Below are 144,179 nucleotides of genomic sequence, written 5' to 3' on the forward strand. Positions count from 1 at the left end.
ATATTTTTGTCTCTAAAGTTATTTGTTTATTTTTCATGTATTTAATATTTTTCCCCTATTTACTTACAAAAATAATTTGAAAATTGCCAAAAAATAGAAGCTTTGCATGTAGGTCGTTTACAACACCGAGAGTCCTGTAAACACAGAAGGAAAATCTAGATAGTTGTATTAGCAGCCAAAATACAGTATACTAACAGTGCATATAGCACATAAGTAGACAGATGTTTACTTCCAAAAATCTTGAAGCTTAAAGTTAAAAAAAATTAGCTATACAGTTTTCATTAGCTCATTAATGTGGATAAAGCCATTCTTCTTGATAATCAAGCATTTTTGGTCTGATATTTTCTAATGTAAAAATTTCATTATATGGATACTATATTATCTAATGGATTGTGAATATTATAAGTGATTTTTTCAACACACTTTTGAAGGTTTACAAAGAGAACAAGAAGCTTTTTATAAAGCTTTGATTTAAATTTCACAGAATAAAATATAAGAGTATTATACTGGATTGCAATTCTGGAAAATATTTGCTTAGAGGATTGAAGTAAACCACTTCTCTGATGATTTACTTGAGAGATCATAAAAAATAGGAATAGGCCATTATCATTCCTCTTTGATTATCACCACTAAATGGTTACTTAAACTGGGATCTGACAAGTATCACACAGGAAAAATATGAAAAGTTCATTAAATTTTCATTAAAAAGTTAAGATTGTGTAATTGAAATGTTCTTTAAAACTATAATATTCATGTTGGTGGTTTAATTTAATTATAAATAAAAAGAGGAGCTAGTCATATCTGGCCTTTCTTGGTTATTTACTCTGAGTGAACACTGACTCACTTTTCAGCTTGAGCAGAGCTTTCTTCACTTCCTTGTTCCTCAGGGTGTATACCACAGAGTTTATAAGGGGTGTCAGCACAGTAGAGAAAACTGCCACAACTCCATCCACTGCATCTTTGGAGCCTGGCCTCAAGTTAATGAAAATACCATGGCCAAAGAAACAAAGGACTTCAATGCAATGGGAGGCATGGGTCTGAAAGGCTTTGTGTCCCCTCTGAGGTGTGGGTCTTCAGGATGGAACAGACAATGGACACGGAGGACAGCACTATCAGGAGAAAGTAGCCTGAGGCCTGAACTCCAATGTTGACAAAGACCAGGATGTCCACGAATGCCCTCTACTGGGAGAACTTTTGGTATGGCAAGTCCATTGCAAATATAAGAATTATGGAAAAAGAAGAGAGAAAAAAAGGCCAACATTAGGAAAACCTACCCTTTGGGCTTGGTATGTGTTTGCTTAGGGCACAGGCTAAAGTCAGGAATGTTCCAGCAATGATAGCCCACTTCTTTGGCACTGGATTATGGTAACTGTAGGTGAAGAGTCAGGAGATTGGCACGTAACCTGCCTTCTGCCCAGATCCTTCTGACAAGCAGTATCTACAACGCGTGCTTCATGGTGATCATACATTGTGATAGAAAAGCAATGGCAGCAAACTGGTGGCACTGAATCACTGTGTACAGGAAAATCTCAGTATATGAGAATAATGTGGGCAGCAGAACCCTCATAATAAATGACCTGTCTTTGTTTGAAAGGTAAAGCAATCTTTGAAGACAAACTCATGTCAAACATAGAGACTTTTTCAAGCCAAAAAAAAAAAAAGTACATGGTGTTTGAAGTTCCAAAGAAACAAGCAATAACTTCAAATACAACATTCCCCAAGAGGATACATAATTAATAGACAAGAGCAGGATAATAAAATAACTAATACATAATTAAAGATAAGACTAGGATAATAAAATACAGTTGCCAGCCCTTAGCAATTCTCGGTAAGATAAACTCAGACATCGATGTGTGGCTTTGCAGTTTAGAGAAGAGTCAACAGAAAGATATCAATGAAAGAAAAGTTTTTCTTAATATAAAGATCCTTCTAAATAAACAACTTTTAGATAGACGAGGTAAAAAGGCCGTTCAGAGTGTTGTTAAATTACATTTTGGATTGGCAGGCTGTTCTTTACAGTATCTATCTCTAAATTGAAGTTTCTAGTTTCAGGTAATCCTCATTAGTACTTTCCCCAAGGAAACTCTTTGAATAGAGTCTTACATTCATTTTTTTCCACATGTTTCATCTTATAACTCTTCATAAAACCAATGAAAAGCATTCTTCACAGTTTTCCCTCCCTTCACCATCCTGGACTAGCACAGTCCCTGCCCGTTAGCTTCTGCCTCCACACTAGGCATCTAATCTCTGTGCTTATCTGATTTCATTAAAGCCGTAGACCTTTCTCTGAGAGTAGTAAAAGAAATACTCGCCTAAGGACAAGACGCTCATCATATCCTGCCACTAGATTCATCATTACATGGGAGCATCAAAGATGATGGAGGAGACAAGAACACTATCTCAAATAAAATGTGATGGTGAGAAAGTGACGTTATTAGAATCCGCAAAACAGAAAAGCCTCTCACAAAACATCTCATTCAGATTTTGATAGACATCCCAGTTTCTACTTACTTTTGCTTAGACAGAAGCATATCTCTCGAAGTGCATGAGAATGTAAATAAACTTGGTCTTAATCTTCCTTTAAAATTTTTTTTCTCTACAGTCATAATTCGTATTATGGAAAGACTTGATAAGTAGTTCTTAATGTAGGCTTTTGTAACAGTAGAATTCTTAGTTCTGGGATGAAAACTAATAATGATTTCCTTGTAAAATCAGTTTTAATTGGAGATCATGACTGTTCTGATCAGAACAATTTACTTGGTGTGTGTCATAATATGACATTTATGATTATTTTACATGATTCTTTCTTGTTTCTCTGAGGCTAATTTTAAGTTACTTTGTATTTCTGAATGTACAGAAATTAATTCTTTGAACATGATAGTTAATAATGTTAATTGACACTGTACATATGTATTTATTAATGACACATTTCATTGCTCACTGAACTCTTATTGACTATCCCTTATTTGAAGGCATTGTTCTAAGTGTTTAAGATTTACAATTCCATCAAAGAACCTTTACAACCTAGATGGGAATGACAGGGAAGGGGAAAAAATGATTACAAATTACTGTTTTATCTTTATGCACAAGGATTATCATGGGTGCTTAATGAATATTATCTAATCCTGCCAAAATCTACATGAAGGAAGTGTTATTATTTAGGACTGAAGTGGAAGAAACTAATGCCCAGGAAGTTTAAGAGGCTCAATGTCACACAGCAAGTAAGTAGTGTTTCTGGAAAATCAACTGAAGTCTGTATTTCTTACTGTCTCTAAAGTGTTCCACTGAAGGAAGTCCATCAGTAAAAGTGCATACCACTAGAGAAACACAGAGGAGAAAAGCTTCTCCAAGTCACTGTCGTGGAAGAGACACTATTTGAGAGGAGTCTAGACTAAAGAATTTAGTAGTGCTTTATCAAACATTCCTGGACTCACAGCACAGCGTGTTTGAGAAAACCAGAGCTCAGCTTCAAACATGGGCATGTGACTAGAAATGCCTGCAGGAGTCAGCCTGTGAAGGGCCTTGTGTGATATGCTATAAAGTTTCTACTTGATACCACAGACTGTGGAGATCAGATGGTGTTCTAAAGGGTAACATAAATCAGTGTGGACAGGAGGCTGGACTGAGACTGGAGTAGTGGCTGGGATTCTCTTTAGGAGGCCATCTGGGTGAGATCAGGGTGTGAAAAGAGGTGGTGACAATTAGGAAGGAGAGTGGATGATAAATAAAGGAAAAATAATTAACAAATAGAGTATAGGACTTAATGGACAATCTGTAGAGTGAGAGAGTGAAAATGTAATAGTCTGCTCTTTGTTTCTGACTTGGGCATTTGAACACGTTGCAATGTCATTGCTCAAAATACTGAAGGGATGAAGGGAGATAATAATTTCTCTTGTGTAGTATCTTAATTATGTAAAAAGGCTCTGATGATCGATAGAGAATTACTCTCTTTGTTGTGTGTTCAGTATAAAGCTTAGCTTGCCATTCAGTTGGAGAGTATTTATGGTGCTTCTTGATACATATTAGGCTGAGGTTAGGAAAAACTTTAAACTACGTTATTTAACTATATTTCATAAGTACATCCATTCATCTACAAGCAGATTGGGTTGTGTGAAGTATCATAACAGAGGATAGAATAACGTAACAACGTATATTGAAGGATCCTAATCAATCATCTTTCTGCCAATTTCCTCATCTATGAGTACTAAAAACTGATGAGTAACATAAGGATTCAATCAAGGGTCAAAATAAAATGTCAGTTCTTTTACTAATAAAGCTGGATTAAGAATGAAAGAGAATGCCCTTTCTTTCTCCTTCTAAAACCTTGGAACCAGCAGCATCTTGATCTGCCCTCCCCCTTCTGCTCTGGGGAAGCAGGACCCTGACTTCAGCCAACTGGTTGCCAAGCAACCCAGGGAGAGCTGCCTGGATCATCCAGCAGACTATCCTGCTGCTCTCTCTTCAGAACAGAACATAAATTGATTTAATATCAAGGATACACGGTACTCTCAGCCAAAAATGCATTCTCTAATCTATTTCTCATCATGAATTATGTCAAGACATGTTTTTCAATATAATTCAACAGAAGAACCCGCAAAATGAACATGAACAGTGTTAAAATATGCCAAATAATATAATGCCAACAAAATTAAACTGCATATGAATATCAATTCTGAATATGAATCTTCTGAAATCTGAATTTCAGAAAGAAATTAAAATATAAATATGAAATACCCTTTTGTTGAACGTTAAAGTCCAAAGAATTAAGATTCCACACTTCTTCCCTCCACAATTTCATATCTTTCTTGTTCTAAGACTGAGGCGCCTTATTTGCGGTCATGGTTCCTTCTGCCGTGGCTCATTTCTGGTCTCTCTCCTTGCAATGGGATGACGCTCCCACAGTACTTCCAGTTTGAATTGCTCCAACACAAAAGCTCTTAATTAGTGTCCACTTTCTCAAGTGGTAATAGATCATTTTCACAAAATCAGCCCAATGCCTAAAATATTAAAAACTAAAACAAAGCCCAGCCATATACCAATATCCCAAGCAAAAGAATATTTTCAGGACACAGTACATGATTTAATTTCAACCCAATTGCTATTACAACCAAAAACTATGTGAGAGACCTAGTGGTTCTGGAGGGTAGGAGCATAGACAGAGAAATGTGAGAGAAAGGAGAAAATCTTGATGTCACCCCTATCGGGATGCCAGTCGGTCTGTGCAGGTTGCTTGGAGCCCATAAACTCTGAATTTGGATTTAAAATTAAATCGTGAGAAATATTCTTTTGAGAGGTTTATTATGGCATTAGGCTTCCATTAGGGAAAGGATTCACATATAAATAGTTCTCCTTGGTGGAGGAATTTGAGATATTCTTGGTTTTAGCAATATTCAGAAATTTACACTGGTGACAACATAGTCTTCTGGTTTTACTTAAGATGTCCTTCAATTGATGTAAGTTTCTTAAATTTAGTGTCCATGTTCATTTTATTCACTTCCTAACTATTTTACTGATCCTAACTATTGTACATAATATGTGATCAAGAAATATGTGTTGACTAATAATACATAATCCAATACATGCTTAACATTAATTTCCATTTCACTTGAGCCTTGCTTTCTGTCACAGCAATTATGAATGCAGTACAGTCATGCATCACTTAACTATGGGGATATGTGCTGAGAAATGTGTCATCAGGCGATTTTGTCATTGTGTGAACATCACAGAGTGTATTTACACACACAAACCTAGATGGTATAGCCTACTGCATACCTAGGCTATGTGGTACGAATCTTATGGGACCACCATTGTTTATCCAGTACTTCATTGACTGAAACATCGTTATGCTTTGCATGACTTTGTAGTCGTTCTAACTCATTTTACAATCAAGGTACCCCACATTCATAACTCTGTAAGCAATGTTTATGGCCTTGCATTCTCCTCAGCCAAACTTTCCCTCACTCTACAAAGGTGATTTGCTCTATGTTTGATTGCACAACACTGGATCCCACACTACTCAGTGCTCATCTCCTACATATGTTCCAAAACTGTTAGGAGTTTGCCATTTCACTGTTTCTTGCCCACTTAAATGAGTTTTAGGCAAAGTTATTTCAAATCATGTGCTCACAGGTGATAGTTTAAGGAAAACTATGAAGATTTCATATTGATATGTTAATGGACAAAGAAGTCTTCTGGGCCTAGGTGATTTGGCGTCAGGGTTTCTGGCTAGTAGAGGAGAGGACAATTTTGTGTTGTAGAAAATGTGAAATTCCAAAACAGTACCAGGTGGTGGAAGAGTGTAATGTGAGACTAAGTGTTGAGTGAAATGGACGATGGAATTCTTAATTTGATCCCCTAAGAATTCTGGGAAATGGTTTCCTTTCCTAATTCTGCAGCACCTAGTTCAGGAATGTATTCACAGGAGAGTCCATGGACTGCAGCATCTCAGAGCAATGGTTGAGGATTTTGTGATGGACCGAATTTACTGTGTCCTCCGCCCTATAATTCTGTTGTGTATTCCTGTAATACTGAGAATTATGAGGTATTTCTGTCCCAGGTTGAGGCAGTTGGCAGCATATATATACACAGGGATAGTCTAATCTTATGTTCTAATGTCCATTAGTCTGAGTCTGAAGGGACTCAATGACGTTTCTAGAGGTAAACTCACTCATTCCTATATTATCATTAACAGCCCTGGGTTCAATGGTAAAATTTAAGTCCAAGAATATTGTATCTTCTGTCTTGAGAAATGTTGCTGGTGTCTCTGTAATATATCATGATTGTGCCACTTGTCTTCTATATCTTCAGAATAATAAATTCTGTTTTTTGGTTGACTGATGTCATTGCCTAGTGTTTCATATCTATATTTGCAACTAGCAGGCACTAAGAAAGTGAAAGAAAAATTGTTTTCATTTGTTGGATAATTTAGCAAGGATTTCATTCCAAGAAAACATGTGTTTTTCAGTCCCATTATTATTATTATTTTCAGTCCCATTATTCTTCCCTCTATCCATAATCCCATTTCCCCAACCAGATAAAATGATCCACAGTAATACAGAATGACAGAATTAGTATGTCAGAGTTGGAAGGGAACTTAGAAGGCATCTAGTCAGGTGGAAAAATCTTGTTTTGATATCTTTCACATCTCCTCCCCAAGGAGATAAAGTCTTAATATGATCATCTCATCTCATGATTGCAGCTGACAGCCTTTATCATATTCTCAAGAAGATAGGTATCATATGCTTAACCCACTCTTAGAATGTCATTTTGATATAAATAAATAGGGCAAAAGGGAAAACTCTTCCTTACAGTAGAAAGCTAATTAATAAATATAGTAGGAATGATAAATTGGAAAATCATTATTTGGCAAATATCATACAATAATTGATTCAGGCAAGAATCATCCATGTATGCTAAAACTAACAGGTAAAAATTTGAGGAGTAACAGGATATTTATATAATTTCAAAGTACTTCTCTCTCTAAAAAAGATCACTATTTACGAGGAAATTGAAGTAATAATTAGCACTTGATTAATCTGGCAGCTACCACCTTAAAAGAATGATCAGCATTAACCTCACTAGTAATGGGACAAAAGCACAGCACTTGCCTCCTGATATGATGTATTGGAAAGAACACAACATCATTTCTGAGTCAGTCCTGCCCAAAATGCATAATCTGAATCTAATAGGAAGGAAACATCAGACAAACTAAAATTGATGGATGTCCTACAAAATATCAAGCTTAAAATCTTCGATAACATTAATGTCCTGGAATACAATGGAATACATGACTGAAGAAATATTTTAGATGAAAGGAAACCAAAGAGAAATAACTTTATGCAATCCATGACTCTGGAAATTTTCTTTTTTCTTTTTTCTTTTTGCTATAAAGGATATTATTGGAATAGTTGGTAAAATATAAAGAATGTCTGTAGATTACATAAAGAGGTGTATCAATGTTAATTTCCTGGTTTTGATAACTATATTATAGCTGTATAAGGAGGTATTCTTGTTTTAAGAAAACACACTCCAAGTAAGGTGTGAGGGGAAAGAGGACATTATGTCTGCAACTTATCACATCTACAACTTATTGTGGTTTAGAAAAAAAAGTGAGTGTGTTTGTATGTGTATATATATATATAAGAGGGAATAAAGCAAATATAATAACATTTTTGGAATCTGAGTAAAGGGTATACATGGATTCTTTGTACTACTTTTCCAACTTTTCTGTAAGTCTGACATTGTGTCTAAATTTAAAAAGCAATTTGATGAAGTTTATAGGGGTGCTTCATGAGAACATAAAGGTTAAAATTATTTATTTTGTATTAGATTTTTTATGTTTAAAAGCTGTTATATGTTTCATGTTAGGAGAAATGAAAGTTCAGATTCAATAAAAATGCCCTCTTACAACAAAATGATTAATTCTTGTTTATTTAGTATTTTTATGGTTATGATGACTTGTCTGGAAATTAAGCAAAGTTATGTAGCATCAAGATCATCTGTAAATTTCTCAGTTGCGTTTATAAGTTTGTGAAGCAGAAAAAGAAGTGATCTGCAAATCAGAAGCTCTGGTTTCTACTTTTGATTCTGCCATTGACTAAACACATTTCTCAATCCAGGCTCTTAGCCTATAAACTCTTCGCTTCTGTGGAAAGTGAAGAAATTGGAGGACAGAAGGAGGACAGGACTAGTTGGAATTACATTTTAATACACATTAGAGGAAAATTGTTAGGGTAAAATTCAAAGAGACTTTCTAAATCATTTTACTTTTACAAGTGCATATTATTTTTTAGTATTGCCACCTGTTTCTTTGTAGTGACATGTGATAAACCGTGGAAAACAAAAAGTGTGTGTGTGTCTGAGTGTGTTTAAAGAACAGAAGAGTGGGAGTTGTAAAGCATATGCCTATTTCAACATTCTCATGCCAAACGGGGAGTTTAAGGAAGAAAAAAAATGAGTGTTTACATTTAGGAAGATGGAAAGCAATTAATATGAATCCTTGGAGTTTAGAGGAAGAAAGAGGTTAATGTGTATGAATGCAGCTGACGACATCATGATAGGGCTTAAAGAATAACAATGACTATTGTGTTTTTTGGGTAACAGAACGTTTAAAATGATAAAAACATTGCTATAATGGAAGCTATTTTTTTGATATTTATAGTAAAGAGATACAGAAAATTGAGCTATTACATTTTATCTTTTAACATTTGATGTTTAATATTTCAGTTCAATTGTTGCCTATCTGAAGGCTGTAACTTCAGCGTAACTAACGTTGTGTTACCTCACAAGGTTGTGGTTCTCCTGCCCAGTGCATACGAACACCTAACTAATTACAACATCAGCTTTTGGGGGAGAAATCGGCTTTATTCTATTTTAATCAGCTAGATCGATCTGCAGGGTGACAGGTGGCGTGTGCCCTCAGATCTGCCTCCCTGATTCAGGATTTGGGGCAAAATTTAAGAAGTTAGGGAGAACAGGCTGGCAAACACGGAAATGCTAGTGGTACAGGTTTTGATTGGTGGATTCGAGCATTTATGGCAAGGTTTTAAACATTTATGACAGGGCTCTAAACATTTATGATGAGATTTTAAACTTTTATGAGAGGGTGCTAAACATTTGTGATGAGGTATGGAAGGAATTTTAACCCTGGATTTTCCTGAATGAGAGACCCCTCTCTTTTTGATAAGAGTCTGACTTTTAAGTTCCGGTCATGTCCTGGTCCTTTGGTTATGTGGGGATATGTCCTTTAGTTATGAAGATCTTTGGTTCTGTGGTAATTTCAGGTCAGGATTTCTTCTGTGCATGCCCTGGCTACATGACTGCAGATTTTCTGAAAGACAAGTCTTAATCCCTCTGTTGATAAGAGCTGAGATCAGTTGAACTGGCACTGGAGGGCCCACAGTTACAGTTACCTGAAATCGGATTAGTGTCCTTTTGATTTCTAGCCACAGTGACTACCTAATTACTTGTAAGGTACAATTACAGGGTCTCACATTACAGATTCTTATACAGCAAATCACAAAGCACTGGTGATTGACATTTCCTGTCACTGGAGCTCATTTAATATTTCCTAATAGCTCACTCCACACTCAGTGTGATGGTTATAGTTTCTACCTAGGAAACTTATTTTTAATCATCTGAGATGTTAGGCAGGAACTGAAGGGAAGAGAAGCAAGAAAATAATAATTCTATTATGAAAAATACTGTTTCACTTCTAAAGTAGATATTTATTATTATTTTTGGGTTTTTTTTGTTTAGTGTACTATTAATTCTCTGGTTATTTCCAAAAATGACTTAATGTGGGCTACAAGAAAAGCCATAAAGAACTGGTAGGTAAAATATAAAAAGAGAAAACAAACTTAGGAAAACAAGAATGAGAATATATTAAGTTCACATAGTATCTATAAATAAAATGTACCTATTTGTTTTCCTTAGCATTATGGATCACAGAGATTAGAGAAGTCAAAACAAATTTTATAAATCTTACTATGAGAAAAAAAGAAACATATTCTTTTCAATGGAGAAGCAAGTTTATCGCTACATGAATTTAAATGAAAATTCTAACTTGGGTTTTCTGTAACACATAGGGATAAACTAATATTCCTTGTTTGGGAAAAACATGTAGTAGCATATTTAAACTAGATTGGGCTTTTTTGGTTTGTCTGTTTTTTACTATATTTTACAAAACTAATGCTGATTCTTTTAGGGGATAATGGGAAATGATTCAAGTTCGTAGCCTTCCAGGACTCTAATAATACAGAAAGAATATCCAGATACCAAAGGAATGTGCACACTAGAAAAATCTTTAAATCCCATTAGACTTCACTAAAAAGATCTTACTTTAAACATTACTTGAATGAATTTGAGTTTTGGTGCTTATTGGCAGAAAATTGGAGATTATACTCTACGAGAAAAAAGGATATTGAGTTATTCTATTCTGTATTAAGCTAGGCTCTCTCGAAATTTTTTTCCATTCTCTCTTCACTCTAGACACATATGAATGAATTTTCTTGTTTGTTTGTTTTTTTGTTCAAGGAAGATTAGCCCTGAGCTAACATCTGTGCCCATCTTCCACTATTTTATATGTGGGACACCTGCCACAGCATGGCTTGATAAATGGTGCTAGGTCTGTGCCCAGAATCCAAACCAGTGAATCAGGGGCCATCGAAGTAGGGTGCGTGAAGGTAACTGCTGTGCCACCAGGGCTGGCACATGAATGCACTTTTAACTGAGATTATGAGAAAGAAAATAAGTTCTCTTAACTCTTTGGAAGATTTAAAGAACTAAGAAATGCTTTGTGGAGAATGATGCTGCTGGGAGAGCATCCATGCAGTGTAAGAATCAGTTCAATATCTGCTAAATGACTCCATTAATTAGATTTTATTATGAAACAGGGAAATATGAAAACAGACATATATTTTAAAAGTTAGCAAGTTTAAGTGGTATATTTATTCAGAGTACATTTAATTTCAACATGTCGTGGAAGCTGCAGATGAGAATTTGTCCTAAGAAATGGAGAAACAAACTTTGTCCAGCAAAGTTTTAGAGTTTCTCACTTATTTTTCAGAGCCAAACCTCTTTTAGGAAATACATTCCTCAGGGCTGATTTTACATCCTTGTTCCTCAGGCTATAGATCAGTGGGTTCAACATGGGGGTTACAAGATTATTGAATACCTGAACTGTAGCACCAAGCAAGGCACTCGGATTGGGCTGTAGATAGATGATGATCACTGGCCCATAAGCACAAAGAATTGCAGTGATGTGTGCACTGCAGGTGGAGAATGCTCGTTGCCTGCCCTCTGCTGAGCGAATTTTTGATATGGAGATCCCAATTCTAGCATAAGAAACAAGGATGAGAAAAAAGCAAATGAGAGACAAAAGACCAACATTTGTAAAACCCACCCTCTGAGCTAGAGATGTATCACCACAGGCTAGAGGTAAGATTGCAGGTATGTCACAGAAGTAATAGCCCACCTCATTAGAGCCACAGTAGGACAATTGGAAGGTGAGGGAGGTTAGGGTAATGGCATGGACACATCCACCTATCCAGGTCCCTGTGGCCAAGATGAAGCAGAACTTGTGGTTCATTATGACCATGTATCTCAAAGGGTAGCATATGGCAACAAAGCGGTCATAAGCCATGACTGTGTACAGAAAACCCTCAGTACAGCCCAGGAAATGGTAGAAGAAGAGCTGGGACACACAGCCCTGTAAAGAGATACCTTGACTCTGCCCTGAAAGGTATAACAGCATCTTGGGAGCAGTTGTTGAAGAGAAACCCAAGTCAAACATGGAGAGATTTCCCAAGAAAAAATACATGGGAGTGTGAAGCCGAGAGGACGAGATGATAGCTGTAAGGATGAGCACATTTCCCAAGAGAGTACATAAATATAATGATAAAAACAGGAGAAAAAGCACCGTCTCTAGGCCCTCTGTCTCAGGGTTTCCCAGCAGGATGAATTCAGTCACCATTGTGTGATTTCTCATTTTTATGGAAGAATCAACTCGTGTGTGTCTGTGAAAAGAAATTTGTGGTTAAATTTAGTATGCAAATTACATGTGTTTGAACTGGTGAAATGGAAAAGGATGAAATGATCTAGATTTTTAGAGAGTGGTGCTTCCTGTTAGAATTGTCTTGATTTGCCTGCTTCTCTCCATACTGGATGTCTCTCTGCAGTGCAGTTTCTATTTACAGATGATCCTTTTTACAATATCACCAAGAGGCCTTACATGACCAACCTCCTAGCCTCCATTCATCATATATATTACTAAATCGCATTAATTCTTAATATACTTTGTGATTCTAAATGGATAAATATAAAGACTTAATGTTTTTATAACAAATAAGTTTCCATCCAAGTTTCTTATATTCATCTAAGACAATTTGGTTAAAGTAACTCTCCAAAAATCATTTAGGATCATAGAAGCCATGCTTAGAAAAGATACAGAATCTTTTCCACTTCGCCTTCCTTGGTATGCTGGTCAGCATTGACAAAGTAGCCAAAAGAAGGGTCTTAGATAGCTTTTAATGAACAAAAAGTTACATTAACAGGTCCCATAAGCTCTGGATTTTACTACATGTGACTAACAGGTAGTCTCCATTTTCCTGAATTTGTACAATGAGTAACTGATAGTCCCCTTTCTGACTCCAAAATCTGTAATAGTTTAAGCAGATCCAACTTAAGCAATTGCCCAATTTTATTATAAATTCACATGGATAGGAGTCGTAGAGACTCATTTCTAATTTCCATATTTTGAAAAATTTTGATTTCTTTTTCTACTTTTTAAAAATTTTCCAACACAGTCAGATCTGTAAATTATAGATCAATCTATCAGTTCTATTGCCTAAAACCCTATCTATCTCTTTTTATTTTTTTAATTGTGAGAGGATGGAATGAGAGCCAAAATAAAATAAAAGTGAAAGACAAAATTTGGGTGCTTAAATGGCAAAAAGGGAACATCACTTGCTGGTGCTTTGAATGTTGTTTTCCTTTCCTAATCCAGCAGAAGGAAGGAGTCCTCCCCTGCCTAAATCATTACCAGCCTGAACTCTGCAGGGAAATATCTTGAATTCTTCTCTTTTTCAGTCACTTTCAAATAGAGTGTCACAAATCTAAATGTGCTTAAGCTCCCTTACAGTAATTTCCTTTCCAACTCCAAGAAGTGCAATAATTTCCAAACACAGGAGATTTTAAATAACCTTGCTTTCCCTTTGGGTATTAATCCCCCAAGTCAGGGCTCTTACTGAGTCAGGGAATGATTAACTACTGGGTATAATTACACCTTAGAAATGAGAGGGAGAAGGAAACTGATTAAAGATTAAAACTTTTGTGATTTCCTTTATAAAATATACTTCAGTGGTATAATAATTGCTTTGGCACACTTATCATATGTGTTTATATGTATAGTTTCATATTTAATGCTTTTTCATATTTATGTGTTGTTTTATGAATAAATTACGTTATTTTACCACATTGTACCAATGTGATTGACTTATTGCAAGGGACAGTAACTGGGGTAGTTGAGAGAATTAAATAAATGTATGAAAATCTAGGCTCATTGAAGAGTGGGAACTAGGGCAGGTCCAGGTGTCTCAGCAGTAAGAACGTATGGAGCAGCCTCAGGGCGCTGCCATCACATGATTCAGCCTCAGCTGCCTATGGCTTCTGTGTACCCCAGATCAAGATCCAAATCTGGTTTCCTTGACTGGGTCACATGTTTACCTCTGTGGCCAGGGTTCGGGGACAGTTGAATGGAGATGGGCAATTCTTCAAAGGGGAAAGGCCCATTGCCAGGAGAATGGGGGAAGAAATATGCAGAGAGGTCAAAAGGAATTTTAAGCTATCACTTGAAGTATCTGTCCTAGACTACTTGGTATCTGTTCAAGCTTCTGAGTTAAATGCCTTGCATACTCAATAAGTATTTGAGGAAAGTGGATTACCAAATTCCTTATTGAATACATTCATTCATTTGCTTATTTATGCATACATAGATTCATTTATTCCAGCTAATACTGAGTACCAATTATGTCAGACAGGACATTAATTATTTGCCAGGAGAGCCAGAAAGTTCGAGAGAGTCCCTCTGCTCAAAAAACTTAGACTCTATCTGAGAGGAAAAGAGGGTGTTACAGTCTTATTTAAACCTCAAAGAACACTGATGAAGTCTTTCACAGATGAGGAAAGTTAGGATCAAAGAATTTAAATAACTAGCCCCAAATTATGAAGCTACTCTGAAAGGAAATGGGATTTGGCCTCTTCTTTAGGACTTTTGGACATAAAGTTTCTGATCATCAAGTTTCAGTATCTAAGGAGTTATACTATTCCAAATATATCTGGAATTATGACTTAAAAATTAGAAGTAATGTTTCTGTTGCACCATTAACTAATGATAAAAGATTATAAAAGTTATTGATTCTACCATCCTAGTCATCCCTGATTACTTTTAATGTTTTTAAGCATGACGACTGACTTGAAAAATAGTTTGTACAGCCAAATAAGATGATAAATACACTTCTCACAAGGAAATAAAATACTATTAAATTTACCTTGGTCTGGTAAAAATTTATTCAGGTGAAAATGACATGGATTCTTTTAGATGTCCAACCGGACATTTTAGAATCAGGTGGCATGTGCAAAACTAATATCATGGTCACAGTGTAAACACAAATCTACATTCTCAAAAGGTCAGATGTTTCCAGTGATGATACTTCTTACAGAACAAAGAGTGATCAGACCACAATAGGACAGACTAACAAAATAACTGAGAAAGTTTTCTTATTTTCATGTTTAATTTCCTCCAGAAAGTGTAAAGATGTTCCAGACTTATCACACACAAGAAAAGCATAATGGTAAATTGTATTTTATCTGTATTTTTTAGGCAAAGCTTCAATTTGTTTTTTATAAAAATAAATTGTTATTTTAAGCCACTAAGTTTTATGATTGCATTTTATATAGCAACAGACAACTGAACTGTTAATTCTTGACCTTGAAGCTGAACCCGTAAAGGCAGCTTTCATCCATCCTTCTGTTACTTATTTATTTATTTGTGGGGAAGATTCACCCTGAGCTAAAATCCATTGCCAATCCTCCTCTATTTTTTTCGCTTGAGGAAAATTAGCCCTGAGCTAACATCTGTGCTGGTCTTCCTCTGCTTTGTATGTGGGATGCCTTCACAGCACGGTTGATGAGTTGAGTAGATCCACAAACCTGTCTGCAAACCCAGCCACCAAAGTGGAGCACACAGAACTTTAGCCACTTGGCCGTGAAGCCAGCCCCCATCGTCTGTTTCCAACAGCTTTACTGAGGTATAATTGACAAATAAAAATTGTATGTGTTTAATGTGTATAACTTGATGTTTTGATATGTATACACATGTTGGAAAGATCGCCACAATCAGGCTGGTTAACATATCCATCATCTCACAGTAATCTTTTTTGGCTGTTGTGGTAAAACACTTAAAGCCCACCCTCTCAGCAAATTTCAAATATTCAATACAGTATCGTATTGTTAACTGTAGCTAACATGCTATACGTTAGATTTCTAGAACTTCTTCACCTTGCATAACTAAACCTTTGTACCCAAGTTGGGTTAAATGTAGATTCTAGATCTGTCTTGAATATAGAAAATATTTATAATTAATAAAATATAATTTTTTAAGTTAGTGTTTAATTTACATTTTACTCAGCAAACCATGTATTCAGGATTTTTATTTTCTTCAACAGATGAAGGGCACATTAAAGAAGTGATCATACAACAAAGCATTTCACCCTTTAGGAAATTTAATTTATTAAAGACTAATATTTATTCAAAAAGGTTTGAAATGCATAAGCACCATGCTTGATAGAAAGTTCATATAGAAAGCTAAATGATAGAATGATGTACTTGGTCTAGGTTCTCGGTATGAGACAGAGAGAGGGTGAGGAATAAGGCTCACTAGTCGGAGAAGAAAGCCATTCTCCTTCTCTCCTGGTTTCAGCTTTCCCTGCTGTGACTGGGCAGATAAATCAGGTGGCTCCTGTTCTACAGGTCTGGCTGTCTCCACTTTAGCCAGGAAAGAGGAAGAGTCTCCCCCTGGACTCAATTTAAGCCACATTTTCCACTAAGTTTAGCAGAGAATTTCATGATGGGAGATATTAAAATATTGCTGATCTTTTAGTCCTTGCTTTGCTAGTGAATCCCATTTTGATTCTTCATTAGGCAGAACTCAAGACTAGACTAAAATTCTTAGGCACCAACCCCATATCGACAGTCATTCCAATAGGGCATGAATGGAATTCCAATAAAGAAGAGTAACAGGATAGCTAGTAAACACTTAAGGTAGTGATAATGAATTTATGGTGTTGCTAAACTGCCTGGCTTGTGATTTTTCTCTAAGAAAGCCTAGCAGTATGGGTGCAGGCAGTAGGCAGATGGGTTCCCTGAAGACTGGGCAGGGAGACAGAATGGAGGAAAGGATTTGAGTAATTTGGAACTACTTACAGTAATGGTCAAAACATCTAAGCTAGATAAGAATCTAAGTAAAACAAGAAAAGGCTGAGAAGAGGAGAGAAAGTGACGTGAATGAATTAGAAGCTTCAATGAGTTCATCCATTCCTTCCTCAAAAATTTATTAGCAGCTACTGTGATGTGCCCAAATTGCTATGTTCTGGTGAAGAGAAACTAGACCATAGCTCTGCCCTCAAGGAATTTACAGTCTAGCAGAAGAAAGGCATTAATCAAATAATCATATATATATATATATATATATATATATATATAAAATTATTTAATGTGGTAGATGCTGAGAAGAAAAGTTCAACTGATTAAAAATTATAATGATATCGTATTTGTACCCTAATTAGTTCACTCATGTTCCTCTTTCATGTCAGTAAATATGTACTCACATCACAATTTGTGTGGCTAGGTAGTCTTCCTGGATGGTCTGGGAGGACTTCCCTGAGAAAATGTTATCCCAGCTGAAATGTGAAGAGTGAGTAAGAGTACAGGGAGGGGAACAGAAAACATTCTAGGCAGGGGCAATAGCATGCGCAAAGGCTTTGCAAAAGAGCACAGCACATTTGATAAACTTGAGGAAACAGAGGAAAAGAGTTGTGAGATAAAGCTTGAGAGGCTGAAAAGAAAATGATTACTCAGGGTCTGGTTGGTCATTTTCAAGGATATGTTCTCTATATTAGGAGCTTTAAAAAACTAAGAGTGTTTTAGCAGCATTGCCTTTGAATGTGTTGTGGAAGAGAGGGGTATGAAGAAACAAATCTAGCTACAGTGGGGAGAGTGGTTGGAGGGAGTTAGAAAACATTTGGGGGGACAAATAAGGAAAGATCGATGGGCTACAGAATTTTTATATGTTTGGTGAAAAAAAAAAGAAGAAAGGATAATCACTAGCTCAGAGAAACACTGCTATCAATGTATATATTCAATGCCCTACTTTAGCCTAATCTGATGACATAAGAACAGAATTTTATTTTTTGCTTTTTAAGTTTCTATACCTGAACATACAATGAGACTCAGATTTCAGTTCTAATGATCAGGTAAGGCCCCTACACAGATATCTTCTGCAAACACCTAGAAGAGTAGAACTGACAAATGATAGCGCCAAAATGAGGATGGGAATGATAGAACCTCAATCTATGGGAAAAGAACGTTTTATTAGAAATTAGTTTAGGGGTAATTTATAAATAATATAATAGCATTAGCTTTAGAAATGACCACTCAGTTCTTTCTCCTAAATAATTGCTCTGGATTTTTTTTCCTTAAAACTCTGTAGTTCAGATAATTAGCCTCACTTGATCCCATTCTTATATGTCCTTTTTATTCTCTTGAAAATAGCTTTTTTAAAAAAGTAAGTGTTACAATCTCTTTGTAAAATCGTGAAAGAGACACAGAAAAAATATAATGAAGAAAGGAAAAATCGCTCAAAATTAGATTACCCATTTTTAACATTTGAGGGAACACTGTTTCAATCATCCATTTATACACAGATACATTTATATGGAAATAAAAAAAATATGGTATAAGTATTTACAATCTTTTTACTGCTTCTACCTGCTATGAGATTTCTGTCTTTGCCATATTCTCTGGGTCTTTATTTTATAGAATCAGTCTATTGGGTAAGGGGAGGGCTAGAGAACTTGGGAAGGAAAGATAAATGAAAATGTTTCTAATATTTTTAATCCTAAGCAACTTAAGCGTGGTGCCTGGAACATGACAGATGCTGAATTAATGTTTAATAAACCAAAAAAGAATAAATAAATGCATTCCCTTATGCTGTTTGATAGAGCGAATGGAGGCAATGACTCTAGTCATTACATAAAATGAGAAAGAAGCCCTTAGTTGTGACTTCTTACAACAATCCTCGATACCCAGACTCCAGAGTGCTCTGAGCACTGTCAAGAGTCATGACTGACTCAGTTATGGCTCAATTATGGAAAACAAATGTTTTTTCCCCTACTTTTCAGTTTCTTCTATAGAGTTCTTAGGGTCTCCATGCCAAAACTCTCTCTTTCCTAGGTACCATGGAAATCGACTTGGTTTCTCTAACTGCAGACCCCAAATGGTCATTTTCATTCAGAATTACCAGAGAGGATGCTGTATATATGATGGCTACCTTATCACTTATGGTGATTTTCTCAGAGTTAACATAGGTAAAAATATGTCCTACCTTTGTAGGAATTTAAATTATCTCTAGTGCTTTGGGAGCCCGATCCATAATATATCCCAAGACTCAAGGAGCAGGAGCCCTCTAAGCATAGGGAGCAATTAAATGCTGGATGTTGAGAGAGTTTATGAGTAAGAAAATAGTACACAATAATCAAGATAATCTTTAAAAGAATTGGTAATCAAAGAGCTTGTGGATTCCCCCTGGCCACCCTATTATTCTATTCTTGATAGACATTTGATGGACCCCTTTCATTCTCTATAGATCTCAGAGATTTGGCCTAATTATCTGTCATTTTTCCTGTTTCAACCTATTCCCTTCCCTTTTACCATTGTAGAATAAATTAGAACATAATGAAAAGAGTACCATTTTGGAGCCAGAAGATTCTGGGAGTGAAAAACAAGTCTTTTTCTCATTAGCTGTATGTCCTTGTGCAGGTCAATGGTCCTCTCTGAACCTTAATATTGCCATTTGTAAAATGTAGTTATAATAATATTCCTTAGGAAGATTTCAAGGATTAAATGAAATTATGCTTTATAAACTTACTGAAACATGCTACTTACCCCTATGATTTTTATTGAAATCGGATGATACATAGATTTCTCTTCATTGTTAGAATCTTTCTTTCTTTTCTTTTCTCTTCTCTTCCTAATTTTAAGATGATTGTTTTGTTCTGTTTTGTTTTTTTCTATTTGGTTGGCTTTGTTTTGTTTTAACTAGTAGTAATTACAGTGACAAACCAAACCAAAATGAAACAAAACAATTAATATTCATAGAGTCAGAAAAAAATATAAGAAATCTCAGAGTCCTTTTCATAATAATAGCCTGTTCTCTATGGAATGAAAGCAAAATTTTCCAGAATCTCTGGATTCAACCAGGCCAATGCAAGAAAAGGAAAGTGGACCTAACATTTAAAGACTTCTGAGCGATGACTTTAAAAAATCTTATTTTAGGTAATTCTTACAACACGCATTTAAGGTAGGTATTATTAGTCCTTTTTACAAATGATGAGAACATCAGAGAAGTTGTTTTGTGTAATCCCAATATTATACAACTAAGTAGTAGAGATAGGAATTGAGCCCTAGCTCTTTGAACCTAAAGCTCACAGACTTGATTCTATGGCAGAATCAAGTTGATCCTAATAAATCAGAACCTGATTCCTAGTTTTCTCTACAATTTTTGACCCTCTGGATGAGCAAAGTATGCTGTTTACTAGTTCTCAGAGATTTAAACCTCTGAGCTTCACCTTGCCTATCTCCTTTTGCACTTATTTATGCTTCTAGTTTGCCCAAAGTATATTTGCTTATAGTTGATGACAACTGTTAATTTTAAGCAATGATCAGCGTCTTCTAAGGAATTTCTGACAAACAGCTAAGTGGCTTTGTGATGACAGCCATTATTGCTGTCTGAAATTAAAGCTGTTTGTCTTAACATGTAAAATACTTAGCACTGGTTTCTAAGAACTCAGTACATATTAGCTAGATATGTTTTTTTTACTCCATCCTATCTTGTATCCATCCATCTAAGATAAGTTTCTGTTGAATCTGGTTTTCATGTTCTCTCTCCAAACATAAAGTGTGCGTGCTACTGGTGATCATATAAACATGATGCCTATTTTTTTTTACCGTGGAATACTACTCAGCCATAAAAAAGACAAAATTGTGCCATTTGCAATGATATGGATGGACCTTGAAGGAATTATTCTAAGCGAAATAAGCCACACAGAGAAAGACAAACACCATAAGATTTCACTCATATTTAGAAGATAAACAAACATGGATAAGGAGGACAAATTAGTGGTTACCAGAGGGGGACGGGGTGGGCGGGGTGTGAAAGTCGTAAAGGGGCACATATGTATGGTGATGGATAAAAACTAGAGTATTGGGGGTGAACTCGATGCAGTCTATACAGAAACTGATATATAATAATGTACACCTGAAACTTACAAAGTGTTATAAGCCAATATGACCTCAATAAAATAATTTTCAAAATATCTATTAATTATAATTGTTACCATGAATAGCTCTGGTAATAAAAGCTTATAAGACTGGTGTATTCTTCTGGGCATTCGTTTATTTGATCTTTTTGAAATCTATCTTACAATATCTTTAGTGGATAGCAATCACAAGGCTTAACAGTATAAATAAACATGAGTATTTATACGTATTTATTCATTAATCAAACAATTTTATACATTAGGGGCATTTATTTACTTGAAGGTTTGTAAGTTTTAGGAACACATAAAGGGCTGAAATATGAGAACAGTAGGAAGTCTTAGAGGAATTGCTATGGAAACATCAGAGGAGAGAGAACAAACCAAATAGGAGACTTTGATAAAATTCCATGAGAACAAATGTAGAGAGAGAACAGCAGGAAATGAGAGGATGAGCAAAACAACTTATTGACAGCCTGTTCTGAACCAGTGCTGAGTATTCTACGTGATAACACAAATAACTGTTTTTCAGAAAAGGAAATGACTCCCAGAACTGGATGAAAATAAGCAGCATTCTACGACCAACATACACTGGCATAAATGAGGGCATATGTGTTACATTGATGGGTGCTGAAGTGAATTGGATACTGTTCTAATAATGCGCAGATCTCTCTCTTTTATGCAAATATGCTTTTCATATTCAGGAGAAGATAATTTTCTTAAAAGTTTACTCTTTTGGCGGCTGGCCCAGTGGTGTAGTGATTAAGTTCACACACTCTGCTTCAGTGGCGCAGGGTTCCTGGGTTCAGATCTCTGGCACAGACTCACATACTGCTCGTCAAATCGTGCCGTGGTGGCTACAATCTTCCAAATAGAGGAAGATTGGCATAAATGTTAGCTCAGGGATAAAACTTTACTGTTTTTATTGATCATAATCAGGTGTATTAGGTAGGATAAAATTTGTGTGGCACAAAGCCCAAATAGCTGTTACAAATCATAGAGAAATTCATTACTTTCTCATGTAAAAATCTGTGCTAATATAGCATTTCTACTTCATGAAAGACTCAGGGATTTAGGATCCTTCTAGCTTGTTGCTTCTCTATTCTTTCACTTATTGCCCTAGTCCTCATGGTCCAACATGGCTCAGAATATATCTGCATTCTCACCAGTAGGTAGGAAGAGGGGAAAGTGAGTAGGGGAGACCATTCTTTTCTCCTTGAAAGGGTACAATATTGTGTTGCACACATTCCTTGCATCCCATGGGCCAGAACTTAGTCATGAGGTCACATCTAAATTAAAGGAAGCTGGGAAATGTTTTTATTCTGAATGACCATAGACTTGACTAAACTTGGACTAAACTTGAGAAGGAATATTGGAGAATACTTAGCAAGCAACATTAAGGCACAAGGACAGATGTTTGAACGGAGACTCCTAATCTAAAGTAGTCTCTTCATTCTCTGTTACACTACTTATCCTGTTTTCCTTAAGCACTTTCACTACCAGATTTTGCTTTTGCTTATTTTCTTGTTTATTTGTTTTTTTTTTTTTTAATATTTCTTTTCCTTGCAATGTAAGCTCCAGGTGGGTAAAGATTTTTGTGTCTTGCTATTGCCATAATGTCAACGTCTAGAACAATGCCTTACATATAGTAGAAGCCCAATAAACATACGTTGATTAAAAGAATGCATTATATGTTTCTCTTTCAAAAGTTTGATCATTGGGTTTATTAAATAGTTTATATGAAAAGATGAAATTACTTATTGTTTTTAAACAAAATATGAATAAACAGATAAATAAAATGCATTCATATTTTAATAGCTATAAAGATCAGTTTAATTGTGTTCATACTGCCAGGTTCAGAGACTTTTCATATAATTATCTTTCCACTAACCGGCACATTATGTATGTTTCTTGATTCGGTTCCTTCCAACCAAACTGCCATGTCTGGTCTGTGGCAGACATCTAGTTCTAATCTCTTTAGTCCAGCTGGATCAGGTGACGAACTCTGCCCACTTTTCCAGCTTCTGACTCTTGTTGCCCAGATACTTCAGCCAAGAGAAAAACATTATAGCTGAGAGAGACAATGCTAGACATAATTTCTACCAAGAGAAAAGGATCATTCCCTCTCATAATTAAGCTTGGTATATGTAAAGAACATAATTCTAGGGTCAAATAATGATAAAATAGAATTTCTGCTTATATTGTGCTTTATTATATAGGTATATATGCGTGTGTGTGTGTGTGTAGACATATCCATTACTTTCACATCCATTAAGACCCATTGGATTTTTAAATACAACCCAGGGAGGTAGGTATGGCATTAGCTCATTTCATAAAAAAGAGAACAAACTCAGAGTGAGTAAATGTGGCAGAATGAATACATCGCAGAGACCAAAATCAAGCTGTGTCTTCTATACATATCGTATTTTCTTTACCCTGTACAGATTCTCAGCAGCAATTTGACATCTTTTTAAAGCCTGAGATTTAATAGGAAAACAAAATAAAGAAAACATAGGAAACCTGATCACTTCCAGTGTCCTTTAGCCAGAAAAATGAGCACAGATCTCAATTACTTACATTGTTACCCTCCAAAACTTGGTTTTATAATCTTGATGGCAAACCCATAAGTGACACATGACTGGAAGACTTGGATCCTGTGGGTATTGCCCTGGATCCTCCTCCTCTTCACCCTATGCTGTAGGGAGGATACAATCTAGGGACATATGACTCAAATTACAGATGAAGATTCAATAATATAATGCCCATAAAGTTCAGGGCCTACCACGCAGTATTATTAGCAGTGGGTAATACACACTAAGCCCTTTGTGATTTAGTCTATTACAGAAAGGGTTTTTGTTTTTGTTTTGTGAGGAATATTGGCCCCGAGCTAATATCCCTTGCCAATCTTCATCTTTTGCTTGAGGAAGATTGTCCCTCAGCTAACGTCTGTGATAATCTTTCTCTATTTCATACGGAATGCCTCCACAGCGTGACTTAAAGATTGGTGCTAGCTCCCCGACAGGCATCCAGGCCTGCAAACCCAGGTCCCCCAAGCTGAGCCTGCAAATGTAACCACTAAATGTAACCAGGCAGACCCAAGAAATGCATAGTTTTTGAAGTCATTGTCGATGTTACTGTTACAGCATTTTCACTTGAAGAAAAAAAATACCTTCCCTTTGCCTATCCTCTGATTGCTCCCTAGCCTAGAACAGGCAAAGGAAAAAGCAATAGTTCCAGGGTGGAAGAATTTTCCGTTGATCCAGAGAAGAGCGAATGTTAGACTAATTGTTTAAGAATTTCCCGTCGATCCCTTAGTCTTGTAATCGCTACTTTATAAACGGTCCCTAGAAGGGGGAGGGCCTTCCTGGAAATTTTGACTGCAGCTGTTTTCTCTTTGCTGTGACTCCGAGCCTCCGACCTACAGCGGAAGGTAGGTGACCAGGCTGCCCGCGCTGGGGCTGGCTCCCATCCCTGACCTCTGAGGACTTGGACCCGCCCATTCTAACTCGCTTTCTCCATCTCCAAATCTCTCGGGGTTTGTTTAAACTGCAAGCCCAAGGGGCGGGGAATTTAGTCCTGGGGTGCAGTCCCCGGGGGGGTGTCTGCAGTTTGGCAGTTTAAGGGAATTTTGTGGGGGGAGGTGGGGGTGGAAGGGGGATTTAGCCATCTTCTAATAATCTCCAAGTTCCTCTTCCTACTTTCCTTTATTTTTACTTAACATTTCTTTCTTTCATACGGACAATTGATGTTTTCTCGGTTTTATGTAACTTTATGTTGTGGAAATGGAGCTTCAAACTCCGCTTCCCCCAACCTCGATCTTATTGTAGCCCCTCAGCTCTTCTATATGGAAATTTAAGGGACCGACTCTGATCCCTTCTGTTAACACTTGGACGCTGAAAATCTAGGACTGAAAATGTAGGGATTAAATCATTCTCGGTTTCTATCCAAGCCCCATTCCACAAACAAACCGCCTGCTTGGCTGGGCACCAGGTTCTCCACTTCTCCCCTGCAACAGGCTGCAGGGGTGTGGTGCGCTGGGCCACCCTGCCCCTTCCTCCCCCAGGTGTGGCTGAACAGTGCTGGGCCTGGACTCCTGGATGTCTGAGGGTCCACGTAACACGCAGCCCTTCTGCTCAGTGAGTCGCCCTCTATTTTCCCAGCTGCCTCAGATTCAAGCCTTTGACCTGTTCAGCTGCTGTGGCCAACTTTGCCTACTTGTTGCTAGGTGCATTTCCGAAATGCATCCTGAGGGACAGAGAACTAATTCTGACCCAGCTTAGTTTGTACTGGGAAGGGTCAGGGAGAGGGTGCAGAGCAGCAAATTTCCCTCAGTGAGGGATTTGTCCTGGGGTTAGAATCAGGAAGTAAGGCTGTTTCTTTGTAGGAGACACCCCTCTGCTTCTGTCAGCTCACCTGAAAGCCATCCTGGTGAGTCCTGCTGAGCCTCAGAGCACCATTTGGTAGCCTGAGACAATTTCTTCAGCTGTTGTATCCCTGTGTCCTGTGACCTTCTACGTTAAGCTCCCTGCTGGTGTTATTAGAAATTCTTCCCTCCCCCACTCCCCCTGTTCTGCCAGACAACTTACCCCAGTCAACTGTCTTCATGGAAACCCTTTTCCTGAGCAGCCTCTTCTCTGCCTACAGCCACTACTGCCCTCAGTGTTTCTATCAAATGTGAGCCATGTTGCCACTCTCAGTTTTTATTCAATTCCTCAAAATAAAAACAGTCACAGAACAAAAAGTCTGATTTGTTGGCATTGATTTGTGGGGACAGGGCATGGTGTATAAGAAACATTATTTCCATCAAAGGGATGAGCAACATAGACATTGCTCTGGATTGGGGTAGGGTGTGATGTTTTAAATGGTGATTGGGATGAGCATTGAGGGCCTAGAAAGAGTCCTGCCAAAAGCTTCAGTATCCTTGAGGGGAGTGTTCTTCTAGGAAAGAAGCTTGCCTTTCTCAAGAGCCCACATGTTTTACTGGCCTGTAGGTTCCTGAGTGAAGGTTGTGGTTCCCAGTGACTCATCTGCTCCAGAGACTCTAGATAAGGACATTAGTTTCACTTTTTTTCAGCATTCTCTGTGCACCAGGTAATTCCATTTTAATTCGTAAAGCTGTATTTTGAGTGAAAGTCCCCTTCATTGATGCTGGAGATTGCAGCTCAGGTCACCCTTTGACAGAACAGGGAGAGGCAAGCTCACAAATGATTCAGTTCAGAATGGTCAGCGGGCAGCTTCTAGTGGTAGTAAGGCCAATGAGTAAGACCAGACCCATCTATTGATTCTCTGGATTAAAGAATCATAATTTAAATCATAATCTAGGTAGATAATTTTGTCTCTTTGTTCCCATATCACATGAAATGGTTGTCTAAGTTTATAATAAAATTTGGAAGATATGTTTAGTATGACCTGATTTAAAATAGAGGACATGTTGCATGTATGGTGTTTGTACATATATTAGAGTATCTTGGATGGAAGCAACAAACAGTGGTTTCAATTATGCGCCTCAAATGAAAAGTGACAAGGTAAGTGATCTAAGTTGCAGGGATCCCCTTTGGATCAGGCAGCTTCTTACATGCAGGTCTCTGAATACCATGATCCAAAGTAACAGTCAGGCTCTATTTAACAATAGTAACAGCAATAACAGGAACAACACTTATGTCAATCATCATTGATTAAATGCTTCCTATAGGCAGGCTCTCTGCTAGAGACTTTACATATATTCATTCATACGTGCATATACGACATATAGGTATTATGGTTTTCATTTTAAAAAGAGAATATTGAGGTTCAGAGGTGTTAAGGTAATTAGACTTATTCAATGTACCTAAAGAGCGGTATATTAAATACACTTTTGAAAAAGAACTGGTGTTTGAACCAATCTCACGAGGTGTCACAGATTTCCTGTTTATTTGATGCTTAGTGAATCTTACAGCTTTCCCACCTGGATCTGGCATTTGGAAGTGATCTTACTATTGGCATCTTTGTCTCCTTCTTTTCAGCTTCTTCCTCCTTCCTATGTCCATTGTTAACCCTCTGATATATTCTTATGCAAGACAAAAGTACATAAGATATTAGTATTTGAATAGATAATCCCTAACATGTCATCTGTTCATGACATGTCTTTTCCACAGTAACCCTGTGTCACCATGGTGCACCCCTGTGGCCTCCTAACCCGGCGAGAAGAGCCAGGTAAGCCTCATTGGTGACTGTTACTTGCCATCGAATCTTTGGCACCTAATGTAATGCCATGCCTGCAGGAGGCATTCTGTTAATGTTTGTTGAACTCTTGAACTCTGGTCTATTTCCAGTGCCACTCAAGAGCATCTCTGTGACCTTGTCCATTTGTGAGTTTGTGGCTGGTGTGTCTGCTACCTTAAACTATGAGAATGAGGAGAAAGTTCCTTTGGAGGCCTTCTTTGTCTTCCCCATGGATGAAGACTCAGCTGTCTACAGCTTCGAGGCCATGGTGGATGGGAAGAAAATTATGGCAGAATTACAGGACAAGATGAAGGTAATAGGAATGAGTACATTATCTTCTCCCTTCTTATTTCTTTAGTGCATGCTCTTTAGGACCTCTAGCAAATGCAGCTTCACAAAACTGCTGATGTTGGATGCTCTTCCTCCACTCCCCTATGACCGCTATTTTCCTAAAATCATTTGGAGGGAAAAATCAATCAGAGACGCTCAAAGTATAGCTGTGAATTTGGTGAGACCAATCACAGTCCCTCCCCCCCAATCATTGTTTTCTGTACCACTTGTTTCTTCATCAGCCATGTCACCTTTGAGACCACCTTTCTTTCCGTTCTCCTTAGGCCCACACCAACTATGAGAATGCCATCAGCCAGGGCCACCAAGCCTTCCTATTGGAGGAGGACAGGTGCTCCAGGGATGTCTTCTGTTGCAATGTGGGGAACCTCCACCCTGGATCCAAGGTGGCACTCACCCTGAAGTATGTACAGGAGCTGCCCCTGGAAGCAGATGGAGCCCTGCGCTACGTGCTCCCAGCTATCCTGAATCCTCGATACTGTCTCTCTGGTGAGTATCCTCTCCCTTTGAATACTAGTGGTTGGTAAGATAATTGGGGAAACCTCCTCAAGGTTGTAGGGGTGCTAAAAAGTGTGGGAAGGGAAAACAGAACTAAGGTAACTTTTTGTAGGATGGTCTGAAGACAGTTGCCTTAATATGAAGACTCCTGTAGTCCCTTTGGAAGACCTGCCCTACACACTCAGTGTGGTTGCCACCATCAGTTCCCAGCATGGCATTGAGAGGATCCAATCCAACTGCCCTTTGAGTCCTATTGAGTACCATGGAGATGATAAGACTTCTGCTCAGGTAATTTATAAGAGAACACTGTTGTTGCCAGTGCCCTTATTCTTTGGGTCCTGACCTTGTTCCTCACTCCGTCTTTCCTAAACATTCCATACTTTTCCATATCAACCCAGAGGGAATCACAGTGTGCTCCTTCTTTATCCCTGTTTAATCTCCAGTGCCTTCTCTCCATTCTTGCTCCTGCTCCTGACCATGCTCACTTCTGGAAGAAGCCTGTAGCCCTCAGCTCTGACCTCAGCCCCAGGCAGCAAGCAGTGATAATTCTAACATGGCTCCTTTGCCTGTTCCCTGCTCAGGTTTCCTTGGCTGATGGACACAAGTTTGATCGAGATGTGGAACTCCTGGTTTACTACAGTGAGGTACATACCCCAAGTGTAGCTGTGGAGATGGGGAAACCCAAAACAGATTCAGGTATTTTCTTTCTCTCTTTTAGTTACCTCCTAAGGGGTAACTCCTGTCTTGGAATTACCCTGAAAATTCCCTCTCTTTTCTTTCCTTCTATCTAGTAGTGGGCAAAACATTGAAATGGCTTACACTATGGCATGCAAAATAGTTGTTTTCAAAGAATATTGTGTGCATATGTCTTGTAGGCAAACTTAAGTGCATCAGTTAATTTGACATAGGGCAAGAAGACATAATTCTTAAGAGGAAACACAGCTAGTTTACAAACAAATGTGACAATGATCGGTCTCTACGTGTGCAAATCAAAGTAAAATAAAATAAAAATAATGAGGTGACATTTTCACTTTTCAAATTGTCAGAGATTTTCAAGTGTGATAATGCCTCATGTTTCAAAAGGTGTGGTGAATCTGGTGCTCTTATAGATTGCTTGAAGCAAAATAACTTTTTATCAAACTTTTGAGAAGAAATTTGGCCATAGATGTCAGTCAAAATAAATGTTTATTTTGGTAATTCCAGTTTTGAGAATCTTATCTAAGGAAATAAATCTAAGTATAAGTAAAAAATGTGCACCGAGGGGCCACCCCGTGGCCGAGTGGTAAAGTTCACGTGCTCCGCTTCAGCGGCCCAAGGTTTTGCTGGTTTGGATCCTGGCTGCGGACATGGCACTCCTTGTCAGGCCACATTGAGGCAGCGTCCCACATGTACCACAACTAGAAGGACCCACAACTAAAATATACAACCAGATATTGGGGGTATTTGGGGAGAAAAAGCAGAAAAAAAATAAAAAAAGATTGGCAACAGTTGTTAGCTCAGGTGCCAATCTTTAAAAAAAAAAAGGTATGCGCCAAAATGTCCTCTGCCATTTTAATAATATCAAAGATTAGTAAAAAATAAAATGTCTTACAGTAGGTAAATTCCCTGTGCTAGGTATACTTGAAGAGTTATTATGTAGCTGCTAAAATAATGTACATTGACAGATTGAAATGATATGGAAAAAAGGTTTCCAAAGAATCTTAAGTAGTAAGTTAAAAGTAAAGTAAGTTATACAGGTAGGTTGCCACACCTATGCACTGGGAAAAACATGTCAAATCACAGGAAGTATTCCAGTAGTAATTGTGATTAAGACTAAGTTTACTTTCATAACTTTTTTTTATCTAATAAATAACTTTTATCGTTTGATCATGACACCTACATGTAATCTCATCTGGAGTTCTTTTTTTGTCTTTTTTTTTTACCGTGGTAAGATTTACCTAATGTAAATAACTTGTTTCAAGTGTACAATTCTGTTGCCTTAAGCATATTCACCTTGTTGTTTAACCATCACCACCATCCATCTCCAGAGTTTTTCCATCTGGCCCTAGTTTCTTAATTTCTAAGATTAATTTTAGTTTCTTAATAAATTTAGTTTTTTTCTTTAATTTCTCTCATTTTCTAAGTTTTCCTTAATATATCTGTACTTTTCTTTGTAATTGTAACTGGTGTAACCCATGACATTCGGTTGCTGTCTTGGGGCCTTACTGGGTTGCCATGCCCCTGGATTGCAGGGACCATGAAGTATAACTGGAGAGATACCACCACTTCTGAAGCATTTGCTACATTATTGGGATGGAAGCATCCTTGAGGACAGTCATAGTCAAAATGCTATGGCTTGGGTTAGGTTCTTCTATAACGACAGCCGCTGTGAAGACAGTTCCCTGTATTGGTCTTCAACAGGCCATCCTTCTCTCTCATTGTTAATGCTTGGCCAAGATAGCTTCATACTTGAGCTCTCAAATTGGAACTCCTTAGTTTGCCCTCACATGTTCTACCATTTTTCCTCAGGGCAAGCTGTCCCTGATAGAGCGTTAGAGGCTCCCGTCCTCAACCAGGTTGGCTCCAGCACCTCTTCCGTGAAGCCCCATTCTTTGTCTTTGTACCTTAGTTACCTGGTTTTGTCCTTTGCTTCTGGTGAGTTCCTCCATGAGATAGTCCTACAACAGTGACCTGGTCTTCAGTCAGGATCATTTTAATCCACCAGAGAAAGATCTATGATGTTGAATCTTAAAGGGTAAGGATTGAAATCTCTTTCCCTTTCCTTTCAAGAAGTTTCCTTGGCCTCTATGCATATTTCCTCATCTGTTCCTTGTAACCGGCTCTGCAGGCCACAGGGGGACATCAGGGGCAATATTTATGAATCTTGTGAATTCCTTCCAGAAGGGCAGCTCCAATCTTGCTTCCTAGATCGTATGTGACGTATGTGATTGTATGTGATATTCCCATCCATACAAAGAAACCAATGACAGGAGGCAGCTTGGCTCACTAAAACCATTTGGATTTCTGCTAAATGAAGCATACCACTACATGATGAAAATACAAAATATGTTTTTTAAAAACTTAGAATGCACTGACCATATTAAGAACATGATGGTTTTTAAAAATCGCATTTATAAATTAATAAAAATAATTGCATAAAAACAAAATTTATAGATAATTTTATAAAATTAAGAGTCTAATCTGAGTGGAGCCCTAGACTGAGTTCCTTAGGTGTATTATATCACTTAACCCTTAAAATAATCTTGAAGTATTACTACTTTGATTCTTGAGTTGAGGCAACTGAGGCTGACAAGCAGAAGAGCTTGCTAGGATTTCAAATGCTTCATTTAAAAATGAGGAAGCTGAGACTCATGAAGCTGAAAATAATTTCAGCCAAGGCATAAGAATTATGTAGATAATAGATACATAGTATGTACCTGACATTTTTCCATACAGTTTAGATATATTAACTCATTTCATTTCATTCTCATGGCAACCTTTGTGACTTCTCAGTACAGCGCCAGTCACGCCATGACCAGCTGTCTCTCGGAATGGAAAGGAGTCCACCTTGTCCATTAAAAAAAAGTTACTTCTTCCACCTTATGTCCAGAGATCTGGATTGTATAAAAGTTATTTTGGGACCAATGTTCTATCAAATATTTGCTGAGCCACACCCATTTTATTTGGAAGCCGGTTTGGTTATCGGGGTACCCCATGGCTAAAAGATTAAACTGAACCAGGTCCTGGAATCATTCTGAATCCCAGGGCTACTGAGAATTTAAACCTATAATCCTGGAATCACTTCATAAAAATTAGATATTGGAGTTTAATTCTATGTCCTCTTATAGTCTCTGAATTGTAAAACCGGGGTTGATATAACCCAAGCATTCTCATTTCATCTCTATCTCAATACTAACATTTCAATTCCTGCATCAGTTTTCACTTACTCCTCAAAATTAAATCATGGCTATGGCTTTGACAACTTGGTGACATGGGCCAGGATCCTGTGGGTCTGCTCTATACCAGCATTTGGATGATGCTATTAGAGTCCAACACACGTCCCAGTGCATCTCTTTCTTTGTTCTGGAGAGTATCGGTAAGCGCTTCATACCCAAAGCAGATGAACTTTCCTTGGTGTATGACACTTATTACACTCTCAGTTCTTTTAAGTTGTCAACATAAGATTTGTCCACATCAGCATAATTCTTTTCAAAGCTGTAATTAAAGACTTAAGAACCTGTGTGATAAATTCCCCATTGATTTGTTTTGAAGAGGTGTCTATGCAAATAAAATAGCTAGATTCTTCTGGCAAGTGCTGGAACATTTTGCCTTAATGTATTTCTCTCATTTGCCTAGCAGCTAGGAAACTAGCATTCAATTATGGTATTTTAATTATTGGTTGCACCTGGTAACTTCTACCCTCTTTCTTTTGTGTGTGTTCCTCTTCTATATCTTTTATATGTTTATAAGTCATCTCAAACCCTTTGCCAGCAGATAGAGTATAAAGATCAAACAGTGTTTTAGATTTGGGTTTTCTCAGCTCCCTATGTAACTCACTGCAATTGATTCTTTGGGTCTTTAGGATTCTCGAGTTCCTTTTTGTCTTACGGTGCCCTTATCCTTTCTGGGTAGATTGTTTGATGGGAGATCCATCGGCGATGGTGAGTTTTTACCCAAATATCCCAGAAGCTCAGCCACCAATCACCTGTGGAGAATTTGTCTTCCTCATGGACTGCTCAGGAAGTATGCAGGGGCCCATGAGTAAACAGGATAAATCTCAGCTGCGCATAGAGGCAGCCAAGGTAAGACTAGTTTTTTTTCTTTTTCTGGTCACATGCTCAGGTGGGGATAAATCTCAGGGGTTAAATTAGGGTCCATCTGGAGCTGCAGGTCTGTTCCCCACCTGAGCTACAGCTAACATGTCCACCTGAGGCTAGCCTTGGGCCATGAGGGCTGTAGGCATGAAGGAGGTGAAGGCCCAGACCTTCAAGAATGAGATTGGCAGGGTCTGTGTCTGAGAGGATCCTCTCTCACTCTCTTTCCTCGTACTCTCTTCTTTCAGGAAACGCTGATTTTATTGCTGAAGAGTTTGCCGATAGGCTGTTATTTCAACATCTATGGATTTGGATCTTCCTATGAGGCATTCTTTCCGTAAGTTGCTAGAAAGGCCATAGAGAATCCAAAAGATAAAGAAAGGACTAGCTTGTTAAAGGAATTACTGCGGAATTGACTTTAGCGTTGGAGGTTTCAGATAAGGTTGTTTATGATGAGTGTATCACAATTCAGGGACTCCATACTGGCCAATGTCCAGTAGCTTTCATGTCACTGGGTGTGTTTGTTTTTCTCAGGAACAGTGTGAAGTACAATCAGCATACAATGGAGGAGGCACTGAGGAGAGTTAATGTTATGCAGGCTGACCTAGGGGGCACAGAAATCTTGAGACCACTCAAGACCATTTATGGGGCATCTTCCATCCCAGGCCACCCTCTACAGGTAAGAATTGCAGCAGAGCTAATAGAAAGGGAGTGAGAGAATGCAATCCCTACTCAAGAATCCATAGCCCTGAGCTTCATTGTAGGATTGTTGAAATATGGTATGTAATTCAGGGTCTTCTAACATGTAGTAAAGATAAAAAGATAAGAGGCCTTTCATAGAATTCTTCTTCCTTAGATCCATGCTGTAAACAATGGAAGTTCTTTTTCTAGAGTGCTTCAAAAGCTTCAGATGAAGCTAGTAGTGTGAGGTGCTGAATATTCGGAGGGTCCTGAACAGACCATGTGAGAATGTTAGGGATCTCCCACCTGTCTGAAGAGGCGTCAGTGTCTCTGGAAAGAAATAGTTGGGTTTTTCAGGGGCAAATTCTGGCATCTTAAAAATGAACTTCACAGAGACTTGAAGAATATCTTCTTTCTTTCTGCAGCTTTTTGTCTTTACAGATGGAGAAGTTATTGACTCATTTAGTGTAATTAAAGAAGTTAGGAGCAACAGTCTGAGGCACAGGTATGAAGAGAATGTCATTTCTGGGTGCTAGACCAAGTAGTGCCATGTGTATTCTAGTGCCACATGATACTAGTGTTGACATTCATTTTAGAGGACAGAATGATTTAAGAATTTTACTTTTACCAGCTGACAGTTTTCTTTCTATATCATTTTTTACATCTCTACTAAAAGATAAAAGTAATTTTCTACAGAACATCAACACAACAAAATCATTGTCTCATTCTCTCTAAATCATAGTGAAAGCAGGAATTGAATAGTAAGACATTTTTTTTTACCATAAACATTTTTATTAAAGTAAAACATACAGAAAACTACACAAATCATAAGTATGCAGCAGGATTGATTATCAGAGTGAACACACGTGTAATTACCACCTAGGTCAAGGACTAGAATGCTACCATTACCTCTCCATCTGTACCCTTTTCCGTCACACCCCATTTCTAATCACCACCCACTTTTTCCTCCCTGAAGGAAGTAGCTTTCCTGACTTATAACACCGTGGATTATTTTCGCTTGTTTTTGAATGAAAATAAATGAGTGATACAGTGTAACTCTGTTTCTGTCTGTCTGTCTTGCTTCTTTCCCTCAGCAGTATGTTGAGATTCATACCTGTATAGCATGGAGTCATAGTTAATATTCATGCCACTGACATTGAAAGAGTACTTGCTAATTATTTTTGTAGAATCTCCATTTATGTTTGTTTAAATTCATTAATATTAAATATTTTTGAAAGAAATAATCTAAAAAGTAATGTTGGGCCTGGCGATGAGTTTGACCACTTAGCTAAAGGTTGTATCTGAAGATAACTTTGATATATTGTAAACATCTTGTTCTCAGCAAATGTTTACTCAGTAGTTTTAGCATTCACTTATGCTTATTGCCCAAATAAAATAGTGATTTTAAAATCCTGTCAGCTTTTACATATTTATTAGTTGACGTCTTACTGTAAAGAAGAGCTTTCCCTTTCTCCCTTCTTCGCATCCTCCCTCCCTTCCTTCCTTTTGCTGTATAAATATGTACTTTTGGATTCTTTCATTATTTTTCAATTTTTTTAAGATACGTTATTCTTATTATTCAGAATCTCAAAATTTCCTGATTTGGCCAGTGGGAGCCCCTTCTAACTTGCTCCTATGTCATTTTCATGTTTCTTTGGTTTATGAATATTTCCTGTCTTTCTTAGAAAAATATGTTTCTGATTCACCTGTACTTTCCCATCCCTGTGCCTTGTTCCTTTTAGTGAAAAAATTGATTAGAAGTCAGTATTTAAGTGTTAGGTGTAACTGTTTGCTACCGGGCTGTTATTGAGTCTAGCCATTTTCAGCAGACGGAACTAACAAATATGTCTAAAAAACACAAATTTTTACTGAAACCCCTACTTCCAAGGTAACAATATAACATTTTTTCTGTTTTTCTCCTATTGCATATTTGTATCTTCTTCCTCCATGGTGAGGAACCTGGTGTCCCACAAAATGAGTAAACTTACTCGTTTTCTTAATCTTACAATACACACAATATCTTTCTATAATGTTTTATAATGCTCTGTGTAGAGGTCTTGATGTATTTTTCATTAGATTTTTTTCCTAGGTGTTTGATGCTGTTTTAAATAGTATTTTTTAGACATTTTATTTACTGGATGTTTATTTCTAAATATAAATTGATAACAATTTACAATAGCTTTTAAATTTACGTTGACTTTGTATTCAATAGCCATGCCAAATTTAGATATTAATTCTAGTAGTATATTTGTAGATTCTTTTAGATGTTCTATGGATAGTCATGTTTGAAAATAATGTTAGTTTTATTTTTTTCCTTTCTGATCCTTATGTCTTCATTTTTCTTCCTTTCTGTACTGCCCTGAAAAGGACCTCTAGTACAAACCTGAGTCGAAGTGGTCATAGCTGGCATCCTTATCTTATTTTGGACTTCAGAGAACATGTTTAGCATTGTATCAATAAGTGTGATTGTTTTCTATATGTTTTTTTTGCAACTAAGGAAATGTCCTTTCATTTCTGTTTTGAGAGTTCTTTTCCTTTTCTTCTTTTTTTAGATAATGAATGGTTATTGAATTTCATCAAATGCATTTTATGTATCTCTTGACATGAATGTATGATTTTATCCTTTATTCTTTTAATGTGTGAATTATATGACTATCGTTAAATGTTAGACCAACCTTGCATTTCTGAAATAAACCCAAATTAGTTGTGACCTATTAATATTTTTTCATATATTTTTGGATTCAATTGGCTCTTAATTGTTTAGGATTTTTGAATCTATTTCCATGAGAAATATTCAGATATATTTTCTCATAATATTCTTGTCAAGTTTTGATATCACTCTTATGCTGGCATCAGAAATGAACTGAGAATTTGCTGATTTTCTATTACCTGAAATATTTTCTTTCTTAAATATTTACTAGAATTTGCTAGGAGACTTTTTTGTGGGAAGGCTTTTAAATCTCTTTAATTAAAATAGAACTATTTGTATTTTTATATCCTTGGTTTTTTATGGGAGTTTCTATGTTTTATGTAAATTTTCAAATTTTTTAGCATAAAATTCTCTCCGATATCGTCTTGTGATATTATTAAATTTTGTAGAATCTGTGGTAGTATGACGTTTTCAATCTGGGTGTTGCTCATTTGTGCCTTCTCTGTTCCTTGCCCTAAATGCTTGTCAATTTTGATAATCTTTTCAAAACACCAGCATTTTTGGGTTTGTTGATCCTCTCTATTGCATGATTGTTTTCTATATCAATAATGTTTGCTTCCGTGTCTCATTTCTGTCTTTAAAATTCTTTGGGTTTATTGGCTATTCTTTTTCTAACATCTGGAGATGGATGCCCAGGTAGTTGATTTTTAGACTTCTTTCTCTTTTCTAATATATGTATTTAGAACTATAAATTTAAGCCTATCTGTAGCTGAATCCTGAATTTGGATATGTCATTTTCCACTGGCGTCCACTTGAGAATATTTTCTCATTATCATTATGATTTATTTCTAAAGCCTGTCTTATTCAGAAGTATAGGGTATAATTCCCCAATATTTGGGGATTTTCTGTTTCTTTGTTAGTTGTCAGATATTTCATGTGAAATATTGTAGGAATATCTTTGAGCTTCTAGATGACGTTATCTTCCCTGTTAGAAGACCTCCTCTTTTCTTGTGACAGGTTGCTAGTCTAGAGGCAGATAATTAGTCCGATTAGAGTCTAATGAGTTTCAGTTATTTGATGGCTAGTTTACTTCTATTCGCCTCTACCTCTAGCCTGTAGGTTCCAGGGTTGTGTGAAAACCTGAGGTGTCTACGGGACATCTTGTCTTTGGAAGGCCCATATCTGAAACTGCTTAGCTTTTCAACCCCTCAGCCATCCGTTTGTACTTGACACTTGCTTCAAGGGGTGGAGGGATACCAGATCCAAGCTCATCTCTCTCTGCTTCCCTCCTCTCCCAAGTCTAGGCCATAGATTCTTATTGCCCCAGTAGCCTTTTGGTGTTTTCAAAGAGATGATTTAAGATATTGTATGCAGATTTTCTAGTTCTCTACTGGCTTTCAAACAGTTTCTTTTGGCATTGCTCTGAGCAGAACTCTCCTAGGATGTTATACTTTAAGTCAGAAGTCATACATTTAACTTCCAGTTCTTTTGCTTGCCAGCTGTTTGGACAAATCAAGTAAATTCTCTAAGTCTCAGTTTCCTCACTTGAAAATGCAGATAATAATAGTACTTACCTTATATGTTTATTGTGATGGTTAAAAGAGTATAACTAAATAAAGCATTAGGAACCATGCTTGACACAAAATAAATGCTACATGAATTTTTGCCATTATTATAATTATCATCCACATGAATCACTTAAATAAGTTCTAGGTATATAGTTATCCATCAATATATGTTGTTTAGCTTTTGTTTTATGTATAGAAACACTTAAACATATATATATAAAAGCTCTTTGTAACCCATAAAGAACACAAGCCACAGTTCAAACATCATGTTGGAAATTTAAAGGTGATAATGTCAAGATGCTGGCAGGCTGTGTCTCTAGGGAGCATTTTCACAGTTAGGTCACCATAATTAGAAGTCGTCTTCTTAGCACTACAAGTTCATAACATTAGTCCTTGTGCTGGTGTCACTAGACTTGGAGATGATGACTCACACTAACCCAACGCAAAAGAGACTGATGCATAAGCCAAAATTCCAATGTATTAATTTACAATGAGAACTATCCATGTCACACTTTCTAAAAATGGTTGTATTTGTATCACCGATCCATTTTCTGTTTATAGACAGTTTTATTTGGGAAGTCAAATTGTGATTAATCAGCCATTTGATGCACAGGGACTAGTGCAGGGAGAGAGCAGTTAGAAGAGCAGGAGGCACTCTTTCCCACACTGAGACTGGCCTTGCTGGGGCAGATGTGGTTCCAGTATAATATTAGTCTAGCACTGATGATAGTGTCAGTTTTTTCCTAACTCCCCTACCTTCTGATTAACCCATTCTTTGGTTGATTTGAAAACAATTGATGAAGATGTGGTCTTATTATTTTGTTTTTTCTGCTTCTAGAATCAGTATAATATATAATGGTTTGCCAGAGGGATCTTATATTCAGACCAACCAGTGCTCATATGCCATCTCTACCATTTAGTAGGTGTGCCATCTTGGCCAAATTTCTTAAATTGTTTGGGCCTCGGTTCTTTATCTGCAAAGTGAAACATAAGCCTGCCTCTTAGGAGTCTTGTGATGATTAAATTGCAATATTAATTTAAGGCTTTTGACCTCCTGAAATATGGAATATGCTCAATAAATGGTAGCTATTATGCATATGGCCAAGGAAATAGACTATCTCTTTATGTATTTTTTGACCATTATGTATTAATTTTGTAATTTCACTCTTTAGTCCCTTTCTCTAATCTCTTGTCTTTTTATAATTACAGATGTTTCTCGTTTGGTATTGGAGAAGGAGCCTCCACCAGCCTAATAAAAGGCATTGCTCGGGTAGCAGGGGGCACTTCAGAATTTATCACAGGCAAGGAAAGGATGCAGTCCAAGGTTAGGGGCAGGCCTTGTATCCAGATGTGGTGATCTAGAGCGAGTGTGGAGCAGGGTGGGCATTGCTGCAAGAGTAGAGGCAATAACTCGCCTCCGGGATTCATTTTCATATCCCCAAGGCCTTGGGCTGTATACTTAATGTGGCTACTTTTGGTCTTATGGAAAAGCGGCCTGCTGTAGTTTCTGGAGAAATGACATCTGGTCCTAGTAGTTGGAAGCCCAGGGACAAGATGCTGGAAGAGGTAGGGCTTTATATTTAAGGCCAGAAACAGAGAGACTACTAATTTTGACTGTCACGATTGAGATTGTAGGTTTGTGCTTTAGGACCTCCTTAGATACCATATCCTATCCTCCATGCAAATGATACAAAGAGAAATGAGAAAGAATAATTGTAATATGTCTGGTAGATTGGAAGAAGCAGTAAATTGATACTCCATTTGGTTAGTATGCATGAGGGAAGGTGTCTTCCACATTTTGTTATATTTCTAAGTTCCTATTTCCCAGTTGGTGCCATCTCTTGTCTCTACTTCTCCAGCGTCTCCTTTCCTACACATTTACTTCATTCACATTTATGTTAAAACTCTCAGCTTTAACTTCCTCACATGTAAAGCAAGAATAATAATACCCATCTCCTTGTATAGTGTTAAGGAATAGACATAGCATGTATCATGTCTCATAGTACCCAGTGCGTGATAAATATTCAGTTAGTAGTTGTCATTGTTGCCATTATTGTTCTTTGTGCTTATTTTTTCTTTCTTCTACCAGGTTCTTAGAGCCCTGAAACGTTCTCTACAGCCTGTGGTAGAGGACGTGTCTCTGAGCTGGGATTTGCCTCAAGGTCTTTCTGCTAAAATGCTTTCCCCAGAGCAGACTGTCATCTTTAGGGGTCAGAGGTTAATTGTCTATGCCCAGTTGACTGGGATGATGCCGGTGAGTTCTCATTCTCGCTTATTCCTCTAGTCAGAATAGCTACTGCCCTGAACTCTGCACTGGACAATGTCATTAAAGCTGGTGGGATCTCATCAAGGGATTGCACTTCCAGGTGCAGTGAGCCTGCCCCCTTCTCCATCATTTCAGGTCTCTGATTTCCTGAGCTACCTGGTTCCTAGTCAGGAATGTTAACATGTTAGGTTGGGGAGCTGCCCCAGTTCTGACCTTTCTCTTGGTGAACTCTCCCTTCCGTTATTTCTACTCTTCTCTCATTTGTAGCCAGCAGAGGCCACAGGAGAAGTTTGCCTTAAGTACGTACTCCAGGGCAAGAGTTTTGAGAATAAGGTGACGTTTTCTCTACAACCCAAGCTCGATGCCAAGTGAGAATTCACTTTTCCTTTGCTATTTTCTCTTTCTTTCTTTCTTTGTCTTTGCTTCTTTCTTTTCCTTTCTTTCTTTGTCACTTTCCTTTCTGTCTTGTCTTTGCTTTCTTTCTTTTCTTTCTTTCCTTCCCTCCCTTCCTCCCTCCCCCTTCCTTCCTTTCTTCCTTTCTCTTTCTGTCTCTGCCATTCTTAGGGATTGGTTTCCTTCTTTTAATTTTCAGCTTAATTATTTCCCTATAGTCACTTCTCCTTTATAACCCACTCAAGTCTTATCTGTCCCCTATCTGGCTTTTTCTTCCCCTCTGTCATCCCTAACTTTTGAGGGCCCTTAGTAACTGGCACATATATGCTTCTCCCTAAGTCACAATCGTTTTTTTCTTTTAGCCTCACCATTCACCGCCTCGCTGCCAAGTCCTTTCTTCAGACCAAGGACATGGGTTTCAGGGAGACTCCAGCAAATGATAAAAAAGATGTGTTGAAAGTCAGCCTTGAGTGTGGAGTCATAAGCTCCCACACAGCTTTCATTGCCATCAACAAGGATCTCAACAAGCCTGTGCAGAGGCCCCTGGTTCGTAGGGCCATTCCAAGGCCAATTCTAATGAGTACTCCTGTTGTGATGTCATCATATAATCGAAGTGGTGAGTTTTCCCCCATTAAAACTCACATAAAATAAGGAGTCTTGGATATCTGAACATATCATTTAAAGGAAAGTTTGTGAAATGTCCTTAAGTTGCATTTTTTTCCTGTCTCTCCACATCTAGGATTTCTGGCTGGTGATAAACTTTTCTGTTTTAGGGTACTAGAATATATCTCATTGGCAAGGAGATTTAAAATAATCCAAGGGAAAACAAACAAGGAAAATTAAAACATAGAAAACACACAATTGAGTAGTCCCACTGTCTGAATCTGAAGGTGATTTATCCTATTGATAATTAGATGGTTAATGATTACACATATGGCTGATGAACAAGCTACTAGTGTTAGGGAATGGGTGCTGATTATTGGGATTGTCTCAGGCATAAGACAAGCAGGCTTGATTATAGATGTTAGGGGCTTGAGGATTAGGATCAGGTGGAGAAATTCCCTGGGCAGGACTCCACAGCTGGAGGGGAATGGATGATGTTAGTTCTAGAGGCAGGTTTCAAGGTAGCCCAGATTTCTAGTTGTGCAACTGGGTGGATGAGGATACCATTTATTTAAATGAGTAACAAAAGAACTCAAATTTGGGAGTTAAATAGTTTAATTATTTTTAGAGCACCTTGAACTTGAGATGCCTGTGGAATATCCACAGGAAGATGTCCAGTAGAAAGTGAATAGATGGGTTTGGTGGTCAGAAGATAGACATTTGGCAATACTTAGCATCTCAGTAATAACTGAAGGCATGAGAATGGATGAGATTATTCAGAGGACAGGTATAAGTGAGATGAAAAGGAGGATGAGATTGAAACACTAAAGAATACCCAGTATCTAAGGGATGGGTAACAGAGGATTTCCCCAAACCAGAATAAAGAGGAAGGAAATAGGAAGAAAAGAAGTGAGTACATATTCAAAACAAAAAGAAACTATGATAAATGAAGTTATCAAAGAATCAGATACTGCAGAGAAGTCAAAGTAAAAATTGAAAAAGGACTGTTGGGTTAATATCAAAGAAGTCTTGCTAATCTGATCAAGAGCAGTTTCATTGGCTGAGATCAGGAAAGAATTCCCATCAGAGAGTGTTAAAGAGCAAATGAGAGGTGGAAAATGAGGGGTAGCTTGTAAAGATAGATTTTATAAACATTAAGCTGAAAAGGGGAAGGAGTAGGAATATCTATAGAAGAGATTGTAGAGTTGAGCTGGGTTTTTGTGCATTATATCTCTTTAAAATTTCAGAATGGGAGAGATTTGAGGGTGTTGTAATGCTAATAGGAAAGTGCCAGTAGAGAGGTTGAAAATATTGTTGGGAAAAAGGATAGCTGATTGAGAAGGGTGTTTGAGGAAGTGAGAGAGGGTGAGATCTAGGGCTGCAGTGGAGGGATTAGCCTTTAATAGGACAAGTATTAGGACAATCTCCCACTTATTGCCGGGAAGTGGAGGACACGTAAAGGGATTACATTTTAGTTCATAGGCTGAGAGGCAAGTATTTGTAGTTTCTGTGTGATAGTTTTTCTATATTTTTAGTGAAAGAGACAGTAAATTTAACTAATGAGTATGAGACTAGAAGTGGTAGAGAAGAGAATTTGAGGAAAGGGTTTGAAATAACCACTGTGGACAATTGGAGAGTGAAATACCCAGGGAGAAACAGCATTTGTCAAGGAGTTTTGAGGGTCCAGTTTAGTTGAGATATCTTGACGTTTTTAGTGGCACCAAACTTCTAAAGGGAATCATGGTTTACGTGATTCATTTCAGCAGTACTCGGCAGCTTTGGTATAAGCATGAATGGAGCAGAGTGTTGGCTCTGTTTTGAAGTTGGGGTTTTGCCAGATGGATGTGATGAAAAGGAAATTAGGGACATGGAATTGAAGACATTGATAAGAGAGTACTGAAGTATTGGACCTGAGATTTAGGCTAAATAGAGAAGAGAGTAAAGATAGAAATTGACATATAGGAAAAAAGCAGAGGAAACAAGGACTTAGAAGTCCTGATGAGGTCAAAGACCAGGTAAAATAGGAATCTCTGAGTTAGAGAGCTGGAAAAATTGGATATTGTATTTAAAAAGCAATATTTTGTTTTTCAATGTGTTTTTTACAGGTAGAACAGTTCTACTAGATAACAAGGTCCTGGCTTGGGAGGGAATGGCGGAAGTAGGATGGAGGCTGAAGCCATTTGATTTGAGAAAGTTAAGAAGCTTTGAATTAGGGTGTTGGATAGATTATGTACATGGGTAGTGAAATCTCTCAAGATGATTGTAGCCTTGCAGTGAAGTAGTAATCTGTAATCTAGCTTTCAGATGCTTCAATGAATGATGGGATGTGACAAAGAGGTTGGAGGTTAACAGAAGTGAGGATATGAAGAAGGTAATCCAGTGAGGGTGGAGGGTCTGGATGTGGCAATTGGAACTGAAGAGGTTGCCAACCCTACCTCCCAAACCTGGATTCTTAGGGTATGATACCTTGAGCAACCACCATTTGAGGGGGACAGAGGGAGAACAGTTTTTTTTTTTGGAAGGAAAAATTAGTTTTAAGTCAAGATAAATAGTTGGAAGAAGCCTCTTGTAATAAAACTAAAGATGCAGGAAAGATCATTAGCATGTATCAAGGGTTACAGAGGACACAGTAGAAAGGCCTCAGAGGGTGAGTGTGTGTGCAGGAGGTGGGCTCATAGGTGAAGAAAAAATGCACAATAAAGATGGTGGCTGAGGCTGACATGTTTAGGAGGGTATGTACCTCAAATTATCAGGCCCTTTACCTACAAAAGAGAGTGGAGGGAGCCTCAGTGTCAATGTCTGTAATGGTGTTTTTCAGCTCATTCAAAGCCCTTGTCCTCCTACCATCCTCCTGCATCTCGGCCCACAAGGAGCACTTCCTTTTTTTTTTGAGGGAGATTAGCCCTGAGCTAACATCTGCCGCCAATCCTATTTTTGCTGAAGAAGACTGGCCCTGAGCTAACATCTGTGCCCACCTTCCTCTACTTTATATGTGGTACGCCTACCACAGTGTGGCTTGCCAAGCAGTGCCATGTCCCCACCTGAGATCCGAACTGGTGAACCCCGGGCCGCCAAAGTGGAATGTGTGCACTTAACCGCTGCGCCACCAGGCCGGCCCCATGGGGAGCACTTCTTATTACTTGAGGATGTCATACCAGCAGAATGGTCATGATCCCTAGAAGTCCATGATTAACAAGGGCCTGTACTCTCTAGGTGAGCATCTTTCCAAGGACTTCTTCTCACCAGTGTTTGTCTGTCACACATATAGGACTAGGCAAAACCCAAGCTCTTGGTCAGAAACTAAAGAAGAAATGCAGACCTCCCGAAGAGATCTCTCCTGAGATGGAAACAGCTCGTTCTTCCAGCAACAGGACCAACTTGGAAACTCGCAATACAGGTGAGATAAGCCTTAGTTCTCTTCTCTGATCTATGGGGACTCAAGAATTAATCTTCAACATTCTGCTATCTTGTGGCTTTTACTACCTAAGAGGTAGTCTGTTTGAAAAGCGTCAAGCAGAGGGTGAGATTTGTCCACTCCCTATATTTTCTAGACCCAGCATAGCTTCCTTAGTCTACACTATAGGATCCGGAAACCTACCCCAAGGGAGTCTGGCTTGAGTCCTAGTTAAACAAACTCCTTTTGCCGTCTCAGCTCACACACCTTGCCTGCAGGCTGGAGCCCTCCTCCTGCAGAACTCTGCTGCCACCCTATCTCGGCCTTGCTGCACTGATCATCTTTTTACAAGTTGGATTTCAAGATAGGTATTCCTGATGCTCTCTGATGACTTTCTGTCTGTCACCAAAGCATTTCCCTTGGTCGTTGGATTGTGTTCCAAGCAACTGAGCTTCTCATGTACATGACAGATTGAGTCAAAGTACACTTCATCACTAAGGGGTGCCTTTTCTGCTAAAACAGGCTTCAAAGAAATTTGTTTCTAGTCTCCAATTTTTGTAGCAAGAGTTTCTGGTGTACAGTTGTTTAATTGTTTAAACTTCTTCTTTGCCGCTTACTCTCTACTTATTTATTCTCCCTAGGCAAGAGTGTTTCAAGATCTATGGTGGATTCAGATCTGTGTACTCTCAATTACTGTGGGATTTTAGGCAAATTAATTCACTTATTAGAACCTTAGTTCTCTCAGCTGCACAACTACTCACCTCACAGAGTTGTCATGGGAACCTCCTTAATGTTATCCACAGAGTAGGTTCTCAGTCTGTGTTGGTTTTCTATGCTGACCTAATATCCCATTAACTTAGAATATCCCTAATCTGAGATTTCTCTCTTATGAATCCTCTTACCAAAGTAGAAAGAAAAATTACCCAGCAGTGTTATGCTGCTGATTTTTGTGAATTAATTAACTACTATTTTTAGGGAGCTAATTAGAGGCCTTCTTGGTACTTCACATTCTTTCCCATGACAATAATTAGGCATTATTGTCTCCAATTTTCAGAGAAGGCTGAGATTCCTACTAGTTAAGTAATTATTAAATTTTGAGTGTTACCAGAGCTGAGATTCAAACTAAGGGTGTTGAAATTCAGAGCATTAGATTTTTTTTCCCCATTGGAGTAGAACTGTTTTTCTAGTTACAGTTTTTCTTGCCTACTAATTTCTACATTGGTCTAAGTATGTCATCTTCTATAATAGATAGCCAGTGTGAGATAGTTTCTATGAAAATTGTGTTGTCTTTAACCAATTTTCGCACCACCGGGATTAGACACTAGACTATTGCTTGAGGTAGACTGCTGACTGCTTTGAAAGTTCTGATAATTAAAAATCAAGCTATATTTGTCTAGAATTTTTTAATATGCTTAAAGTTTTAAGGACCGTTTGAACAGGAGTGGATAAGATTTTATACAGCAGTTTCCTATGGGTTCTTGAGTACCCTGTATCTTTTCCTTATTGCTGAAGTTTTAAATGAAGCTCCCCTTAAATCAGTCCATCCCTGAGGTGGCCGACATTGTCACAGAGAAAATGCATATCTCCTAGGTGAAGAACTGAAATAGGGATCTTGGTAGGATCTGCTTAGCTCTGCACTCTCACTACAGCTTGTCTGTGAATTCAGACCTGTCTTTCTCAGATATGCTAAGGGACCAATAACTCCGTAACTCCCCATCCTCTCTCTCTGTTTCTCCCCCAAAGTCTTTGGAAATGAGCACCTTGTGCAGCTGATTTCCCTCCAAAAAGCAAACGGTTCCTGGGATCTGAATGAAGGTCTGGCCGTGGTCCTCGGTATGAGTTTGGAAGACGTACTGGCAGCACTCCCTCTCAAGGTGAGATTCAGAGACAAATAAGCAGTATGTATGTTTTTGAAGGATTGGGGTCATTAATGAGAACTGAGGTGAATCATGACTCACCCGAGGAAGGAGAATACAGCACACCGTAGCCTAAATTAATTTCTAATAAATAGGGGCTGAAGATTTTTCTGGATATGTTAGAGCAGAAAGAACAAGGAGCGAATGGTATGCTGGTAGAGTGGATGGGTGACAAAGTGAAAGCAAAAGTCCTCTTCTACTTTAACTACACTCTCTGCCAATCATCTTAGTTATAATAACTAATGTTTATTGAAAAATTAATCTGTGCCAGGCACTGTGCTGAGCACTTAACATTCAGGATCTTATTTATTCATCGCAACAATTAATTAAGGTAAATCCTATTCACGTTACTGTTTAAAGATGAAGAAACTGCAGCCCAGAGAAGCATAATAATGTGTCTGAGTTTACCCAGCCAGTCAGTGGTGAGCTGAATTCAATTCTAGATTATCTGTCTTCAGAACCCACATTTTTGCTCCTCTGCATATAAAAGGAAGTAGTCTAGAAATTAGCAAAATTTTATTTAAGTCAGGATAGGTGAAGTAATCATAGGAATGAGCTAGTTATTTCAAATGTGTTTGAGTATGCTGACGAGGACAAATTATGTTCCAGAATTTCAAGGTAACTTAGTAAATCTAATTGAGAAATTGTTAAATATCAGACAAATGCTGAAAGCCTAAAGGACAAGTGTCATTCTGAATTTTCAAAATATGGAAGGTGATTAAATAAACTTCACATATCCTATAACTGCACCATACAATACGGTATCCACTAGGCACTTGTGGTTATTGAGCTCTTGAAATGTGGCTAATGCATATGAGGAACTAAATTTTTGATTGAATTGAGGTGTGCTACAATTGTGATATACGTACTGATTTCAAAGACAATATGAAAAGAGAAGGTAAAATATTTCATCTACAATTATTTTTATATTGATTATATGTTCAAATGATATTTTGAATATATTAGGTTAAATGAAATATATTTGTAAAATAATGGTATCTCTTTATTTTTGCATTTTTACATGTGGTTACTAAGACATTTAAAATTATATGTGTGTCTAGCTTTATACTTCTGTTGAAAAATACTGTTGTAGAACAAATAATTAAAAGTCTAACATAAACAATTGGAAGAAAATGTAAAGATCATGAACTTCTTAATTTCATTGGGAACAAGACATGTTACACTAACATTTCCTTTGGCATGGTAACTGGGCCAATAAATCAAGGGAATCAAGAGCCCTGGTATATCTGAATTTCAGTAAGGAATTTGAATTTGTGTGTGTGTGTGAGGAATATTGACCCTGAGCTAACATCTGTTGCCAACCTTCCTCTTTTTGTTTGATGAAGGTTGTCACTGAGCTAACATCTGTGCCAGTCTTCCTCTACTTATGTGGGATGCTGCCAGTGTGGCTTGACAAGCTCCACAGTGTGGCTTGATGTGCTAGGTCCACACCCAGATCTGAACCTATGAATCATGGGCCACTGATGCGGAGTGCACAAACTTCACTATGCCACTGGGCGGACCCCTTGAATGTTTTTTTTAAATTATGGGTATATGAACTGAGTACAAACTAGTTGAAAACCCATAGCACTGAATAATGAATTTTTTCAAACCTGAAGTAGTTTTTTAGACCCACCAGGCTCCAAATTCTCTGGAGGTGCATATTTTCAATGAAGATTTATATGAAGATGTAGACCAGTGCTTTCCTATTTGTCTGTGGCAAAACTGGAAGTTAGAGTATGAGACAAGAAAAGCAGAATCCCAAAAGACCTTGAAGAATGACTTTCAATTTTCCATGGGGAAAAAAAACACAACTTAGTAGTAATAAAAATACTGTTTTTTATTCTAAATTCTCAACTATACAAGTAGAGAACAGAAGCAAAATGATTTAAGAGCTGTTGCCCATGAAAATCAGAAATTTTAGATGACCATAAACAATATGAATCAGCATATTTGAAACATGATTAGTGGAAGGAACGGGATTATCAGAAAAGCTGCATGTCTTATGTATTTTTGGGCTGTGGTCATAGCATTTTGTAAGTACCTATACTTCCAGATGTGACCATTTAAGAAGATATATCTTAAAAATCACTGTCATGTTTGTTTCTAGACTAGGAGAACAAGCATGGGGAGTCTTCCTGCTTTGACATAAGCGCTCCTCTTAAGAAAGAATTAAAAGAACTTAGAATTTTGATCTGAAACAAGACTTCTCGGAGAGGACATGATAGCTGTTTCTAAATTTTAAAAGTAATGATACGAAAGAGGAACTTCCCTTGATCTGTTGACTCAGGAAACTAAAGTTGGGAGCTGTGGGTGAGAAGTCATGGAAGAACACTTTCTGTTCTTTAGCTGAGACTTTCTATTGAGCAAAATGACTCCACTCAGAATATTTGGCCTCTAGTTCTCGCTCTGTCATTTGCTAGAGGCTAATTTTGGGCAAATCATTTCACTTTTGTGTGAATCTGTTTTCTCTCTTAAAAATGTGATTATTTATGATCCCTCATTTTGTGTTTGTTTGTTTTGGTGAGGATTCAAATAAAAGAACTTGAAGGTACTTTATAAAATCTGTAAGCAACTATGCATATGCTTCTCTCGTCACAGTTGGGTATTCCTCGTTGGGGGTGTTTTAGGAGTTTCCAGCACTGTACTGGTGGTTACACTGGGTTTAAAACTCAAGACCTTTCTACCCTAAGACTCAATGGATTGTTGTCCTGAGGTTCAGAGCCTGGCATTATGCCTTGCAAATCATAGATGAGGTAAAGAGAGATCAGATAATGCCATTTAGTGTCAATTTGGGGGATGGTAAGTGAGGGGGGAATAGAACTTTTTGCATCCCCTTGAGGGGCTCCCTGCTCCAACTTGTAGGCTTCAGGGAAATCTCTATCTGTTGTACAGAATGTGGATTCCTCAAGTTGGGCCACAGTCCTGGCAGTGCTCTGGCTGCATACCTATAATAAGGATTTGCAGTATGAGTGGGAGCTTCTGGAAAGGAAAGCTGTGGCCTGGATTCGCTTCCATGCAGGTAGGAGCATAATCCTAAGACCTATTTCCTTCTCTCCTTAGGAAGCTAGCCATCTTCCCAGGTACTGAGCCTCCAGGCCTGACAGAGGAGGACCAAGAGAGAATCCCCATAGTCTCCTCCCTTGACCATCCTGGTTCAGACCTTTTTGGGTCTCTCAGATAGTTCTTTCCTTGGCAGGATAAGGGTGGAATCTTATATTGGGCAGGGGGTTAGGGGGTATGGGGGGCAGTGAGTAAAGAGGCAAAGGGATGTGGATGGGGAGTGCAAATTGTGAGAAGGACATACATAAAGTGGCATTTATTTTACTATTTGAGTACTGTACTGAGTATGTAAGACTGGACTTGGATGTTTATAATCTCAGTGCTGCTGTATATTTCTGGGACCAGAGAAGATTAAAAGAGAATCTGGACAGAAGGAAGAGAAAAGTCAGGGCCACTGAGGAAAGATAAAAGCAAGATTCAGGGGATTTGATCAGGAAGCTTAGGGGAGACTGGGAGAAGAGCATTTGCTCTCATGGCTGTCTCTCCACCCTAATCCTTGTTTTCTCCTCATAACAGGCTCCATCATGCATGTGCTTGTGAAAGCTGCTGTTGCTTTCCTGAAATCATCCGTGGATCCCACCATGTTTGCCTTCTGAGGAAAACAAGTGCCTCTCCTATGCTATTGTCCTTTCCTTTACCATCTCTTATGCTGTGATGTATTTTTGTATTTTACACCTATTGTGTCAGTTTCTTGCCATAAAGATAAAGGGTGCCCACCCCACCTTGCCTGTCATTCCCGTTTCCCTTTGGACATGAGCTTTCTATCTCCACATATACCCTCAGCCAAGTGTCAGTGGTCCCAGAACCTATGCCCTTTCTTGGAGGAGTTCAAAGCATTCATAGGCAGTAACGTTCCTCCCAGGTTTTCCAGAGTGACAACATATAAAACAGGTGACACAGACTGCAGACTAACGATTGGAGCATTGATGTCAGGGAATACCCAAATTAGACAATTATCTGCATAATATGTGGCTATTCACTTTTGATCTTATGTACTTATCAGGACCAGACTAGTGAACTATACAGTTTTCTATTCTTAGATAGGATGAAGAGCTGGAGGGGAGGTTGAAAGCCAACATCAGGGTCAGTATGGCCTCAAGATCACAAAGAAAGAGACTCAAGGGGTCAGCTGTGAGAGTTGGCACTGTTGGCAACTTTTTTGGTGGATTCTGCTTAGGCTTTGCTATCCTATATTGCATACCTTTCCTCCCACTGCCTAAGGGACTTGGGTTGAGTTGTACCTGTTGGAGACAGATGTTTCTTCTTAATCATTAAACGTCTTAGTGAGAAGGTGATAATGGAATCTTTAGTCCTAGCCTGAACCCATGGGGCTTCTAAGTCAGGCTCTGATGTAGTATAAAAAAGGAAATAGTGAGTGTAAAGGCAGTTTTACCTGAGACATCAACCTAGATCACTCATCCCATAAAGAAGAAAGGTACTCCTCCCGATTGCTTCTGACCCATATGTCCCACATACTCTGTCCTGATGGAAATGACCCCATGCTATATGTTGTCCTCTAAAGTACTATTGTATCAGTATTAAAATGACTGTCTCTACACTGCACTTTGTTGTGTCTGATCTTTCATAGATTTAGGTCATTGAACCTGCCTTGGTTTTATTCTCTCTTGTTTTTCCTCCCAGCTTTTCTGATGCCTGTACAGTTCACACTGTGTCCTATCCCCATATCCTCTGTTGTAGGCTGATTTCCTGTAGTATATAAGGCAAGTAAAGGGCACTGAACAGAAAACTACGATTAGAGTCCTGATCATACACTTAAATAGTTATGCAATGATGGCAAATGATATAACCCCTCAGGAGCTAAGTATCCCCATCTGTAAAACTAAGGGATTAAACTAGAACTCTGTTATCACTTTCATCTTGAATACCCAAGAATTCTGAACAGGACCTCAATATCTGTTCAGTAAGGTAGCTGGTGGCCTGGACCTGAGTTCCGTTAACCTGTTGAGTTGACTGGCATTAGGAATATTTGCCTTACTTGCATAGTGGAGACTGATCTCCCAGGACTTTCTTCCAAGTTTGCTTATGGCAGAATGTGACCTGTGGAATAGGGCTGTGGCATCACTTAGAAGCTTGTTAGAAATGCAGAGTTTTAGGCAACCTCAAGAACTACTGTATCGAAGTCTGCATTTTAACCAGGTCTCCAGGTAGTTCCTATGCACATTAAACTTTTAGAAATCAGGGCTTAGACATTTTGTGAAATAGGCTTGTATCCAAGTCAGCCATTTAGACAGGCCCTCTCGATTTAATGATAGAACAGACAGCTTTCTCAAGACCATGAAACTTGTAGAACTACACTCTGCCCACAAAAAGATGGCCCTTTGCATTTATTATGCAAAACATTTGTTATATTTATTGTTCACCTCCCTTTTCTCACCCTTCAGCTTCCAAATTAAGCTAGTGCTTTGGGACTTTTAAAGCAAAGGACGAAACGACGACGACGACAAAAAACAGTCTTACTTTTGTCTTCTTTGAAATGCAGAATCAACTACAGTTTTAAAACAGCATGGTTTTCTTTGTCCATTGAATTCTCATGCTATAAAACGTAGTACCAACTGGAAATTCCTCAAATCACAAGCATTAGTTTTCATAATCAACGAAGATGTTTTGGCACATTCATTGTAGCCCACTTTCAGGGCCGGTGCTGCATGTTTTCCTAAAAGCATGTTTTAGGAAAACATGAAGCACCATCTGTGCTTTCAGGAACTGATAATCTGGGCAAGGAGCCCAGGAGAGAAGCTACTCTCATCTCCCTTTGGTTGTTCTCACCCTGCAGTTGTTTCCTGGCTGCTGCAGACTTGGCCACAAGAAAGATGACAGATAGCATTGCCTCAAGATTCTCCCACTCGAACTGAGCCCAGTGCCTCCCATGCAGGGCACACAGTTCTATGTAGACTTATTAATGAAACCCATTACCTATTTTCCCCAATTCCAACATAGTCATTTAGCATTTAGCATAGCCAGTCAACAGCATTTGCTGTTCCTCTCTCAACTCCCAGCCATTGCTTCCTTCAATACAGTCCATCTGCTTGAAGAATCTGATTGACCAGAAGAAAAGCAAGGAAAAACCCCAAGCAGTGACCTAACTCCACTTATTCTGTTTTGCCTTTCAGTTCTATGAGTTTTTGCCTCACATATTTTAAGGTCCTCTTGTTAGGTGCATACACATTTAGCAGTATTATATCTTCTTAGAGAATTGACCCTTTTATCATTATGTAATATTCACTTTTTTCCCTGATGATTTTCCTTGTTCTGGAATCTGCTTTGTCTGAGATTAATATAGCCACTTCAGATTTCTTTCTTTTGATTAGTTGTTAGCATGGTATATATTTCTCCATCGTTTTACTTTTAACCTCTTTGAGTCTTTATGTTTAAAAGTGGGTGCCTTGTAGACAACATATACTTGGGTCTTGTTTTTTTATCTACTCTGACAATCTCTCTTTTAATTGGTGTGTTTATATCATTCATAGTTAAAGTAATTATTAATATAATTAGATTAATATCCACCATTTGTTTTTTTAAATTTTTCCCTCTTATCTTCACTAGTTTTAATTAGGCATTTTGTGTGATTTTGTTTTATCTCCATTATTAATATATCAATTATATATTTCTAGTATTTTTTTTAGTCATTGCCCTAGAATTTGCAATCTATATTGAAAACAATCTTAAGTCCACCTTGAAATAACACTATACCACTTTATGTGCAGTGCAGGTACCTTATAACAATTTTCCTAATTCCTCCCTCCTATCCATTGGGGAATTGTTGTTGCTCATTTCTCTTATCCATATATTATAATTATCCAGTGCTTTATTATTATTACTTTAAAAGGTTATCTTTTAAATCAATTTAAAAATTTACTTCACTTTTATTTATTTCTTCTCCAATACTCTTTCTTCTTCATGTAGATCTGAGTTTCTGACCTATAACATTTTCCTTCTTCCTGAAGAATTCCTTTTAACATTTCTTGTGCAGAACAGGTCTGCTGGAAATGGATTTCCCTAGTTTTTGTTTGGGAAAGTCTTTATTTCTCCTTCACTTTTGAGGGATAATTTTACTTTCTGTAGAACTTTATATCCTACACTTCAGACATTTCAACACTTTAAATATTTCCCTCCACTCTTTTCTCACTTGTATAGTTTTCGGCAGGAATCTGCTGTAATTCTTATTCCTTTTCCTTTCTGGGTAAAGTGCTTTCCCCCACTCTGGCTTCTTCCAAAATTGTCTCTTTGTCTTTGGTTTTCTGTAGTTTGAACATGAAACACATAAGTGGAGATATTTTCATATTTATCCTGCTTGGTGTTATCTGAGCTTCTTGGATCTGTGGTTTTCTTTGTCATTACTGATGGAAAATTTTTGGCCATTATTGCTTTAAATATTTCTCTGCTCCATTCTCTCTTCTCTTTCTTATATTCCAAATACACATCTGTTATACCTTTTGAAATTGTCCCAGAGGCCAGTTTTTGGATATTCTACTCTGTTTTTGTTGTTGTTCTCTTTGCATTTCAGTTTGGAAGTTTCTATTGGACTGTCTTCCAGCTCAAAGACGTTTTACTCAGTCATGCAAAGTCTAACAGAGAGCCCATCAAAGACATCCTTCATTTCTGTTACAGTGTTTTCATTTTCTAGTATTTCATATTGATTCCTTTTAGAGTTACCATCTCTCTGTTTATCCATCTTTTCTTGTACATGGTGTACTTTTTCCATTAGAGCTATTAACATATGAGTCATAGTTATTTTAAATTCCCTATCTGATAAATCCAACATTTTAGTGATAGCTAAGTCTGGTTCTGATGCTTTCAGACTATGTTTTCTCTTGTCTTTTAGCATGCCTTGGAATTTTTTGCTGAAAGCCAGATATGATGTATTGGGTAAAAGAATTGAGTTAAAGAGACTTGATTTGTGAGGTTTTATGTTAATCTGGCTAGGAATTTGGATGTGTTTAATGTTTTCGTTAGCTGTAGCTGCCAGTGGCTTCAAATTCCACTAGTGTCCTTATTTTTGTCTCCTCTATTGACTTTAGGCATCCTTAAGTATTTTTCAGAGAGAATCTGTGCCTTGTGACTATTTCAGCTGTAATATACTCTTATAATGAAGCCCTGTTGGTTTGTTGGTAAGGTGTGGGGAGGGGAAGCATTCTATGGAGTGAATATAAAGATAAAAGGCGTGGCAATTGAACCCTTGGGCACTCCAGCATTTGGAGGTGAGAATAATGTGATGAAGATAGATGAGAAGATAGAAAGATAAAGCTAAGAAAGAGTATGTATCTGGAAGTCAAATATAATAAGTAGCTCAAGAAGAACATCGTGAACTACTGTGACACATGGTCCTGACATATCAAAAAACATGATGAATTAGAATTGACCCCTGGCTTGATCAACATGAAAATTGTTGGTGGCCTGAGAGAGCTATTTTGGTGAAGTTAGAATGATAGTCTGATTGGAGTGGGTTAAATAGAGAATTCAATAATATATTAAATCAACATTTATTGAGTGCCTACTGTGTTCCAGACACTCTTTTAGATGTTGGGGATACAGTGGTGAACAAAACAAATAAAACTCTTACCATCAAGGAATTTGCATCCTAGTGGAGGAAGACAAGCAGTTGCCTAAGTAAAACATACAGTATATTAGAGGATATTATGTGATTCGGAAAAAAATGAAAAACAGGAAAGTAGAATAAGAAATTCTAGAATGATGTTGCCTCACTACCAAAAGAGTCTTGTAGCAATTAGAGGTCAGAAGATGAAGAATGATTTTCTAAAACTGAGCAAGGGCTAATGTTTATGGAGCATAGCATTTTTAGTATTAATCATATACAAGCTGATCATAGTACTTTGGCTGTGAATTTGAGATATAGGGACAGGAAGGGTTTTTCTAAGAACACCTCTAAGAATTCCAGGGCCCTTTTTCATTCTTGCCAATGGTGATGAGGAAGCCAGAGAAGGGATGGTCTTACCAAAGACTGCTGAGCTTCTGGGCTATCTCTGTACTGCTATCCATGGAGGCTGAGGAAAAGTGGTCTGTCCTGGAGCACATGGAGCTCTTGCAATCCTTCTTGACTTTACATGAGCAGAGAGGAGAAATGTAGAGTCGATATGAACAACTTTTTTTTTCTTTTGTGGAATCTTGCTATAAATGAGAGAGATATTTGAGAAGTGAAAAGAAGGATCCATTAAAGAAGAAAAAAGATAGAATTGCAAAGAAGAGAAGGGACAATTGTACTAATGTCCTTAAAAAGCTATGGTCAGGAAATTACAATGTAGCGTGAAAGTTTCAAGATAAGGGAAGTACATGTTGAGAGAAGGCTTTGTGGAGTAAACTTTATGTAAAATTTAACTTTAAGCCAGAAACTAAAGAATAATAGACAGGACTAAATAATTCCAGCTCTGGTTAAATCAAGTTAAATTAACTTTAAATCAACTTTAGCAGTAGATAAGTTGGAGAGGTTGGCCTTGGAGACATGAAAGCAGAATTCAGTCCCAGTAGCAAAGAAAACTACCGTGGGTGAGTGCAGATAGGGGCACTTTGGGAGAAGTGGTAGTTAAGAATGTATGCAATTTCTCCTCTGATTTCTTCTGTTTTCCCAGTAAAATAGAGGCAAAGGTTGTCAGCTGGCAATGAAGAAGGAGGAAGGCATTTCTTTGTTGTTGTTTTTTTTCCAGTTTTATTGAGATGTAACTGAAATACCATTGTATAAGTTTGTACAACATAATGATTTGATATATGTAGATTTGATATTTTGGACAGAAAGGGTGAAATGGTTGTTGAGGAGAGTGAATGTGTGAGTATACCAGGAAAAGTGTGTTTTTAGGCAGCTCCAAGGACTTGCTTGAGTTAGTGGTTACAAATTTCAAGTAAAACCAGTGATCATAGTTGCGTGTTTTTCTCCAGCTATGTTCAGCTGCTTGAATGCAGGAGGAGAGTAAGAGGAAAGTTGATATAACCAGGGTTGGATTTATTTCCTTCTGGCTAATATCCTTCAGTCTCCAGCTTAAAGTTTACTTACCCTGTGCAGTCTTTCCTGAACTTTATAGCCCTCTTACTTAAAATTTTTCATACTGAATTTTAGTTTCCTATAAACTAGTCCATATTTCCAACTTATTTTATTGTGTATGAGAGTAGACCCAAATAACTTTAGCCTCTAACTCTGTGAATTGTGTGTTAGGATAAACTGGGTTATGATATGATAGGAAAGAGAGAAAGGGAAAAAGGGGGAGAGAGAGAGAGCAGGAGAGAGGAACAGAGGGAATGAAACAGGGAAAAAGGAAGGAGAGAAGAAAGTCAATGGTTTAACATACCAAAAAATCATTTCTCACTCACACAGTGTTTCCTTTATGTCTAGGTAACTGTCAATAGTGGCTTAGTATTGTAAGAAGCTTCAAATTTATGACATCTCCATAATAGCACATGCATCAAGATGATCAAAGCAGAGGAAATGAAAATATGGTGAATTTCACAGTGTCCTTAAATGTTCTTTCCTAGAAGTGAATTTCATTTCTGCTTATATCATTGACCAAAACATGGCCACATCTAATTTCAAGGGACAGGGAAATATGGTCCTCTCCTGTGCTCACAAGGAGAGGCGAATCAGACAAATTGGTGAAGAGCGTTAATATCTAACAACACCTATTTTGCTGTTGGACTCTTCAGGAAAACACACAAGTGTTACTTTAGGATATTAGAAAGCTGATTTGTTGGGGGCTGGCCCTGTGGCTGAGTAAAGTTCCGTGTGCTCTGCTTGGCAGCCTTGGGTTTGCAGGTTTGGATCCTGGGTATGGACCTACTCCACTCATCAGCCATGCTGTGGAGGCATCTCACATACAAAGTAGAGGAAGATTGGTACGGATGTTAGCTCAGGGCTAATCTTCCTCAAGTGAAAAAAAGAGGATTGGCAATGGATGTTAGCTCAGGGTGAATCTTTCTCACAAAACAAAAGAAGGCTTTTGTTTGAACACTTTTATGTACAATAAATTGTACTAAGACCTAAAAATACAATGATTAACAGGAAAGATGTGATCCTAGATTTCAGGGAAATTATTTTCCGGATTTATGAACAGGATGATAATATAATGCTAAAAAGGATATTTAGCCTACCCAATCCAATTGGGAAGAAAAGGCTTCAAAGATAAAATAATACATGTATTAGGACTTAAATTATCCTGGCAAAGAAATGGGAGGCAAGCATTCCAAGCAAAAGAGAAAAGATGAGCAATCACATGAAGATTTGAGATACCATGAAGAATTCTGGGAATAACTACGAGTTTGAAATGTCACAAATTTATGGTAAAATGGCTGAGTGATAAAAGAGGTCAGAAAACTTAAGGACAATTCTCTGTCTATTCTCTTTCCAATTTTAGCTATTGCATAAAATAATTTGAAATCATTTTCAAACTCATAGATTCATTATAATTATAATTATTAATAAGTAGATATTACATATTATTATACCTCCTATTTGTAACATCTCATATTGGCATAATAATATTATATCTTATTGTTGTATATTTAATAAATAATAAATAATTGATATAATAATAAATACAGTGATTATTAATCATATAGCTTTCCAGAAGTAAATTCTTTAAATGCTGAATTTGCTACTCAGTCCAGTGGAGTAAAATAGATCAGAACAGACTCTGCTTTGGGTTCTATCATATTTTTGGTACTTACTCTGGCAGATTCTCAAACTCTACTGCCCTCTTCTCCTTGCTGGGTCTCTTGGAGCAGTCTTTGTAGACACAGCCCTGCTTCCGCTTTGAGGACCAGTACTGTACTTTGGAAGGAAGCATTTAAGCTTTAAGCAGCTGGGCCTCAAAGCAGCTTTTTCTAGGCCTCAGTTTCATTTTCCTTGCTGTTATATTGCACTCTTCTTGTGTCTTCAGTTCTGATAATAAAACCTTGCCCTTATTGTCTGAGCTCATATCTTGATTTGGGTCACTTGGTCATGACCTTGGTCTCTCTGCATTGGAGTTCTGGTTATTTTTTTCAATTCTCCTTCATGAAGTCCTGCAACCTGTCCCTGGATCCAAGTCCAGAGGATGTATGAATATATCTTATATGATTTATATGTATATATATATTTATATGTATATATATGTTATATGATATATATGACAAATGATATATGATATATTTGGTATATGCATATACATAACAGAGATATCTCTCTCTATAAATATGTTTTTCCCTTTGTAGGGATGTTCTACTACATCTTCTAGTATATCTGTTGCTTACTGAAAGTTTTACTCTTCCTCGACCTTGACCTACTTGTCTGCCTGTGCCATGGAAATTGGATACTGTAGCTTACTTCATGAACTGGGCTATATCTCAGACTCTGCTAGATTAGTGATCTCTCTCCTAGTACTTAGTCTGCTCCATCTGATTCAGGGGCTGTTCTAGATTCCAGCCTGCTGTGGTTATCTGAACTATATCCCATCAGTTTACAGGCTTTGATAGTGAGAATGGGGACCAAATGGAAGCATGAGGAATCACTTAGGAATTGGTGATGATTGAGGATACCAAGTCACTCAAGAGAGTTTCCAGGGATTCAAGTCCCTGATATTTCTGTCATTCCAATCTCTCCCCAATAAAAATGAAGAAAATATGTTTTATTCTTATATTTATTACTTTAACTCCTCCATTAGGTGGATCACACTTCTTCCATAGAAAACATGAAATTGTCAGGAAGCCAGGCAAAGCAATTGAGCACTTTCCCATAAGAGGGAAAAAAAAAAAAGTAAAGAAAGAAAGGAAAGAAAATATCAGCTTAGGAAATTTGTCACCCAGTAAGTAGACATCATTTACTCTCTTCTATTTTTGGCTCACAATCCAATTCTTCCCTGTAGAGTCTTTGAAGATAAAGGAAGAAACACACATGGCTATTGACCTCAGACCCCATCCCTGCCAACAAACAATAAAGCACCTGTTATTGGACCAAGAATTCCTAGACTTAGCTCTGCTATTTATAATCAGAAAATTTTTCTGAATGATTAGTTAAGAAACCAGTTGTTGTTGGAATATGTCACTGACTGACTTGCGTTCCTGGAGTACAGAAAAAAAAAGTTCAACAAGACAAGCTGTTTTCTCTGATTAAAACAAGGATGATCCAAATATAAGGCAAATTTCCCTACAAGTCTACTATAGCAACATAGAAAGACAGCTCTCTTGAGAAATATCTACTGAATTTTCTGGAACTTATTCCCTATGAATTCTCTATGAAACAGGGCATGAGCTGAACAAGCTTCTCTTGCACAGGTGCACGCTCTTTCTTGTGAGCTTGCTCTTGCTCTCACTCTCCTTATAGTTTGTCATAATCTTGTCAGGGAATACAAGACAAAAAGAGTAATGACTGTAAGAGTATACATGAGAGTCCTCCAAATCTCTAAATGAATCTATTAATAATTCTCCTCTCATACAGGGACAGCTGCTTGCTATATGGAGTCTTTTTGGGAAGCTGTGATGATGTAGTGGAAAGAAAGCTAAGCTTGGGAATGCCTGGGCTCTTCTACTGTATAACTTTAGGAAAGTTGCAATTTCTCTGAGTTCCAATGTCCTTATTTGTAAAATGGGGTTAACAAGAGCCACCTTACCTGGTTCTCAAGAGTATTAATTAAAACACCATAAAAGTGCATTGGAAACTGAAGCAACCACAAATTTAAAGTTATATTAGTTATGAATGAGCATTTGAAATAAGAATTAGTTGTAAACTTGTTTTTCTTTATAACTCTAAGGGAGCAGTAATATCATGTTGGATTTGAGATGTATCTCTGCCATTAACCAACTCTATTACCTTGCTTAAATTGCTTAAACTCTTTGAGACTAAATTTTCTATTAGAAATGGGGAAAATTATACTACCTGCCTAATAGACTGCTAGTGAGAATTGAAAGAGCTACTACATATGGAGCACTGAGCACGATCCAGTGTATAGCAAATGTTAGCTATTATTAAAACTATGCTCTATTCGCTAAGAATCCTAATAGGCCACTCTCATCTGGAAATCCTGACTGAGTAGCATCTGGACTCCCTCTATGATGTGTGTTTCTCTTCTTTTAAAAATGTTTTCACAACTGTCTTGGCATTAGAATAGTTACTTTTGTAACCACTATAGTCATATTCATAGTTCATAATTTCTTTGGCATAGGGGTTAGTCAAATTGCCATCATTAAATATTAAAACTCCACTTTTATTGTGTTACGTCAGTATCATTGAAAAGTTTTACAGCATAAATAAAATCAAATAATTTTAGAAATAGTAAGAACTTTAACTCAAATTTTTCATTCCATCTGAGAATATACTTAAAGGCATATCTGAAAGATGATTCTCTTTACACGTTCATGGATATTTCCAGTGACCAGAAGCTAGCCATTTCACAAGGTTGCTTATTTCATTGGTGTACATTTTTTTTTATAATTAAATACTTCCTTTCTACAGTGAAAATAAATCTATCTTTCTACCACATCTGCCAATGATCCCTGAGTCATTACATAGAACAGCCACATAGAAAGTCTATCTACCAGCCCTGCAAGCATTTGAAGATCACATTATATCTCTGTTTTTCTTTGAGTGCAAAGCCCACATCTCTGGAATTCATCGTAGGATAGTGCTTAAAGGCATTGGCTTTGCAATTAAAGGGTCAATTCAGTCACTTTCTAGATGAGTAATCTTTAAGTAATTTAATCTGTACTTCCTTTTGTCAAATAATAGCACCTACTTTATAAAGTTTCTTTTGGAGATTAAATGTAACAATTTAAAAATTTAGCATAGCACTTTGCACATGATAAGTGCTTACAATGCATTGTTAATTGAATATTATCTATTTAGTCAATCATTTTTCTTTTGAACTGGTTTACAGACCCTTTATTTATATTGGTCACCCTCCTATGAATGTGTCCAGTGTATGACTGTTTTTCTCCTTGGTATTGGCTTGAAGGATACATAATGATGGTTGACGCATAATAAATAGTTACTAACAGTTTGGGTTTCTGTCTTGAATACTGATGTTTATGAGAGATAACCATATGATCATACGAATGTATAGATAATTTCAAAGCACTAAGACAAATGATATCAAAAGCAAAGGCTTGAAGTTGTAAAGGGCAACCAAAAAAAGGGCTAGCATTGCAAGTGGTCTAAGGTTAGAATTGAAGCTCATTCTACCACGCCAACAATCTCAGAGGAACCCAGATGTTTCCCACTTTACAGCATCCCTTTGTGATGATCTCATTACTATTGTGTCATAGCTGGATGATGAATAAGGTTGACAGACTAACTGCTCCCTCAGAGCCATCACTGAGTCCAAAGTAGGGCTTAGGGAATCTGAGAAATCTTCCAAGGAAGCAATCTAGGGAGAGTGAGTATGCACAGTTCTTGATTTTACAAACCCTATGAGATTCAATTCCTTTTAAGTAGGAGAATTGAAATTCCTTTGGCTGGAGTACTCTGTGCTCTGCTCAGAAACAGTAAATGTGAGGTCTTGTTATAACACTTTGGAAATCTTGACTCTGTTCTCAGAGGAACTGTGTGAGTGTTCAAACTGCTGCCCATGACTCACTGTTAGCCTCTGCCCCTCACATACTAACAGGTCCACAGCTAGGGACCTTCCTGGTCCTTGGGGACTTCTTTTTCCTGACATAAACTTAGCAATCAAGCAGGATTATACAGTCATAGATTTTCATAGTGTTTGATCATAGGCAAGAACCCAAGACCTCTGAGAGCCTTTGCTGACCAAGGAAAGATGATCCAGACCTCACAGAAATTTGCATTGCTCAGAGACACTATTCAGGTATGGCTAAAATTAGTAACAAGAAGCAAGTTGTCAACAGCTTTTCTCCCCCCAGAATGTCACTGTTTCACTCTTTGCTATCTTCAATTTTGCCAAGTCCTAGGGTGGTATATGAGTCACTCATTTTGGCTTGGTCATTTTCTTTTGATATGTTTTTCAGTGGCATTTACCACAGTCTGTGATTAGAATCCCCTTGTTGAACGTGGCTCTATAACTCGAAAACTCCTATACTGGAGTTGATACCAAAGTCTAGCATCAAAGAGATTGGAAAAGCCTGTTGTCTGATCTCTAAGGAATTAGATACTAGCTAAGTGTACTCTAAAGTCAAGACTGAACATGACCAGGAAGAAGTAAGACAAGAAGAATTTCCCAGTATAAAATAATGATGTGAACCCATCTAGAAGGATGTCGTTGCCTAGCAGTGGAACATGTTGTCTTAAAAAGCAGAGGCAGGTGGTAATTTTCCCAGTGAATAAGGGCACAGACAAAGGAATGAAACAAGTCTGAGACTTAGCTCTGTCACATACTAGCTTTGTAACCTCGGGCAACTTGCTTAATTTTTCTAAGCTTCAGTTTCTTGATCTTTAGGTTGGAGTAGTAATAATAGTTTCTTCTTCTAGGTTTATTTAAAAAATGAATCAGATTTTGAAAGTGTTGAGCCTAGTCCTTGGAACACGGTAAATATTCATTAAATGGTATGTCTATATATGCATGTATCTATGTATTATTATGATGATGATGTGAGTAATGAGAGGAAGAGGTCCCTGTATCTTCCAGGTACCATATTCTGCTCTTGACTTGTTTAAACTTCCTCATTAGAGCTGTTTTTGACCTTCTCCTATGTGGGTCACTATATTTCTTTCTTCATCATGGTAACATGAATTTGATGGTTCCCTTGCTGTTACTATTTCTTTTGCTTAATATTTCAGAGTTGCCTTAAGTCTACTTAGAAAAGGCTAAACGGATCAGAAGAACCAGAGAAGTATCTCCTGATAGAGTTGGGGATATTAGACCTCTCAAGTCTGGAAGGATGCAGTCTGAAGAGGGTGTGATCTAGTTCTATCAATAATGTTACTTAATAAAATATTTATTTGCAAATAATTATAGAATGCCAACATTAAAGGAAGGCACTTAAAGAAGAAGTTTAAGATACATAAAAGAAAAGAAGCTTTTTTTCATTTGGATTTATGTTTTTTGCCAGATACTCTCACAGACATTTCATAAACTTTACTATGAAACCAGGGTTTTTTTGTTGTTGGTGTTGTTTTTGTTATAATAATTATGATTTTCATTTTGTAAATGATGAAACTATGTCTATGTAAGATATTGCACAAGCTGTTTTAACAAAACCAGGAATCGAATTAAGTGTTCTGATTTCTAACACAATGTTTTTTCCGAATATTTCTCAGAGTAATGAATAGTGGGAGTTTGTTACTCAAAGGTATCGGGAGTGTTCAAAATATAACAATGCCTAAAGAGCGTAAATCCATGAATTAAACAACTGTAAAAAAGTTCCTAATTTAGCATGAAAGTGTTTTCATTATATCTCTAAACTTCTGACCTAGTCATAGAGAACATTGAGAACCATCAGCCTCTGCAAAACATTCCTTCCAGGACTAGATAGACTGTGGCTCTGAAATAGCCATTTCTTCTCACCTGATATTTTTGTATAGATCTTGCTGTTCATAAGAAGGATGGTTCTTGCTTGTTGAAAACATAGCCAAAGCACTCATCAACAAAAAGCTTGATAATTTGATGTTAGTGTTCAGACTTTAGTGTCCTAGGTCCCTTTTTGAGGTCTGACTTTCTCACAGCTATGAGGAATGCCTCAGTAGTGACAGAATTTATCCTGTTGGGCATCCCACACACAGAGGATCTGGAGGCCATGCTCTTTGTCCTGTTTTTGTCCTTCTACATCTTCACTCTTATGGGGAACCTGCTCATTCTACTGGCAATTGTCTCCTCCACTCGGCTTCACACCCCCATGTACTTCTTCCTGTGTAAACTGTCTGTGTGTGACATATTTTTCCCTTCTGTGAGTTCCCCCAAGATGCTCTTCTACCTCTCGGGAAGCAGCCGAGCCATCTCTTATGCAGGCTGCGTATCCCAGCTCTTCTTCTACCATTTCCTGGGCTGTACCGAGTGTTTCCTGTACACAGTGATGGCCTATGACCGCTTTGTTGCCATATGTTACCCTCTAAGCTACACCATAATCATGAGTCACAGAGTGTGTGGAGTCTTGGCCATGGGAACCTCTTTGTTTGGCTGTATTCAGGCCACCTTTCTAACCACTCTCACCTTCCAATTGCCCTACTGTGGCCCTAATGAGGTGGACTATTACTTCTGTGATATCCCAGTGATGCTGAAGCTGGCTTGTGCAGATACCTCAGCTCTGGAGATGGTGGGGTTCATTAGTGTGGGCCTCATGCCCCTCAGCTGCTTCCTTCTCATCCTCACCTCCTACAGTCGTATCGTCTACTCCATCCTGCAGATCCGCTCTGCAGAAGGCCAGCGTCATGCCTTCTCTACCTGCAGTGCCCACCTCACTGCTATCCTGCTTTTCTACATGCCAGTGGTCCTCATCTACCTAAGGCCAACTCCAAGTCCCTGGTTGGATGCAACTGTTCAAGTCCTGAATAACCTGGTGACCCCTATGTTGAACCCCTTGATCTACAGCCTCAGGAATAAAGAGGTAAAATCATCTCTGAGGAAGGTTCTGCATCAACTGGCCTTACTTCCAGACCAGTTGTAGAGAAAGAACAGTAACTAACACATCACCCACACTTCTTGTGTTATAAAACATTTTTATGTAGTTTTCACAAATATTTTTTTAATTTGAGACTGTAGGTATTCTTATGATTATTTCCATTTTACAATGTGGGAACTAAGATTTGAAGAGTTAAAATGACATGTTGAAGGATACATAGGGAGTGAACAGGAGAATGAAGACTCTAGGGCTGATCATCTGACTCTGGGACTTGAGCTGTCTTGAGGATATACTACTGATGAGGGAAGGCGGGAGCTCTTCCCAGTAGGCAGAATGATGAGGACCTCTGCTCTTCAATCTTTATTTTCTTCATCCTCCTACATCCCCTTCTCCTCTTCTTTTTGCCCTCACCCTAGCAGTTCCCCATCTTGGCTGCAGTGATTGCCTCCTCAAATGTCTGCATTGGATAAGCCCTCATTTTATTGGTCTAGGTGTTGTTGAAAAAAGTGCGAGAGGTAGATCCCCATGGCTTCAAGCACCCTAAAAAACACAAAGAAATTATGTAAAGAGAAAGATTTCTGGCTGGGAACAGAGGCAGGTCCCTTATGAGTGAAACGGAGGTACTGGTGTAATGTACTACCTGCAAACCCTATCTGTTGGGCGTGGGCCTGAAAGCAGGTCCTGGCTGTGGAACTGCAGCACACGCACGAGAACCTGGAAAGTCAGATGGGGACTCTCCGGAGGGTGACTGTGCTGTGACTCTGTGTTAGAAAACCTGGACTAGGCTTTGTATTGCTCAGTACGACCAGGGGCGATGCTGGGTCCAAGCTGTCATTATTTTGTTTCTTTGGCTTTTCTGTTTACTGAAAGGATTTAACTTTGTTCCCATTTCTAAATGTCTTTATTTTTTGGCTGAAGTATGCTAAGAATGAAAAATGTGCTATTTGAATAGAGTGAGCTGTTGTTTTCATGACTGAGTTCGTTGAGAATCCTATCACACTTGGGGAATATAGTTGCATACACTTTGTTCTAAACAGTGGTGCAGAGAGAAAAGAATACTGGGAAGAGGATGATGGAAGAGAAGGGGGCAGAGGCAGAGACCTTTTTTTTTTTCTCTTGCCTGTACTTCTCAGAATCAGAGAGCAATTAAGGAACCTGCCAGATCAAACAAGCACTACTGTGTCCGTGCCTCCAGCCACTGGGGGAGCCAGCACCTGCTCCTGGAGTGAAGACAAACTCTTTCCTAGTCACTTCTCCTAAACTCCTCAAAACCCTCTCAGTCCTATTTCTCCCTTGTTTCTCAGTAAACAAGAGCCTAAATGGGAAGGTGGAAATACCTCTCGAATTATTTCAAATTTAGTGTATCCTAAACCTTTCTCAAGCCTCTCTGAGTCCATTTGAAGACCTCCTCCCATTCCTCAATTTCCTGGTGGTAGTTGCTCAGATGATCAAAATAAAGCAATATATAAGAATAAAAGATGGGATCCAATTTATTTTTATTTTTGCTCAATCAGATGTCATTTGATGAATAACTCTGTGCTAGGGATGAGGAAAGCAAAGATAAAGAAGACATGATCCTAGTAAAATGAAGTCAAAGTCTTCTGGAGAAAAACAGATGTACAATTAGCTAGAAAATCTCATGATAAATACTGTGATAAATATATACATGATATATACTTTCTTGTATAAATAAATACATGAAATACTAAATTTCATAAGGTATGAAATAAAGCAGAAAATGTAGAGTACATTTTTCTGGGACTGGAAGGGGACCTCACAGAAAAGGTGTTGAATGTTGGAGTTTTGTTTTGGTTTGGCTTTTTGTTTTGTTTTCACTCAGATGAAGAGTGGCTGAGAAATATTTTTCAGGGAGAAGCAACACACTTGTCAACCTTTTTTTTTTGGTGAGGGCAGGCATGTGAGAGATAATTCCTCTTAATAATATGGCATCTATGAGTGAATGCCCTTACAGGAAAAATAAAATTCATTTGACCTCTTTTCAAGGTTTTCCCTCCAGCTCAGCTCTTTGTTCCTGGATTGAAGGAACACCTTGCACAAAATGACTCTATCCCTATCTCCTTAAACAAATTGACCACTCTGCTTGTCCCAGAGTTTATGAGAGATGCTGGCAGCTCTCATGTCTCCAGGTAGTATCTGAGCTTTCTTTTAACCTAAGCAGGAGCCCAGAATGTCAGTCCCAGCCTGGGGTATGGAGGCCCAGGTTGGGTTTGATAGTGGAATGAGACTTTTCTGTGTTTTATAATTAAAGGGACAATCTAAGACAAATTTGAGAAAAAAATGTCAATGGAAGGAACCCCAAACCAGGTAGACCTTGTAAAAGACTATTTAATCCACAGGGGCAGAGCAAAAACAGAGAATCAAGGCCCAAGACCAGGGTGGCCAGAGAAGAATAAGAATATTGAAGCAGAGGTTCAGAGTATTTTTGAGCCACGTGGGCTATAGTAGCAGCGTTTCCTAAGACACTGGATTCAAGCTTTGTCTAGGAGTGTCCTCCAAGAGCTGACTCCAGGTGGATTCTGATGTCTTTAAAGGTTTCTCTGTTCATCCCAATATTTTATGCAGCATACCATTGTAGTGTCCAGTCACTGTTCCTTTTTGCTCCTCTCTAAATTTTTTACGTGACCAATGACTGTTCTGAATTTCACCTATGTATTTTATTTTACCTACAGTTCCAGAGAGAGAAACTGTAATGTGGGCATCTGAAGTGGAAACCTAGCACACGGAGGCCAAAAGTGGAGCTGAGATGATGGCTACTCACATGGCATAGGGGGATTGTAGAAAGAGGTTTTCAGAAGAGTGTTCACAGGAGTAGAAGCCTGTTCTGTGTGTTTCTCGCTCTCCCTGGGATCCTGCTGATTTCTTCTAAATCGTATTGATTGAAGTGAATTAATAACTAGTCAGAAATTAAAGTTTCCATCACTTGATATGCAACTTTTTTTTTGGTCAAGAATACTGACTTTATCTTTACAGAAACGATTATTCAAGCTAAAAGAATAACGTTATTTTTTTAAAAAGTAACGTTATTTGTGTTTTGCTAGTTCACTTAGGGTAACAGGAGCAATAATGCCTGTAGTTATTGCAATCCTAAATTTGTGAGAAATAATCTAATCTATTATTTATTATCCTCTTTATTTTACATCCCTTGTTTAAAAAATATTTAAATGCTTGTTTCAATAATATTCTGCAATGGCGACATCAAAAAGCCATCCTTCATTGTCCTGTTGGAAGTCTTTTTACAAAAAATGCTTTTATTTAATAGCAAACAATTCAAAAATAATATTAATACAAAATATGTAAAGTATAAAGAACCATGATACAATGAACACTGGTGTCGACTACCTGGTTTAAGGAAGAGAATCGTGTCGGCAGCTTGGGTGTTCCCAGTGGACCCCAGCCTGATTCCATACCCTTCACTCCCTCTAGAAGTCATCACTCTCCTGAATTTTGTGCTTATTATTCCCTTGTTTTCCTTTATGTTTTACTTCTTATATTTGTGTCCCTAAATACCATGTTGCAAGTTTTTGAACTTTATATTAATTTACTTCTGCTGAAATTTGCTTTAAATTTTACATTTTTTGACACATTATTTCATTGGTTCAAGATTAATTCATTATCGCCAAAATGTAGTATCCCATTGTGTGAGTATATCAACATTTATTTTCTGCTGTTGTTTTTATTCACAAGTAAATGTGAATTTTCAGAATGTAAGAAATTGTTTGTTTTAAACAGCTGCAATATTTTGGTGGGTTCTTCATACCTATCAATATGTATAGATACGGCACAAAGATACCATCCCCAGCCTCCCCTTAAGATTTCCTTCTACCAGGAAAAAAAGAAAATAGAAAATGTTATTTAATTTGGATTTGCCCAATAGCAGACACTGAGGCAAAGGTTTGGGTATAAGCAATTTATTTGGAAGATGATCCCAGGAAGCATGATAAGGAAGTGGGAAACTGAGCGAAATGACAGTCAGTACCCTCAAAGTGCATCAAAGTCACAAATGGCAAGATTTCATTCTTTATTGTAGCTGAGTAGTATTTATATACATGTATATATGTATCTACCACAACTCCTTTATCCATTCATCTATCAGTGGACACTTAGGTTGCTTCCATATCTTGGCTATTGTAAATAATGCTGCAATGAACATAGAGGTGCATGTATCTTATTTTTGTGTGAGGAAGAGTGGCCCTGAGCTAACATCTGTTACCAATCTTCCTCTTTTTGCTTGAGGAAGATTGTTGCTGAGCTAACATCTGTGCCAATCTTCCTCTATTTTATGTGAGATACCACCACAGTGTCGCTTGATGAGCAGTACTAGGTCTGTACCCTGGATCCAAACCTGCAAACCCAGGGGCGCTGAAGCATGGCACGTGAACTTAACCACTACACCACTGGGCCAGCCCAAGGGGTTCATATATCTTTTTGAATTAGTGTATGTTCTCCTCAGATAGATACTCAATAGTGAAATTGGTGGATCATATGGTAGCTCTGTTCTTAATTTTTTGAGGAACCTCCATACTGTTTCTCCATAGAGGCTGCACCAATTTACATTCCCACCAAAAGTGCACGAGCATTCCCTTTTCTCCTCATTGTTGCCAACCCTTGTTATTTATTTATTTTTTTGATAATAACTATTCCGACAGGTGTAAGGTGATAGCTCCTTGTGGTTTTGATTTGCATTTCTCTGATGATTAGTGATGTTGAGCATCTTCTCTTGTTCCTGCTGGCCATCTGCATGTCTTCCTTAGAAAAACGTCTATTCAGGTCCTCTGCCCATTTTTTAATTGAATTGTCTGGTTTTTTACCATTAAGTGGGCATGAGTTCTTGAGATATTTTAGATGTTGACCCTTTATCACATACGTGATTTACAAATATTTTATCTCATTCAGTAGGTTGCCTCTTCATTTTGTTGATGGTTTCTTTCACTGTGCAGAAACTTTTTAGTTTGATGTAGTCCCATTTGTTTGTTTTTGATTTTGTTTCCCTTGCCTTTGGAATCAGGTCCAAAAAACATCACTAAGACTGATGTCAAGGAAATTATTGCCTATGTTTTCTTCTAGGTGTTTTATGATTTTAGGTCTTACATTCAAATCTTTAATCTGTTTGGGTTAACTTTTGATGTGGTGAAAGATAGTGATCCAGTTTCATTCTTTTGCATGTGAGTCTCCAATTTTCCCAACACCATTTATTGAAGAGACTGTTCTTTGCCCATTGTATATTCTTACCTTTTTTCTTGTAAATTTATTGACAATATATGGATGGGTTTATTTCTGGGATCTCAATTCTGTTCCATTGATCTATTGTCTGCTTTTATGACGAAACCATACCATTGATTACTATAGCTTTGTAGTATAGTTTGAAATCAAGAAGCATGATACCTCCAGCTTTGTTCTTTTTCAAATATCACATGATTTCACTTACATGTGGAGTCAAATATACAAAACAGCCAAACAAACAAAGCAAAACCCAGACAGAGAACAGATTTGTGGTTGCCAGAGGGGAAGATGTTAGGGGGGAGGTGAAATGAGTGAAGGGATTAAGAAGTAAAAGCTTCCAGTTATAAAATAAATAAGGCATGGAGATGTAATGTACAGCATGGGGAATATAGTCAACAGTATTGTGTTAACTTTGTAAGATGAGAGATGAAACTAGACTTATTGTAGTGACCATTTCACAACTTATACACGTTTATTCACTTTGTGATACACCTGAAACTAATCTAATACTGTATGTCAGTTATACCTCAATAAAAAAAACCAGTGACTAACAAAAAATAAAATAAAATAACTGAAAAACAGTATAATATCTGTGGAATTAACGGACACAACCTACCTTTTTAGTCCCTCAAAGTCATATGTTCACCCAGCAACACACACATCTCTCTCACACCCACTCTTAGCTAAACAGTCCTTGCCATTCCCTAAAGTTACCCCTTTGCATTTTTTATTTATTCATTGACTTGTTTTTTCAATAAACATGTATTTAGTGAGCACTTACTATGCTAAGCACTGGAGTTACAAAGTTCTGCAAGTCCTATTCTTCAGAAGCTCATAGCTAAGCATGGAGCTTACACATGATTAAAATAAAATATAACAAGTATTAATGGAAATATATAAAATATAGACTAGTAAAATGAAAGCATAAATGAGCAATCCTGTACAGACAGTGGAGGAGATTCAAAAGAATTGTTTAAAATAGATTCATTCACAATTTTGAGCATTTATAAGTTTTATTCTCCCTTCTTGGGATGCCCTTCCTGGTTTCCTCTGCTGGAGAAACTTCTACTCTTCCTTCAAAATTCAAGCTGAACAGCCATTTTTGTTGTGAAATTTCCCTATCTCAGACACAATTGACTTCTTATTTCTTTGTGTTCCAATTTTATATCATAGCACAAAGCATCAACTCATCATGTGAAAATAGTATTGGCAAAATGACTCTCACAAGTAACAGTTAACTAAGTGCAGGCAGCTGAAGAAAGGTCACAGATGGGTACTTATAGTTTAGAGTTGCCCAACCCTTCATTTGTTGAATGAATAAATGAAAGTACGACTTCTAGACGACATTTTGCTCATAGCAAGAACCTCAGTCTATACATTTGTTAAATGTTATTAAGCACCTGCTAGGAACAAAGTAGGCTCATGCTCTACTTTGAGAAGAATAGTGATAGTTTATGCTAAGAGAAGTAACAGGATCAGATATGGTTTGAATTTCATCTTAAAATGTATGCATTTTATAACTTTTAACAAGTTACTTAACTAGCATAAATTGTTATGTTTAAATTGCCAAAATGGAGATATTTAAACCTTCTTCACTGAATTATAAAGATTGACTTAGAAAGTTCTTTAAAGCATCTAACACTGTATCTTGAACATAATAGGAATTTGATAAATATGTTACCTTCCCCACTTTTCTGTTTCCTAACAAATATATTTTCTTTAAGTAAAAAGAAAAATTCAATAAAAAAGTAGTTCTCAACTTGCAAAATTTTTCTTTGAAAACAATTGTTCAAGAATATTAGTGATAAAGAACAGTATTTACGGACAGTGTTTAAGAGTGTGCTGGGCTTTGTAGCCAGACAGATCTGAGTTTAAATTCCCTCTTGGCCACTTGTCATTTGTATGGTGTTAGGCAAGCTCTCTGAGCACAATCTCTTCAAATCTATTAAGAGAAGGATACAAGCACCAAACTCACTGGGTCCCCATGAAGATTGAATGATACTATCTATGTAAAGAGTTTAGTGCAGGGCTCAACATAGAATAAGTATATGGTAAATGCTAGCCAGCATGGTGTATAATAACCATTTTAATTTAATTTAATATAAAATACTCATTCTATACATTAACTTATACTTACGGATTAAGGCAAAATCGGAGGAGGCTCTGTTTCCTGTTATAGTTCTCACAATTACTTTTCTTTCATTTGAAGTCTTTGAAATGCTAAATGCTCGAATATAGGATCCCACAAAAATGATGCATATTGGAATTATATGGTTTATCTAAATCCACCATCTATTTGGGCTTTAGCTATAGCTAACAAATTATAGGCAGATATAAAAAAAGACTTAGAAAGAAAAAAAAAAAGAACCTGTTCCCAGTTTGCCCCAAAACATAGGATCTGATATTCTCAGGAAATATCAGAAATGCTGTTGCCACTGCTGCTTGTAACTACTACCAGAAATTAAGGATTTGATGAAGAAACTTAAAAGAAACAAAAATACAAGATTAAAGGTTATATTAGATTGAATAGGACTTAAAGAAGCAAGCTGATAGACTTTTAAGTTGTAACTGCAGATGGAAAAGATAACTGAAGCTACCATTGAGATACCAAGAAAATGTAAATTTTTGTTGTGATTAACTGAGATTTATGGAGCATTTATCATGTGATAAATACTGTAGTTAAGATTCGGTGCTTTTGGGGCCGGCCTGCTGGGGCAGCAGTTAAGTTGGCACGTTCCGCTTCTCGGCGGCCTAGGGTTTGCTGGGTCAGACCCCGGGTGAGGACATGGCACCGCTTGGCAAAAGCCATGCTGTGGTAGGCTTCCCACGTATAAAGTAGAGGAAGATGGGCATGGATGTTAGCTCAGGGCCAGTCTTCCTCAGCAAAAAGAGGAGGATGGGCAGCAATTAGCTCAGGGCTAATCTTCCCTCCCCCTCCCCCCCCCAAAAAAAGATTTGGTGCTCTCACCACAATGGCCTGGGTTCGTTTCCAATCAGGGAACCACACCACCCCTCTGTTGGTTGTCATACTGTGGTGGCTGTGTGTTGCTGTGATGTTGAAAGCTAAGTCACCAATATTTCAAGTACCAGCAAGGTCACCCATGGTGGATAGGTTTTAGTGGAGTTTCAGACTAATCAGACTGGGAAGAAGAACCTGGCCCCCACTTCCAAAAAAATTGGCCATGAAAATCCTATGAATAGCAGTGGAGAATTGTCTGATATAGTGCCCGAAGGTGAGAAGATGGTGCAAGAAGACCGACAGGGTTTCACTCTGCTGTACGCAGACTCGACCTCACTAACAACAACAAAAGCACTGTGATAGGTCCTTTGCATTCTCACCTCTTTTCATTCTCATAGTAACCCTGTGAGGTAAGTGCTTATTGTTATTTTCTCTATTTTACAGTTTAAAAAATGAGATTGAGAGCTTGGGCAACTTCTTCAAAATCCTACAGGTAGTGTGTGCTCCAGCCAGCATTCAGCCCCTAGTTTGTCTTACTCGCTGTTATGGGCTGACCTGTGTTCCCCCCAAATTCAGATGTTGAAGCCTTAAACCCTAGTAGCTCAGAATGTGACTGCATTTGAAGATAGGACCTTTACAGATGTGCTTAAGTTAAAATGAAGCTGTTAGGGTGGACTCTAATCCAATGCAACTGGTGTCTTTATAAGAAAAGGAAATCTGGAGACACAAAGAGACACCAGGGATGCACATGAGGAGATATGACCATGTCAAGAGGCAGCAGGAGGGTGGCCATGTTCAAGCCAAGGAGAAAGGCTGGAGCAATCCTTCCCTTGTGGCCCTCAGTGGAAACCAACCATTCTTGCACCTTGATCTTAGACTTCTAGTCTCCAGAACTTTGAGATAATAAATTTCTGTTGTTTAAGCCACCCAGTTTTTGATATTTTGTTATGATAGCCCTAGCAAACTAATACACTTCTAAGCCCAGCTCTGCTCTAATGCCTCTCATGTACAATGTGTGATTTGTGTTATTGATTATATCATGTACTTTCTTTTTTTTTTTAAAGATTGGCACCTGAGCTAACATCTGTTGCCAATCTCCTTTTTTATTTTCTTCTTCTCCCCAAAGCCTCCCTAGTACATAGTTGTATATTCTAGTTGTAGGTCCTTCTGCCTCTGCATGTGGCACGTGGGATGTGGGATGCTGCCTCAGCATGGCTTGATGAACAGTGCTAGGTCTGCACCCAGGATCTGAACCGGAGGGACCCTGGGCCGCCGAAGTGCAGCCCGCGAATTTAACCACTAGACCATACCACCAGCTCCAGCATGTACTTTCTATGTTCATTCCTGTTAACATCATTGTTTGAAACTCAGAAAATGGTCCTTATTTCTCAGAGTAGGTAATGGAAAGCTTCAGATAAGAAACACATTTACAAAACTTTTCTTACCACTGATGTCAAGCTGTAAGATTTCTCTAAGGGAATCATTGAGAAGAAAACTTTTTAATTAATTAATCTCAAAGGTACTTGTCCCTATGAGATGCTTCTCATGCTCATTATGACTTTGGCTTTTTTGGCTAATTTTTTGTTCCCATTTGTGAGCTGTATAATGGGGCAAAGGGAATTAGTAAGACTGGGAATTGGCTTAGGAAGTGCAAGAAGGCTTGTTAAAATGTTTATGGTCTTGGGTTTTGTCTGTAATTATTATTCCAAGGAAAAACGATGTTTGAGTATAACAAAAACATATACTAACATACAGCCTCATTTCTACTTTCATGTTCATGCACAATTTCATTCACGTCAATTTTTCCAGCATTTCCAAGACGAGGCTGATTCTTCCTAAATCACTGCATTAAAAAAAAAAGGAGAGAGAGAGAGATCCTGTGACATCAACTTTCTTGTGAGAGTTAGTGATAAAAATCCCACTAGCCAGTTACAATGCAATTAAATAGCCTTGACAGAACAGTGAAAACATGGAGTTTTTAATATCAAGGCTTCAAATAGCTACATATTCTGAGTGTGGAATCTTCTCACTCTCAAAGAAGCATGAGTGGAAAGTGTCAATCATATTTCAGTACTCAGAGCTGGTTTTGTCCAGTAAGTGGTAAAAACCTGAATTAAAATAACTCAGTTAGACTGAACAGCAGGGCCAGGGTAAGCAATTTGAGACAGAGTGAATTTCAAGAGAAAATGCAAAAGGCTCAATTTATCAACCATGACAATTCTCATGGCTTAAATTAACAAGACACTTGCTGATCCTTTTTATCATTGCGTACTGTGAAGATTTATCATATTTCATGTCCTACCCCCCAAATTTTTTAATCCAAATTTACATTCTTAGTTATTTTGAGGGCACTAAGAAATATTTAATTACCTTAAATACACACAAAGAAACACACACACAATATAATCAATGGGAATGATAACAGTTTTGATAATATACCAATTGAATGAAATCTGTTGTTTTCAACTAAATATCATAAAAATCCTTGAGAGCCCCCAATAAACAAACTGTCTCTAACAAAATAAAGAGATAAATTCCTACACCTTTTTAGACACAAAAGGACAGAGTTGGATGAGAGTTTAAATATTACATAGAGCAATTATCTCATTTTATATATGATGAAGCAACAGGGCCCAGAGAGGCCAAAACACAGGCATAACAAGTGAGAACAAGATGAAATACTCTACTATCCAATGTTACTTCACTTAAAAGAATGGATTGGTATCTAATTTAGGATGTAAATCTTCTACTGATCTTGTCTGCTTTAGAATAAGTTTTTATATTTACCTTCGTACTTGTCTTACCCACCTCATAGATTGCAGATTCCCTGAGAACAGACACAGTAGGCCCCACATATCTTCTCCTAATAATTCCATCTTTGTTTCATCTGCAGTGGTTTAGCACAGGGCCTGGGAGTTGTTGAATGCCTATCACTGTTTGTATTATCAAATTGGATATCCTCTTGTAAATGATATCCTTAAGTAGCCCTGCCCTCAGTCTTCTGCCAATTTTATTATTTACAGAGCTCAGTCTATCCACTTGGAAGCCAATGGTGAGCAGAACTAAAGGGGAAAATCTAGACTAGGCCCCATAAGAAAAGCTGGTCTAAACACACCTTAGTTATGTCTTATTTTTATGTAATGATTATTAGCTAGAACCTTTGAGCTGGAAGGGAGCTTAGAGATCCCTTATGCAAACATTTTTCCTAAAAATGAGGAAAGAGGCCTATGTAGCTAAATGAGCTCATGGAAATGAGTGTACTAAATTGGGAGTTCTGTTCTCCATCAAGTGATCTGAGGCCTAAGTAGGTTTCTTCCTATTTTAGTTAACTGTTGAATTAATTTAGCAAACGTTCATTGAGAATCTAGTAAGTCACTTGCTAAGGAGAATAAAAAATAAATCAGACAGAGGTCTGATGTGATTAACTATGAGACAAATTATATATTACCCTATCAAGAAAAATACGGTTAAAATACGAAGTGGGTTCAAATGAGAGAGGTCAATTTGATCTGAGAATATCAGGGTGAGTCTAAAGGAGGAGAGGACACATGGACTGAGTCTTATTGGCTGACAGGATTTGAAAATTTGGGAATGTGGGTGGCCATTAGAGGAAAATTTATGAGATCCTAATGCACAGAAATGTTAAGAAAATTTGTAAAATGCCGTCAGTTTTTTTTCTTCCTTTTCCTTTAGCTAAAGAACTCAGTAATATCTAATATCTAATATTATATATTTATAACACTTTATTTTATTAAGAAATAGTATGTTATATATAATATTGCATGTATACACAATATATGTATACATATATGTGTATGTATATATACTATGTATAATAATATTATACATTATTTTTATTTTATACTATTAATTTAGTATAGTGTTTTCATAGTATTTAAAATGTTTATAGCATAGTATACAACAGATTTATATTCACTTGGCATAAGCCATGCTAAAAGCATTGGTTCTATTGCCAGGACCTGAGGAACAAGAAACAGCAGGCTTAAAACTAATTCTTAGGCTATCTTTCTGTGCTCTCCTTTCTCTCTGCATTTGGTTTCCATGGAGACTTTCTAGAGAGAACTCTATGGGTGAGCAAAAGACCAAAGCTGGTTTGCGGAGCCCTATGAAATGAGGTGTAAGTTTTGAGTTCAGTGAAAACGTTGCAAGTAAAATAGCACACCAGTCAAATAATTTTCAAAGTCCGTTAAAGGTGATTATGCCTATTATCTTCCACTCGCAATTCTGTTCCCAGCCATCATACTTGCTGGCTCTTGACTCATATCTGGATACATGTATGTAACTGATGCCACTATAATCTCTTGGGAAGCCACAATTTAAGGTGATTTCAAACATACTAAGAGGATACATAGTGGGTAAACTATTGTTCATATGCTATAAACTCAGATGTGAAAAATATGACTTCCTTCATTTTTCCATAACTAGGCTTATTTTTATTTTGAACCTCCACTTCTGCCAAATGGTAGGAAAAGATATTTTAGTTACATTCAAGTTACATTTCTATATTCAAGCTACAAAGTTGTTACATTCAAGTTACAAACCCAGTTAATTTTGAACTTTCTGCCCTCATCCTTCAGTTCTCCAGAATTGATTCTGAACTCTGGGACTTGAGGCCGGTCTTGTGGCACAGCAGTTAAGTTCACTTGCTCCACTTTGGCAGCTGGGGGTTTGATGGCCAGGATCCCGGTGCAAACCTACGCACTGCCTGTCAAGCCCAGCTGCGGCAGGTGTCCCACATATAAAGTAGAGGAAGATGGGCATGGATGTTAGCTCAGGGCCAATCTTCCTCACCAAAAACAAACAAACAAAAAGAGTTCATATCTAGTTTTATATTTGAGATAACATAAGACATAAGAAAATTTAAATGTATGTCAACATGAATATTTTTTCTCTTTTGTATATAACTCAAGTTGAAATATCAATAGTCTGCATCCAACATTTCACCTCTGGTTATATACCCAAGAGAAGTGAAAACATATGTTCACACAGAAACTTGTATATAATTTTTTAGCAGCATTATTAATAATAATCAAAAGTGGAAATAACCCATAATCTATAAACTAGTGAATGGATAAACAAAGTGGGATAGCTATAAGTGGACTTGGATCATAAAAGGGAATGAAGCACTGATAGATGCTATGATGTGAATGAATCTTAAAAACATTACACTAAATCAAAGAAGCCAGACACAAAAACACTACATGATATATAGTTTTATTTACATGAACTGTCCAGAAAAGACAAATCCATAAAGATAGAAAAGTAGATTATGGGATTCCTGGAGCTATGGGTGGACACAAGCTGTGACTACAAATGGGCATAAGAGGTCTTTCTGTAGTGATGGAAATGTTCTAAAATTGGATTGTGGATTGGTGGCAAAACTCTGAAAATTTACTAAAAAATATTGAATTGTATGCTTTAAAAGGGTGAATTTTACGGTATGTAAACTATATCTCAATAAACCTGCTATTAAAGATGCCAATAGTCTAGGTCTCTTCAAGACCTTATACCAGCCATTTTTAATAGTACTTATTAAATGAAAAATAATCAAAATAGCATTAATTCTCCATATTTACAGAGAGATTTACATTTCAAAAATTGCTTTGTACACAATATATCATCTGAAATTCAGAAGAATATAATGTGAGAGGTATTATCACCTCAGTTTTATAGATAAAGAAATTTGATGACCGCCAGACAATTTAATAACTTGTTCATTCTCATATATCAGTAATAGGATGATCAGGATTCAAAACCAGTTCTAATGATTCAAATCTTATGTTCTGGCTCTCATGCAACAATCATGAACCCTGTAATTGGTTTGGGGGAAAATACACTGTTGAGAGTTTTGTTAAAGTGTTAGGAATGAGGGGTCAGCCCTGTGGCTGAGTGGTTAAAGTTCCACGCATTCCATTTCCCCGGCCTGGGTTTGCAGGTTCGAATCCTGGGTGCAGACCTACTCGTCAGCCATGCTGTAGAGGCATCCCACATACAAGATAGAGGAATATCAGCAAGGATGTTAGCTCAGGGCTAATCTTCCTCAAGCAAACAAAGAGGGAGCTTGGCAACAGATGTTAGCTCAAGGAAAATATTCTACACCAAAAACAAAAAGTATTAGTCATGAAAACTTTCTAAGTAGGACTATCTCTTTGCTTTTCAGAGATAATGAGTTGGAGGTTCTCCAAGGTATCTGGTAGCTCTTCCAGAGTAGTCTTGGGCAAAAGTTTCAACATCTTGTGTACAAGGACCAATTGGTTATGTCCCATTCTAAAAGAAATGAAAACATAAATAAATAAAAAAATAGTTTCTCCAAACTAATTAATGAGAAAATGATGTTATCTCTAAGCCATAGGGACTCAAAACAGACTTCAGGGAATCCGCTCCCTTAGTGATGCCAGCTCTGTTTAAACCTCTGATACCCACTTCTAGGGGAGGCTTTAGAGCCTACAGAAAGGATCAGAAAATCAATGAGGTCTGGTTTCGGAGTTTATTTGCACAGACCCTGACTAGCTCAAGTGTAGAAGCATGGAAACACTACAAATTGAAAGACCCCAGGACCAAGCCAGTCTGTAGAATCCTTTCTTAATTAGGTTACCCTGAAAAGCATCCATAAGTGGTACCAGAAGAACAGAAGAGAATAAGCCTGAGTTTGACTTGGACCAGAACTGTTTACATGACAGGTGTAAGCCTACAATTTTATTACGTACTTTGCTTTCTCTCTCTCTCCCTTGATTTTTTTCCCATTGCTCTCTCTCTCCTCTCTGCTCTTTCCGCTGCATCTCTTCTTTACTCTGGTTTTTTTTGTTTTGTTTTTACCTTTTGCTCTAAGTAGACTAGTTACAAATTTTTCACTATTTCTTTATGCAAAATAAAAATTTGTTTTACCTTAGCGTTAACTTGCTTAATCATGGATGTCATGTATCATTTTTCTAGTAGAGTCTGTTGAGTAGTGATTCTTCATTTTGATGGTTGTGAATCCTTTTAAGAACAGAAGAATACTATTGGTCATTTCCCCAGAAACATGTGTGTGTGTGTGCGTGTGTGTGCGTGTATCTCCCTCTCCATAAAATGTTGAAAATGATGTCAAGGGATTGGGTAAAATTGATTTAGAATCACTACAACACATCTCAGACCTAAATTCTGATCCTGAATCTGTGACATTGGGCAAATTTTTTCTCTCTTAACCTTCATCTCTTCATATAATATTTGAGGCATAAAATGAAATCATCCTTTTGATTCCTTCCAGATTTAATCGTCTAAGATTAATTCTGCATTGGGTTCAACATATAAGCCAGTTCTATGGCCCATTTTTGTGTGATGATGATAAAGACTTGTCTATAGTCAACAAGTATTGCCATATGGATGCCCATTAGAACTTTAAGACTTGGGCTTCTGGATTGTTAAATGTCCTCTGGCGTGATTTCTCTCATCGATTTTGGTATTTGCTGAAGAGAAGAAATTTAAAGTCATCATCTTAATACACTTACAGTGTTGTCACAGGAGACTTACTGACATGCCAATGTGTTATTTTCTGGTATTCACTTTAATTCTATCAAACATAAAGTAAATGCTTATCCTGATATTCTTTTCTACATCCAGTTAAGTGTTTGACTCAATGAAACTTCAGCCACATGACTGTATGAGGCTTTTTTTTTCCTCCAGCATGGAATGTGGGCTGAAAGCCTAAAAAACTCAGGAATAATCATATCCTAAAAAAGATGAGTTGTGGGGCTGGCCCCGTGGCTGAGTGGTTAAGTTCGTGCGCTCCGCTGCAGGCGGTCAAGTGTTTCACTGGTTCGAATCCTGGGCACGGACACGGCACTGCTCATCAAACCACGCTGAGGCAGCGTCCCACATGCCACAACTAGAAGGACCCACAACGAAGAATATACAACTATGTACTGGCGGTCTTTGAGGAGAAAAAGGAAAAAAATAAAATCTTAAAAAAAAAAAAAACCAGTAGTAATCATGCAACTCATGTTTAGCCTAAGATTTCACCAGATCTCTATTTTTGTTTGGCTTCAGAAATTGCTGTCTAGCAATTTTAAACAATCTGGCAAATTGCTTAATCTTCCATGATTCAATTTACCCTTGTGTAAATTAGGAATAACAATAGTAACCACTATAGATAGATGTTATGAAGATTAAATACGTTAATATATACAAAAACTTTAGAACTGCATCTTTCTAGCTCAGAGTGAGTGCTAAATAAATATTAGTAATTATTATTTATTTATTTATTTAAAATTTCTGGTGTTAAGCATGCGTCTGAACCACAGAATCATCTGGGGAATGGTGAGGAAGGAGAGATTCAGAACTCCCCAGATTTCTCAAGGACTCCCAGCAATTTTCTCGTGTTCTATTGTGAGTACTTCTCTACTTCTTCATACACTCAAGGAGTAATCTTCCCTTTTTTCCAGTTATATGTCTGGCCCTGAAATTCTCTTTAGTTTCAGAGTCATGCATCCAAATGCCTTCTGGACATCAACAATTGGTGGGTCTGGAGGCTTCTCCAATTTGACAGATACAAAAGCAACCCTATTATTTATCTTGAAAAAACTAGATTTGCATTCTATAACTTACTTAGTTCCATATCTCATTTAATAGCACTACCACTCAGTCTTTCTATTGTTTGCCAAGACATTAATTCTACTTCCTAACTGTGTGTGGATTTATCATATGTTCCTCCCTTGACTGGATGATTGCTTTAGATTTTTGGCTTTTCTCTCTAACTCTAAACTATTCACCCTGTAAAACCCTATATGTTGTTACCAAAGTAATTTATCTTAAATATAAAGCTTATAGTTTTGCCACACTGGCTAAAATCCAAATATTTTATTCCTTCATATAGTGCCTTTTATAGTACAGACCCTGAATACTTTTTTCCTTTGTGAAAACTTTCCTCAAAACCCCAACAGGAAGTGTTAATCATTTCATAATTATATCATGCATATACCTTTAATGCTATAACTATTACACTGTATCATGTTTAATTATTTCTATTCATTTCCCTTTAGTCTACATGATTCTTTTTTTTTCATTTTTAGGAATATCTTTTTCTCCCAAATTTTATTTTATTGTGGTAATAACACTTATCAGGAGATCTACCCCTTTAACAGATTTTTAACATACAATACAGTATTGTTGTTTCTAGGTACAAAGTTCTAGGGCACATCCCTAGAACTTATTCCTCTTGCTGAATTGAAACTCTATGCTTCTTGATTAGCTACTCCCTACTTCCCTCTTGCCACAGCCCTGGGCAACCACCATTCCACTCTTTGATTCTATAAATTTGACTATTTTAGAAACTTTCTCTAAGTGGAATCATGTACTATTTGTCCTTCTGTGAATGGCTTATTTCACATAGCACAATGTTTTCAAGTTTTCTCAGTGTTGTTGCATATTGCAGAATTTCCTTGTTTTTCAAGGCTGAACAATATTCCATTGTACCTATATACAAATTTTCATTATCCATTCATCTGTTGATGGACTTTGGATTGTTATTTATCTTGGATATCGTGAATAGCAGTGCAATGAACATAGGAGTGCAAGTATCTTTTCAAAATCCTTATTCTGATATTTTTGGATAAATATCCAAAAGTGAGATTGTTGAATCATATCGTAGTTCTATTTTTAACTTTTGAGGAAACTTTATACTGTTTTCCATAGCAGGCACACCATTTTGCATTCCCACCAACAGTATACAAGGGTTCTAATTTCTCCACATCCCTGCCAATGCTCGTCTTTCTATTTAATTTTTTATAACAGCTATCTTGACAGGTATGAGGTGATATCTCATTGTGGTTTTGGTTTGCATTTCCCTGAAGATTAGTGGCATTGAATATTTTTTCATCTACCTGGTGGCCATTTGTATATCTTCATTGGAGAAATGTCCATTCAAATCCTTATCTCATTTTTAAGTCAGATTGTTAGGGTTTTTTTATATTGAATTGTTGGAATTCCTTATACATTTTGAAGATCAACCCCTTATCACATATATTTGCAAATATTTTCTCCCATTCTGTAGGTTGCCCTTTTTATTCTGTTAATAGTTTCCTTTGCTGTGCAGAAGCTTTCTAGTTTGGTGGAGTCCCATTTGTCTGTTTTTGCTTTTGTTGTCTATGCTTTTGGTGTCAAATCCATGATATCTTTGCCAAAATCAATGTCATGAAGTTTTCCCATATGTTTTCTGCTATAAATTTTACAGTTTCAAGTCTTGCATTTAAGTCTTCAATCCATTTTGAGTTGATTTTTGTGTATGGTTCAAGACAGGGTCAAGTTTCAATGTTTTCCAAGTGGATATCCACTTTCTCCAACACCATATATTGAAGATATTATCTTTTCCCCATTGTGTATTCTTGGCACCTTTGTGAAAGATCAGTTGAACGTGTATGCATGAATTTATTTCTAGGTTCTCTATTCTATTCCACTAATCTATATGTCATTTTTATGCCAGTTATCATACTGTTTTGATTACTGTAGCTTTGCATTATATTTTGAAATCAGTAAGTATGATGCTTCTAGACTTATTTTTCTTTCTCAAGTTTTATTTGGCTATTCATAGTCTTCTGTGGTGTCAAATGAATTTTAAAATTGCTATTTTACTTCTCTAATGTCATGGGAATTTTGATAGAGGTTGCATTGAATCTTTGAGGTGTTTGAACATTTTAGCAATATTAAGTCTTTCGATGCATGAACATAGGATGCCTTTCCATGTGTTCGAGTCTTCTTTAATTTATTTCATAAATATTTGGTAGTTTTCATTATCTAACTCTCCCCTTCATAGTTAATTTTTTTCCTAAATATTTTATTGGTGCTGCTATAAATGAGATTGTTTTCCTAATTTCCTTTTAAGATAGTTCATTGTTAGTATGTAAGAATGCAACTGATTTTTGCATATTGATTTTGTGGGCTGCAACTTTACTGAATTAATTTATTTATTCTAATAGGTTTTTTTGTGTTTGTGGAGTCGTTAAGGTTTTCTATATATAAGATCACGTCATCTAAAAGCAGGACAATTTTACTTTTTCTTTTCCAATTTGGATGCCTTTCTTTGTGTGTGTGTGTTTCGTTTTTGTTTTGTTTTTTCCCTAATTACTCTGTCTAGAAGTGATAAGAGTGCGCATCCTTGCATTGTTCCTGATCTTAAAGGAAAAGCTTTCAGTTTTTCACAATTGAGTATGAGGTTAGTTGTGAGCTCTTCGTATATAGGCTTTATTATTTTGAGGTAATTTTTCTTGTATTCTTAGTTTGTTGAGAGTTGTTATCATGAAAGTTTGTTCAATTTTGTCAAACACATTTTCCACATTGATTGACATGATTATGTAATTTTTGCCCTTTATTCTGTTCATGTGGCATATCATGTTAATTGATTTTCATATGTTGTAACATTCCTATATATCAGGGATAAATTCTACTTAGTCATGCTGTACGACCTTTTAAGGTACTGGTGGATTTGATTTGCTAATATTTTGTTGAAGATTTTTGCATCTATATTCATTAAGGATATTGATCTGTAGTTGTCTTTTATGTCTTTGTCTGGATCTAGTATTGAGGTAATGTTGGCTTCATTAATGAGTTTGGAAATGTTCCCTCCTCTTCAATTTTTTGAAAGTGTTTGAGAAGAATAGGCATTCATTTTTCTTTAAATAGTTGGCAGAATTCAGCTGTGACATTGTCTGATCCTAGGCTGTTCTTTGTTGGCAGATTTTTTTACCCAGCTTTATTGAGATATGACAGATATATAACGTTGTGTAAGTTAAAGGAATACAACAGGGTAATTTGATATATGTCTATATTGCAAAATGATTACCACAGTAAGATTAGTTAATACATCTATCACCTCATATAGTCAGCATTTTTGTGTGTATGGTGAGAAAATTTAAGATATGCTCTTTTGTCGACTTTCAAGTCTACAATACAGTATTGTTAACTATAAACACCACACTGTATATTAGATCCCCAGAACTTATTCATCTTATAACTGGAAGTTGCCCTTGACCAACATCTCCCCATCCTCCACCACCCCCAATCTCTGGCAACTACTAATCTACTTTTTATTTCTATGAGGTTGGCTCTTTTTGATTCCACATATAAATGAGATCATACAGTATTTGTCTTTCCCTGTCTGGCTTATTTTACATAGCATAATGCTCTCAAGCTTCATTCTTGTTACAAATCAGAATTTCCTTCTTTCTCTTTCATGACTGAATAATATTCCAACGTGTATGTGTGAGATATATATATATATATATATATATATCACATTTTTCTTTATCCATTCATCCATTGATGGGCACTTAGGTTGTTTCTATTCTATGTCTTGGCTATTGTCAATGATGCTGCAATAAACATGGAGGTGTATATATCTCATCAAGATAATGATTTCATTTTTTTCAGATATAATATACTCAGAATTAGAATTGCTAAATCATATGATAATTTTATTTTTAATTTTTTGAGGAGTCTCCATACTGTTTTCCATAGTGGCTGTACAAAGTTACATTCCCATCAACAGTGCACAGGGGTTCTCTTTTCTCAGTATCTTTGCAAGCTTTGGTTATCTCTTGTCTTTTGATCATCATAGACATTCTAATATGTTTCAGGTGATATCTCATTGTGGTTTTGATTTGCATTTCTGTAATGCGTTAGTGATGTTGAGCACCTTTTCATGTACCTGGTGGCTATTTGTATGTCTTCTTTGGGAAAATGTCTATTCAGATCCTTTAACCATTTTTTAAGACAGATTACTATTATTGTTATTTTGCTATTGAGCTGTAGGGAGATTTTTGATTACTGATACAATCTCCATACTAGTTATTGTTCTATTCATGCTTTCTATTTCTTCATGCTTAAGTCTTAGCAGTGTACATTTCTAGGAATTTATCCATTTATGCCAGGTTATCCAGTTTGTAAGTGTATAGTTATTCATAGTAGTCTCATATGATTTTTTGTTTCTTCTGTCTCATCAATTGTAATGTCTCCTCTTTAATTTATGATTTTATCTTTCTTTTTTTCTTAGTTTTCCAGTTAAAAATTTGTCAAATATGTTGATCCTCTCAAAAGCTAACTCTTAGTTTTGTTTATTTTTCTTTTGTTTTTCTAGTCTCTATTTCATCTCTAATCTTTGTAATTCCCTTCCTTCTGCTAACTTTTGGCTTGTTTGTTCTTCTTTTTCTAGTTCTTTGATGTGTAAAGTTAAGTTGTTTATTTGAGATCTCTTCTTTTTTAAATAGTTATATAATCACAGTATTTCCCTCCTAGTACTGCTTTTACTACATCTCACAAATTTTTGTATTTTGTGTTTTCCTTTTCTTTTGTCTCAAGATATTTTCTAATTTCCTTATTGATTTCTTCTTTCACCCAATAGTTGTTCAAGAGTTTGTTGTTTAATTTCCACATATTTGTGAATTTTCCAGTTTTCCTTCTGCTGTTGATTTCTAGTTTCATTCCATTGTAGTCACAAAAGATACTTGCTATGATTTCAATCTTCTTAATATTTTTAAACTTGTTTTGTAACCCAATATATGATCAATCCTGGAGGAAGATCTTTATGTCTTGAAAGAATGTGTGTATCTGTTAGATCCATTCGGTCTATAGTGTTGTTCAAGTCATCTGTTTTGGTGTTGATCTTCTCTTAATATTCTACTCATTCTTGAAAGTGAGATATTGAAATCTTCTACTATTATTGTATCATTGTCTATTTCTCCCTTCAGTTCTGCCAATATTCACTTATATATTTAGGGCCTCTGATATTAAGTGGCTGTAGATTGATAACTATTATGTTTTCCCGGTGGATTGATACTTTTATCATTATATAATGTCTTTTCTGTCTCTTGTGACCATTTTTGAACCTGTCTAATTCTTCTGATGTAAGAATAGCTACTTCTGTTCTCTTTTGTTTACCATTTTCATAGAATAATTGTTTACATCCCTTCACTTTCATTCTATGCATGTCCTTAAATCTAAAGTGAGTTTCTTGTAAATACATATAGTTGAGTCATGTCTTTTTATCATTCAACCACTCTTTATCTTTTGATTGGGGAGTTTTATCCACTTAATGTTTAACGTAATTATTGATAAAAAAGAGTTTACTACTGCCATTTTGTTAATTGCTTTCTTTCTTTATTTTTTTTATCTTTTTTTCTGTGATCTTATTTATTTATTTATTTATTGCAGTAACATTGGATTATAACACTATATAGCTTTCAGATGTACATCGTCATATATTTCAAATTCTGTGTAGATTACATAATGTTCCCCACCCAAAAACTAATTACAGTCCATCACCTCACATATGAGCCTAATCACCCCTTTTTCCCTCCCCACTTACCCTATGGTAACCACCAATCCAATCTCCATTGCTATGTGTTTGCTTGTAGTTGTTTTCATCTTCTACTTGTGAGTGAGATCATACAGTATATCACTTTCTCCTTCTGACTTATTTCACTCAGCATAATGCCCTCAAGGTCCAACCACGTTGTCACAAATGGCCGGATTTCACCTTTTCTTATGGCTCAGTAGTATTCCATTGTATATGTACACCACATTTTCTTCATCCATTCGTCCCTTGATGGGCATCCAGGTTGCTTCCAAGTCTTGGAACTTCAAGCCCCAGGACATCAAAGCAGAGTGGGCTACCTTAACCAGTACACCACTGGACCAGACGCAGGCATGATTAATTTTGTGTTTCAGTATCTCATATGGTTTATCGCCATTGAATATGATCACCATGTTTGTTGAATAAAGAGAATAATCTAACATTGTAGGAATGAGAGTTTTTTCAATTAATTTCTAAACTTTTCTTAATTTTATTGTGAGTCATAATTTCTCCACTCTGATTTGACAGTCTTCCCTCTTTTTTCTCTTGGCTCAATAGAATCAATAAAATGTATTCTTCTGACCCAAATTTTGATTAAAAATAGAGCAAAATATATTATTCAAAAAGGCATCATCTAAATGATCTCTTATGATCTATTTTATTGTAAAAATATTGGAATCTTCTTATTCCCTGATGCAATGAAGAGACAACAGTCGCAAAGGTGTGGGTATGGTGGATTTCTCAAACCTAATCATTTGTTTGTCTCATTCATTACACATATTAACCCTAATTTTGTACTCAATGGCTATTTTCTCTTTATATGTAAAAAAAAAAATACTTTTTAGGATGTTAAGTTCACATGATAGATTCGTGAGCAGAAAATATTCTGTTCCAGGTAAGTCATGGAATTTGTTGTTTCTTAATCCTTTTGGGAGCATAAAAAAAAACCTCTCCAGAATCTTATGAAATATTGTGTCTTTTCCATGACACTTTATCCACAGTAGCTGAAAAGTTTTTTGTATATACATTTGTGCAATGTTAAATTGGACCCTCCAAATTTAGTTAAATTGAAAGAATCATTAAAGATAATCTAGATCTCTTTCCTATTCAGATCAGGAAAAGGATGTGCCAGATCTCCAACTCTTTTAGTAAAGGGAAATCTGTTACCATTTTAGCCAGATTTTTTACCAATTTCTTTGAAATAAAAATAGATAGATAGATAGATAGATAGATAGATGCGTCTATGTGGGCAAGAGCTTAAAGGGAGACAGTAGTAGACCTCATGATTAAAGGAAGGTCATGCTGGAAAGAATAGAGTTTATACTGAATGACAGAGACAAAATCCACAAAGATGCTTTGATAGGTTTTCTTGATGCATAAATACTAAAATGGTGAAAAGGGACACCTAAATATATATGTAAAGACCTGTGGTTTTATAGAAACAAAATAAAACAAACCAAAAAGAATGGTCCCAGCACTGAGAAGCAGAAACAAGTGTGACAGCCTCCTTATAGTTTTACAGTTTTTAGAACACAGCGTCCTCAAAATTTCTTTGAAGATTCATAAGATGTTTGACTGCTTTGATAGAAATAGAGTAAGAAATGGGATGATAATATTCCTCATTGTATAACTGTCTGAAGTGTTGAACAAAAATAGATGAAAAGGATAGAGTTAATACAAAAATTATCAGAGGGGAACTCCATGACACCTTGGCAAGGATATTTATCAAGAAATTCAAATTAAAAAATGATTGTTGGAATTAAATTTTCTCCAAGGGCCTTTTAGTTCAAAGAATATATTGCTTTTTCTCTTGTCGTAATTTCCACAGTTCTTTCTTCTTCTAAAATTATGGTATAATGGATTTAGAATCTTTGGGTTCCAATCCTTAGTCCACCATGAACTGTGTATCAGAACTTGAACGATTTTTTTAACTCCCCTAAGTCATTGTTTCTTCATTACTTATGAAATGGGAATATTATACCTATCTTATAGGATTCTATGAAAGCTTAACTAGAAAATCTTATGAAAACTCTATGTAAACTGTAACTGTGCCTCATCCTTTTTCTCATCTTTTCTTCTATTTCATTTTCTTTTCCTTTCTTTATCTTTCCCTTTCTTTCTCAATTCTCAATCCTTCTACTCTCTTGTTATTTGCTCTTCTCTATCTGATAATAGTAAAATAACAACTTTCCATATATCGGTCAAGTGGCCTGCATACTGTCCTCACTCCAGAGCATGTATCTCTTTCTGAGGTGTTTGCTACTCCTGCAGTCTGAGTCACAACAAACACGATCCTTTCACTAATGGAGTCTATGATTGTCTTTCTCTTTGTGAATTACTGGTAACAAGCAGTGGTATTTAGTGCCTTGGGTTGTTAATTTATGATCATATTTCCTCCTTTCCAGGATAAAATTCAACTTCCATGGCTGTAAAGAATCACACTTTGGTTACAGAGTTCATCCTGTTGGGCATCCCACACACAGAGGGGCAGGAAACTGTGCTATTTGTTGTGTTCTTGATCTTCTACCTCTTCACTCTACTAGGAAATTTGCTTATCCTTTTAACTGTGATGTCTGATTCCTGCCTCCACACTCCTATGTATTTCTTTCTTTGTAACCTCTCTGTGCTGGACATTGGTTTCTCTTCTGTGAGCACCCCAAAGATGTTGGCCAACCTGCTTGTAAGAAACCAAGTCATCTCCCTGGGTGGTTGCATATCCCATGTCTTTTTTTATGACTTCTTAGGCTGCTCTGAGAGCTGGCTCTACACAGTGATGGCATATGACCGGTTTGCTGCCATCTGCCACCCATTGCATTACATTATCATCATGAACCACCGGGTATGTGCCCTGCTGGCTGCTGGCACCTGGATTATTAGTTCTTTTCATGCCACAATTCTTACTACACTGACCTTCCAACTGCCATACCGTGGGTCTAATGAGGCAGACTACTTCTTTTGTGACATCTTCCCTGTAGTCAAATTGGCCTGTGGTAAAACCCTCATCATTGAGACAGTGAGCTTCACCAACATTGGCCTTGTGCCCATGATATGTTTCCTCCTCATCCTTGCTTCTTACATCCGCATTATCATTGCAATCCTAAAGATGCCCTCTGCTGAAGGGAGGCGCAAGGCGGCATCTACCTGTGTTTCCCACCTTTTAGTAGTCACACTGTTCTTTGGGCCCTGTGCCCTCGTCTATACTCAGCCATCTTTGAGTGAGGTGCTGGTAACCCCGGTGCAAATCTTTGCCAATGTAGTCACCCCCATGCTGAATCCCACAATCTACACTCTGAGAAACAAAGATGTCAAGGGAGCCCTGAAGAAACTGGCTGGGAGCCAGTTTGTTTCAAAAGGAGATCACTAGTCCACTAATGGATAAAGCTGATTTTTTTCTCCCCATTTGTGTATTAAATTATTTTTAAAAAAATATATCCATGACAGTTGTAAAGGTCTTTCTCCCATAAAGATAGCTGGGAAGCAAATCTGACTAATACAAACCTGTGACATCTTTCCCATCTCATAGACCCAGATCAGTAAACATTTTCTCTAAAGGTTCATATAGTAAATACTTTAGGCTTTGAGGACCATATGGTTTCAGTAACAAATACTTTGCTATGCTAGCATGAAAACAGCCCAAGAAAATATGTACACAAATGGTCAAGATGTGTTCCAATAAAATTTGGTTTATACAAATAGGCAACAGGCAGGATATTCCCAAAGGCCATAGTTTGCTGACGTTTGTCATGCAAGCTAGATGAATTTGAAAACACTTTTTTCAAGGTTATTTGGTAACAGTTTAAGAGTGGACTTTGATGTGGCCTGGTTCCCACCAGGGCACAAGCTGAATTATTGATCAAGGATAGGTAGTGAAGAAATGGTCGTTAAGGAACATAGGGAGCACACTCTAAAAAGAACTCTGCAGGACCTCAAGTACACCTAGTGAGAACTGCTCGTAGCAGCAGGTCCATCTGGATATGATCCATGCTAATGCCTAGAAACACATTGATGCCTCTGGTCATAGTTCCTGAGATGGCTTTGGGGACAATTTTCTTAGACATAAAAGTCAATAGTCATTACTCTTCTCATAAAACAGTCTCTGTTCACCTCAGAAGTTGCTCAGCTTCCCTCTGTCAGTATCAATTACTCCATTAGCATTCCATTCATAAAATACCAAAAAGATTTGTTAGGCACCTTGGAATATTCTTATGACAAGATTACCAAGCTCTGTCACAGATGTTTATTTTATCTCAGCTTAGCAGAGTACTAGACAGAGTGAATCTCCTGCTGCCATTAGTTTGACTGCTCAGTGGTAACGGACATAATGTGTGGTGTGAGTTACTATGGCTAATTCAATGGTGGGACCAGGCCCTGTGAGGGGACTGAGAGGACAAAAGAGTAATGCTAGAAGTCAGGGAGTATTTTGCCCTCCTTATCTTCACAGAGAAACAAACTCTAACAGGCAGTAATTGTTTTCTCTTATGGACCATGCACCCTTCATGCTTTAGTCATGTTCTATCTATTCTGGGAAACTCTCTAGTCCTTATTTAACTAATTGGGCTAACTGGGCTTTAAGGTAGTGCTTGCAACTACAGTTGGCCTTAGCCTCACAAGTTAGATAGATAGATAGATAGATAGATAGATAGATAGATAGATAGATATAGGTATAGCTGTAGATATGATATCTAAATATATAGCCTTCTATTTAGCTATATTGGGCTAAATTTTCTCCTATTTCCCCATAAAAACAGACCTAATAAAATCCCATGATGCTAGATTTCCAGAACTTTCAAAGGGCTTACTACACTGGAGCTCATCTTTTGCCATTCCTAAGACTCTGAAAGAATGCAAAATACACACTTATTCCAAAGGACAGAAGCCAAGCATTTTGGAATACTCTGGGATAATCACAATGACTACTGATTTTGACCTTTTCAAGAAAGGTTGTCAGTAATAACAGCTTCTTTTGGGCTTGGGTAGAAGTTTGTATAACTGTTACCCTTAAATTAATATTATTTTTCTTTATTGACTTATTTGCGTATCCCTTGCTTTCTATTTTTGTAGTCATCCAATAGAGCTTTGGAAAGGATTATATGTCTGAAATCTTGGTGTCAATTCTAGGGAAGTGAAATAAAAGAACCAAAAGAATGACCCAGGAAAAATGGTCTGGATGTGGACAAACAGTACAGAGAGTAATATAGGACAACTGGCAATTCTCAGGCTTTATCCCCTGATTTGCTCCCCAGCCCATCAAAGCTTTTTATTGCTAGAGGTTTTTTTTCTCTGCTACTTCATCTCCAGAGGGACCACCATTTCCTTAAATCTCTCCTAGAACATGCTCTCTTGAATAAATTTAATAGTGAAGAAATCTTAAAAACATCTCTCGATTCTTCCTAATACCATCCTATTGTTTTACCTTTTATATGTAAGTACTAATATTCCTTCTTAGTACAGTTGCATGTTTTCTCATTAACAATCTTTTGTTCTCATCTTCCCAGCAGGAGGTGATGCTGTTTACCTCTGGGACGCATGCTGTACATAGTATTGAGTGAAGGCTGTCATCCAACAAGTTCTAGAATCTGAGGCTGAAAGATACCAATGTGTCTTATTATAATGCAACTCAGAGCATCCAAGGTTAATCACAGGAAGGAAAATCTTCAGTACTTTTACAAAATGGTCTCAAATCTGTCTCTACACATCTTGCTTTTTCCTTGTAGCTCTCATATTTTGATTAATGCTTCCATCATCACACACATAGACAGATTGCTACTATCAGTTAACAATCTGAAACTGGTTTTTGCAAAATACTTTTTTCTCTTATTTAAAAGGATGTTATTAAATGGATACCAAAGGAAACAAGGGATATAAATAGTGAGACCATATAAACATAAAAACAGATTGGCTTGTGAAGCCAGACATCATTCCTTCAGCAGTGACTGCCTTCCCCATGAAAGCAGCTTCTCGTGGGGAAAGAAAAATGAGACGTAAGATATAATGGTGTGCTAGCAAAGAGACTTGGCCTGAAAAGATAAATTTCTAGGAAATGAGGTACTGGGAGTAAGACAGGTGCCGTCACTCTTCTTTTCAACTGGAGAAAATGTATGCATGAAGTAGGTGGAATGAAATTCCCAAACATGAAGAGCAAATTGACTCCAACACAAAGTTACAAAAGGTGGAAGAAAGGAGAACTCATTCATTCCTTCAGTAGACATTTATTGAGCACTGCCATGTCCCAGGCACAATCTAGGTGCCAATACACCTGAAATATTGTCTTCATGTCTAAGATTGCACTTCACAGGGGACACTGACAAACCAGAATGGTGAAAAGTCAGGTATCCAAAAAAGCATAATAGATGAAGAATGGTTTTTGGAAATTAGACTGTTTAGATAAAGAGAAGGTAGTGTAGGGACCTGGAAATGGCCACCCCAAGATATGTCTCTTTGGCATGAGGATTATTTGAGGCTGATTGCTTTTGATAAACTGGGACAGGGAAGGAGGCTCTGAGGAATGGAACTTGCCCTTTGTTAGGACAAGTTTACATTGTAAGGTAAATCTCTATCTGTAAAAGGTGCCTCCCTCTCTGTACCAGGAAGAAGTAAGGAGATGACCTTCTCTCTAGAAACTCTTAATCAATACCAAAGGCAAGGACTTAAATCTGCATTTTATTGTGCTTTTCTGGTAACCTCCTGTAACTGACTTCCCTCCCCCTCCCAACGTTGGCATTTCTTTAAGGATTAAGCATCTTTCCTTAGGCTAGGAACTGATTGCTGTGCTCACCTGTGACCGCCCAGCTCCAGACACTAGACTTGCCTCCTGCTACGCCCTCCAAGATAGCAGACCCACTACCTGCTGTGTCCATCAAGCACTGTGCCGACAGGGCACTCTTGTGACTATTGTGGGAGGGACATTTCAATCATATGTGAAACACCCTGTTTGGGGGTATATAACCACTCTGTGTACCCCACTTCTTCGGTGCCCTTTCTTCCTTCGGGAAGAAAGCCCCCGGGCCATGGTTCCTCATAAAGCTTTGTTTAATTTTCTCTTGCTATTCTGTCTCATGTGAATTTAATTCGTTCTCCAGCCAGACGAACCCCCATTTGGGAAGAGAAAATGTCTTCCTCCCCTACAGTAGATATGACCAATGATCTCAAATTTGTAAAGGGGCATTGAATGAAAAAATGATTAGATTTATTTGGCAGATTGCAAAGAGCAAAACAAGGAACATTTGCTAGAAAACTCAAGGAGGCAGGCTTTCACAGGACGAGATTATTAACAATGGTATGGTCTGCTTGGAAAGAATGCCATTTCTGTCCCTGGAAGTGTTGGAATAGATTCTGAGTGTGACAGAGGATAGAATGAATTATTCAGCAGCATTTTCAAAGTGGAGATTTGAAAACTCCCAGAGATTCCCAAAAATGATCCCAGTGATGAGGATTTTTAGGCTGCTTAATTTTAAAACTGCAGATGAGAAGCAGGCTCTGAGGACTGGAATTTTGCTTGCCCTTTTGAGACATTTGCGTTTGTGAAGGAAGGGGGGATGACCTTGTAGGGACCTGAAATTGGCCACCCCAGGATATGTCTCTTTGGCATCAGGATTGTTTTGGGCTGATTGCTTTTGATGGGCTGGGACAGGGAAGGAGGCTCTGGGGGGTTCCCTTGTTGGGACACATTTACATTTGTAAGGTAAATTTCTACCTGTAAAACGTGCCTCCCTCTCTGTACCAGGAAGAAGAGGAGAGATGACCTTGTCCCTAGAAACTCTTAATGGGGAAGGCAAGAACTTAAGTTGGTTGCTGTCTGGCAATCTCATGTAACTGGTTTAGGGTGATGGTGTCTAACCTTTCTAACCTTTACTTAATCTGATTTGATTCTTGTCTAAAAGTCATGGGATCACCCAATGACCAGACCCCACCTGCACTGATACCATTTTAACTTTTTTTCATGTTCTTTCCTTTGTCTTCGTAAAGAGATGACTCACATACCTATGCCTTAAATTTAGCCCTAACCCTCAACTCAGGGCAGCAGCAGGAGCTCTGACTGCCCGTGGGTCCTGTCCCCATGCCAGCGGGGGCAGCAGCAGTGGCTCTGCCTGCCCATGGGTCCTGTCCCCATGCTAGCGGGGGCAGCAGAAGCAGCGGCAGCAGAAGCTCTGACTGCCCATGGGTCCTGTCCCCATGCTACACTATTCTCTAAATAAAAGAGCACTACTGCCAGATCTTAAGAGTCTAAGAAATCTTTCTTTTGACTCCTCGGCTCACTGACCCTGCATCATAGACCATGCGCCTAGTTATAAAAAATTGAGCAATGCCTAGAAGTAGATGCCTAAAATCTTTCACTTTTTAACATTAATTTAAAAAAAAAATTAAAGTATGAAGCGTTAAAATACAAAACAATGTGTTTTGAAAACTATTTTTGTCCGTTTGTATGCCCTAATGTGTAATGAAATTTTAATTGGTATTTTAATATATATTTGGTGAACAAACCAAACATAACATAAGACAACGTTTCAAAAATTATGTGGTGTAGGGGAGGAGGACATTTCCTCTCCCCAAATGGGGGTTCGTCTGGCTGGAGAACGAATTAAATTCACATGAGACAGAATAGCAAGAGAAAATTAAACAAAGCTTTATGAGGAACCATGGCCCGGGGGCTTTCTTCCCGAAGGAAGAAAGGGCACCGAAGAAGTGGGGTACACAGAGTGGTTATATACCCCCAAACAGGGTGTTTCACATATGATTGAAATGTCCCTCCCACAATAGTCACAAGAGTGCCCTGTCGGCACAGTGCTTGATGGACACAGCAGGTAGTGGGTCTGCTATCTCGGAGAGCGTAGCAGGAGGCAAGTCTAGTGTCTGGAGCTGGGCGGTCACAGGTGAGCTCAGCAATCAGTTCCTAGCCTAAGGAAAGATGCTTAATCCTTAAGAAATGCCAACGTTGGGAGGGGGAGGGAAGTCAGTTACAGAAGGTTACCAGACTAGCACAATAAAATGCAGATTTTAAGTCATTGCCTTTGGTATTGATTGAGAGCTTTTAGAGAGAAGGTCATCTCCTTTCTTCTTCCTGGTACAGAGAGGGAGGCAGCTTTTACAGATAGAGATTTACCTTACAAATGTAAATGTGTTCTAAGGAAGAGCAAGTTCCATTCCTCAGAGCCTCCTTCCCTGTCCCAGTTTATCAAAAGCAATCAGTCTCAAATAATCCTCATGCCAAAGAGACATATCTTGGGGTGGCCAACCTCAGGTCCCCACAGTGGCAATAAATTATTTGTTGTTTTCCATAATCAATTCAAGATAAATTAAACAGGATGCACTCTTTATTGATTGGAAATAAATATATATGTGTTTTATATGTATTTACATTATTATAACATTTAAAATAAAATTAATGATGTACTTTTCATTTATTGCAGTATTTTAAGTTATTTTTATTATAAAATATCTTTTGCATATTTCAACATCTTATAAAACTTAAAGAACATTAATAAATGCATGTGTACGTTTCAGCCAGTACAGGATATATAATATAATCTGGAAATTCTTTTTGTGTATTTCTGTCTTCCTCATTCTTCCAGAAGTTATTAGCAAGTTGAATTTTTTTTAAAGAAATACCCTTTTTTTATTTACGGATTTACCACCATGGAAGCATTCCTAAACAATATATTATTTTTTTCTGGTTTTGGGGTTCACTTAAATAGATTTGTACATGGTTACCTCTGTTCCTTCCAAACTTGCTTTTGAGATTCATCGATTTTGATGCATATGGCTGTAGTTTTACATCTTATTATCTCTTTATTCATTCTATTGTTGTAAAACACGTAGGTGATTTCTACTTATTTGTTATTATAATCATTCCTCTGCATGTCTCTAGGGCACAAGTTCAAGAGTTTCTCTAGAGATACATTCAGGACCAGAATGGCTAAATCAGAGGGTATACAAATAGCAAATTTACAAGGCAATGCCAAACTGCTTTCTGAAGAGATTGTAACAATTATATCTACACCCTCAGTGGATGAGAATTCCTAATACATCTCATTCTCACCAATAAGACAAGACTTATATTGACATACTTAATATTTGCTCGTCTGATTGTATGAAATTCTGTTCATTGTGTTTTTAAATTGTAATACTTGATAACTGATAAAGTTAAGCATTTTTTCATGTTTAATGACAATTTGGGTTTCCTCCTTTGGGAAATTTATGTGATTTTTTAATCTCAGTTTTCTTTTTAGTATGTTGACTTTTGTAAAATTGACTCATAGTAGTTCTATATTCTAGATACTAATATTATATTGATAACATGCACTGCAAATATCTTTTCCTAGCTTGTGGCTCCTTTCTTCATTAGATTTAAGGCATTTTTCAATAAAATCAGTGCTTTTATTTTAATGTGAATGATTTATCAAAGCTTTCCTTTATAATCTCTTTCAGACATTATTGTGTCTTGTCTTGAAATCATATATTATCCTTAATTTATATCTGTAATTTTTCTTACAGTTTTGATTTTCACTTTTAAGTCTTTAATCTACCTGGGATTGATTTTTGTTTGTGATAAGGTGAGAATTCAATTCCTTTCTACTTACAAAAAATATATACGAATAGCCAATTGTCCCAGTACCATTTATTTAACGGTTCATCATTCCCCTACTGTCCTACAATGCCTCTAATATGGCCTTCAATGACCCCCACTTTCTAGGATTCAGGTTTTTGTCTAGTGATCTCCCCTAGATTTAGCGACTTGGTTTTAGTGAATAGAATGTGGCAGATGTAATGGGATATCACTTCTGAGATTAGATTGTAAAAGACTATGGCTTCTATCTTGGATGCACTGGCTCTATCTCGTTATCTCTTGGATTGATTACCTTCATAGAAGCCAGTTACCATGTTGTAAGGCAATGTGATGGACAAGTGTCAGGACTGCCAACAGCCGTATGAACAAGATTGAAAGTAAATTCTTCCCCAGTGAAGCCTTTGAGGAGACTGTAGAACTTGCCTCTAATTTGACTGTAACCTCGTTAGACACTGAGCCAAAGGCACCCAGGTAAGCTGTGCCTGGATTCCTCACCTGCAGAAACTGTGAGATAACAAATGTCAATTATATTAAGCCACTAACATTTGGAGTAATTTGCTATGACGCAATTGAAATTAGTACATATGAATAGTCAATTTTTTAATTTTTTTAGTCTGTTTTGATAAGGTGCATCTTTCTAAGATTTTACCCAGTTTACCAAAGTTTTCAAATTTATTGAAAAAAAAATTTTTTTTGAGGAAGATTAGCCCTGAGCTAATTGCTGCCAATCCTCCTCTTTTTGCTGAGGAAGACTGGCCCTGAGCTAACATCCGTGCCCATCTTCCTCTACTTGATATGTGGGACGCCTACCACAGCATGGCTTGCCAAGCAGTGCCATGTCCACACCCAGGATCCGACCCGGCGAACCCCAGGCCGCTGATATGGAACATGTGCACTTAACCACTGTGCCACTGGGCCAGCCTGGAAAAATATTTTAATATCTCATAATCTGCTTAGTCCATATGCTTCTGTCTTATTTTCCCTTCTTTCTATTGCTTAATATGGCTTCTCTGTTTTTTTCAGTAATCATCTTTACAAAAGTGTATCTATTTTCTTAGTCTTTACAGAGACCCAAATTTTGACATTTTCTATTCCTTCTCTTTTTGTTTTCTCTATTGCATTAATTTATGCTTTTATATCTTTTTAGTTCTTTGAAACCTGTGACTATCTGTTACATGAAAAATGAAAAATTCAAACATCTGGTCTTAAGGGGCAAGGTTCTTGAATTCCTTTGCAAAAGAGAAATTTCAGATTTAGAAAACATGTCTTGGGCACAGTTGTATAAGTTCTTAATAAATATTTGTTGATTAATACAATTTTGAAAAAACAAGTCATCTGGAGAACAATTTCCGGTTCAGGGAAGCAAAGTCTGCCAATTGACAAAACTGCTTTTTAAAGAGTCTGATAGTCGAAATTATATTTCCTAATCTAAGTATTAGAAAATGTAGTTTGAAAAGTTGAAGAGAGGCTGTGGAGAGATTGAGATCAAGATTTCAAATTGGATATTTAAAAGTCTGAGATATACGGTTGTTATTTCTCCCTCTGATAGTATATCCTGAAACTGAGGAAATTATTTCTACATATGTTCTAAGAGTGAGCTTTTCTCTCACCTTTCTGAGTCAATCACAGAAATACAGTGTATAGATATGACTCTATCTTGTTCACACCACAGTAATGCCACAAGGAGGAACATCACAACATTCTGTTTCAACTAGATTACTCACTCACTTCTAATTACTCCCTTTGCTCAACAACTCCCTTGAATCAGGACTCACTCAGGGATGGTATCCCAAGAGCTCCAAGGGCATTTAAATTTCCATATATGAGAAAAAAAGGTAGCTGTCAGTGTCTTGGGAGAAATCTTCGCAGAAGCAGGGATGCATTCAGCTTTACATTATTTAATCTGAGTTTATTTCACTAAAAAGAAAGAGCTTTCCAGTTCATGGGAGGACATCCCTGACCTTGGCTTATGGTCCTTGTAAGTCACATAATTGCCATCCTCATCTGTTTTTTTTCCACTCCTCTTTTCTTCTTCATGTGTCCAGGGGAGAGGAGAATTTGGAGTCCTTAGTTTACAAATGGTTTCAGAGTCCAGGATGAAGAGGAACATGGGACTACTGGGCACAAGAATAGAACATTTGCTTGGTTTGGCCCATCAACTCAAAGACTCCATTCTTATTAGTGCCCTTTATAACCATGGATCTGGACTTGATTTAGAATGATTAAAAGTTTGGCCACCCTAAATGAGCCTACACCTGGACATTTCAGTCCAATTCTTTCTGTAATGTGTGACGACTCTTGATAAAACATCCAGGACTTTTGGGGAGGCAGTATAGATTGTGTGTAGCTCTTATCTTGGGTTTTGGCATCTTTTAGAGCACAGTGAAGAGCTTCTTCCTGGGTACAAGTGTCATGAAGGTAATCAGAGAAATTCTAAATATTCAGAGGAATAGGATAAAAGAGCAACAGGTATACGATCAAGTTTATTTACAAGGTTGTTTAGAAAGACTAATATCTGATAGCATCATAAAAGTCCTTATACAAGACAAAACAACTGAATGAGATCCAATTCTTGTCAATCACTGAGTGAGTCATTTAGCTATTTCATTCATGAAACATTTATTAAGAACCTAGTCTGTGCCAGGCACTGTTTTCTGCACTGAGGATATAGCAGTACACATCAAAAAGTATTTACTCTCTTAGACTTTATACTTTTGTGTGTGTGTAGTGCTGGTTGTAGCGCAAGGGTGAGAAAGGTTGGCTCTCTACTACTTACTAAGGAGGGGCAGGGATATTTTTGGAGTCTGGTGACATCAAAAGGGAAAACTTGAATAATACTGGCACAAAATTTGACAAGTTCAATAATGCCAGAGGCCATCACAGATGCATAGAGTGGAAAGACTAATGTCAGAAAAAGAAATTAGATCCTGTGTTCTGCCATTTTTAGCAACTTCAATTTAGAAGAGTTGCTTAGACTTTCTAATGCTCAGATGTTTTATTTGCTATAAATTTATCTCAAAGTGTTATTGTGAGGATTAAATGAACTGAGGTTGTGTTCCGTAAGCATTTCTAACTGTAAAGCAGTGATTGTTCAACCCTTAAAGCTCACTAAAAAAACAAAGAAATAAAACATAATATTGTCAGTAGTAGTGGTTCATAAATGTAGTGATTCTCAAGGCACAGTTCATATCTCTAGAGAAATGAAAGGGCCCCTGGCTGATTCTGAGGTTTCTGATATCCCTCCATGCTGAAGGAATATATGTTTGTGTGGGCCCTATGCTTCCCTTTGAAAATCCTTACTCCAACATGTTTTGTTAAGTATTGTTTTAATAAGGGACATCTACATTTGGAATCAATACAATAAAAATATTTAGTAAAGAAACTATTAAGTTTGCTATGGCAGCTATATTCCAGTTAAAGTGTCTTGCAATTTGGATCATAAGCAGTCTTTCCAAAACTTTGAACCAAAACACTATCATTTAAATTATACTTTTTATTTCCTGAGTATGTGCACTCCATTGACATCAAACCAGGGCATTTTTCCATGTCCTCTGCTTCCTTTTCCTCCCCCAGGACTGACTCTCATGGAGAAGAAGAACGACTCACTGGTGACTGAGTTCATCCTTTTGGGAATACCACACACAGAGGGGCTGGAGACTATACTTTTTGTCTTGTTCTTGCCCTTTTATGCCTGTACCCTGCTGGGAAATTTGTCTATCCTTGTGGCTGTTCTGTCTTCCACTTGCCTTCACACACCCATGTATTTTTTCCTGGGGAATTTGTCTGTGTTTGACATGAGTTTCTCCTCTGTGACTTGTCCTAAAATGCTGCTCTACCTCATGGGATTGAGTCCCATCATTTCCTACAAGGCCTGTGTCTCCCAGCTCTTCTTCTTCCATTTCCTTGGCAGCATTGAATGCTTCTTATATACTGTCATGGCCTATGACCGTTTTACTGCTATCTGCTATCCTCTGCGGTACACAGTTATCATGAACCCTAGAATCTGTGTGGCCCTGGCTGTGGGCACATGGCTGTTAGGGTGTATTCATTCTAGTATCTTGACTTTGCTCACCTTCATCTTGCCATACTGTGGTCCCAATGAAGTGGATCATTTCTTTTGTGATATCCCAGCACTCTTGCCCTTGGCGTGTGCTGATACATCCTTAGCCCAGAAGGTGAGCTTCACCAATGTTGGCCTAGTGTCTCTCATCTGTTTTCTCCTAATCCTTGTATCCTACACTCGAATCACTATCTCCATCTTGAGTATTAGATCAACTGAGGGCCGTCACCGTGCCTTCTCCACATGCAGTGCCCACCTCATTGCCATCCTGTGTGCCTATGGGCCCATTATCACTGTCTACCTGCAGCCCACACCTAACCCCATGCTGGAAACTGTGGTTCAAATTCTGATGAATCTGGTAGGACCAATGCTGAACCCTTTGATCTATACTTTGAGGAATAAGGAAGTAAAAACAGCCCTGAAAAAAATATTGCACAGGACAAACTATGTTTCCGAGAGTTAGTAAGAATGGATGGATGGGTTGATGACATGGAATTCTTTCTGTCGCAACATACTAAATTTCATTCTGGAATCCTCACGTGACTTTTCAGCACATGCTGAATGTTGTGGATCACTATATCATAATACTTCATCTTTTTGTCTATTTTATTTTTTTGTATTATCTAAGTCCTCTCCCTCCAGCTTCAAAATAATGTAGTTTTGGTGGTTGTTATTTTGCTTCTCTTCTGTGGAGAACCTCTTGACACTAACAGGAAGGAAGATAGTCTTTGCCATTGTACCATTTTGTCCACCTTTCCTTGTTTACTTTCCTTGAAATTTTGTGTGAGGCCAAGTCTATGAGAAAGGCAGTTAAGTAGGAGAAAGAGGTTTTAAATAACTGATTAAGAGGATGATAGAATCTTCTCTCTTTTAGTATTAACAGATTAAATGTCAGAGACAAAATGAAATGTTTTCTTTTTCTTCCTCAACTGTTTGAAAAGGGAATAATTTAAAATTTGTCAGCCAAAATGTTCTCTTCTCCATCCCATGCTTGTCGTCCTGCCTGATTTCTCTGCCTGAAGGTCCTTAGGTAAATAAGATTGACTCCAACTGCATAAGGAAAGTGAAAAGCTTTGTGACTAGTATCCTAGACTAGGTGTTTCCATTTCACTACTAGCTAATAATGTTATTATTAATGTGATAAAACAGTAATTTTATCAGGTCAGATTATTAGACTGAGCCAGTTGTTTTCCAAGCATGATTCAAGGAGCCTCAGGTCTCCAATGAATTTATCCTAAGGCTTCCGTGTTAAGTATAGTGAGAACTTCCCTTCTATCTTCTTCATATACTAAATCTCTGGGAAGATTCTATTGAAAAAAGTTTGAAGCTCTCTGGAGTACGTGATCTCCGTGGTACCTTCCAGGACTAAAAAACAAGATGTATATTATTTTCTTCTACCCAAAACTTTAAAGGTGTCACTGTGTTTTCTTCAGCACCTGTATCTTAACCTCACCTCTTTAACATTCACTTGGGTTTGTTACACTTGTTAAAGCTCCAAGGTTCAACCCATTACCTGTCAAAGAATTCTGCTGTTCCAATAAAAACAACTATAAAGGAAATATTTATTACTATTTGGTCTCATGTGACCTCTTCCTTATTTGATATACATCAAAGACATCTACTTTAGCTCACAAATGGCTACACAGAAGCTCTGTGGAAGGCACTGATTAGATCTGAAATGCCATTGAAGGCAGAGGATTTCTCTGGATCCATGGTATTAACTGCCTAGAGTACATGTAATTTTATCTCAACCCTTTGCATCTCTGACCAAAATACTAAGCACTGTACTATTCAAATTCTAGCTAGAAAATCTCCTGATTCTTTGTGGTGTAACACAAGTTCAGTTCCACAGTTCTCTCCTAAGACTCCCTAGACATGGTTCCTAATAGCAAAGTCTCCCTCCAGAATTTTTTGAATTCTTAGAAATATCAGATATGTAATTGTTTTAAATAACCTCTTCACCTATTTGTGCCTCAAATTTCTGCCTTTGGTTCAGTAGTATAAAGATTATTATTTATAGAGCCCTTACTATTTTTCAGATATAATGCTAAATGCTACACAAAATAATCTCATTTAATCCTCAAAACAATCTTGTGATATTTGTATTGTCCTCATTTTATTGATGAATTTCTAATGCTTAGAGGAAAAAACCAAGTTTCTTACTCAAGACTACACAGCTAGAATGTGATAAGGCCTGGTTAGGAAGCTGAGACTTTTTGTTCTTAGATGTTAGGAAACTGCTACCCAAATGTTTAGGAATCTTTCCAATTAAGGAGAGATAAGGTACTAAGCAGGAGCACTGCCTTTATCTATGCCAACTGAAGAAGATAAAACATCCTAGATAAGGAGACTTTTTTCCACCCTTAAGAAGGAAATGGTAACCAAGGCAGTCAGTGGTATTTTCAACTCCCAGGACATATGTGGCAGAGGCACCAAGGGCTCTGGCCCCATAGTGAGATATGATAAGACATACCAATTAGCATCCAACTAGGACACATCAACAGAAAGGCAAGAAGAAAGGGCCACACAGAAATAAGAAGTTCCACATCTTTCTCTATGTCCTTTTCCAGAATAAAAAGAGGGCAGGAGCTATAAATGAAGGCTCTGGAGTCTTCAGTTGTCTCTTCTGGGGAAACTTGCGAAGAGGACAGGTGACCGAGGATAAACAAAGTAGCAAGAACTGGAGTAAAAGCTCTGTCCCCAATCAAACACCCACTTTAGCCCTCCTTCTATCACCCGTGATCGTCACCTCTGTTGTTAGGAAGTTTCTTTGACCATGTAAAGAGATGGACGCTTATTTTCTAGCGTGAATTTTTCACCTGATCTGAGCTGTAGCCTTTGGTCTAGCAGCTTGCAATCCTCTTTCTGAGTCACACTATTATTTGCATTGAACCTGGTGAAGTCTTCTGAGGAATCTCAGGACATCTCAAAGGCTCTCTTATTGGGCAAGGGAGCATCTCATAAAAATCCCAGGGTACCCATTGGTGGTTTCAAACTTTACTCATCTCCCTAGAGGAATGATAACAATAGAACTGCAGGTTTCTCTCTTCTTTGAGAGATATGTATTTCTTCGTAACAATTTAAGACAAAAATGAAAAACTGAAGACAAAGAACCACATTCATTTTTTTAAAGGAATGCCAATCCATTATCACAAAATCTTCTTTGTTTCTGTTACCGCTTTAACTAAATCTGATTTTACTCACAGCTTGCATAAATTAATTTTGGTCTGATTTTTAAAGGTAGGAGTCTTTGGGATTTTAAATGTTTCTTATTAGTGAATCATTAATTAGTAGTTTGCCATTACTAGGGTTAAAACATCTATTCTACACAATTCCTGCAATATTTTCTAAATCTATGCTTCCTGTACAAGTCTGAGATGATTCACAATCACAATAGAAAAGCTCCTTTATCTTCTTTGTTGTTTTAGCTTGCTGAAAAGAGACTGTGCAGTGGCACTCTATGCTTTAACTCCTCCTCCGTCTTTATTTTTTAATTAGAAACAAAATTTTCTATGGCAACCACCACTTTGTCTCTCCTTTCAATAGAGCTGTTTGCCTTAGACAATGAAGTAACTAGTTTCGTAAACAAAAGCCAGGCCTAGCAACTCTCAGAGATTTTTCCCATTCCCTCCCCCCAGCCATCCTCAAATAATCTGAAATTTTTTTAAGTAAAATTACTTCTTTTTCAGGAATATTTAAATCATGTTAACAAAACAAAACATTACAAGGCAAGGTTATTCAAGAATTTCTTCTCTGCACTCCCTCTCCTTACGAGATGCTGCGAGCTCTGAGGCCTGACAGTCTATGATGGGAGCAAGAAAGTATCGCCAAACAATGTTTCTTAAGGAAACCCCGTGAACTTGATGAGGATTTTAGGCTGGTTAATTTTAACACTGCGGATGAGAAGCAGGCTCCTAGGAGTGGAATTTGCTTGCCCTTTGATGAGAGGCAGTTGCATTTGTGAAGGAAATCTCCATGCCTCCCTCTCTGTGCCAGGAGGAAGGGGGGATGGCCTTATCTCTGGAAACTCTTAATGGGGAAGGCAAGAACTTAAGTTGTTTGCTGTCTGGCAACCTCATGTAACTGACCCCCTACCCCAATATCCTCCTTTGTCTTTAGCTGAAGATAATATTTAAGTGGTGACTTCTGCCATTTACTCAATCTGGTTTGATTCTAATCTAAAAGTTGTGGGACCGCCCAATGGCCAGACCCTACCGGCACTGGTACCATTTTAACTTTTTTTGTCTTGTAAAGAGATAACGTACATACCTATGCCTTAAATTTAGCCTTACTCTCCACCCATGTTTGCAGTAGAAGCATGGCAGCAGCACCTCCTCCTGCCCGTGGACCCTGTCCCCACGCAGGAGCTGTGACTGCCCATGGGTCCTGTCCCCATGCTATTCCACACTATTCTCTAAATAAAAGAGCACTACTGCCAGATCTTAAGAGTCTAAGAAATCTTTCTTTTGACTCCTTGGCTCACCGACCCCGCATCAGTAAGAATGTTAGTGAGTTTGATGTGGGGTCGGTGAGCCGAGGAGTGGAAAGAAAGATTTCTTGGACTCTCAAGATCTGGCAGTAGTGCTCTTTTATTTAGATAATAGTGTGGAATAGCATGGGAACAGGGCCCACGGGCAGTCAGAGCTTCTGCTGCTGGCATGGGGACAGGACCCATGGGCAGGCAGAGCTGCTGCCGGGATGTTGCTGCTGCTGCTTCTGCTGCAAAGTTGGGTGGAGAGCAAGGCTAAATTTAAGGCATAGGTATGTGAGTTATCTCTTTACAAGACAAAGAATATGTAAAAAAGTTAAAATGATGTCAGAGCCCATATGGTCCGGCCATTTGGTCTGGCCATTTGGCGGTCCCGCAAATTTTAGATAAGAATCAAACCAATTGAGTAAATGGCAGAAGTCACCACTTGAATTTTATCCTCAGCTAAAGACAAAGGAGGATTTGTTGGGGGGGGGGGGGTCAGTTACATGAGATTGCCAGACAGTAACCAACTTAAGTTCTTGCCTCTGGCATTGATTAAGAGTTTTTAGAGATAAGACCATCCCCCTTCTTCCTGGCACAGAGAGGGAGGCGTCTTCACAGATAGAGGTTTCCCTTAGAAATGTAAATGTTTCCCAACAAAGGGGCAAACAAATTCCACTCCTTGGAGCCTGAATCTCATCTGTAGTTTTAAAACTAACCAGCCTAAAAATCCTCATCATAAGCCATTTTAAAATTAAGCAGCCTAAAAATCCTCATCATTACTACTGTAATAAAACAAGGAAAGGGAACACAAAATGTGAACATCAAGCCAACTTCCAAGTTTCCATAAAACTTTACTCTCAATCATACTGGTCAAAGCACTTTTTCCAAAATATCTTTTTTGTGTCTGAAATTCTGTCATTAAAAAATCAATGTCTCCCTAATTTCTACATTCTCTTTTCAAAAGAAAATTCCCCTGCAAGTAACAGAAATGAGATGATGTCTATCTGAGAAAGAGTGTTTTCTGCTTATGGTTGAGAGAAGGAGAAGCAAAAAGGCAGATGAGAAGATACACAGATATATTTCTCTTTAGATTTCAATTTGGCTAATGGTCATCCTGATGACCTCAAATTTCTTTTGTCACAAGACACTCTGGAGAAGTAATTCAGTCAGTATTCATTAAATGTCTGTTTTGCAGCATATACTATTCCTATGCTAAGTCTATAAAGATGAATAAAGTCCCTGCCCTGAAGGATTCCACCATTTGAGGTTAGAAGGTTAGAATCAGACATAACAGAATTGTCCATAATAAAATGTGATAAGGACAAAAACACTTTTTAAGGGCTTACTATGTGCTAGGTATTATTTTTAAGCACTTTGCTAATATTTACTCCTTTGATCCTTATCATAATCCTATTAAGTATTAGTAGTTGGTATTATCTCCATTTTATACCTGAGAAAACCAAGACACAGAGAAATAATTTTCCCCACCAGTAAGTCACAAAACTAGCATTAAAAGTTCTACTTTTGACTTTTGTGTTCTTTCTTTTAATAATTTGCATTACAACATTGACACCATAAACACAGGGAAGCTGTAAAAGAGTGAGTGATTATTTCTGCTTAGGGGTCTCTGAAAAAGCTTTGCAGAAAAGGTGACAGGTGAGCTAGGCTTTGATGGATGAATGATGAGGAGGATGAATAAATGTCAGACAAAGAGGGTGAGGAAATGCATTGAATCAGAGAGAAGGGGGACATCTTTTGTGAATGCAGAGATGTGTGATGTCCATATCATTTTCCAGGAGAACAACATTAGTAGTAAGAGGATGATCAGAACTGGGAGTGGAAATGAGGGCAGAGTACAGTAGGGGGAGAGAAGCAGATGATAGAAAGGAGACTAATCAAGTTATTGGGTTCTATATCTATGTAAGGAGGTCACATGTCTAGGTTTACCAGGAGTGTTTATGGATGATTTTTAATAGTGTCCATGTTCTCAAAAGTGTTCTGATTTTTAAGATAAATTTTATGGACACCCTACTTCCGTAAGAAGCTAAGAAGTTGTAACATAAGAATTTGGCAATGGAGAGCCAATTTAGGTGTGGAGGCTTAGTATGATCAAAGTCTGTCAAGAATATTTACCAGTCCAGCCAGTGCCAAGCTTAAAGTGGACAAGCCACTTAATTAACAGAATAGAGAGGACTCTGCTTTCTTATACTCCCATGGGGAGTATTTACCATTCAATGATCTTTGCTCCATCAGATGTAAGCTGTCTAACTCAAGTACTTACCACCTAGGACCCTTTCTCTTCCATTTTCTGAGCTCGTGCAGCAACCTCATGACAGAAATGGGACTGAAATGGAGCTCTCTTGTTTCTCTGTCCTAAATTATGTCACCTATAACCACTTAGATTTTTCTCAAGTACAAGTAAATAATGTTCTATTTTGTTATGTATTATTATGTAGAGTCACACTTATCACTTATCATTGGTTGTTAATTTTCAAAACTAAAGCTAATTATACTTGTTTGTGCATGCTAATTTACATGTGAATTGATGATACTTACTAGCAGGATAACCACAGGGAAGCTGAGAGTCTCTCTGAAAATATGCTTCCAACTCAAAACAACTTTCATAATGAAGAATCAGATAAGGGGATGTTTTGTTTTACTAAGTGGAAAGTCTCATAGTCAGTAGGATGTGGTTGACACTTATGCTCATAAGACATATGACAAGGAAAGTGCTGAGACTCTCTAAGTTATCTACTCACAGACCCAAAGATCATTATCACTGAATTTCAGTCTACTTCCAAACCTTTCCAGTCAGTGATCTGCATCCCCAGATTTACTTACTCATGACTCTTTTCCACTCTATCAAAATTATTCTTTCAAGGAACCTCCAAATAAACAAATATGGAGACTTACCCAAGGTTCTCTTTATCCCTGGATTCCGTGACACTACCTTATGACAGGTTTCTTCCGATTCTCTCCTCAGATCTTTTCTCTCACCTGGATTACCTCTACAAGAGGTTTGGCCCATATTTCAGTACTTGATTTTCCTTCAATAATCTCTTTTAATGGAGTGACTTCAAAAGGAAGTAGTTAATTAGATTTGAGTTGAATTATATAAAGAACTAATGTAAGGGGCAGATTTCTATAGTTAATGAATATTTCAAAGCTTCCTTTACATGTTCAGCCTCATTTCCCTTAACGTTCTGGATTACCTTATAGGTCTCTGGAATTTTATATTTCCTACCTATGTTTGGTGAGACCCTATATTTCCTTTGGTTTTTAATTATATTTCAGTCACCTTTTATGATTAAGGTATGGTTAAATAAAATGGTATCATCTATCTTAACCACATTTTCCACTTGATGTTTAGGGCATTTTATTGCTTGACTTATTTATGACATGTGGATGCTGGGTGCTCAGAAAAACTTTAAGGGTGGATGCTGTTTGATGAAAAACATGTATGTCAAGATCCCCCAAAGAAGGGGAAAATCACCAGATGTGATGCCACAAACAGTCCCTTGTCTCTCTCTCTCTCCTCTCAGTAATGGATCCAATTGTTTGAGCTTCTAAGGTGAAGGTAAGGAGGTAAACTGGTAGAGAATTGTGAAAATTGCTGCACTGTGGGGAGGCGGGTTTGCTTATATAAACTATTTATGCAAGTTTATTTTTTGAAGCTGGGTTTGAGGTATTATGTTAGCTTTTCCCACGATGCAGAATTTATCTTAAGTTCTCTTAAGTCTGTTAAGGATGTCACATTGGTCTCTATCTTTGCTATCTCTGTCTTTGTCAGTATCCTGCAAACTACTAACAGAGAATCCGGGTAACAAGCTTATTTGTTGAGTGATAATGTATTTTCAGTTTTACGAAATTTATAAAAATATTGAAGCCTAGGGGCCTGGTGGCATAGTGGTTAAGTTCGCTTGCTCCATTTTGACAGCCTGGGGTTTGCAGTTTCAGATCCTTGGAGTGGACCTAGCACAGCTTGCCAAGCCACACTGTGGCAGCATCCCACATAAAACAGAGGAAGACTGGCATAGATGTTAGCTCAGCAACAATCTTCCTCAAGCAAATGGAAGAAGATTGCAACACATGTTAGCTCAGGGCCAATCTTCCTCACACACACAAAAAGATAAAATAAAATACAAAATATTGAAGCGTAATATTCCAACAGATGAGGAATGAAATTAATTTGATTGCAGAAACCTGAGCAGAGAAAAAAGAATGATTTCTTCAGCTTAATGTGTATATTCTACATTCTATGTTCTCTTTACAACTATAACTCTATTGGGTCACCCTAACCCATACTAACTCTCTATCCTAAGAGTTTTCCTTATTCTCACTTCCTGGTTTATGTATAAAATGTATAAAAAAAGAAACAAATGGCAATTAAATAATTGACAAGCATCCATAAAAAGAAATTAAGACCAAAGTTGATATGCTTAAAAGTAGAGTAAACACAGCTTAAGAGAAGACTAGAGAGCTGGAAGAGCAGTCACAGGAAAACTAACTGAATAAAGGAAAAAAGGAAAAGTAGAGAGAAGAGGTGTAAGAGAGATATGGGACATAGTGAAATTACCTAGGAGAAGAAGAAAAAAGGAGATGACAAGTTTCAATATTTGAGTAAATACTGGTTGAAATATTCCAAAATTGATGAAAAAATAAAGAAATAAATCCATAGAATCACAAAGTACTATAAATCTCTAGAAGGATGAAAAGAAAACCACACTTAGGCATACAGTATGGAAAATACAAATGCGTAAAGAGAAAGAGAGTGATAAAAGCAACCAGGAAATAATGATAGCTCCCTTTAAGGAACAAAAAGTTGATTAATATTTCAATTCTTAAAAGAAATGGTAAAAGACAATGAAATAAAATATTTTTAAGTGCTGAACAAAATAAGAGGCAACATAATATTCTACATCCAGTGACAATACACTTCAAAAGTGAAGGTGAAAGAAAAATATTTCCAGATAAACAAATACCAATAAATAAATAAATATATGAAATTGTTTCCAGCACACACACTCTATGCAAAATTTTAAAGGTCTTCAGGAAAAAGGAAAATAAAACAGAAATCCTATCTGCACGAGGGAATGAAGAATGTCAGAAACACAGTCTGGCCTGGTGGCATAGTGGTTAAGTTCGTGCACTCTGTTTCTGTGGCCCAGGGTTCATAGGTTTGGATCCTGGGCATGGACCTAGCACTGCTCATCAAGCCATGCTGTGGTGGCATCCCACATAAAATAGAGGAAGATTGGCACAGATGTTAGCTCAGTGACAATCTTCCTCACACACACACACACACAAAACGAATGTCAGAAGTGCAAATATACAGGGAGGGAAATACAAAGGCATTTTTCTCATTTTTTCATTTCTTTAAATGATGAATGGCTATTTGAAGAGAAAATAATACGAATGAAAAAATAATAACACTGTGTTGTGGAGATTATAACATATGAAAAAGCAAAAATGGATGACAACAGTAGGACAAAGTATGAGGGACAGGAAAAGGGGATATATTGTTGTAAGTTTATCACATTATTATGAAATGGTATAATATTATGAAGATAGACTGGATAAGTTAAACTGCTAAAACGTTTATCAATCACCAGAAATGAAACTAAAGAGGTATATATAAGCCACAGTGGAGATAAAATGGAATACAAGGACAAAAACCATCTTATTACTCCAAAAGAAGGCAAGAATGGAGGAAAAAAATGAAGAAATAATAGCTTTGGCAAATAGACATATAGTAAGTTTGAACTCAATCATATCAAAGATTCTTTTAAATATAAATAGTCTGAGTATTTCAATTAAAAGGTAAAGAAAGTTAGGGAGAAATAAAATGAAGATCTGTTTATATGCTGTCTAAAGCACAACATGTGCACTCACACATTTTAAATATATAAAGATATAGCTAGGTTAAAAGTAAAAGATGAAAAGAGATTTATCATGTAAGTCTAATAAAAATAAAGCCAACTAGCTGTGTTAATATCAGTGAAAGTAGATAGAGAAATCTACCTGGGATAAAGAAAAATACTTCATGATGTAAAAAGGTGAATTCGTTGGTAATACATGAAAATTGGTATTTGCAACTAATAACAGGGTTTGAAAATAGATGTGTCTAGGTCTATGAGGTCCACCTCTTCCGCTAGATGATGGAACTGCCATCCTTCTGCCTGGACTCCAGCTTGCTGTGTCACAGTCAGAAAATTGTCCCCTAGCAGACAGCAAACGTGATTATGAAGCTTACTTTATCAGCTTTTCTTTATTCAGTGATCATAGTCTTGCACTGCCTATTTTCCGATGCCTGAAAACAGTTGTCTTACATATTTTGTCCAGTTTTATGGCTTTGACAAGAGTATTATTTCAGAACTGATTATTTGTCATGGCTGAAATAGATTTTAAATGTTTAAATTCCCCGAATTTCCCCTCAGTTTCAGTCAAAAATGACGTAATTCATCAGATATAGGATGACCATATACCAACAATGTTTGACTAATAAAAAATAATTCCCCTTCAAATCTCCTCAATTTGTTGTTACAAATCAGAAGAGAATAGTTACAAAAATTCGTAGTACAGAAAATGAACTTATCTTTGAGGAGACAAAAAACCCATTCCTTCTCTGTCCTAGTCTTTATCTACATGATCTCAATGGTGGTAAACCTGGCCTTAATCTTTTTCAGTTTTTTAAATTTATTGAAGGATAATTGACAAATGTAATTGTATATACTTTAAGTGTACAGAGTGATGATTTGATATACACATACATTGTAGGATGATTAGCAAGATCAAGATAATTAACACATCCATCATCTCACACAATTAACATAGTTAACTTTTTCTTGTGGTAAGAATGCATAAAACCTACTCTCAGCAATTTTCAAGTATACAATACTGTATTATTAACTATAGTTGCTATGCTGTATATTAGATTCTCAGAACATATTCTTAGAACTGAAAATTTCTACCCTTTGATCAGCATCTCCCATTTCCCCACCACTTGGCCCCTGGCAACCACTATTCTATTTTCTGTTTCTATGGAATTGACTTTTTCTTGCAGGTTCCACATGTAAGTGACACTGTATGGTATTTGTTTTTCTCTGTCTGGCTTATTTCACTTTGCATAACACCCAAATTAATCCAAATTAATTAATCCAAATTAATCCATGATGTTGTGAATGGCAGTATTTCCTTCTTTTTCACAGGTAAATAATATTCTTGTGTGTATGCTGCAGTGAATATGGGTGTGAAGATACCTCTTTGAAATAATGATTTCAATTCCTTAGGATGTATACCCAGGAGTGGGATTACTAAATCATACGGTAGTTCAATTTTTATTTTATGAGGAGCCACCATACTATTTCCCATAATGGCTATACCATTTTACATTTCTACCACCAGTGTGTAAGGATTCTCTTTCCTCTGCATCCTCGCCAACATTTGTTATCTCTTGTCTTTTAGACAATTGTTATGAAGTGATATCTCATTGTGTTTTACATCATTAATCCATGATGTTGTGAATGGCAGTATTTCCTTCTTTTTCACAGGTAAATAATATTCTTGTGTGTATGTGTGTATATATTTATCATATTTTCTTTATCTCTTCATCTGTCAAAGGACATTTAGGTTGTGTTCATATGTTGGCTATGGTGAATAATGCTGCAGTGAATATGGGTGTGAAGATACCTCTTTGAGATAATGATTTCAATTCCTTAGGATGTATACCCAGGAGTGGGATTACTAAATCATATGGTAGTTCAGTTTTTATTTTATGAGGAGCCACCATACTATTTCCCATAATGGCTATACCATTTTACATTTCTACCACCAGTGTGTAAGGATTCTCTTTCCTCTGCATCCTCGCCAACATTTGTTATCTCTTGTCTTTTAGACAATTGTTATGAAGTGATATCTCATTGTGTTTTTGATTTTCATTTCCCTGCTGATTAGTGATGTTGAGCACTTTTTACCTATTGGCCATTTGTATGTCTTCTTTGGAAAGCGTCTATTCAGGTCCTTTGTTCATTTTTTAATTAGCTATTGAGTTGTATGAGTTCTTTATATATTTTGGCTGTTAACCTCTTTTCAGATATATGGTTTGCAAATATTTCCTCCCATTCTGTAGGTTGTCTTTCCAATTTATTGATTGTTTCCTTTGCTGTGAAGAAGCTCTTTAGTTTGATGTAGTCTCATTTGCTTATTTTAGCTTTGTTTCCCTTGCTTTTGTTGTCTTATCCAAGAAATTGTTGTGAAAACCAATGCCAAGAATCTTTCTCCCTATGTTTTTTTTAATCTTTTTAATCAGGATCAGTTCTCACCTTCACAACCCGCTGTTAGTTGTTCCTTAACTACTTTTCCTTTTTATCTCTACTATTTCTCTGTCGAATTAACAAAAATGTTGGTAAAAGTCATCCCCCTTTGGGATACATTACTGAGCTCTTTTTCTCCAGATACTTTGTATTGATGACACCTGTATGCTAACACCCATAGCTTATGGCCATTGTGTGCCTTTATATCCATCTTTCTTTGTCTCTCTTGGTCTGTTTTCTGCTCATTGCTGGTACGTACACATCAGGAGCCTTTGAAATCCTTATTCTTATTACTTACTTATCTCATCATTCCTTCTGTAGAACTGATGTCACCCACCCTTGCTTCCGTGACATCCTCCCCTTCTTGAACATTTCCACTCAAGAGCCTGCCCCTTCTGCTGATGAATTAAGTTGGATTCAGGGTGTTTGGATTTACTTTGGAAATATCCATTTCTTTTAACTTCATTCTTTTCAGCTTTCTTTGAATCTACTCAACCAGGACAAGTACAAATATTCAATACTCTTGTCCGCATGTATTTTATTTTTCTTTGTTTTCATGGTTTTTTTCTTTGTTTTCATGTTTCCAGTATCTTCTTGTATTTTAAGACAGCAATAAGAACTGACACATCCCAGGAGAAGGTGGTCTGCATGTTTTCCACCATCATAAAGCCCATGTTCATTCCCTATTATACAGCCTGAGGACAGCAATGACGAAAATGTCCAGGACCATGCAGCAAACTGCCCAGTTAAATATATCGGTGAGTTTTTTCTGCTTTTCTTGGTCACTGATTACTTTCAAGAAAAACGCCATTTTAGAAATTATTAAAAAATCTATGAAGAAAAGTTTTGATGACCCTTACTTCCTATTCCAGCTGCCCAGGGCCATTTCAGATCCCTAGCTTCCCAGAGACCTGTGACAATTCAGTTTCCCTGATCTACTCTCTTCTCACCCACAGATCCTGAGCAAGCTTCTCTGGCCTATGTCCTGGAATCAGTTTTCTAGCATGGAGGTTCCTCAAAAAACTAAAAATAGAATTACCATATGACCCAGGAATTCCACTTCTCAGTATATATCCAAAATAATTGTAAGCAGGATCTTGCAGAGATATTTGTATATCCATGTTCATATCAGCACTATTCACGATAGCTAAAATATGAAAGCAATGCAAAAACCCATGGGCCAGTGAATGGATAAGCAAAATGTGCTATATGCATACAATGGAATATCATTCAGCCTTAAAAAGTAAGGAAATTCTGCAATATGCTACAACAAGGGAGAAACATGAGGACACTATGCTAAGTGAAATAAGCCATCACAAAAAGACAAATACTGTATGATTCCATGTAAATGAGGTACTTAGAGTAGTCAAAATCATAAAGACAGAAAGTATAATGGTGGTTTCCAGGGTCTGGGGGGAAGAGAAAATAGGGAACTATTGTTTAATAGGTACAGAGTTTCAGTTTTACAAGATGAAAAAGTTATCGGGTACATGAACATGATAGCTGTTTTCCACAGCAGCTGTATCATTTTACATTTTCACCAACAGTGCACAAGGATTCCAATTTTCTACACACCCTTTTAATTTAATGTGATTTTTTTCATAATTGATGAGCTCAATCAACTGTGAACCCTATTTTTCCCTTAACATAACATTATATATATTTTCTTTATCTTGACACATTCTTCAAGTTTATTATTTAATAATACTTTTGCTTATTTAATGTTTATACAGATTTCCACTGAATAAATATATCTGAATATATCATCATTTATCCTGTAAGTGACTTGCCTACAAAATGGCTTAGCAAGCTGTGCTATTGTGATTTATAAGGAATATATATTTGGTTATTCAGATGACCAAAATATATTTCTCATATATGTTTGGTCTTTGTCCCCAGTTCCTGACTCACAGCTCCCCAAACCCTTGGAATTTCCCCAACTATAAGAGCAACGGGAGAATTTTTTCTCATAATATTTGGTCTCTTGTCCTCAGTTCCTGAAATTGCTTCAGAGGCATAAAGGTGAAATTGATGTCTTGTTATTCATAACAAGTCCCTTCCCATCACACTGGGTTTATCTTATTGAGGTGACTTTTGTAAAGCACCTAAGGATGGGGCTGGTTGTGAGGGGAACCAACCACCAATACGGAGTTGGAACTTCCAGTTCTACTCCCTGATTTCTGGGGAGAGGAATTGGGCTGGCAGTGGAATTAATTACCAATGGCCAATGATTTAATCAATCATGGCTACATAATGAAGCTGCCTTAAAAAGATCAAAGGGCAGACTCTGGAAAGCTTCCAGGGTGGTGAACATGTATATATATGAGAAGAGTGGCATGCCTGAAGAAGGCATGGAAACTCTATATCCTTTCCCCATACCTTATCCTATGAATTCCTTCCACCTGGGTGTTCTTGAGTTATACCCTTTTATAATAGACCAGTGATCTAGCAAATAAAATCTGGGTTTTGTGAGCCACTCCAGTAAATTAATCAAACCCAAAGGGGGGTCATGGGAACCTCCAATGTGCAGCTGGTTGGTCAGAAGCCCAGATGACAACCTGGACTTGCAGTTGGAATCTAAAGTGTGTGTGTGTGTGTAGGGGGCATGCTGCTTAACCTCTGGGATCTGATGCTACCTCTGAGTAGACAGTATAGAATTGAATTGGGTTGTAGGACACCCAGCTGGTGTCAGAATTGCTTGGATGTGTGGAGACGCCTTTTCCCCATTTTGGAAATTGAGTCCAGAACAACCATTACAAGCCAAACAGCAGGCATTTAATGTATGTATGGCAAATGTCCTAGATTCATTTCTACTTGTTATAACACTGCACTTATTCCATTCCTGTCATTTCCTAGCTCCAGACTAGCAGCCCTTTTTCTATTTATCTATACTTAAATTCCCTTAGAATTAGATTTTTTTGTTTGTCTGTTCTCTCTGCCTGACTTTTAGACTCATTCCAAGGACTTGACTCATACCTGTCTTAGTAGAGATTATTGTTTTGTGCTCTCTTGAGCAAAAAGCTTAGTAGAGAAGTACATCGGGTTCTCTGTTAGTTTCAAAGCTGCATAAGAGCAGGAGCAATTCAGCTGTCTTCCTAAAATCAGTCTATTCTCAGGGCCTGGTGCAGAGCTACTCACAGACTAAGTAGTAATGAAAATTTGTTGATTTTGATTAGTTGAGTGCACATTTGTTTTGTTTTGTTTCTTTGTTTTTAAAAAATCTGTTTTCTGGGAAGATGTCTGTTGTTATGGCAACATGTACACATTGTCATGGCAACATTCTTAGGTATCAATTTCTATTACTTGTAAAACAGAAATGCTTGCCTGATTCAAAAAATGCAAGAGAGTCAAACTTATGCTCTCAGGTTCTGTGTTCTCATGCCCCTACCTCACCTCTGATAATAACTCAGCTATCAATTGTTGAAACAAAAATGGAGTAATCTCAAAGACTTGTCTAATATTTTTGAGCAGCTAAAGAAATTTATTAACTTTCAGATTCCTCAATTTGTGAATGAGTATTCAAGGTCACATTTTTGGTAATTCACTCTTGGTGGATATAAAGAGAGTTAGATGGATTTACTTATAAAATCCAGGAACCCTGTTTGGGTAAATTTACCAAGCATTCCTGATGATCCTCAGGAGTATGTTTAACATTCTTGTCCAGGAAGAATTGACTAATGCTGGAATCTGATAGCTCAGCAGTGAAGAAATCTGTCAGTTGGTGTGGTAGGCAGAATAATGCTTCCCAAAGATGTCCAATTCCTAATCCCCAGACCCTGTGAATATGTTAGATTACTGGTAAAGAGGAATTAAAGATGCAGAAGGAGTTAAGGTGGCTAATCAGCTGACTTTTAGATGAGGAGATAATCTGAGTGGGCCCAATGTAATTACAAACATTCTTATAAGTGGAAGAGGGAAGAAGAAGAGAAAAACAGAGAAATGGCAGCTGAATAGGAATTCAGCCCTACCAACACCTTGATTTTAGCACAGAGAGACTCACTTTGGACTTCTAATCTCCAGAACTGTAAGATTATACATTGGCATTGTTTTATGCCACTCCATTCATAGCAATTTGTTACAGCAGCAATAGGAAAGTAATACAGCTGGTATGTCTCTAAGCTTCACTGCCAATTCAGAAGCTGCCCTTGGACTCTGGCCTACTCAGCAAAGTTCTAGAGCTTAGGGCTGTGAGGGATGGAGGGATTGATAAGCTCCTGTCAACCTGTCAGCCTCACTGAGAAGATTGGCATGTCAGACTAGAAGCACACAAGAAGACAAAGACCTTAGATGCTTGCTGGGACAGGTCCTGGAAAGCCATCAGTGTAAACACTCAGCTCTCACTTGCCCTACGAGTGTAACTGTTATTGGTCTTGAGTAGATGTCCATTGGCCTCACAAAACAAGTATACTCTCAGTGCCAGAGGTCCAGGCTCTCAGAGAATGTGAAGATAGAATTTTAACAAAAATTATCACACCCTCAGCATGGTCCAGATGATCCCAAGTATTAACTGTTAAAACCAGTGATAGTTATTTACTGATTCAAAAATAAGCACACCAACGACTTAAAAAGTATTCATAGTGATTAAAAAAAGGAAAAAATATGTTAGAATTTTGTATTTAAAGAAGTGTTTATCTTAAAACAATGAAAAAGAAAGACTTATTCTGATTTGGAAAATCAATTCTTTGAGAAAAACATCTAAACTCACAATACGTGCCCCAATAAATATCACATGGACGAAGAGTTAAACAATAAAAAGAAAACAAAGGAAACAAAACCCAATAATCTAATTGAGAAAATTTTCCTGTACATCTTTACTCATTTGCTAAAAAGAAACTTCCAAAAAACCCAGAGTAAAAAGGAATCAGTTACTGTGCATTGCCAAATTCACCCAAACTATCACCATTCCCAACATATAAATACACCACCCATTTCATTGTGGGAGCATCTCTGACTGGGACTTTTTACCAAGTATAGGATTGACACAGTTTACAATTATTTAATTACGTAACACAAAATACCATCTACTTTGCCTTTATTTTTGCAAAATAGAGTAATTGTGGTCTGTAGGAAGTTTTGAATACTTCAGATTTAGTGCCAAATTTCCTTTAATAAAGATATTCAGAATGAGGTACAAGAACTGTCAAAAAACTTTAACTTTTATCCCTCTTATTTTCATTTATGATCATCAATAAATATAGCAGAGAACAGCTACATTTCCCACTCATCCAGCTCTGAGAACTTTCCTGATTGAGAGCTTTGCTTCACTTATAAATAGGTCCATTTTATAATTATAAAAAACAATAACAAACTTACGTTTACTTTGTTCTTATTTTTGGAGAGCAAAACTAAGGTAACCTAAATCTGTGGAAAAGTTGGAATGCTTCTATGTACTAAATTTCTATTATTCGTTAAATTCAGGATGGGGAAAATGACTCCAAAGAAGATATAATCCAAAGAAATTCCCGTTGTATTCAGGCCCATTAATAAATGTAGCAGCAAAAATTAACTTCTGAGCAGCACTGAGACAGAGAACACAAATGGAGGCCCAGGAAGTCAGCATCAGGTGGGCTGGGACCTCCCAGAGACAGACAGGTACATAGAAATCCTTCTTTTAATCACACGTTCTCCACTAGCCTCTCTGATTTTGTTACAAATGTCACTACTAGTTCCAATTGCACTTGTAAGTGCATATACCATGACCCTAGACACTCACTATTTACTAGAAAAATGACCTGAGAATTATTCTACCGTCGAAGGAAATAGGGATGGCATTCAAGCAGAGTAGCAAATACTCAACTCTTGAAAGCAGGTGAAAATCAAAATCCATATTTTTTTATGGCATGATTGTAATTACAGAAAATTGCAACGGCAGAGTTACATTGCATTTACCAAAGATGCAGTGCTACTGTGCTTTCCACACCCACCCCAAGACATACATTCTTCATATCATAGGTTATTAAAATATATAGCTTGACGGTATGGTGGATATCATATCACTTTTACCATTCCTTTTGGGAGATGAGATATCTAACAGCTTCTGATCTAATGACTCTTCTGAAAGCCAATATTTTTTGGATAATTGAATAAATAATATATATGTATAATACATATTAAAGATACACATTTTAAAGATATATCTTTATTAAAGATAAAGAGGAACATATATATAGTTTCAGTCACTATACACATACATATACATGTATACATACATATATGTATATTATATATAGTGAATGATGTATAAATATACGCCACATACGTGTCTGAATATAGTGGCTGAGAACACATCAGAGAAAGAGATTCTCTGAGGAGGAAGTCTTTACACATATTTAATTCACTGAGATTAAGCTCTCTTTTAAGTATAGTCCAAGAGTGGAGAAGGGCATGACCAGTTAAGTTTTCATTTTGGTTTTTCCCTCTTAAGTAATTAAACCAGATTAACAGTAGCTAAATTTGTTCTTCAATCAAGAGATTTCAGTATTTTTAAACTTCTAAAACACTATTATCCAATGCATAAATATTTCTGAAAAATATTAACAATTGTTTACATTATTCAATCATGCTTTCATTTCTATATGTTCACTTCAATTTTTTTAGTGCTGCTATTACTACTTTGCAAAATCTTGACATATTCCTTTTGCTCCCTTGCTGAAAATTGCCTTAGTACGTTTCCACTTTCTACTGACTTCAAGGCTGATTATGTTGAGTTTGAGATTCAAAGCTTTTTGAGATCTGGTTCCAAACGACATCCCCACTTTTATTTCTATTTCCCTTTCATACTTGACTTTTCCTCAAGCCAACCTAAATTACTTTGTAATTCCCCAAAACAATGTAATAGCATTCTGCAGTACAATCCTAATACAGAATATTCTGTTGCCATGTTAGACCATGTTTCACACATTATACTGGACCATAGATCCTGAATTTTAGTGTGTGTTTCACATATGCCCTGCTTTTGTTTAGTGTTGTTCCCTTTGCTTGGCATATGAGTTTCATTATTCTCTATAGGTCCAAATCTTACTCATCTTTCAGGACACTATCCAAAACCTTCTCTGATGTTCCAAGCTAATAGAGTCTCTTCTCTACCCTGGAATCTCTTCTTTCGAAGTTCAGGTAATACTCCTAAATTTGCAAGCCCTGGTCACAAAAATGTTTTCTTATATTTTTATTCTTAGCAACCCCAGGAACTAGAGAACTTGAAACTTCCTTTTGACCAATATGTCAGTAATAGGATTTCAGTCCCTCCCTCTTTTGAGTCTTCAGTTACTGTAATGTGAGCAAAGGTCTGGCTGCGTTGGACTGTGTGCCTCTGGACTCTATTTAGATCGTCTGCTTTATCATGTCAATGGAATGCAAAATGCACATGTTGGCTGTCCAAGGTCCCAATGATCCACTGTGATCTACTTTACCAAACTGAAAGTAATCAATGGGTGCAGTCTCCCATCCCAAGTCCTGAAGGGTGGAAGAATGAGGGATTCACTTTCGTCCTCTCCTTGCCTTTTGGGCTTGTGACTCAAAAGAACGAGGCATAACAGGCTCTTTTCTTGCTCTTTAAGTCATCCCTGGATCTTCTGATCTCTTCCCTATTATTTGTCCCTGCATGAAGGTGGCAGCTATAGTCGCCTTCTCCTTTTCAACATATATTAGCTTTACAGATAACAGGTATTCTGGGAGTAACATGGATCTGTGATGAAGTCTTCTAAGTCAGTAGCTTTAGGCATAAAATACTCCAGCCTGGACACAGCCCAAACATTGGTATTTTGCAAACTGTGCTCTATCGCCCTCTGGTGGATCTAAAAACATTTCCACGCAGCACTGAAGGTTTTCCCTCTTTACCATTCACCAGGGTGTTTGTAATTGGAGGGGCAGGGAAACGAGGAAACATGTTTTACGAATTGATAATTTGGAGGAGATGACATTCTCTGCATAAATATTTATGTACAAAGATGTTCACTACCACATTATATGTAAGATTTGAAAAAAATGGACACAATCTAAATATTGAACAATGGTGTTAAAAATAATTACATCCAATTAATTGGATTATAAGTATTTTTTCTGACATGGATTTTCTTAATTACAATGAACACGCGTGATTATTTTTGTAATCTGATAAAATGTTTTCTTTAAGTAATAAATCTACTGGATAAAATTAAATATTTTAAAAAATCAGTTTTATCTGTTTATTTTGTGAAAAATCCAGAAATAGAAAAAGTTAAAATCACCAAATCAGTAAATAGTATTTAGCAAGATTTTGTTGTGCATATAAGAATAGTTTGCAAATTGGGAGCTTTCAAATTCAAAAACTGCTACAAAGCTCAGGGGCATGAAGTTACAGGATGGCTCATAAAGTGAAAATGAGGAAGCAGTTTAATCTTTATAATGATTGTCTGTTACAATGGGGGTTTCCAGAAAGCAGGAAATTCCTTAAAAGTGATTATCTCTATCATTTTCAGGAAGGTAATTTTCTTTTATGATTATCTGAGACCTTTACAAAAAAATAACCTAAGTTTTGCTTATGTTGATGAAATAAACTAAATTTAGCTTTTTTTATTTTTAATTTTTATTTTTTTTAATTTTTATTTTTTTCTGATGTATATCATATTTCGAATTCTGTTTTAGTTTTGCTTACATGGCTGACAAGAGATTTTCACATACTGAAGTATATAGGGTAACTATTCAGGTTCAAAACTGATTCTGCTTGAACTAAAGAAGCCCGATTTATGTCCTATCAAACATATATTGTACATCTGCTTTAACCATTAAGGTAAATAATGCATTCTCAATATAAGAATTGTAGGGGAGGAGGACATTTCCTCTCCCTAAATGGGGGTTCGTCTGGCTGGAGAACGAATTAAATTCACATGAGATAGAATAGCAAGAGAAAATTAAACAAAGCTTTATGAGGAACCATGGCCCGGGGCCTTTCTTCCCGAAGGAAAAAAGGGCACCGAAGAAGTGGGGTGCCAGAGTGATTATATACCCCCAAACGGGGTGTTTCACATGTGATTGAAATGTCCCTTTTACAGCAGTCACGAGGCTGCTCTGTCAGCACAGCGCTTGATGGAGGCAGATAGGTCTGCTGTCTCAGTGAGCGCCGCGGGGTGGCAGGTGTGTTGCCTCGGGCTGGGGGGGGGAGTCAGTGACAGGAAGTTACCAGACTAGCACAATAAAATGCAGATTTTAAGTCCTTGCCTTGGGTATTGATTAAGAGTTTTTGGAGAGTAGGTCATCGCCTTTCTTCTTCCTGGTACAGAGAGGGAGGCAGCTTTTACAGATAGAGATTTACCTTACAAATGTAAATGTGTCCTAAGGAAGGGCAAGTTCCATTCCTCAGAGCCTCCTTGCCTGTTCCAGTTTATCAAAAGCAATCAGCCTCAAATAATCCTGATGCCAAAGAGACATATCTTGGGGTGGCCAATTCCAGGTCCCCACAGAATGCATACTTCTCCTCCTATGCCCTCTCAGTAATGCCTATTAATAACACTGGTATTAGTCCCTTTCTGGACATCAGGGTCATATTGACCTGCTAATATGCAACTGAATACCTCTTTGAAACTTTGATGAATATATATTGTGGGGACCTGGAATTGGCCACCCCAAGATATGTCTCTTTGGCATCAGGATTATTTGAGGCTGATTGCTTTTGATAAACTGGGCCAGGGAAGGAGGCTCTGAGGAATGGAACTTGCCCTTCCTTAGGACATATTTACATTTGTAAGGTAAGTCTCTATCTGTAAAAGCTGCCTCCCTCTCTGTACCAGGAAGAAGAAAGGAGATGACCTTGTCTCTAAAAACTCTTAATCAATACCAAAGGCAAGGACTTAAAATCTGCATTTTATTGTACTAGTCTGGTAACCTCTTGTAACTAACTTCCCTCCCCCTCCCAACGCTGGCATTTCTTAAGGATTAAGCATCTTTCCTTAGGCTAGGAACCGATTGCGGCGCTCATCTGTGCCCCCCCCCCCCCACCCCCCCCCCCCCCGCCCCCGGCAGCCCGAGGCAGCACACCTGCCACCCTGCGGCGCTCACTGAGACAGCAGACCTATCTGCCATTTCCATCAAGTGCTGTGCTGACAGAGCAGCCTCGTGACTATTGTAAAAGGGACTTTTCAATCACATGTGAAACACCCCGTTTGGGGGCTATATATCCACTATGTACACCCCACTTCTTCGGTGCCCTTTCTTCCTTTGGGAAGAAAGGCCCCGGGCCATGGTTCCTCATAAAGCTTTGTTTAATTTTCTCTTGCTATTCTGTCTCATGTGAATTTAATTCGTTCTCCAGCTAGACGAACCCCCATTTGGGGAGAGGAAATGTCCTCCTCCCCTACAATATCCTGGGCATGTTTAATGTACGTTCTTTGTTCTAAAAAGGTATAAGACTGTACTGAAAACCATGCTTCTCCAGAATGCTTTCTTCCTTCCTGGAAAAGGCCTTCCTGGGTTATCATCCTCACCTTGACTCAAGTAAAACTCAGCTATCTCTCTTACCCATAGAATGGTTATTGGTTATTTTGTACCAACATGGCTTAAATAATTGTATCTGCTCAGGAAATTCTCAAGTCTGGTCTCCATTTTGCATTTAATTTTAACATTGTGAAAGTACATCTGGTGATATTACTCCCATGCTTTAAAACGTTTTGTGCCTTCTCATTAACTTTAGAATAAAATAAGCTTTTTAATATGCTTGCAATGATTTTTATAATCTGACTGTATCTAAGTGTCCAGCCTCATTTTCCATCTATTTCCTCTTCAGTCCAGAATTGCCAAGATACTTCTCATTTCTCCAGAGCAAACTGTCAAAATTTAGTGGCTTTGGGTATGCTGGTCTCCTTCTGTACAATACAATTTATTCCTTTTTCATGTGTCAAAACTCCTTTGCAAAAAATTCTGAGCTGATTCCCTCAAAGAGACATAGACTCTGTTTCCTTGTGTTTTAATTTTAGATAGTAAATACCATAATATTGTACATGTTATAGTATGTTGTGTTCTTTAGGCTCCTTGGCAGCCTGGGCTGTGTTTCTGATTTCTACATATGTTATACTTCATTTATGTTGGCTTCACTGGAGGAATTCAATCGAAGGAAGACGAATTGCACACACGTTATCAAATTGTGGAGAAGAAGACATAATTTAGTATATTTTAAATTTTTTGCATGGTTAAATAAAAAAATTCAAATAGGATACCATTAGTTAGAAAAAGAAACACCATACTAATACAATAATTTCGAATATATCATGAAATATAGTTCATGTAAGAGGAAATCGAGCTAATAAACATAGATGATTGGCCTGACAATTTTTTAAAAATATAGTAATGTGACGTGTGATGCCATCTCACATCTACTCAATTAGCAAAATAATATTAAATAATCAAGGTACTTCTCAACAAGCTACAGAAAATCTGCAACACTCTTACATTATTGGTAACCTTTATTGATCACACATTCATCCAAGCGTTTGTTGAGTATCAATTCTACATTTTGTATAGTGGTAGAAGCTACATTTACAAGTCAAATAAGACATTGATCCTGCCCTCAAGAAGGTTATTACAATGATGCACTAACATGCAGGATTTCATAAGAGTGTTGAAGAGGGATATTTATTTCAAAATGGGAGAGATATCAGAAAAAACATCCAATGAGGAAAGAAATCTTAAATTAAATTCTAAACAGAGAATATGAGTTAGCTCTGCAAATCAAATAGTGAAGGGGTGAAAAGATCAGGATTAATGAAAGCTCAAGGGGCTAAATGAAGCAGCATGATTCATTGAAGTGCTTAAAACATATTGGTGCATCCTTTAGAAAAGTAATTTTATAATAAAAATCAAGATAAATAAATATGTTCATAAACTTTGATCCAGTAAGTTGAATGTTGGGAATCATTATACCAAAATGTTCCAAAGGAAAATACCATATAATGCTAGTTCAGTTCAAGTAGCAACAGAAAAATAAAACAGCTTAAATGTCAATATCCAGATAATGTGTTAAGTATATTATAGCATATTGACCTAATGTATTACTATATGGTCCTAAATATTATCAACTATTAAAATTATGTAGCAGCATGAGAAAAGGATTACAAGATAATGTAAGATAAAAAGGGCAAAATACCACGTTTAGGTTACCAACTCATTCAGAAAGTCTCTTAGGGTTTTTTCTAGAAGGTATATAACCTTATTATCATTATTTTTTTATTTAGAGGTATGATCCATCTCAAATTAATTTTCATTTGTGGGCTGGAGTAAATACTAAGGCTTGTTTAGTCCCCATATTAATATTCAACTATTCCAGGATAATTTGTTGAAGAGATTTCTTTCCCTACTGAATTGCTATGAACTCACGGTCAAAAAATCAAGTGTGGGTCTATTTTAGACTTTATCTTCTATTTCTTTGATTTAGTTGTTTATGTCAATTTCACGTTACACTGATTATGGTAGCTTACAGAGAATCTGAGTCAGGCAGTCTTTCTTTCAACACTGTTCTTTTTCAACATTATTTTGTCTGTTCCAGGTCCTTTACCATACCGTATTAATTTCAGAATCAGCTTATCAATTTCTATTTAAAGAAAAGTAATGCTTGCTGGCTGGGATGGTTATTTGAATTGATTAGAATAGATAGGTGAATTCGGAGAAAAAAACACTGAACTATACTTAACTAAACTTAATTAACTGAACCTTTAAATCCATGAATATGAAAAATCTCTGTACTTATTTAGGTCTTCTTTAATTATTTTCAACAATCTTTTACAGTTTTTATCATTGAGGTCTTGCATTTCTTTTCTTAAATTTACTTTGAAGTATTTGATATGTTTTGACACTATTATAAATAGAATTATTTTTTAAAATTTTCTAATTGTTCTATGATAATATATAGAAATATATTTGTATACTGATGTTATATCCTGTAACTTTTCTAAATTTATGCGTTAGATATCATGGTTGCTTTGTGGATGCCTTAGGACTTTCTATACAGGAAATTATGTCATCTGCAAATAAAGGATTATCTGTCTCTTCTTTCCACCTGTATGTTCCCTTCTCCCTTTTATTGCCTTGCTGCACTGGCTAGGAACTTTGGTGTAATTTTGAATAAAATTAGCAAAAGAATACAGCTTGAATTATTCCCAATCTTAGGGGAATAACATTCAATATTTCACTATTAAATATTATATTTCTACATCTAATGAAATGATAATTTTTTCTCCTTATTCTCTTAACGTATTGAATCATTTTCATTGATTTTCAAATGTTAAACCAAACCAATATTCATGAGATAAATCTCACTTTGTTGTGTTGTATTATGATAGTCTCTTGCTAATATATTGTTAAGGACTTAAGCCTTTGAATTTTTATTTCTTGTAATGTCTTTTTCAGGTTTTGGAATCAGAGCTATACCTGCCTCATAAAATAAATTCGTATGTGTCCTCTCCTGTTCTACTATGTAGAAGTGTATTTAAGATTTACGTTATTTCTTCTTAAAAGTTTTATGAAACTATCTGAGCCTTGACCTTCCTTTGCTGAAGTTTTTCTTTTTTTTTCTCTTGTATTACAAATTCAAACAATATAATGGTCAGAGGACAAATGTGATTTTTTATTTCATCCCGTGTCAGAGTTGGAAAGTTGTGCTTTTAAAGAAATGTGTAAATTTAGTGTGAATTGTTGAATTTATTGGAAAAGACAAATTAGAATTAGAAAGTTAAACATTTCTGCTCATTAAAGTTATGTAAAAGATTCTGATTCCAGTTAAGATGGAGTAAGTACACTCCATCTGATTTCTCAAATTGAGCACATGAATTGCTATCTGAAGACTCTGAAAACTAAGTCATAGCAGGAAGATTAGGGAGAGAAACTGGGACTAAAAGTAAGACCAATACACAGTGAATTTCTTGTTTTGTTTTGTTTTTTCCCCCTCCATGTCCTTCATCCTGGATTCAAAGGCAGATTGAAACCCCAGAGCACACCATTTGCAGACATAAAGAGCTCCTAAAGATGCACTTTCTGGTCTGAGGAGTGGGAAAGAGGGCCCCAAGGGTTGGAGAGAGTGTAAGAAGTCCCTGTGAGAAGGCATCTCGGTGGACTGGATGGGGCCCTAGGTGAGACAAGGCTGCACATATAGGAACACACATCCTCCTGAAGTCGGCCTCACATCTTTTAACAGAGAGCGAGTCAACAGCTCATCCATGCCTGCTGCAACCCATTCGGTTTGCAGAGGGACCACAAACAGAGCATGCAGTTCCAGAACCAATCAGCCAGCCGATCATGTCCTGAGGTCCAATCCGCAGCTGCTGTGAACACATCCCTTTGAGGTGCCATAAAAAATCCCCTTCAACCTAGCTGAGGCTGCTCTCTCTCTGAGACAGTCCTGACTCTCACCTGAACAGTCTTTTCTTTCCCTTTACTATTGCTGCTTAGTTGCTTAATAAGACTGTTTTTGCCCTTTATTCTGTGGCTCGAGCTTCAATTCATTCCTGCAGGTGCCCAAGGACCCACTTTCATTGGCCCAGGGCCCCAGGTGAGGCAACCGGCCTGGTGCCACCTGAACTTTTCTCATGTGTGGATTTTGGTTTTTTCCCATTCTCTTCTGCTTCCCCTGCTCCCAGGCCATACCGAGGCAGCAGTGACAGTGGCTGTGACAGTCAGGCAAGTCCCTAAAACTCCGAAGAAGGGAAATTGTGGGAATAATCTCTATTGCATTTTCTCTTTCTCCTGCTTATCCCTGAAGGCAGATACCATGACAGAAATGTGCAGAATAGTGAGATAACTAAAATCCCACTTTTCTAGCTGAAAAACAATTAAGTACAGCTAAAATGGTGGTTCTAAATGTAGAGGACTGAAAAACAGTAATCTGATAAAGTTTGTATATGAACCCTTTGGGCTCATCCCTGTGCTGTACATTCATGGATCTGACCATAAACAGTGTATCTGATGTTTGGATAACTGAAGGATGGGGTACACTGCCCACATCCCAGCCTTGACTGAGGTGGCCCACATACAAGACAGATCTACTAAAGATGCTCCCAAAACTGAACTGACATTAAAACCACAGCACACAGAAGGCAAGCCTAACTTGTGATAGCTTTTATGGAAAAAAAAATTACAAATTACCAAAATTTACCCACGAAGAGATAAGCAACCTAAATATCTGTTTAAAAAAATGAATTTTGGGGGAAGAAAAAAAACCTTCCACAAAAGGTAACTCCAAACCCAACTGTGGAAAAACCCCCACAAATATTCAGTTTTATTTTCTTCATCTTAAAACAGGACTCACAATTCATACGAAACCTTCACAGGGATTCGCTAAAATTAGATAATGCATGAGAATTTGTTTTTATAAATAACAAAGTTCTATACAAATGAGTGAAAATAAGTAGGTGAACAGACCATTACATATGTAAAGCCTTTTGAGAGAAATAGAACCAAGTCAGAGCCTGGGAGTTCATACTATTTATGTCAAATCAGTAGTATCTTTTGTCCTTTCTTTCACAGACAGGCCTTTTCCAGAACATGATAACTCAGTGTGTAGAGGATGGTAGAGATCAGCCTGTGGCCTGAAGTCGACCTGAAATGCAAACTCTTGGCTACTCCAGCTGGGCAACCACCCAACTAACACAGAGAATAACAGAGAATGAAAAAACCTCCCTTTCACACATGGCATAACAGCATACATAACTTAAACAAGGAAGTCAGTGAGTGCGTCCAAAAGCAAGAAAGAGTGAATCTGATACCACGGTGGATGGATATGCTGACGTTTGATCTAAATGTAGAAATTAGATGGCTACAAATGGAACTGAGTTTAAATTAGCTCTCAAGAACAGAAAAAGAGTCAAAATAAAGACACTATTGCTGTATAATGATAGTCACTGAGAATAATTAGACTCAGTTTAAATACTTCTTTCCTGAACTGAACTCATACCCTGAGAGAATTAAAGTCTGTGGAGTTTATGACTATTAAAACTCCAGATTTATTTTTCCTCAGTGATTAACTCTTTGAGCATCCTTTAAGCATTCAACAGAAACAGCACAGCTTTGCAATTAATCTCACAGTTCCTCATCTCCAGAGAGCACAAGGCAAAGCTCTACATGAGCTCCTTGAAACACATGCCTTGCAGATAAACTGTGGGTTTCAGGTAGAGTCCATTTTCAGTCCAAGGAAATAACAGAACTGAGACATGCTGTGGCAAAGACCACAGAGCAGGGATGATGGAAAGTTCCTAATATAAAAATGTGAGAAAAACCTTTAGAAGCACAAAAACAAGAAGAGGCCATCAGTCCATTGTTTCTAGGCAGAAATGAAAACTAAATCATTAACTATATCCATTTCAAGCTTTCTAAGAAAGATATTTATATTCTCTGTTAATCACCTAGACCAGTCTGTTGTAGTCTTTACATGTATAATTTAATCTCTTGTTCTGCAGATTCCAATTTTCTTAAAGCTTGAAAAAAATAGAACGAAGCTTGGAGGTAATATAGTTCATTTTTCTATGTATGTCCACAGCAACATACAATGAATAATATAGTAAATAAAGAATACTGAAGACTGGGACTTTAGTTTTTTCCCCTTCTTGGGCTCATTCTGCAGAGTTATAAACAATGAGGTGATTGGTTTTGCTATGTCACTGCTCAGGCTGGATCACTAGGATTTGGATAGCATTCAGTGGGCTAAGCAATTCCTATTCTGAACATCTACCTTTTCTTGATGATCTATTATTTGTGAAGAATCCAGCCTTTTCTCTTTATTTTGGTGAGGAAATTAGCTCTGACTTAACATCCACTATCGATCCTCCTCTTTTTGCTGAGGAAGATTGATCCTGAGCTAACATCTATGCCCATCTTCCTATACTTTATACGTGGAATGCCTTCCTGCCACAGCATGGCTTGATGAGCAGTACATAGGTCCACACCAGGGATCCTAACCTGAGAACCCCCAACCACCAAAGTAGAGTGGTGAACTTAACCACTACGCCACAGGGCTTGCCCCAAGGATCCAGCTTATTATATCACACATGTGAGACTCTTAAACCTACCCAGGAGTTGACAGAAAATCACGGATCAGCCCCACTCTCTGGATGTCAACTCATATCTTTGAAGAAATGGAATGCCCAGAAACCACCAAGGTGTCAGTTGACATCCATAAGAGCAATCCCAACTTTCCTTTACTGATCATTTTTTCTATAGCTCCTGTCAGTGAAAGCCAATTAGAAGAATGCCACAAATATAACATGGACTTCAAAGTAAATCATAGTTTTCTACGTATTCATAGTCACAGGTCTTAGCATCAGGAGACCTCAAGAAATAATTTGCTTCAGACATTTCTTAAACAGATTAAAAACAAAAAAACAGGTGGGATGATTAAATAATTCTAATTTTTAGAAATTCCCTGTCTAGTAATGGTAATATCCCTAGCACATCTGAGTTTGGTTCTTGTGCTTGCTTGGTCTCTTCAGAATGCCTTTTCCCTGACATTCGGCACATCTTATGACTTTTGTTGAAAGCAGAGCATATTATATCTCTTAATAGACAGTGAATTATCAAGCCTTTAAGTTTGAAGATTTATATTAATCTGGCTAGAAACTAGGTGTTTTAAATGTTTGTTGTAGTTCTAGTTATCAGAGACTTCAAATGTCTTTATTGTCCTTGTTTTTGTCTACTCTCTTGATTTTGGGTCTCCTCTTTGTACTTCTCCCAGAGATAAACTGTGTGTTGAAGCTCTATAAACTATAACCTGCTGTTATCATACAGCAGAGTTGTTGGTAGAGTGGTAGGGTGTGACATGAGGGAGTGTCCTATAATCTTCTGAGTGAGCCTCAGTCTTTTAGTGGGCCTGTCTCACAGGGATGTAACGTTCAAAACTATTTCCATCCTTCCACCACTGGTTACAGCTTTCTTTCCATTTGTCTCCTATGCCCTTCCCTAGCTGTATCATTCTCAATCTATTTTTAAAGAACTTTCCCATGTTGGCTATTTTTTTTTTTTTTCCCATAAGATGAGACAGGAAGACCAGAACTTGGGCAGAATTCCTTTCCCGAACTGGGGAAAAGATTTCAGAATTGCCATCTGTCAAATTCCTTTCCCCTGGAGGTCAGGTCTTTGTTAGGGAGTAGAGTCTAGATGGGTTCCAAGATGGCTACTTTTTTCATCCTCCTTCCAGGGCCAACATGGGATCTGTTTCATGTCATCATCATGACAACCCAGAGGATTCCTAAAGGGAAAGCCTATAAGTGTGGGGTCCCCTTATGACAAAAGACACAAGAATTTCTCACAGTCATTCCAGTCTGTACTCAGCCTCCAGCAGTTTGTCAAAATAATTATTTGAGTGTTCCTACCACTTTGGAGTTCAGTGACTTCTGCTACAGCTAAGTGAATCGTAAGGGCTATGTCTCTCTAGATACACCTGTCTCTCTTGATTTCAGGGTGGCAGTTTACACTGCAACCTCTGCTCTCTGATGGGTCCAAGAAAAGTCATTAATTTTCAATTTGTCTACTTTTTTCTTGTTCAGTCAGGAACGACAACTTTCAGGTTTTTTATATGTCATAACTCAAACTCTAAGTCAGCATGCAAGTTTTGATACTTGATGTTGGTTAGTTCAACATAGAAAGTAATGAGATGTCATCTAGGAGATAATTAATAAGCATGTTGTTATACACTGATATAGCATCTTTATATAGTTCAGACAGAAATGGATTAAAAAGGGCTAGTGATTTGGACTTATCAGAATCTTTGAAGAAAAAAGTAGGGGTTGGTGAATTTTAGAATGCTTAATGTGGCTGTAATAATAACTAATATTTTCTGTATACTTATATTCTAGCGTTATTCAATCCTTGTGATACTGTGTTATTCAATTCTTACAATACATTTGTGATATAAGTACCATGCTAATAAGCACCACTTTGAAGATTAAGAAACTGACATTCACATAGATTTGGTCACTTTCCTTGTGTCATGCAGGTGGTAGAGAGTGGAGGAAGGACTTGAACTGCAATTCATGTGACTCCAAAGCTCATGTTCTTAATCAGTACTATAGGTCCTCCCAAGAGATAGAAAAGTGTTCTAGCGAAAATTCCATGGTTGATGTATATGACTGAAGGCTTTTCAGGTTAGAGAAAACCTGAAGACATCGATTTATAGATAAAATATGAGGTGCAATCAAACTACTTATGTTACATTGTGATAATTTCTGGGCAACACCTTACAGAAGGGCAAATTGACATGGTCAAGTTAGGACCCACAGAAATGAACAGAATGTTGAGGGCTTGAGCAGTATTACATGAAATGATACATGAAAAATATTTGGTGGAAGAAGACATTTTAGTTTAGTGGTATAGGGTACCAGAAGTTCTCCACATCTCTTCCACTTCACAGTCAAGATGGATATAACATGACCGTGGAACTGACCTTCTGGGTTCAGGACTATTACCTGAGGGGTCACCTGTAAGCATGCAAAATGCTTAGATGCTTGAGACCACAAATGGCAATGGACCTGTCTTCCTTAGCAATTATCACTTTTACAATTTTACCTTTGATAATTTTTTTAATCAATTTCTCCCTGTTTCATTGCACCAACACTATCCAACAGGATTTTTGGAAATGATAGTAATTCTCTATTTCTGCCTTCTCTATTACAGTAGCCATTAGTTACATGTGGCTATTGATTATCTGAAATGTGTAAGTATAATAGAGAAGGTGAATGGCCACACAGGGATAGTGGCTGCCATGTTGGGGAGAATAGCATAGCACTAGACAGTAATCCTTCTCTATTTAATTTGCTCACCATTATAACCCCAGGACCCAGCATAAAGCTTTATGCATAGTAGGAAGACAAATATTTTCAAACGAACAAATGAGTGAATGAATGATTTTGCCACTCTTTCAGTTTTTTCTAAGTAGGGTAACCACATGATTCAGTTTGCCAGAAAATATTTTTATTTATGCTTTTGGTTGTTGTAATTATTTGTAACGTCTTCATGAACTTTTCTTTGCTTCAATTTCCTCATCTGTAAAATGAAAATAATTCTAGTATATACAAATATATAAGAATAAAGCATAAGAGTACCTAAAAAGCTATTTGACACAAAGTAAGACTATACAACTGTTTACTACATATGTATTAAGTTCAATAGTAGACATATTTAAAAACATACAGTTTGCTTTTCTGAGTTTATGTCCTAACACATACTATGGTGTACTGCATGTCTATTGAATGAATAAATTATTGAATTCTTTAAAATATATGTACTATATTAAAAGTAATAATTTTATTAGCAAACTAAACTGCAATTTACTATGTTGGTAAGCTTGAGAAAATTAACCTTTTGTGTCTCATCTTTTTTTATTTTTTAAATATTAACCATATTAATTTTAGGTTGAATCATATGAAATTGATACCTGATTCAGCCTAATATTATCTTCCACATTGAGCTATTGTGAGAATTAGGTAAGTTAGTAAATGTAACAAGATTAAAATTACATGCAGCACATAGTATGTGTTCAATAAATCCTGGCTATTATCAACAATGGTGCATGCGCATAAAAATAAAGCATTTTGAAAACTATAAAGAGCAACCACCACTAATAATTAAATATAGTTATTTCCCCAAACCTTAAATAAACAGAAAAAGATTGAAATCATGGCTTCAAATATTTCAGAAACTATATTCAGATAAGAAGTTGTTGTCATACAGACTTTCTAGAACAATGTCTGCCAGGCTTGAATTGCTAGCCCTTAACCTAGTAAGTGTCTGCTGTGTGAACACTGAAAGAGAATAGTATACACAAGGGAACTAAGAGAATATCAACAAGGGATGAAAAATGGAAATTTTAATTGCTCCTGAGCCCCCATAGCTCATCCCTGGTAAAAGGAAATCTTGAGGGAGCTTCCATCTATATTGTTTTCATGATACCTCTTCTATAGTGAAATCCTAGATAAAAACATGTCCCTTTGGCAAATGCCTCTGGTAGCATTATGAGGAGGCTGCAATAGGAAATCATGGATTTTGATTCATAATACCTATGTGAACAATTCAGGAATTGAGATCTGCGTTTGACCCCCTAAGTAAGAGACAACCTAGGATATTCTATTTTGAACAGCTTCTACCATCATCATCAAGAGCTGTTTCCCTTAGAGAGTACTTGGTCTAAAGTGTACACATAATGTTTCCAAGTAAAGGGTGAGTATCTAAATTTATCTATTTTAGAATTTTCTAATCTCAGAAAGTTAAAGGGGTCTAGCTTCCTCTCAGCATTACAGGAATTTCCTAAATCCATCTGAAAATGATTACTCATTTTTTGCTGTAACACATTTGAAGACAGAAAATTATCTTTTTCGTAATTCAATGCATATTGTTTTCAGGCACATTTAATAGTTGGAGAGATTTTTTTAATGTTGAAACAGGTCTCTCATTGGCCATAGCTCTTCCCTTTGAGGTAACATACAATAAATCTAATCCCTCATTTTGGATAATATGTTCTTTTTAATGAATTGACTGGAAATTTTAGGTGTTTTTCTCTTGATCCAGATCTTTTGGACATGAAGAGCTATTAGGCCCATGCTTCCAAATTTTGAATGTTTTGGACACTTGGCTTATTTCTACATATCCTTCCGGATTCAGGTCTCTTTTGCAAGCCTCCATTGACCCTTATTCTGGGATGGCACCATATTCAGCATGTTCCTGGAGGACCCGTGCAATCACATATTTATCACATTGTCTAGTCTACCTCCCCACTCCTTTTAGATTGTAGCTTTCTGAAGAACAGGGCTTGTCTTATTCATCTATCCTGAGTGCTCACAGCAAACTTTACACTTGAAACTGTTAAATTTTTCTATTTAATATAAGTCCAGAGCCTCAGACTAACAATTTTTTCTTGAATCATTGTCATGAAACAAGCGTTCATTACTCTTTCCTGTGTTTATGTTCTCTATGAATTTTGTGATGATTTCTTCTGTGGCATCAGCTAGGTTATTGATAGAGTGTTTTGCAAGATAAGACTAACTATAGTTCTCGGAATAACAGCTCAAAATTTTTCACTTTATGATTAATCCTTAGATGTTCCTTGAATTGATATAATTTTGATATATTGTTCTGTATTTTTACCTACTATACATAACTTTATCAAGTCCATAGATTGTCACAGGAAATTTAGACAATTCTTTATTAAAATCAAGGTAAACGAGGACTATAACATTCTTTTACTATTAATCTAGTAAAACTAAAGAAAGAATAATTCTAGGCATACCTTAATGATCTTACACCAGGTATGAATCATAATATTTCTTCTATAAGAGCTCAAAACTTGTTTTTTCTTTCCTAAATTGCTTTGGTGTTTTTCTCTGGATTCATTCGTCTTTAAGACAGATCAGAAAGAGATAAGAAAAGGCCATTGATGCAATGCTGGGAATTCTCCACATGTAACAGTCATGGACATTCAAACAAACAGGTGGTGTTACCAGGGCAGACCAGGAAGTAATAGAAACTAAGAGCACGTGTTGAAGTCAGACTTCAGAGGGAGCTGGTCACATGTAATGATTAAGAGCCCAAAATCTGCAGTCAGAATTACAAAGATTGGACAGAAGATAATGGAGCTTTTGTGTTGGGCATGGGTATTTAGTATGTCAGTCTTGTGAGAGGCCAGGAGTATAGGAAAAAAGTCAATTGGCCATGATAAAGGGTCAGAAATATGGAAAGATATAGACACTCAGCCCCTTTAAGATCAGATAAGGTAAAATTAGGGAATAGAGTAAAAGAAATAGATTTTGTAGAAGATAACTTGGAAAATCACCATTTTGAGTTTACCAAACTGGCAACAGTCTTGGCTTGACAATTTTGTACATTAGACATTCTTAAATTCTTCATTGTGAAGTATTGAATTGACCCAGAGCCAGGATGTTGGTTTCTGCAGAAGACGGCAAACTTACCGTTATCTGAAGATAAGAGGAAAGCAGATGTCAGGCAGCAAATCACTAATTACTGGGCACTCCACTTAAGTCTGATGAGCATTTTCTGGTACTGTGATTTCAGGCCTTCTTTACTATGTTTGGTTAATTTTTCTGTATTTGTTGATTTTTTTCCTCTGATGAAGACATAGGAGAAATATTTTAAATAGAGTATATGTTTGCCTTATGTCTATAACTTATTAACAATTCATAGTTAAAGCCTATAATTTTTATTTATGCATTAGAGAGAAAATATAATTGTGAAAGACAGTTATAATTTTTGAGTGAATATAGCACAAAATTGGGAGCAGGAAAAGATCTTATTGGTTGAAGAAAGACTTAATTGGGCATATTTGGCATAACTAAAGAGGCGTACACCAGGTACAACCTAGATGGGGAAGGCTTACAGGACAATGGCAAGTTAGCAAGTTGGGTGGAATGTTTTGTATAGTCACTATGGTATCACTGTTGTTTTGTTGTTGTTTTACTTTTTTATAACAGCTTTGTTGAGATGTCATTCACATACCAGAAACTTTACCCGTGAAATGTGTACAAATCAAAGTTGTTTTAGTATATTCACAGAGATGAACAACCATCACCACATCCTAATTTTAGAACATTTTCTTCACTTCCCTCCCCACCAAAAAAAGCCCTGTACCCATTAACAGTCACTTCCCATTCCCCCTGCTGCCAGTCCCTGGAAGATACTAAGCTACTTATGAATTTACCTTGTCTGGACAATTTGTATAAATGGAATTATACAATATGTGCCTTTTGTGTCTATTTCTTTCACGTAGCAGAATGTTTTCAGGTTCATCCATAATGTGGTGTGTCTCAATACTTCATTACTTTTTATTGCAGAATAATATTCCATTATATGGTTATATCACCCTTTGTAATCTAGTCATCGTTTGGTGGACATACAGATGGCTTTTACTCTTTTGACTATTATGAATAATATTGCTGCTTTAAACATTCATGTACAAGTTTCTTTGTGGAAATTTGTTTTCAATTCTTGTAAGTGCTTAGGAGCTGAACTGCTAAGTCATATAGTAACTTTATGTTTAACACTTTAAGGAAGTGGTAAACATTTTCTAAGAAGTAGTATCATTTTGCAATCCCACCTGCATTGTATGAGGGTTCCAATTTTTTCAGATCCTTGGCAAGACTTGTTATTTTCTTTCTTTTTGATTATAGTCATCCTAATGTGTATGAGGTGACATATTACAGCTTTGATTCGCAATTCTCTAATGACTAATGACATTGAACCTCTTTTCATGTTCTAGGCCATTTACACAGCTTTGAGAAAATGTCTCCTCAAATCCTCTGCCCACTTTAAAATTGGGTTGTATTTTTATAGTTGAATTGTAAGAATTTTTTATATGTCTTGGATAAAACTTCCTTTTCTGATATATGACTTTTAAATATTTTCTCCCATCTGTAGGGTGCCTTTTCACCTTCTTGATGGTATTCTTTGAAACACAATTAATTTTGATAGCATCCAGTTTATGTTTTCTATGGTCCTTTATGCTTCTGGCATCTTATCTAAGAAAATATCACCTAAGGGCACAAATATTTTCTCTTATATTTTCTTTTAAGGGTGTTATAGTTTTAGCTGTTAGGTTTAGGTCTATGATCCATTTTGAATTTATTTTTGCATATAGTGTGAGGAAGGGGTCTAGCTTCATTCTTTCACATGTGGCTATCAAGTTGTTCAAGGACCATAAAAGATTATTCTTTCCCCATTGAATTATCTTGGGATCTTTGTCAAAATCAATTCACCACAGATGTATGAATTTATTTCTGGACTCTTATTCTCATTCCATTGATCTACAAGTCCATATTTATGTCAGTGTCAAACTGTCTCAATTACTGTAGCTTTGTAGTAGGCTTTCAAATTAGGAAGTCTCAGTCCTCCAACTTTGGTATTCTCTTTCAAGTATATTTTGGCTATTATGGATCCCTTACCTTTTTACATGAATTCTAGGGACAGCTGTTCAACATCTGCAGAAGCAGAGGTGGCATGTTGTTAGGGATTGTGTTGAATCTGAAGATCAGTTTGGTGAGTATTGTCATCTTAACAACATGGAATATTTTGATTCATAATACCAGATGTCTTTCCATCTATGTGGGTCTTCTTTAATTTCTTTCAGCAATGTTTTGTAATTTTCAAGGTACATGTCTTGCTTTTCTTTGTTTAATTTGATCTTATGTATTTTATTCTATTTTATGCTATGGCAAATGGATTTTTTTCTGGATCACTTATTGCAAGTGGATGGAGATACAATTGAGCATTCTATCTTGATGTTGTAGTCTTCAACCTTGTGAGCTTGTTAATTAGTTCTAAGTCTTTTGTAGATTCTTCAGGATTTTCTATATGTTAGATCATGTAATCTGTGAATAGAGATAGTTTTACTTTTTTCTTTAAAATGCAGATGCCTTTTATTTCATTGTCTTGCTTGATCACTCTAGATAAAACTTCCAGTATAAGGTTGAATAGAAATGGTGTGATGGACATTTATCATGTTCCTCATCTTCGAGGATAACATTCAATGTTTCACCAGGTGTGATGTTAGCTGTGGCATTTCTTTGTGGTTGCTGTTGATGTTATTTTATTTTTTAAAAATAAAATAGAATGCTTTTTGACAGGGCATGTGCTCTTCAAACTGCATCATAACCTCGTATTTTTTTTTTTTAAATCAAGGTGGTCCTTTGAGTCATTTAAATTTGAAAAATCTTAAGGACATTACATTAAGTAAAATAAGCCAGTCACAAAAGGACAAATACTGTATGATTGCACTTACATGGGGTATCTAAAATAGTCGAATTCACAGAAACATAAAGTAGAATAGGAGTTACCAGGGTCTGAAGGAAGAAGAAGAAAAGGGAATTTGTTAATGGATATAGAGTTTCAGATTCTCACGACAAAAAAGTTCTAGAGATCTATTTCACAACAATGTGAACATATTTAACACTACCGAAATGTACACTTAAAAAAATGGCTAAGATGGGAAATTTTATGTTATTTTTTTATCACTATGAAAATGGGAAAATCAAAACAAAAAAATAAATAAAATTTAATACAGTGGTGGGATGACTTTCTATCACTCAATTTGAAGTTGTATTCTGTCAGTGGTATAATCACTTCATTACACCTAAATCTTTAGTAAAAACGTGTTATATCCAACACTCATGTGTTAACGATGCTTTAAAAATGAAATAAAAAAGTATCGGCAGTTTTACTAGTTCCAGTCATCAGTGGGTGGTGAAGATGGGAAAGGCCAAAACATGGAGATATTATAGGAAAATGGGGCTGGATGACAGCAGAGGGGCAGGCAGCAGTGTGAGAGGATGTAAGACAAATACCCTTTTCTCAAAGCAGTTTCAAGAATGACGGCCCAGGTGGGAAGGAAGCATAGCAGCAAAATTCTTCTAACGTGTGAGATGGTACTTGACCCATTTTATTTGAGTACTTTGAAAATGGTGCCAGGGTATCACCTGCACTGGAGATACATGAATTACATTATTATACTAAACATAGCTAAAAATCATTTTGAAATTTGGAAGGCATTAATTTATACTCATAATTTAATATAACTACTGTGTACTTTGTGTGTACATTGTTTAAAACATAAATGTGTTCCAGTCAGATTTCTAAGGCAGGTATTTATCCTAATTTTTATGCTTATTTTATCCTTGAGTTCAGAACTTTGTAATTCTAATCTGTTATAAGATTTTTAAAATGTTTTGAAAAAAAACTAAAATGATATTTTATTAATTTATGAAAAAGGTGTTTTTAAGTCATTTAAAGCGTTGTTTCTTTGTTAAAAAAACACCAAATGGTTTTTATATACTAGAAATTAAATATACAAGGCAAAAAAGTTTTACTATAAGATTTAAAATGACAAAAATAATCATTAATATTTCTTTGAATGTTCCTGTGCTATATTGTACTTATGCATATAGTTTTTAAGCAAAATGCACTTAATAATTAATTTTGTTTTGAAAGTTTGTCTATTTCACTTTATCGTTTAACTATTTAAAACCTACATTTTGGAAATGTGACAGACAATTACTCAATCTACACTTGTTTTGAGACTTGAGCTCCATAACACATTGATGTTGTCAGATCTAAACTCCTATTATTTAATGTTAGATTTATCATAACTTCCAAGGTATGAGATATCTAAGGACAACTCAGGAAGCATGAAAAACGATAGATTCATCATGTCAATACCTTCATCATATCAAAGAGAATCTCTGCAATGATACAACTTCATAAAAATTAAAAATACAACACATCAATCTATAGGATATTTTAATGGGGATATTAACATTACTTAAATCCTGATTTTTAGAAACATTCAGTCAGTTAACAGCATTTTAAATATTGCAAATTTCACTTCCTTTAAGTTAAATTTTTTTCTGAAGAAGGAAAACAGTTTTACATGGGGCTGTCACTAACCTCCAGGCAAATAACTTTTAAAAATCACACTTTTGCAATGTCCTGCTATCTAAAGACTAATAGGCCTTCACTCTCGGAAAGACATCTTCACAACCATGAATGAAGTCTATGTCTGTAGATGAAAATGTCAACAAGAGTGGCAGAAAACCATTTCTTATTTTAAGAAAATAAAAAAAATAAAAATATACTTACACTTTTCACATAACTAAATTAAGCAATAATTAACAAAGTAGTAAATATGTGAAAACTGTAAATTCCAAAGATTGAGATTATTATACTATAGAAACAATCATTAGTATTATACTAGAAAATTCTTGGAACTGAGAGACAAAGTACTAAACATAAGATTAAATTTTGGTATTATATTTACCTATTTCCAGCCATGACTTGCACAGTGTAAGCAAACATACCAGAGATAGACCTTTTAGTGGTTCAGTTGACTTTGTGCTCAATAAAAGTTTACATGAAATTGATAATTTGGGAAAGACAAAGACATTTTGTTTTATTTGTTTCATGCAGTGAATCCAGTTGTGTCCCTTTATTCATACACTGTTCATTGAGCAGTCCATGCATGGATAAGTAACTAATATAAGATTCATCTCTGTAGTATCTTATCTAATCTCTGGTCTAATTAGAATCACTCAATAAACATTAGTATCACTATTATAATTTTTCTCCAGTTATTATGTTCTTTGAATCTAGCATGTGTTTTATACATGCTTTGGTTTTAGAAGAATGGTATTTCCAGAAGATATCAGTATTAGCTCAAGTCCTTTATTACCATTTTTATTTCTCATGGCTATGTTAAATTTTCTACCGGTACTATTAGAAAGCCATTGTCAAACTATATTGAAAAGCCACAGAGTCACCACTAAGAAATTGCTTAAGTGTCTGAATTTTAGTTTCCTCATCTATAAAATGGGAATAATCGACTCATAATGTTGCTGGGGGGAAAAAATAAGACACCATTGATAAAAGTGCCTGGACAGCACATGATACACATTGAAAAAATAAGAATATCTCCTGATCTTTCATTCTTATCCAAATATTCACACTCTTGCTTTTTGATACACCGATGATCTCTGATGGTAACTCTTGGATCTCTTTCTTTTGAAGATAAAACAGTCATCACATTGTGCTATGCTCAAAATCATCAGCTTTCTTCTAAACTCATGTCCCAGAGATAGACATATTCTTTCTGCTTTGGTTCTCATGACTCTGAGGGAGTGCTATTAAAAGCTCTGGTTTGAAGGCAAATGCAATAACACCAAGACAACACGCAAATGTTGCTATAGTCTAAGTACCATGGAAGATTGACATTATGCAGCCCTAATCTCCCAGAACATAACCCCTAAGGGTCAAGGATTACATCAGGTCATACAAAGTGCTTAACACAAGGTGAGTACTCCATAAGTGTTTTTGAAATGATTGAATTTGGACTTTATTTTTTCACACTTTTGAATCTTCTTTATTAGGCAACTCATGTCCTTCCTGGATGTGCAGCTCAAATTGAACAATAGACTTACTGTTAACCATGCAGTTACTTTCCAGAACCACTATTTCTGTATTTTCCAAGTGGTGCCATTAGTCAAGGTACTCACTACATCTGAGTCCATTCCGGATCAGTTGTTGATACACTATTGTCAGTACCTTACATTAAGTTTTTCCATCACACTGATTACTGAGAAGGGTGTTTATGGTATGACAAAGAGACAAGGGTTGGAGGGCAGACATGAGTAGATAAAACAAGAGATGGAAGATGATACAGACAGGTATTATCTTATATCCTTGATCATTCAGTTATTACATGCTTAACTGTGGGCAAATATCCACCTGCTATAAGCCTCAGCTGCATAATATGTAAAATA

General features: G+C 37.0%; 5 protein-coding genes across 10 annotated transcripts; 4 read left to right on the forward strand and 1 right to left on the reverse strand.

The window, feature by feature from the left end:
* Window positions 1-815: 815 nt before the first annotated feature.
* OR10D4 (olfactory receptor family 10 subfamily D member 4) lies at window positions 816-12,487 on the reverse strand. The gene is given in 3 exon segments (XM_014741161.2): window positions 816-1,053; window positions 1,055-1,179; window positions 11,903-12,487. Coding segments are annotated over 3 exon segments (948 nt in total).
* Window positions 12,488-24,151: 11,664 nt separating this feature from the next.
* VWA5A (von Willebrand factor A domain containing 5A) lies at window positions 24,152-70,792 on the forward strand. 5 transcript variants are annotated; one of them, XM_001501810.6, is made up of 18 exons: window positions 24,152-24,519; window positions 27,224-27,281; window positions 27,401-27,603; window positions 27,905-28,127; window positions 28,249-28,424; window positions 28,718-28,832; window positions 32,748-32,917; window positions 33,178-33,266; window positions 33,464-33,608; window positions 34,036-34,115; window positions 39,038-39,152; window positions 39,918-40,082; window positions 40,362-40,462; window positions 40,850-41,103; window positions 44,359-44,487; window positions 46,228-46,358; window positions 49,296-49,422; window positions 49,980-51,026. In XM_001501810.6, the coding sequence occupies exons 2-18, from the start codon at window positions 27,239-27,241 to the stop codon at window positions 50,057-50,059; spliced, it is 2,346 nt and encodes a 781-aa protein (XP_001501860.4). In that variant the 5' UTR covers window positions 24,152-24,519; window positions 27,224-27,238; the 3' UTR covers window positions 50,060-51,026. The 5 variants fall into 5 exon arrangements, 3 of the variants coding, with proteins under 3 accessions (XP_001501860.4, XP_070128998.1, XP_070128999.1); XR_011440502.1 differs by lacking the exons at window positions 49,296-49,422; window positions 49,980-51,026 and adding exons at window positions 62,884-62,940; window positions 63,193-63,782 and having other exon boundaries at window positions 24,416-24,519; window positions 39,038-39,129; XR_011440501.1 differs by having other exon boundaries at window positions 24,416-24,519; window positions 39,038-39,129.
* Window positions 63,952-70,792, forward strand: OR10D1 (olfactory receptor family 10 subfamily D member 1). 2 transcript variants are annotated; one of them, XM_070272194.1, is made up of 2 exons: window positions 63,952-64,955; window positions 67,661-70,792. In XM_070272194.1, the coding sequence occupies exons 1-2, from the start codon at window positions 64,080-64,082 to the stop codon at window positions 67,679-67,681; spliced, it is 897 nt and encodes a 298-aa protein (XP_070128295.1). In that variant the 5' UTR covers window positions 63,952-64,079; the 3' UTR covers window positions 67,682-70,792. The 2 variants fall into 2 exon arrangements, with proteins under 2 accessions (XP_070128295.1, NP_001378447.1); NM_001391518.1 differs by lacking the exon at window positions 67,661-70,792 and having other exon boundaries at window positions 64,080-65,015.
* Window positions 70,793-89,933: 19,141 nt separating this feature from the next.
* Window positions 89,934-90,875, forward strand: OR10AI3 (olfactory receptor family 10 subfamily AI member 3). Its single transcript, NM_001391687.1, has one exon. The coding sequence runs from the start codon at window positions 89,934-89,936 to the stop codon at window positions 90,873-90,875; it is 942 nt and encodes a 313-aa protein (NP_001378616.1).
* A 10,784-nt stretch (window positions 90,876-101,659) lies between these two features.
* Window positions 101,660-102,598, forward strand: OR10D3 (olfactory receptor family 10 subfamily D member 3). The gene has a single exon (XM_001501828.2). The coding sequence runs from the start codon at window positions 101,660-101,662 to the stop codon at window positions 102,596-102,598; it is 939 nt and encodes a 312-aa protein (XP_001501878.2).
* Window positions 102,599-144,179: the final 41,581 nt, after the last annotated feature.

The sequence above is a fragment of the Equus caballus genome, chromosome 7, assembly GCF_041296265.1.
Source record: "Equus caballus isolate H_3958 breed thoroughbred chromosome 7, TB-T2T, whole genome shotgun sequence".
NCBI classification, from domain to species: Eukaryota; Metazoa; Chordata; class Mammalia; order Perissodactyla; family Equidae; genus Equus; species Equus caballus.

Excerpts from the sequence above, each read along its gene's own strand:
- VWA5A (XM_001501810.6), top strand. The coding sequence starts at position 27,239 with ATGGTGCACCCCTGTGGCCTCCTAACCCGGCGAGAAGAGCCAG. Across the intron at positions 28,128-28,248 it reads TCCTCGATACTGTCTCTCTG|GATGGTCTGAAGACAGTTGC; the intron begins GTGAGTATCCTC and ends AACTTTTTGTAG. Across the intron at positions 46,359-49,295 it reads TGGCAGCACTCCCTCTCAAG|AATGTGGATTCCTCAAGTTG; the intron begins GTGAGATTCAGA and ends TCTGTTGTACAG.
- OR10D3 (XM_001501828.2), top strand. The coding sequence starts at position 101,660 with ATGGAGAAGAAGAACGACTCACTGGTGACTGAGTTCATCCTTTTGGGA.
- OR10D1 (NM_001391518.1), top strand. The coding sequence starts at position 64,080 with ATGAGGAATGCCTCAGTAGTGACAGAATTTATCCTGTTGGGCATCCCA.
- OR10AI3 (NM_001391687.1), top strand. The coding sequence starts at position 89,934 with ATGGCTGTAAAGAATCACACTTTGGTTACAGAGTTCATCCTGTTGGGC.